Consider the following 144,179-nt stretch of genomic DNA (forward strand, 5'->3'; position numbering starts at 1 on the left):
TTGTAGAGTTTATATGTGCAGACATTGTTGCCTAGCAGCTTTAGCCTTTTAAATCCCCAGTTTTTAGAAAAAGGAAAAGGAAAAAGGATGGCGTTAGATACATGTTATATGTGAGGGAAAGAATTACAAGCCATCCATTCTGTCATTTTGTACTGACTATGCTGTATTTTGGGCTTTTGCTAATCCCTACTCTTGACATTTAAGCTGGAAGCTGCATCCATTCTTCACTATATTTGTTTTGTCCTACTCTGGCTGCAGAGAACCATTTTGCTCCCACTTACAATGGATTCTGTGTTTCTCAATTTCCAAAAGCATATTCATCATACTTCTTGAAAAGCCAGAGCAATCGCGACCATTAGACTCTGTTTAAGACCTGAGAGCTTATTGTCTTACTGTGAAAGATATGCAGTGCTCTGTGCCGTTTTAAATAAATCAGTATTTGAAGGAGGTCTGGGTTACATTCCTGGCCCAGCTTTAAAAATGTAGATGGTAAAAAGAAATGCATGCACCTTTCTCTTTGTAGCTACTGTTTGCACTTCATTGGAATAATTTTAGCAAAGCTGATTACAGATAAATACTTTTGATGAATAACACAAACACTAATCACCAGTCTTTCTTATATTATATCAAATGTATATTACTGTATAAGACCTAACAAAAAAAAAGAATAAAATCAGTGAGTTTATACAGTGAGTCCATCTCCTCTAATCAGGTTTGATTCCAGCCTCAGCCTTTTGCTTTACATCAGTGCATGTTTTTCCTATCAAATGTTATCCTCACCTAACCAGCGTTAGTCTTTGGACTGTAGGAAGATGCCAAAGTACAGAGAATATGGGAGCTCCACATAAAAAAGGCCACAGACTGGATTCAAACACAGGTGTGAGGTAAAAGTGATGATAGATAGATAGATAGATAGATAGATAGATAGATAGATAGATAGATAGATAGATAGATAGATAGATAGATAGATAGATAGATAGATAGATAGATAGATAGATAGATAGATAGATAGATAGATAGATAGATAGATAGATAGATAGATAGATAGATAGATAGATAGCTTTTTAATTCAAACATGCAAATATAACTGAAATAACAAGAGAAAAAAACAAAACTTAAAAAACATCAAGTTTTCATGCATATATCTATATCTTGGATCCTGGATTGAAAAAAAGTGATAACTATAACTTGTTAATACATGTGAAATAAAACATTATGTTTCTTGAGATTTGTGTGCCTTTGGGTTTAATGTGTTATATCCGAATTACAAGGAAAAACAGCCCTTCTAATCCTATATACATTTCAAATGAGTCATTAACTACTTTTAAAAGGAAAACAGTGCCGCTACACTTCATGTTCATTATTTACAGAATGGGTCTTTGGTAACAGTGACAGATCATGATCATTCCAATAAGAAGGAATCTCCAGGTAGAGATACTTTTATGCCAATATGTGATCTCTGGATAAAACCTTTCCCATATCCTTCTTTGTGGTTCTCATTCCTTTGCTCAGAGATCCAAAAAGCCCATTTGTTAAAATGTAAAGCTGCCTGGGGGCTGTTGTAACTTATAATATAGCAGACATATAGCAGGGTAGCTGCTATATGTCACCACCCATTGGTTGTCTGGCCAGAGATTCTACAAAATATTCCGTCACTCCAAAGTCCTTTCATTTTTCCACTCTTGCCCAGCTTGCCTGTAACACTGTAAATGGCAATTGGTGAGGCCTGAATCTTTAGCCTGAAGATTGTGATTCCTGGAGCTTTCACCTCTGTTTCCGAGCATTCCTCTTTTTGATGGTTGCATTGGCATTTAAGAGGATGGAAAGTTTCTGCCTAATTTGGGTGTGATGGGGAAAAGTCTGTGGGAAAGTGCAGGCCCATCCACATATCCAGAGCAGACAGTGCACCACAGGAGGAAAACAAAATAAAAACCTAACATTTTCTTTCAAATCGTTGATCCGTAATGTGGTTGTGTAAACCTGAATGAGTAACTGTGACACAGCTCTGTCTTGTTTTCTTAAGGGGCAACATGCCAGTTCAATATAAGGGACATTTAGAAGATGACCACAGATGGCAGAGTTCCAGCCAAGATATAACTGCCATTGTGAGTTGTTTTGTCCCCAACAAAAGGCAAAAGACATTAAATAATAAAGTGTGTGTTATACCAACAAACACTCCCTCTAAGTTAAGATATGTTTGGAAAATCCCTGATAAACTGAAAATGCCCCCAACTGAGGGCATATTAACCATCACATGTGTACAAGGTCTTACTGCCCTCAATGGAAATTATTAACTTGGCTGGCCTCAGGTGATGCTCGCTCATGCATCTACTCCCATTAGCCAGCACCATCTTCCTGTCATACTAACCACTGGTTAACAGGCTCTAGGCTCAGTTTGAGAGCTAGAGCGAGCTGTTGCTGGGAAACAGCAGTCCTCTTAAAGTATTACAGTATGAATTAGGAATCAGCAGCAAGCCGTAGAACAGACAGCTGTGTGGAGGTGATGAAGTGTCAACAGATTTACACAGGAAATAGAGCAAGAGCTTCTGTTCGGATTCTTTTTTCAAGTCAGTTTCATGAAACATCTACATAAATTTTACCAGCGTAACTGTAAACCCATTCTTAATCAAATATTATGTCTAATTACTCACAGAATGAAGGTAAGTACAATGTGAATTTTGCCCCTGAGGATGTTGAAGAAAAGTTAAAAAATAAAAGGTAAAAGATCCTTAATAAGGGATTTATCGTGCGAATACATTCAAATCTGATAAAACAGTTTTGGGTGTAATGTGTTACAAAGTAATGCCTCATTGTAAACACATTGCACACATTAGTGTACCAGATTCAGTAATTACTGACATTACTTACTTAGAAAGATTCTTCAGTTATCTGCACTCCGAGCGGATAAAAAAGGATTTTTTTTAGAACTTTACTTCCTGCACACTTGCATTACAGTCAGCTTATTTCAGACACATAAATAAAGCTGAGTGCATGCCAATCCCAGCCCAGCAGCCAGGGCCTGATTTTCAGCAGGTAACAAAGGCAGTGATGAGCAGTCAGGCTTTCACCTTCAGTTTCTGCCTCTTCATGTTTACCCAGTGTAGAATCACTGTGGCGACTTTAACTTTAAATAAATAAACTAAATAAATAAGCTATCCATTTATCCAATTCGGGGTTGTGGGAGTGCTGGAGGGATAGGACAAGGGGCAGGATATACCTTGGACAGGTGGCCAGTCTGTCACAGGGCTAACAGAGGGAGACAGACAACCATTCACACTCACCAATTAACCTGACATTTCATTACTCCCGTGCACTGACCTTTGGTTCTACCTGCCGTGTCTTTGTGTGCTGCAGAAAAGATGAATGGATGGTCTCTACATGCACAGTTCCCACCATAAAGCACGGAGGAGGAGGTGTGATGGTGTGGGGCATGGCTACCATGGTGTGGGAGCCAAGTTAATATAGTTCATATATTTTAGTATTTACATTTGTTGTTGTTAAACTTGTTTGTGTAATTAATAAGTTAACAAGTAAATGCATGGTTATAATTGAACTAAGATTATTTTATTGCTGTGTTCCCTTGGTTAAGTAAAACCATGAATATGTTTGCCTTGAAGGTTTGGTTTATAGTTAAAATCCCGGCATCATGGATTTATGCAAATGAGTGCATGCGGTGCGGGAGGGGGGAGAGAGAGAAAAAGGGGTTGGTATGGCGTAGGCAAGACGCTGCAGCCGGGGAGAACAGAGCCACACAGTTTTCCTACCCAAGTACGTTTTCTTTGTTGAGGAGAAGTTAAACCTAATTACTCCTGAAAGAAGATTTGCAAGCTGTGGAATAAATTTTTGTTTTTCTTTTTCCTCTTCAAACTCACGTACACGAGTCAAGCACAGGGAAACTGGTCTCACGGCTATACTGCAGTGACATGTCATCCCATCCGGTTTGCATTTAGTCAGATAATGTGTAAGGGGTATTTGACCAAGAATGAGAGTGATGAAGCACTGCACCAGATGGCCTCCACACTCACCTGACCTAAACCAGTTGAGATGGTTTGAGATGAGATGGACCCCAGAGTGAAGGCAAAAGGGCCAACAGTCAGCATATCAAGTAAAAATTGAGAAAAACATATTGCATAAAACTTAAACTGATTTGCAGGGAGGGATAAAAAAAAACATATTTCTATTCTATTCTATTGCGCATATTCAAGTGTCATTTTTTTATATTATTTATTCTTTTTTACTACCCTGTTCCTAAACACCAAGAGGATTCAACTCAAGAGATCATAACTTGAATAACAACTGGGTGGTGTGAAAATAGTCATATTTTCATAGAAAGCTGAATTTTTATCACAATATAAAAGTGGCATCAGTCTGCTTCACTTACTTCAGTTGAGATCCTAAATCCTAAATTAACAAAGCACACCTTGTCGGCCACAGTAGGCCTTTCAGTCCCTTATTTCTATTTTTGAAATTGTGTGCTCCATTAACACTAATGACACGCTGGCACATTTTCCTTGATTTTAAACATCAGTTGTGGTTTGATTAGCAGCTTTGTGAAAAAAAAGAAGTTTCTTTTCACTGTATCTATGTTTCTTTTAAGGACTGATAACAGTCAGCTTAAATCCTCTTGTTAGGTTAAGCACTCAGGGCAGAAACTATTTTCCAACGTAAACACTGCCTCCCAAAAGCCTGGGTGCAAGGCAAAATGATAAGCAGCAGTAATGCTAAAATGGTCTAACACTCTTTGCTCCTGCTGGGAATCCAAGTGCCCAGGTCACAGCGTGGAATTTGCAGAAGGTTTGTTTTTAATTAGAAAAAAAAGGCTATTCGACTCCTTTGGCAGTCTTAGCTACGATATATAGATGGCGTATTAATCTGATATTATCACTCTAAAGGCAGCTTATTAAGCTCAAAGAAAAAAGCTCTCATAGAGTTAATGAAAGTTTGAACAAATGGTTATTGTTTCATATTCAGCCAGTCGCAGCTTTGGGGTACAAAATGAGGGTAAATATACCTCTAATGCATACTTTAAAAGCCCATCACAGCATGCAGAGCATGCTCACTCAACATTTTAAAATTAAACCTCAGATAAAGTGACTATTAAACATCATTACCTAAAGGCACTGGGCAATTACTGCTTTCACTCGCTCCCTCTTTGCTCCTACACATTGTTCTACTTGTGTCCCCTTGCTCTGTAAACACTTTGAAGAGGCAAGAAAACAGATATAGTGCTGGATCTACAGCTGTATATCCTCACTGGTTTTCTATAGCCAGGCTACAGACCTCAATTTCTCTCCAAGTCCTCTGACCCTCCAGCCCCTGATCCCAGTGGGGTGCTAGAGTACTGCTGGTAGGACTCTGGATTTAACAGCCATGGACATGGAAGGCAAAGAGGTGTTTCAAATAAAAATGTCCCACATGGCCATAATAAGAACTCCCCCCTGGCGAGTGCTGGGAAATCAGGAGAGCTGTCAGCCTGGCAGGGAGGCCTCAAAAAAGTGCATGTTGACAAAATTCTCTCCTCCACAATAGCTCCTAATGATTCCTCACACTGGAAGCTGTATCTTGGGCTTATATTAACAACAAATGGGGTGGGCGAGGGGGTATGCGATACAACTCTAGCTTGTGCAATACAAGGGGAAGGGTGATGCTTAAATATTAAGCTATCCACCTACATAAATACCTGGTACTTTCCTCCATGATCAAATGAAATCCTTTGAAACGTAAAAGCTAAAAGAGGGTCTAAAGTTATCAAAATTTCTTCGCCTTTACACAGAAGCAAGTTCCCTGCAAAGAGCTGGATTTTTAACATCACTTCCTCTCTACCTTTCTGCAGATTGTGTAACTATTTTTCCATCTTTCTCACTATTTTGAATGGTTTGAATCCAACTTTAGTCTCAAAAATGTGTATAATAACTCGATAGCACACATTCACACAGGCAGTTTAGAAGTGTGTTCAGTCAATTAAAGTGATGAATACCCTCATTGTGATAAGTCTTTCAGTGCACTCAGACATGTGTTATTCTTAGCCTTTCTGTCAGCACCTGTCTGCCTTCCTTTTATGCCAGCCTGCCTTCTGATGCCATACGGAAACACCTTCTTCACTCTGACGTCTGCTGTTATTTGGAGACCAAAACAGAGCCAGGAAGAAACTGTGGCAGAGTCACAAAGGTGTCATTGTTCAAGCAGTCTAATTGTCTTTTCAAGTATTTCCATGGTGAATCTCACAGATGGATGGCTCACCTGTTCTTTCCATTGGAGTTGTCTTTTTGGATCTTCTCCAACAGACCGCATCCACAGCACCTCCTTTCAGTGGGAGGAGGGCATGGAAACAGAAAATACAGGAGGGTCACTTAGTTTGCAGACTCTTCCACAATGCTCCATTTAAAAGCTCTGAATGTTGTCTTCCAACCAAGTCCCACGGCAATTTGTGAAGTAGTCACAGAATTTTATTTTATTTATTGACATTAAAGACATTTAGTATACGAATCCTGATATACTGATACTGTTTAAAAGTACTTCAGTAGTCTGGAATAAACAAATAATTTCCTGTTCACAGTGACCACAAACATTTTTTTAACATTGCTAGAAGCTTGGCAACAAGGATGCAGGTAGGAACTTCAGTCTTTCATTCAGCTGGGATGAAGGAACTGCCATATTTCTGCAACTATTTGATGGAATCCCTCATTTCTACTGAGTGATTTTACTTTTAGCATATCTCTTATGGGGTGAGTTACATTTCTGACACATGGTAAACCAGCTTCAGCAGTTCAACAACAACTTTCAGGTCAAGTCTTCTGTAAGATGCATTGGCCTTGCAGTTCTTGTGTTATGAGATCTCAATTATAGTATGCTTAATAGTTGAAAATTCCAGTAAATATTAATTCTCTGAGGTGTAAGTCATAAGTATGGACAATCCTAACTTTAACTGTATATTAGAAAAATATAGAGAAAGACTAAATTGATGCTTTTTTTGGGTAAAAAACCTAAATAGTCATTGATGTATGACAGTTATAATAGTCATTTTCTTTGCCAAGGCTCAGGAAAATTCATGTGTTGATTGCTTAGGGTTAGGGTTGCGGTTGTCACCAATGATGACTGGGTATTCAGAGGGTTAACCTATCCCTAACTCTACCCCTAACCCTAAAGTGGCTGTAGCTGTAGAGTTATGTTGGTTTGGTTTTCAGCCAAATGCAACAGAGCGCAGTTTCAGATATTAGAAGATCCTACTTTTTCAGTCAGGATTTTTCAGTGTACTTGGCACTTCACCCAACCCTAAAAATATTGTCAAAAATCCAGTGAATCTAAACAGGTTAAAATTCCAGCTTTGCTAACGTTTTCCACCAGTGTAAAACCATCTTTGGGGGTTAAAAAGCTACTGCTGATATTTGCTAAAAAGACACAGTGTGAGTTCTGCGACTGATGGCATGGACACAGGTATTTTTGCAGCTGGCCTTATTAAACATATATTTGTGGCACATTCCATCAATAAAACATGATTCACCAAGGTTTATGGCCATGCAGTTGTCTTCAAATTGCACTCAATTAAAGGTCAGAAAATAAGCAAGTTTTCTTATGCACCTGATACAGCGGAGATAGTTTCCCCCAACTAGTATTAATATTATTAAAAACAACCGTTTCCCAAGCGGTCACTGTGATGTGAAATAACCACTGTTATATCATTCAGGTCATATGCACTTTTTTACACTATTAAAATGAATATCTAAGGTTCATCCAGTGTTGCACCATGTTCTAACATTCATGCCTAGTTGTAGTTTCTTTGTGTGTAGTTTGTATAGTTTCTTTACTTTTTATCTTCTCCCTTTCTGTATATATATTGCCTATATAAAACATTGTGTGCACAATCTTGGCTAAATAATTGTTAAATAATGATTCTGATAAATACTCTGTGTCCTTTTTGTTCATCAGTGGAACTCTTTGATGGATGTCATTTTTCCTCAGTTTCTTTCCTGTTGCTGAATCATGAACACTGACCTTAACTGAGACAAGCAAGGCCTGAAGTTGTTTAGAGGTTGATCTACATTTTTCTGTGACCTCCTGGATGAGTCATTCATGTGCTCTTGGAGGTAATTCTGTGTGTTTTCACACAGGGCCAGCTTATTTATTATTATTTGTCACAAAACACGGAGTGTACAGGTAACTGGACCCCAAAAGCAGACTCAGCACACCAAAGCTCAGAACTATGTACAAGTTTTATTTAACTGAGGAATCTTTTACCAAAGCTAAGGAAACGAAAAACTAAGGCTCATGCCGCATGGGGGCGAGGAGCGTGGAGCCCAGGAGCGCCGTAATCGGGACCGTGGGGAAACTGCAACAGAAAGGGGAGACACAGTTAACAGCACGCAGGTTGCCAGGAGTGAGACAGCTAGACTTCATAAATTGCCGAGGCTTACAGGTAGAGCAGGACCGTGGAGCTTAGAGGGGAGAGGTGTCCGTGAAGGGAATCCGAGGCAGGCAGGCGGGCAGGCGGGCAGGCAGGCAGGCAGGCGGGCGGGCGGGCAGGCAGGCAGGCAGGCAGGCAGGCAGGACAGGCTTCCACGCTGTACGCTGGTCACACTGAGAGGAGACTTACGGACTGGCGAGGTGAAGCCGTCAGAGCTGGCTGAAGTAGTCCTCCGGTGATTGCCTCAAATGGGACGCAGGTGGTTTGGAGGTGGCCCAGCCCGAGGGTGTGGCCACCGCAGCCTCCCACGGCTCCCTGGATGCCGAGCCACGGGCCGTGACATTATTATTATTTATTATTTGGTCATTTGTACTTGCGTGGCAAATTCAGTGGCATATACAGAAATATAACTTTTTTCCTGCCACCATAAAACGTTTCCTGTTTGAGCATGGGCATTTAGATGTAAAACACTGAATATTTATGCCACTCAAACTGGATTTCTCTTGTCTATATTTGTAGCCTGTACTCTATGGAATGTCAAGGAATGTGCCAGTATCAACATGTTTAAATTCCACTAAAAATTCCAGCTAAATGGCTCATTCACAAACAAACTCAATTTGCAATGGCCTGATGTGAGCTCTCCTCCCTAAGAGCTAATGCAGCAGCGTGCTGGAATCCTGTTGCTTCCCTCACTAAACTCAGGTGGACTCACACCTTGTTTTGCAACTGTATCTTCTTGGTGGCCGCCATTATATTTTCCGTGTCCTGTGAGCCGCAGTGTCATAAAGCAGATGGATTCATGGTAGTACTCTGACTGAAAGAGACAATTAAGAGGTCTTTTTGTCATTACCGTAACCTATAATGTAGGCGAGCCTTCCCACTAAGAGTACTGTATGATCCAGCTGTGCCTGGGGAAGGTAAAAAGCAGGGCATGTCTTTTTTGTCAGTGCTTTGCATGGACACGGCTGATGACTGACAGCATGTAGTCTTACGAAGAAGTTAGCCAGAGTTTAGACGTGAAAAAATCTTTATTCTTTTGCCAAAAAGACAATAAAACACGCTTGTATTTTAGCAGCATTTACAGACAGCATTTTGTCAGTCACCAGTTCAAAAGCATTTCAACTCAAGAATGCCTGTTTCCATATGCATTCACTTATATGGATCTCACCTCATTGACGGCATTTCCAAGAAATAAACCCCTACAGCTGATATGTCAAAATAAACTGACACAGCCTCTAGTTGACCCAAAGTATGTTCTGGAGGAACAGTTCAGTGTCAGAGCTGATCATGCATCAATATGTCTTCTTAAAGAAAACATGATTTGGATCAATATGGATCAGATCATCTTTAAAAAGTATACAGTCCAATTGAGATGACTTGCCCAATTCTGGTGTGTTTGGTGTGAGAAAACAATAAGTGCCAGTGCTTTGATGCACAAATGTAGCTTGAGTTGTAGGTACCTATTGTACCTAGATGTGCCTAGTGTTGTTGAATTTCTGAAACTATGGAACTAGGGCACAAATTGGTATATATAGCATATAAGTCCAGTCTTTCTTTTTAGTAGAATTATTACTTGGCCTTTATTAATAAGGTTCGCATTTATTCTCTTTTAATGTATAAAAGTTGCCAACTGAGCCTTTTTTCTATTTCTATTTATATTGCCTTGGATGACAGGGCCTCCCTGGTGCTCAGGTCTTCAACATCCAGCTGCCGAGCAGAGGAATCCCTGGTATGACACAGAAGAGCTCGTGTGTTAACTTGCGTTTGGCCGAGCAGCCGTCTATCCCTCAGAGCTCTCTGTCATCTGTGATGCTGCTGATATTGGCATGGGAAAAAACAGAGTGCTGCAAACCAGACTTTCCTCCAGTGTAAATCACTCTAACCATTTGACTTGTCTGAAGATAACAAACATGCACATGTAGACATGCACATTCGTGCATGAAAAGCTCTCAGAGAAGCTGGCTGAGTTAAGATTTGGGACTGAGACAGGGATATTTCCTGAGGCTCTGATGGAGGAGTGGCTTGGCTTGTCACTGCTTGGCAGCCTTCTGTCCATTTGTTTCATTCCATTTGTTTAACTCCCATCAGCACTTCTCCTGTCTGTGGCTGTCACCTTTCCAAAATGACAGAGGGCGTCTGGGGAGATTGAACTAAAATGCCTTATGCATTAGCATTTCTCTTCTTTGTTGGATCTCAGTGTCTGTCTTTCCTTCCATCACCACCACCGTTCTGTCTATTTTTCTCTCTCGCTGTGTCTCTTTCGGTTCTGTCTGAACAAGTGCCGCACTCCCACACAGTGAATGCTCTGAGCCACACATACTCTGTGACCCCGCCTGGACACCGTGCTATAAAAAGCCAGTCAGTTTTCATCCAAACCAATGGAAATCAGTGGCAGCGCCAGCCACCTCCCTTACTTAACCCTCTAGTGTACTTCCTTCCAAGGATCTAAAAAATGTAGCACTCTGTGAGGTCTGAGGAGTGTAAAGAGTTGTGAAACTTTGCATATCATTTCATGCAAGTTTATTTGGATTCTGTTTGCATTTTTATTAGCTGAGGGCGCGCAGTTATGCAAAGTTTATGTAATTGTTTTATTTTATTTTATTGTCACAAAAACTCAAGCCGCACTTTTCCTTCAACACTGCTCATCTTTTGTTACTTGTCTTTTGTATGCAGGACTTTGATTTTACCCTGAAAGCAGATATATAAAATAAAGTAGAAACAGACTTGTTTTATTTTCTCTATTATTTCTATAAAAGTGTTTATTTACAAAAAAAAAAGAATCCTCAGTGCTGCTGTATCAACTTTATTTTCAGTCATGGAGCAGTGAAGATAGGTCCCTAACAGGACATAAATAAAATGGCCTTTTAAAATGCTTGACTATTACAAGAGGTGCTTTAATTATCTAGTTTGGCAATTTTGGAAATGAACTCACATGTTGTTGCATTAATACGCAGTCAAATGTTTAACCAACGAACATGTTATTTGTTACCTTGTCTGCAAGTCTGCTTGGATCCAAGTGACATAGATTTCATTATCAGACGGTGAGCGAGAGGCTCTGAGGAGCTTCTTTGTGGCCACACGGACTAATCTGCAGAGACTTTGCATTACACATGCACCATTTCAGGTGTATAATTGGAATGACCAACCTGTCTGTGTTACTGTCCACAACAGAGTATAATCACTGCTTAATGACATTAGCTTGGCTCTGATAAATGTCGCCTTGATCGTGGCTCAAAAAGTTGGGAGCTCGCCTTGTAATCGGAAGGTTGCTGGTTCGAGCCCCGGCTTGGACAGTCTCGGTTGTTGTGTCCTTGGGCAAGACACTTCACCCGTTGCCTACTGGTGGTGGCCAGAGGGCCCGGTGGCGCCAGTGTTCGGCAGCCTCGCCTCTGTCAGTGCGCCCCAGGGTGGCTGTGGCTACATGTAGCTTGCCATCACCAGTGTGTGAATGTGTGCGTGAATGGGTGGATGACTGGATGTGTAAAGCGCTTTGGGGTCCTTAGGGACTAGTAAAAGCGCTATACAAATACAGGCCATTTACCATTTGCAGTAGAGATGTTAATTAATGAGATTCAGCAGTGATGTGTTATTAAGTAAGAGTCAACCAGCTGTTTTGAGTGGTATCATTTTTTTTCATCTAAGACCAAGAAAGTGGAACATACCTCAAATGTTTCAGACTTCTGTTACTACATAAGCAGCATTTTATTACTGATCTTTGCAGAACACAAAGCACAGTGCTAAATGCATTTGATCAAGTCAACTTTTTTTTAGTCGTCTCATGGATTTCAAGTAAGAACTGTATACCTACTTTTCATGTACAGCTGCATCAACTAAGCGGGCTGTATTGCCGAAATAACACAAGTGGCTGTGTTTTAGAGCAAATCTTTGAAAACAAATGTAGGAGATTAAGTGGCAAAGTAGAAAAAAGACATAACGAGGCACAGTGGAGAAACCAGAAAAGTAAAACAGACTTCATCACCAAATAACTCCTGGAATTCGGCAGCGATATAAGAAACAGTGCAAGAGTTGGCACTTTCTTTAATATTCTTGATGGCAGGAGGAGCGTTGTTGTTGGCCAGTGTTCTTGGACTTGAAAAAAGTGAGGATGTTTCTGCTCTGTAGCTGCCCGATTTTCCCTTTAGGTGGGATGTGCGGTGAGGTTTAGGTTAAAAGACGGCAAGTAATTAAAGTGCGCTAAGAGAAAATAATTGTTACTTTCATGTCACTGTGGGGGGAAAGGACTTGGTCTGTGATGTGGGAAGCCTGCTAGAAGGTCAAGCTTTAAACGGCTAGGAAGATGAATTGCATGGTGGTGGCAGAGGGCGTGGAGGTCGTTTAATGGAGCAGAGAACCAAAGGTCTGAGTAAGAGTGTTTATGCTCCCTTTCCTTTCATTTGGGCTATTGGTTAGCCATAACTAAAGAATAGGTATAGACCAATCTAGCTAGAATAATACAAAGTTGGCCATAATCACACTAATTCTGAAATATTTTCTAAACATCCATGTGAGGCAAAGAAAGCCTCCCATCTCACTTACTGACATATATTTGTATGTCTTACAATGTCTTTAAGAACTGTGCAACACTATCAAAACATTACCTACAATGATAATCTGTTACTTCTTAAACCCAAACAAAGGAGAAATGTTCTCCTCTTTGCCGCTGCTGGTTATGGGAACATCTCATCTAACTTTGCAAAGTACCACTTTTGAATATAATGATAGTGTTTCTGCACAAACTGCATGCATATTATATCACAGTGGAAAGACTGCATACTGTGAAATTGACCGTTGTTGGGATAGATCAGATGCTGCAGTCCCCTGTCTGTGACCATGCACAGAAAATTTAGGGTCACACTTCCTGCATTTAGCTACTTCATGATTATTGTGTAGACTGATTTATTCAGTTTCAAGTTTTTCATTTTTTGCAAAATGCTGTCCATTGGCTGTGAACAACAGCGAATAGTCATGTCAGTGTTGCCATATTGGATAACATTCAGAATAAATGGGGAAAAAACTGTTTTTACAGACATATTTAGATTAGTTCAGCAATAAAAGTTTTTCCTTGTTTGTTTGTTTGTTTTAAAAAAAATAAGCAGTTTTTTTATTATTATTATTCTTTTACTCTGAGCTACAATCATTATAATACAGACCTTTATGATCCCCTGACAATTTAAAGTATGCTCAAAAACAGCAAGAGCCTGGAAACTGGAAACAATGTTGATAAGAATATTGAAATAAGTAAAACCAGCTTCGCCTAAACAGAAGAAACTCACAAAGAACTGAAGCTAATCATGTTTCCTTTCCACAACCGGAAGAGCCCACTTCCTTCTCTACCACTAGAGAAAGAAGTGGGCTCTTGTCTCTCATAGCATATGTAAATGTATGTAAGTCATCCAGGTGGCCTTTCTCCAACCTAAAAAGATTTTTAGATTTTTTCCCCCTTTAGTATGTTCACTGCTGTTTGTTTCCCAAGGAAACATTGGACAATTCTAACCAGTTCTGTCTTGCTTTGAGGGAAAAAACTTTGCCCTTCTGACTCCAATTAAAACATATGTGAAAATGAGACTAAAGAAAACTTTTTCTCACATTATGGTTTGGCTAAAATACCAAGAAAGAAGAAAAAGATGAGGAAGGCTTCTTTTACTGAGATCACAGAGACACAGAAATTATCTGTTCATTAAAACTCACTGAGAATATTCCGAGAAGTCATTACAAGAGCTCCATGGAGAGGAAAGGATGGGATTTCACCCTGGGGATGCCCTCTGGCATGTGTAGACACACAGAGAGCTGAATTTCACAAGAGGCTGACAACAGCCCCAAAAGGGATGGTTAAGCTCTTTCTTCTGAGATATACTTGGCTCCTTGAGAGTTCACCAAAGCTATCTGGGATAGTATAATCTTTTATCAGCTTAAAATGATTCTGATTAACGATGGGCTGGACACTCCTGACTTCTCCACTTGGGCCCTTGATGCCTCCATTTCTTGAATATTAAGGAAATCTTCTTTTAACCTTCTGTGGCTTCCTTCCATGGCTAACTTTCACCACTCTGGAAGGAATATCACTGCAAAATCCTCCAAGTCCCACAACTGAAGGAAAATCCCTGATACCTAATAGCGGTTGTACCTCAGAACGTCTCCATTGTGTTTCATAAATAAGTACTCATCCATTTCAGCTTTTCAACATGTTACGATTTATTGTCCCTCCACTGATGACTTTTGGAGTACGCTTCATATCCTCTATGACCCATCAGCTGTTATTACACTCACAGTGGCTTGAGTTGTTGAGCGGACACACAGTCACGCACAGCTCTGGGGGTTTGAAACTGGACAAATTAGATCTGCAGGGACGGAGGTGTCCACACGCCTCGATGATCGTGGTTCCGCATATGGAGAAAGTATTTAAGCCGCAAAAGGTCATCCCCGTCCTACATTGACTGCGGCTAATCAAAACGATTACACACTTACGAAGGATCATCACAGACATGATTAAGAGCAAAAGTGTGAGCCAATAAACATCTGGATATCTCACTAATACAAAATACCAAAAAAGTTGTTAAAAATAGAAATGATGGGAATTCACCTCAAGCAGGAAAGTTGTGGTTTAGCTCAAAATGGATGTTTATTACAAGTGTTGGATTAACGATGTATTTAGTATTTTGTGTGAATCTCTATATAGTACTCAGTTTTTTCATTGCTACAACTATGAATGAGCCACTTGGGATGTGGTACTGGGTCAGGAAATACCAGTGTGGAAGGCAGTGACTCTCCTTAGAATTCCTTTGGCTGGGAGGCCCTTTCTGACTGGCCAGGCTGGAATCTGTAGGAAAGAGGAAACAGGTCAGCTTATGCACTAGTGATCTCTCTCATCAGACTGCTGCAGCTTTTCAAAGGCAACCCTTTTCAAAGACAGAGAGAGTGAGAAAGGGAGGGAGAGTGACAGAGAACCAAATGGCATTTTTTTTTCCCAGAGAGGAACTAGTGCTCAGCATTCCTGGCATTGCCACTGGCCTTAGAACAATCCATACTCTATCCTGTGTGCTGGGAGAGTGAATGGCCACAGTGTGTGTGAGGCTTGCAGGTCCCAGTTTGCCCTGCAAAAGGAGAACAGCCTGCATTGCCGGCACACATTGGGAGTCTCGGACACCAGCTCTCCCTCCGTCCCCAGCCGCTAAGCCAAACACTGGGACGTCTGAGACAGCACTGTTGAGCCACCGCACAGGCCAGACCGCTGCTGAAAATGCACTCCAGAAAATAAACAGACTCAGGCCCCATGAAGACCAAATATTTGATCAATCTGAGAAAAGGCAAGAAAGGAAAAAGAGAGAGAGGATTAATGTGCAAAGGGAGAGGAGGGGAACTGGAAAAGGAAGAGGAAGATGGCTGAAGATGAAAGGAGCCGCTATTGTACAAATCACACTTTCACATAATTTTGGTGGGGGTCAAAGTGCAACAAGTTACAAAAGACAAAATGCAATAATATATATATATATACATATATATATATATATATATATATATATATATATTAATCAATTAGATTTTGCTCTGGTTTGGGACGTTGGTGCAGCATCTCAGTTCAAACTTTGCAGCTAATGCTTGGACAGCACAGAGTACTTCCTGGTTGTCCTGCTATAGCTGACTGGATAGGTGGTGTCTTGTTTGGTTGAGCTTTTTTGCTGTGCACACAGCCAGAGTTGTGGGATTTTAGAGGATCATATTAGGGACATATGTTCCCAGTCACATAATACAGTGTCAAGAATCTTTTTTTTTCAAAAAACTGTTTCAAGTCAAGCTTTGGGAGCAGTGTAAAGTGAGCGAAATGTTCCAACCTAAATGGGAAGTATGAGTAGGTCATATAAGTGATTTTTTTCCTTGCATGGATGACCTGCACATATGCTGATCTCATTATTTACAACTTTGGCTGTGTTTAAATATGAGCATATAAATGAATAACGTGAAAAACAGGAAGAACTTTAAATATTTGAGTGGTAGACATTACAGTTCCCAGAGTTCATTTGTCAATCAAGTCAAGTGTGACGAACACAAAGATTCTTTGTTTCCCATTTACATAGAGTGAAAGTCTGCACTGTTCATCTGTTCAGCCCTAAATGTTTCACACACATGTGCAGAGCAGAGGAAACACTTTCATGAACTGTCAGTATAAATTTTGTGTTGTCATAGTTCATCTATTCTTAGAGAGCGAAGAAACAGATTATTATATATATGGAAATGTCATGGTTACTACTTCAACTGTAGTTCAACTGATTGCAAAAAAAGGACGTTTACCTTATGATCGCTTGCTGGCTTTTACAGTTTCCACCCTTTAAATTATTACTGGCAATGAAGGATTGCAACAGTCCACTAGTTAGTTTTGTATTAGTGTCATGATTAAGTAATTACTCTTCAATATTTGATACTTGTGAAAGTGTGATAGCTTGAAGGTGATCACACAAGTTAATCAACAGTAACTGTATGTTAAATCATATTCTAATGATAATTATGTAGATGTCTTTCATGTTAACATTCAATGCTTTGTTGAGCCATCCATCCACCCCAATATCCTCACTATACAGACTTTATGGCTCCGTATTTGCATCCTTTTTGCTGCATTTTGCACAAATGACCTATGAAATAGCCTTTATGTGAGGACAATCATCATTTTCTATCAGGTACAACTAAACAGAGGTAAGTTTGAAGTTTGCGTAACACAAAAACACAAGGGTTAGGATGTGATTTACCTCTCCTGATCCAAACCCAGCAGAGGTTGGTGGCTGATGGAAACAGAAGCAATCCTGTCATTTTCCACCTCATCAGGTCACATGTCATTCCCTCTCACTTGCAATGAGTCAAACGTCCATCCATCAACCCTCACTGGCTTCTTGTCAGCACAGAGGCCTGGTCCCATTGCTTGCTGAGCCATATTTCATAAGGAAACAAAAACACTGCTGGTGAAATATTGCTTCTTTTTATGACTCTTGACACAGAGTGTGTGGATATCCAGTCGAGAGAAAAATGAGCCCCAGTGCTAGCAAGCAGGAGGCATGTGCAATATCCCTAAAAAAATATTTTTATGTTTGATGTTTTATGTGAATTGATTCACACATATTATACCTTACAAATTCCATCAGGTTTGGATGGTTTGTTTTTGAATTTCAGAGAGAGCATATTTTATATTCAGAAAGCTGTAAAAATAGTTTTTTTTAATTATTATTTTGTTTGATTATGAATCAAGCCATCATTCCTTCAAAGTTTACCTAATTTTTATCCCCACTTCACAGACTCAAGTCATTTTTCATCCAAACAAAGCTTCTTTTGTGCCCATCCTGGCTGTTGTCTACGTATCATTTGGTTGCGGTTAAATTTAAAAGACAACCAGATGTGCTGAGGTTTTCTTTATTTGAAGGGTGGGTGTGTTATATAGCTCAAGCCTAATGGGGAAGCATGGTATACCTTGTCTGTGTGGACTCAAGCTGTTACATAACAGTTACGTAAGCTGTCTGAGGCCAACTGATAAATAAGGCTTATTATACAGTACTAGCCCAGCTTAGTGTGCTGAATAGTTGCAGTGGCTGGAGGGTAATCAATCACTTGGGGGAGAATTTACAAACACTGGTTATTCAAAAGGAGTGCTGATATAGTCTGAAGCGAAACTGTGTATTACCACTGGTTTCATCTTCAGAGCCAAAGTGAGCACCTGGCAATCAAAACAGGCCACTTTCAACTTAGAAGATCCAAATGCAGGATCAGGGCCAGACTTTCCCAGGTCCCTCCCCTCTGTTTTCTCATGGCCCCACAGTGGAGGAGAATCTTGCAGCGTTAAAAGGAACAGCCCTACCTCCCATCCTCTGCACCCCATATTAACAGTCAGAGGCCCCATTCGGTACAGTGGCCATTAATATTTATGAGAGCAGAGCTCCTCACGGGGGCCCAAGAGTGACAAACAGTGTGACCTTTGAGAGAGCCAGTGTTTACAGTGGCCATCAGGAAACCGGTCGGATAAGGGAGGAGAACACCCCCGCCCATCTTTCTCTGAACCAAATGAAAGCAGGCTGGTGTTTGGTCCGAGCAGATGTTGGTATCACACTGTTACTTTCACATGAGCGCTCTTGTGAATGCCTGTGAGCTGAAAGCAACCGTGTCGTATTAAAAGAAAACACTGCGCCATTCCGAGACGTGTCATTTCCATTCGGCACATCTTTCCCAAAATTGTGCCGTTCACTCACATGGAGGCTCATTTTGTTTATAGTCTACACCCTCGATGGTCTGGGACTCTCTTAAAAATACAGTTCATTATTTGCAGTCTGGGAGTGACTCAACAGAATTCAGCATTCGGCCCGTCTGTGTTCCAGCTCTTTTTTTGTCATGAAAACACAGAAAGCGGCGTCTGCTCACCGTCTGTGATGTTGTTGTAAATTATAGCTTACTCACTAATTTGTACAAATAAAGTGGTGAAAGGAGAGCACTCACATGAGGAGAATTGTGTTCTGCTTATTTTGGAAAAATAAATCTGGCTACTGAAGGAATTACAGAGCATGTGGCTACAGGAAAATTATGACTTGCTTTGACTCTGGTGATTGATTCATCACTAAAGTGGTCTTCATGGGGAGTTTGGCACTATTATTATATTATTTTATCTTTACTTCTGTGTAGTTTCATAGGAGTAAAAGTAATTGTAAAGTCACCTTTACTTCATTTTCATTTGGTTTAGAGGAAGATGTGCGGGGGTGTTCTTTTCCTTTATATGACTGGTTTATAGTGTAAGAAGAAGACAACATGGAAATGCTTCTACAAAACAGAATGATTTAAGATGCTCCTAATAATAAATAAAAGGAAGCTGTGTATTGTGCATATAACTGCATCTGCTCAGCTCTTATCTCGATACCGGTTCATCTGATCTGCTTCAGCCTTGGCAGATGTCTTACTGGGGACTCGAGGAAATGCATTGTAAAGTTTCAAGTTACCTGGATGACTTGTGGTCGCATTTAGGGCATCTGCTTCTGTTTTACTGACATCATATGGGAGTGTAGATAGATCGTTAATATCAGAAAAGGACAGTTTAAATAGGAAATATGAATAAAATCAGACTTAAAAATGTTAAATTTGGAAGGCCTGAAGATAACTGAAAAAGAGTACACTCTTTTCTGGAAGTTAGAGGGTGTAGGGTGAAAAGTTTAGTTTTGCCATAAAGGAAATAAATACTTGTATTGATTAACTGAGGTGCACTTAGCATTTTTTCTTAACTTCTAGAACCACAGATTACAAACATTGTAAGGATAATTACTACTGCAGAAGGCCAGAGCACATTTTTGGTCCCATGGTATAGAATGCACCCTTTATACTTAAACCTTTGCCTACATAAAAGAAGCCTAGTTACATAACAAAGGAGTGGTTACATAAAAGGTATCTGTGTTAAGTCACTCAAGCAAAGGCCAGACTTAAACCCAAGATAAGATCTGTGTAGGGACCAAACAGCCAAAATGAAATCCAGGTTTTCAAAGTTGTAGTAAGTTTGCCATCACTAAAAGCTGTTAACTGCTGTCAAAGGGGCTTGAATTTTAGCTACATGCTAAACAAGCTTAGTTTTAGATACTAGGCTCACTAGAAGATACTGGAAGATTACTTTTCAAGTCTCATGTTTATTGGACATTTCACATATGGGGAAATTCCAAAAACAGATGAAAAGGTTTTCTAACCCTTGTCTTAAATAGGTCACTGGCAACATTGTCCATGTTAAGAAGTTAAATTAAGAGTGCTGTACAGGGGATTTAACTATTAATACATTTAGTGAAACTTTTAAAAGTGTCCTTTTCCCTTTGCCTTTATGGGTCACGTAGACTTGATTAATAAAGAAATTGACGTTTTCTCTATTAAAAATTAAATAAGTAAAAGAGAAGTGCTATACTTTCTAGCATCTTTAAAAAAAACACTGTCCAAAAAGGGAGTGAAAACATATGTACAACAGATTTTTTTTAAATTGCTGGATTTTTATATTGTCACTTAAATGTCAAACAGTTACACTCTCTTTGACAGAAATTTCCCAATAAATGTGTTTTTAACTCAATCGGTGGTACAAAAAATGTACCAAGAACCTGAGTTGGATGCATAGTTTTTACAGCCCACTATATGAAACTGGCAACTCTTTTGCATTTCAGGACAACAAATAAACATCACCATGGTGAAGCCGCTCTGAATATCCACAGATGCTACAAATAGAAATCTTGTGAGCTCCTGGGAATCGCTTGCTAACGACATGATGATGGATGGAGCAATGCCACCCAGTCCAGTAAACCACTTTATGAGAAAAACTTCAGCACCACTTCCTTCATTCTTCAGCTGTAAAAGACTGAAATTAGTATCAGTCCAGTTCAATCATTCCAGAATAAAAGGATTTAATTTGTTTTATTATGTTGCAGTTGTGGGTGATTGTACATCCTGTACTTTTTTGGAATTTAATTTGCAATGCAACCATTGAAACAGGGAAAGCACTTTGGATTTGTTGACTTCCTCTCTAGTTTTCCCTAAACCCCACCTCCCAAGATAAATATTCCTTTAACTTCCTCCTTCAAGTTCACTGCATTCATTCTTTTAGAGGATTCAGCCGCCCATGTATCATCTCAACTGAGGACAAATTTGTTTTTCTTCTTCCCCTCTGACAGCCAATATGTCGAGATAGGGAGCTGAGATTTGATAACAGTGACGTTTCGTACAGTGGAGACCACTCTTGGTGTTATGCTTGGCTTGACCCTTCCCATCCACCCGCAGGTGGTGTCTATCACCGCTAAAGAAGACATTTCCGTAATCTGTTCGGCAAACCTTCTGCACTTCTGAGCAACATTCACATTGCAGTTGTCAGACAGAGATTACTGTCTGCAGAAGACTGACACATGAGGGGAGGAGAAAATGATAACAAGAACTTTTAAGTTCCAATGTCTGTGGTGAGAGTTCATCCCAGGAGGCCCACCCACGTAGACCGGAGAAAACAGAGCTGAGAAGGCCAAGCTGCTTAGAGCTGGTGGGCGCTGTGGAACACTATGAACCACAGTGCTTTCCACAGTGTCATATTTATCTGTGGTCTTTGTCCAGGAAAAACACAGCTGTGGTTACACTGCCTTAAATCTCAGGTGCATGATTTTTCTGCTCCTCTTGAAGAAAGTTGCTGGCCGTTGATGCTGAATAAATTAACTTAAAGTCTCCTTGAAGTATTCACCGTGGTTTGCTTTAATGTTGTATAACTACGAGTTTTAAAACCATCTAAAAAAAATTTCACATGAAATTAATCATTTGTAGAATTTTATGTGAAAATAAAAGGAGTATATTTTAACTGTGTGTACCAACAAATACCAAGCAGTGGGTCTTGGCACACAGATTGCAGTCTCTGAAGGCTACCTGCTAATTTGATTGATGTTCAGTAGGTGAAGGAGTGAAAACTTTGAACATCCTGGTGTTGTTTGCACAAAACTAAAGACAGAACACTTCAACTTCATTTCCCTGCCACTAAGGCTCTCCAATCAGAGGCTGCATATTTGATAAGATTGATTTTTCCGTAACATTTATTCTCAGTGCAAATCCTAACAACATTTAACTCACGTTTGAACTGACTTACAGCATTAACACAGTCATGCACTGCTGGGGAGCTGTCTGTGATCATCTGGCAATCAAATTCCATGAGGAAAAAATGTCTAATTCCTGACTGGTTGCGAGTGGTTGCTGGCGGTCATTGTGAAACCGTTGTCAGTGTCAGTGACCCCCTAGTAACCACCTATCACTAGGAAAAAGTGTGTATTTAACTATCAAATAAGACACACTCTGGCATGCCAGAAGCACAATGCACAACCAGCTGGGCATTGTGTAAATATGTGCTGTATTCATGTTCTTATAATAAAAGTCCAGTAAAATGTTCGTATTCAGTTTAATCAATACATCATCTAAAACAATAAAGAAAAATACAGTAAATGATGACAGGAATCACATGGGGATTTCCTTTAAAAAAATTAGCAAAAAATAAAAAATATTCAAATAAATTACTGCAAATACAGTTATATCAGTTATCCAGTTTATTATTATTAGTTTATTATACTAGGGAGACCAAATGGCACACTAATTTTCACGTATTACTCCTCACATCTGGTGTGCGAAACGGGCCGTGACTGGACAGAAGCACTTGTCTGATACGAGTGCGGTCAAATCAGATTTGGTATTTGTAAGCGTGAAGTTTTATTGGTCAGAAAGTAGCATTGCAGGTAACGGTCAATATACTGGACATTTAAGGCAGAATAAGGGACAAAATAATTTTGCTCTTTATATGGGAGTTCCCGGCTAAAACAGGACAGTTGGCAACCCGAGTGGTTACCAGAGGTTGCTGGCAGTCATTAAGTTAGCTGCAGAGAGGTACATACTAAAAACTTCATGCTGCTTTGGTCACTACGTAACAATCTTTGACAGTGTTTTGTACAGACAACATCATGTTATCCGCAAATACTTACAAGGCTAAAAAGCACCGGACTCCATTACTAACATTAGGATGCTAAATTATATGCAATACTGCTAGCATATTCATGTTCACACTGTAGGTAAACCTGTCTAGAACTTCTTTATACCTTTAAATATTTTCTGAATAATACAATGCTACAATGATGGTTTTCATCAGTACACCAGCTAATAGTTTGCAACCTATTGGCAAAGTTTAAGAATTGTTAGGACTAGTTGTTATTACAGAGAGCTTGTGACTGGTGCCTACACCTTCACCAATACAGATACCCCTTATCTAAATTTACCTAAATTTCAAGTCTGGGCCAACGTTTTGGTATAATCAGATAAAAACAAGAACAAGAATCTTTGAGATTCTAAAATAAGTCTCTATGTTTGTCACTAAGTAGATCAAAGGCAACCAAAGAATCAAGCAAAACAGCATTAAATTTCATAAGTTTGAAGTCAACAGCCTACAGCCAAATTCAGATCACTCTATAATGCTGATGCATGTGTTTATATATGAATTTATGTGTGAAATTTCAGAGCAATCCATCTGCAGTAGACTTGACTAGCATCCATTTTCATAAACAGAGGCATGCTCACAAGGCTACAAGTTCAGCCTTAATCTTGAGCAAATTAAACTTTAACACATCTTAAGCTTGCTGTAGTTTGTTTATTATCATTATTTACACACTTCCTCCCAGCTCTCTAAAACACTCTTGAGGTCTGGCCACCAGATGCAGAAATCGTTGGGCTGTTAAAGGTAAGGCAAGCTCCGTCTCAGTTGCCGTGTTCACGCATGCTTATCCCATGGAGCTCTCTGTGGGAGTCCTACTACATGTTTCCTTGACTGTTTGTGTAGCAGTTTGGAGAAAATTCTGACAGCTAATCCACTGAGGATTAGCTGTCCTCACTGGCTATTTCCCTAGCTGCATTTATACCTCGCCTCTTTAATCACTCTGACAGATGCATTTCTTCCAATTTAACTTTTAATCAGGATATAACCAAGGACTTCACTCATTTGTTCCAGCACTTCCTTAATGACCAAGTCCTATGTCTTGTTTACCCACAAATATTTAGCAGGTGTGTCAAGCTATGTGCCATTTCATGCTCAAGTAAATACCAAGAACTCGTCCCTAGTCATGCAAAAGTAATGACAAAATATCATAGGGGAGAAACATTGGTGATTGCTTTTTATTGGTGATAAATAAAAAGCATGCTCATCATCAGTATATCATGTATATCGTGACATTACTTAAAAGGCAGCATTTCCATTTTACCACCTGGCCCTCAGCAGCACCTATTAGAGCTCAACTCATCCAAGGTAATAGAGATCTCCATTTTTGAGACTATAAGGCAAAGGCAAACCTTTGTCAGATTCACAGCTAGCTAGACGTGACTAATGCACAGGTGCAGGCTCAGGGGAAAACACTGCTCAGGGAGGCAAAAAAAAGGGAGGCACAGAGCTTGAACAAATAAGTGTTTTTGTCTAGCTGATGGAAGACAGACAACACACAAGCCGGTTTGCGTGTGATTGAGAAAGATAGTGAAACATAGACAGAGGGAGATCTACAGCGACTGAAACTGGGAAAGTGCGATACACCGACCGAAGATAAAGTATGCATTTCTTCGGCACATCTCTAGACAAATTTGAGTCAACATCTTATCATCCACATCTTACTTCTCTTCCAAGAATGTGAAAAGAAAGACCAAAGTATCACGATCGTTAAACTTTTGATATTTTTTTAATGAAACAAGTACCCTGACCCTAGATATAGAAACTTACAGTAACCTGAATGAAAAAGATTCAAAAACAGTTCATACATAACAACTACTACAAAGGTCATATTCAGGCACTTGAAACCATATACAGTCTTTGTCATGCTACACAAAGAATTTCTTTGGTCCTTTTCCCTCCCAGTCAGGTCAGCTGAAACCACAGTCAGAACAAAAAATGACAAAAAAAAGTTTGGTTTCGTAACCAGTATTTACATTTCATTAAGACCCGAGCCTACGTCAGACACAAACTGAAAAAGTTCATATATAAAGCCTTCATATTTTTCCATATACATCCACATTGGTTATGAAATATCAGAACAAAAAGGTATAATTATAATGGCTCATATTAGATTTCTTTTTTCTTTTTACAGCAGTGTTAATCAATATAACTTAGTGGAATATTTTTGATACAAGAGTTGGCAAAACAACAAAGTTGGGGGACAAAATAACATGGCCACATTGTTACAGGGATACCAAGTGCTTGACACCCTAAAATCCCAATGTATCAGAATCCATCATGTTCTACCTTCAAGAGCTCCATCGCTGTTAAACTATATACTACTGAAACTTGTTTTCTTTCTTCAGCTGTCACATTTCTAACACAATTCAGTCGATTTGCTAACATTTTCCACTTGCAGCAGGTTTAGATGCTTGAGTATATGTAAATTTGTGCAACTGGCTTTCTTATCATCACTTGTTTAAAAAAATCTTTTAATAAAATGACATTAGTGAGAATCATTCAACACAACAGGAAAAATATGTAAACAGAACAAAAAGGTAGTGAATTCAGCTGTACTGTAAATATGCAGATGATCAGACAGCAAGACGGGAAAGATTCTTTTATGAGTTGGGTCAATAACATATTAAACTTTGTGTAGTTGCTATGCTAATAACTGTGTGACCTTTTAATTGAATGTTTAGGGCACAAAGGTTTTTTGGATGAAAATGCCCTGAGCAATGAGTTGGCAGTTAGATTCCTTCCTGTCTGGCCAAACCTCAGTACATGTCATTTGCCTCCCTCCTTTCCTTACGATCTTCACTTTCCCTACCAAATTATCCTTTAAAAATTCAAAACAAATCACAGGCACACATTGAGAATATAATTTCATGTTTTAGAAACGCAAGTTCATCCAGCAAAACAAAGACCTATTCCGTGAAGGCAGCAGAGCCAGAAGCTTAAGATGTACAGCTCGCAGACCCTGTAAATAGCTTCACGCTGAGAAGAATGGATTGTCTTCTACAGCCAAGGCTGCTCGACACAACACTGACCCATTACGGTGAACATTTCAGTTAATGAATGTTCTGCTTACATCAAAGTAAAGGTCCAAAAAAGAAAAAGAAACATAAACTTTCCACACACTGATAAAAGACAGCTCAGCTGCAAGGCAGCCATGTTTGATAAGAGTTACTGCACGTAGCCATGGGTGACTGAACTTGTGCCACGTAGTAATTGCTGAAGTTGACGTCTCTGACATAGGGAGCAGGCTGGTAGTAGCAGGTGATGTTGGACAGAGCGGGGATGGCATTCTGTTCAGCCATTACACGCAGCGCCAGGGCAGAAATAAGAGCCAGCGTTTGCCGGCGCTCGTGTCCCATCAGACACACAGTGCTTTCATCCACCACTTGTCTCAGAGTCACCAGATACTCGTAGCGCTTGTCCTCCATGCCCGCAAAGTGGTTCTGCAGATATCCCTCCAGCTTTCTCTGCTGCTCGCTTATGTCGGGGAAGTCGATGAAGAAGCGCGAGCACATGTAGCGCTGCATCTGTTTCATCTGAGTTGCGGAAGATGGACGGAAACCGCGCACCAGCAGGTGGCAGTACTTGAGCAGGCCGCCGCCCCGGATCTCTTCTGGACTGCGGGTGGCGATGGTCTTGGAGCGGAGGTGATCCAGAGCTTCCTCAAAGTCTCCATACATACTCTCTCCCTGGACTGTAGGGTGGAAGGTCTCGGACATGGCTGTTTCCGAGCAGCGGTCGAACAGCAGCAATGAGTCCAGAGTAATCTGGAAGGAGTCGACGCTGAACTCGAACTGCCTTCTCAGGGTGTCCACAAACTTCAATTCCACGTTTTTGCCAGTGTTGTTGGAAAGTGAGATGAGGCTCCAGCGATCTGTCTCGTTGCAAACTTTCACCAGCTTCTGCACATATGCCTCCTTTAGGGCAAGGGCTGTGATTCGGTCTCTGCACACCCCTTCGGGCAAGAAGTCCACCAGGCAGTCCAGCACCACGTCCTTCACCAGCCGGAAGGTTTTGTCATCAGTCAAACTCAAGCCAAAGATCAGGTCCAGGTCTTTGTAGCCAAGGCCGTTGTCCTCATGAAGTACGTGGCTGGCTGCTGAACCATTCAGCTTAACATCACGTACCATCACGCCATGCTCCTCCAGTCGAGCCCTGACCACCTGAAAGTAAAGACACAAAAAAGACATTAAATGAGAGACTAAACACTTTATTAGGTTTATTGTGGAAGTAGAACGAACAATAAAGCATAAATTTGTAATTGAGTTTGATTAAGTTTGATTATATATTTTTTAATCCGTAATTGCATAATTAAGTAGTTTCTATGTTTTATTATTGTTTTGGGCTTACATGAAAAAAAACACATCTCTGGAGTGAACAAAATGCTACAGCTTTTTTAAAGAGCAACTGGCACTTAAGTGACTACTTATTGGTGTAGTCTCTCACTCAAAAAGATGATCTCCATTTACATTATAAAGTGACAGACCAGCAACAGCATAAGCAAGAGCACCCACAAACCTCCCTCTGGCAACAGAGCTCTCTATAAGAAGACAGGCCAAAGCCAGACTGCCAAATGACTGTGAATGTGTTTCCCCCACTGCACCATAAATTCCACTTAATAAGTGAAAGATCCCAGATTCAGTCCCAGGACAAGATACCAGTCCCCTGAGGGGCTGTGTTACAAAGTGTATCTGGTGTAAAAATCTGCCAAATCAAATACGTGGTGCTACTCACTGTGCTGACCTCTGAATAAAGCGGGATTTATGGTTCAGTGGGGGTAACGCATTTACAGTCCTCAGGCAGTCTGAGGACGGTCCGTCTACCCATAGGGAGCTTTTTTGGTGATGGAGGCAGTGTACAAAATATATGCTACAACCGGTGTGTGGGCTACTCTTGCTTGGGGTGTTGTTAGTCCATCAGCCAGCTGCAGACACAAGCAAAGTTACAATATACAAGTAACAAGAAGTGAAACCGAGTAAAACCAAAGTTTTTTTCATTGTTTTCCCAGCTCTGAACTCTGCTGTGACCCCTAACCCTATTCCAACCCAGCTGTCAACCAATGTATCTTTAACAGGCACATAGGTCATGAGCGTCCAGCGACGCACTGTTAGGATTTTGGAGAACAACATAGGAGCACATCTAAAAACCCTTCTCTGTTCACTGTGCAGCTAGAAACGTGTACGCGGACAGACACATTTGCGGGACCATAAATTACGCCTCAGGGAGCAGCTGAGTGTAGCTTTTTTTAATCTCAAAAAGCTGCTCCACAGAGATAAGATGTGGAAAAGATGCGGCATGTCTGTGCTTGACTGGTGTAAGTGACTCATAAAAGGAACTGTTGAGCTGTGAACTTTTAAACTTATGAATGTGGACCAAATTGAGAAAGGCGTTTATAAGGTTATTGGAACACACTGTACAGATGCACTGCTGTGGTTCTTGGGAAAACTACAGAACTACAGACAGTTAAGATCTTTGTGCTTCCTGTCTGTTACATCACTCAAATCACACTCAGGGGGTGGGGGGCAACTAACTAGGCCAAGTCTGAAGAAATCCAAAGCACAGCTGTTCACAATTCATTAAAATGTTCTGACTGTGTTATGGGAATCTGATGTATGCTAGGTTTAACCTGCAAAAAAATACAGGGCACACATACTGAATGCTAAAATATTACTCTAAGCCTTAAGCTGAACTCTAACCCTGGGCAAGAATATTAGAATATATCAGAATATGTCATTTTTGGTTTTATTAAACTTTTCTCCCATATTTGGTCATTCAAGGAACAAAGTGAAAAAAAAAAAAAAAAAAATCCATTCGGACACATCCAAAAATCTTTGGTTTTGTTTTTTTATTCCTAGCTACTATTTTCACTAGAACCATAAATTAGTCGATCAGAGAGACAAAACACTTTAAAAACTCTAACTAGCTACACACACAGTCTTATCCAACCCAGAGTGAATTTAATAATCCTCAAAGATTTCTAAAACTCATATTTCTATATGCATTTTGTTGTTTATTCCACCTAATTCCAATTGAATTAGGTTAAGTTGTGTCCTGAAGCCATTGTTTAATGACCACATCTGGTAACCAGCACATTAGCTAGAGAGAGAGATCACATAAGAAGAACTGGATCAGTAAACTGGTTACTACTCCACCTAAAACCCCAAATTGGTGTTTTTCATAAACTTGTTTATTTATATTAAACAAATTAAATAAAATTATTAAAAAAGAAAGCTAATTTCAGTTACTGGCTCATTCACAAGCAGTTACCACAGCCAGTAGTTTTGGATGCTTGATTTTACACCGGAGGCCCTTTCTAACCCAACACTCGAGGGATTTGTGTCTCCTCCCAGAATCAAACCAGGAATCTTTTGATTATTACTTGAATGTGTAAACCACTATACTATGGAGGCACTAAATGTAATGATTATACCAAGGCAATCTAACATACAGTATCATGCACTGTGCTTAATACACAGACAATGAAATGCTGCATGTCCTGACAACTGAATGGTAGTTTCTTAACACCTTTAAACTACAGAATCTGAAACAAAAGTAACATATTTCTAATAATTCAATCAGTTTGACCACAAATCCAGTTACTTTCTAGTTTTCTGTCACCTAAACCTAAATGAAACAACAAGCGAAAACACTTCAAGAACAGCAAGATATATATAGTATATTGTGCTATTAAATGAACTGAAGAAACCCCATTACTCCAAAATCTAATGAGAAAAGGTAAGATATTTTTGCAGAGAGAAATTATGCAGGATTTCAGTCCAATGGACAAGACTGCAGAGATTTTTTTAACCTATCCAAGGGAAACCCACAGAAAGTATTTTCACTGACCTCACACTTAAACAGTTGGTTTGAGTTAACAGCACACTATAATGCGTTTGTTTGGGAGTCCCAAAAGTAGTGTATGGGGAAGTACAGCTGTGCTAGCCCCACAGAATGCATCCTTTACCACTCATAAAACAGACTGGTACATTTCCCAAATGACTCACCAGCACCTGATGAACAGTGCGAGAGCCTAACACTTCCAGTGATGTTAGAGTAAAAACACATTACAAAAAGAATTGCAAACACACCAGACTGTCTGGTGTTGACAACGCCTTGGCGACAGTCTTTCCACTTTCCTTCTGGCATCTTAATAGTTTCCTTGACTATTTCATTTAAGCTGTGGACAAAGTGTGTTTTTATTATAGCCGTTTGAAATGACCCAGCCAGCTGCCAGCACATAGTCCCCTGGACGCCAATGAGAGCTCTGGGCAGTGAGTCAGATTATCTCTGTGCCAAGTAAATGGCGACATCAAATGAGGAGTTATGAGTCCCTGACCTTCAAATCCACTCCAAGACTAACCCAGCCAGTCAGTAGTACAGTAGCTTGGCAGACAGCAGGGGATGCTGATGATGGTTTTACTTCTGACTTGAAATGCTTCCTCAAATTTCTTATGCACGGTTGCTCATTTCACCTGTGCTCTTAGAAGAGAATGGGTTTGGGGCTGGAACATGATGCTCTTGTGATAAAAGTTTTCAAAGAAGGATTCTGCTTGGAAGGATTCACTTAAGTTTTAATGTCTCAGTCCACTCAAACTTTATTTGATAGGATTATATCCAAGGGACCCATTTGGGGGGACTTTTGCTGTATTAGATGTCTGTGCCAGCCATGTAAGATTAAACTGGTGAGAACCACTCTAGTGTATGTGGATTTATTAGTAAAAACGGTCTTACTAACCACACAACCATCTCAGTTATCTCATATAAAATCACAAATTAAAGCCTCAGATACAGCACTGGAACAGAATCGTTATAGTTTAGGTGTAAGCATGTAAACTGTAAACTGTTGAGGTGAAAAAACTAGTAATTAAAACGTATTCACCCGCAACTCTGTATTTTTGTAATTACTTACATTTTTCAAATTTCATTACTTTTAACACTTAGTTTGTTTGTTTTTTCCTAGCTGTATCTTAAAACAAGCTATGCTTATTTTTGCTGCTTCAAATGTAGTTATACTTAAAAGTAGTCTGTGTATTTGTGCATTTAAAAAAAGGCTACAGAATCTAAAAAATAAACTACTATGGGTTGTATTGAAAAGTGGTTTCAGACGTGAGCTGTTTATTCAGTTTAAATCAAACCCCAAACCAAAGCAAACCAAAACAATAATACCAAGAAACTTTGGTCTTTGAACTCCTGAGTGTTTTTTGTTTTGTTTTTTAGATAATGTGATATTGTTATCCAGCCTCGATCTAACCTAGCTACCCAGTCTGAGCAGCATACACCTGAGTTCATTTTCTGGGATCCAGTAGAGTACACTAGCTGTAGCAACTAACCATGTTGGCCATGAATGGAACCATAACCTTGTTATCAGCTAATCCAGAACTGACTTCTTCCCGTGGTTTGTACTCCCACAATTTTTGGGTAACTTGTAGTTTTCTCGTGTCAAAAGAAGCCAAACTACAGGAAAAAGCTACAAGTTTACAAACACAGCTGATTCACTTTGTAAAATATTAATTTGTACCACAAGATGGTTTCATGTAACCTTTACTGCACCAGGTAATTCATTAAGAACGTATCATATTTACAAATACAACCTGGGAAAAGGCATTGGGTGATGAACAATTTATTATAAAGTTTGTAGTGAGTAATGACAGAGAGTACCCTTAAACATTTTTTAATGTATGGGTTTTAAAATGTAAAAATAAAATCTACACCTCATGTGATACAGATATAGCTATTGCCCTGTCCACAAAAGAAATGACGAGAAGTTTTAGTTTTCAAACTTTGAATTTGAAATTAAAACGAGCAGACAGAAACTCCAACTCATGAATGGAAAACCCAGCCAAAGAGATACCATCAACACTAAAAAAAAAAAAAAAAAAAAAAACCATTCAGCCTAGAAATGAATGTTCCCAGGTTACCTCCTCTACGAGAACTGGGAGCATGTGGTGTCTTCATGTTGCTCGGCCCCAACAATAGCCTACTGAGGAGTTGGTTTACAGTCTGGCAAGGGCAACAGCGGCTCAGGCGACTGCTCTCCATTTACCACAGTAACACTTTGTCATGCCCAGCCCTCAAGCCCACTGTTATTACAGGCACTAATCCCATCCTCATATTCTGCCTCAAACCCAGGCCATTCGCTACTGTCTGGAGAGTGGAGAAATGTTTCAAGGTTTCATGAAAAATAAGAACCCATACCTCTGCCTCCACATATGAACCCATTCAACAATTTACGTAACTATGATGCGTTCGTCATGTAATCTGTGTTTTTCATCATGTGATATGATGCTCCTCGGTATGTAGTGCACTGGGTGTGTGTAGGTTTAGTCTGCTGAGAGGGATATCACAGGATCTGGCTTTGAGCTGTCAACATTCACAGAAGTTTGAGTAACGACAAAAGTTTTCCTTCACTGCTCCCATGGTTCACTCACAACCAGACCTCAAACAGATGTTATTTTAATGTGGATATTAGACAAATACACTGGTAAGGGATTGTCCTGTGACCCTTTGGGACTGTGATCCATCAGTTACTTCGCCCAGTATGACGGCACAAAATATATATGGCTACAAAATCACTTAGGGGGATTGGTTTAAGGTTGAAAAACTACCAAACTAGCGGTTTTGAATGTTGCAGCCTATTTACTGTGAAACACCCCGCATTACTGTCAACCATTCGATAGTGGCTTAAATTTCTTTTTCCCCCTCCAACCACACTGCCACTGGTTTCCATTCATAGCCACATGGTATAAAAATCAACTTGCGGACATTCGAATTGAGTCTTTCAACAGGAAACATTGTGCCTGGCTTCATTTTTTTGTCGTAAAATCTGCATGGGCATACAGAACACAATTTCAAATCAGTCTACACTTACAGATGCAGTGCCTTCATGGTTTCCACCAGAAAGGTTCATCCTGACACGTTCAGCTGCTACAGAGAAGGTGGATTTACTGTTGCACTCAATTAATATATTTCTGTCAATGAGCTGTTTCATCTGTGAGTAACAGATCAAACAGTGAAGCTGTTAGCCCACTTTATAGCTTCTACCAGCAGGCACCTTAACATTTCACATTTGGCCAAAAAAATGACAGACCCCACACTCACAGTGTATAATATCAGCTAAGGTGCTATAGCATTTGCCAGGTTCTTCCATACTTTTTGAACTCCTTCGTAGAGATTTGAGCTGGATGTGTGTGACTTCTTAACTACACATTTAAACATTGTTGTTCTTACTTGAAATCCTAATCTGCTCAATTAGTTTTTATTTTATTAACAGCAGCAATGCAGCTATGTGTTGGTTCAAAGGTGTTATGATGCCACCTGCCACTGGTACATTATACATGGAACAAAGTTCTTTCCCAGATTTGGTTAAACACATTTCCAGAAACCGTGGGTCCGCTTCTCAAAACTCTAAACACAAACTACACATCTAGTGTAAAATGAAACACACCACTCAAAACCATCTTATCAAAACACATATTTATGTCAACTGAACTAACAAGAAAATTTTTAGAATTGCCTTCTGCTGCCTCCTCCACCTCTCGCTCTACCTCTTCCTCTATATAACGCTTGTATACGCCACTTGAAGCCACAATGATACATGATTGAATTGTTCTTCCAATTGAGACTGAACAAGTACAACTGCACTGCTTCCTCTTCAGTCACCTTTTCCACACACTATGTGCTTACACACCTCTGTATTATTTATTAGTTATTATTGATCACTGATCACAGGTCTTTGTCCTGTCTTCATCCCCTCACCCCAACCAGTTTCGAAAGATTGCCGCCTCTCTCTGCCAGAGGTTTCTTCCTGTTAGTAGGGAGTTTAACTTTGCCACTGTCACCATAGCGCTTGCTCAAAGGGGGTCATATGATTGTTGGGGTTTTCTCTGTTTTCTTTGTATTGTTGTAACGTCTTTATCTTACAATATAAAGCACACTATATAAATGAAATTGAATTGAATGGAACTGAATTAACTGGGAATCAGAGTGTTGCATTTTCTAAGCCAGTGTTCCTAGGTGAACAACGTGTGCTAATTCTGCATTCAGAGATTTTCAAAACTGACGCAGAATGATATCTGAGTGAAAACGGTGGAATAATGCTTAGAACTTAGCAGAACAGAGGCACGTTGTTTGTAGATGAGCTTCATGTGTAAAAAAAATAAATGGAAGAACACAGTAAAACATTTACCCCACACACACACACACACACACACACACACACACACACACAAAATAAATAAATACATAAATAAACCAATGAGTGATGTCACAATTGCTACAACCATCTTTTATATACAGTGTATAGTTTTAGTAAGTTAAGAAAAAGCTTTACTGGTGTTTTGAGTTAAGTAGTATTAAATATGCCAGCGTCTTAGCACTCAAACACAATAAATGAAGGATATTCTGGATAAGAAATTTTCTTAAACATTTACTCAGAAAGTTCCACAAAAAGAATGCTGGCTCATTGAAAGAAAAAATGGTTAAGGTCCCCTATGCCTAGAGGACTATATAATGGAAGAAAGGCATTACAGGGGAGAGATTACACTGGTAGGCCTCTTTGATTATAGGGGCCTTTGAAATATATGTGTGTGTGTGTGTGTGTGTGTGTGTGTGTGTGTGTGTGTGTGTGTGTGTGCGTGTGTGTGCCTGTGCAAGGGTCTTCCCTCCCCCATATGATCACTGTAGAAAATATGAATCATTCAAGCAACATATGAACCAGGATTACAGGCTATTAATGTCCGGAAAAACTGCAGCCCACGCAAATCCCCACATGTTTCACTTCTAGTAAATATACTGCGGTGTGGTCATTATCTCACAGAAACTGTGAAAAAAGGACTTGCGGAGGAGAAGCACTAGTGAGCTAGTGGAAATATGCAGTCACAGTGTTAGATCATCTCCACTAATGTGTCTCAGTATAAGTGATCAAGTATCTTTTAAAGTCTTATCAGCTCTGCCACAAATCCTCATTACTGCAGAAAAACAGCGCAATATGGAGCAAACAGAATATTTGACTATGCAGGCCTGATTTTGTTTAGCCGGGCTTGTTTAGAAGTTATGTTACTGTGTACCTTCGGAGCAACAAGTGAAATGTCATCGACTCCACAGTCAATGCAAAATAAATATATTGCACTCATCCGGTGTCAGCAGACTACTGTAAGCTGCTATTTTCTCATTACTAAAAACTTTATTACCAACATGGCATATGACACAGTTGTGAGCTACAGTGGCGGAATATCCTTATATATGCATTGCATTAAAATTGTCTTTCACCCACAAAAGGTAACACACCTTGTGTCAAATTAATTAAAATGACAGTTTTTCATTAATTTCTTTCTTTTTTCCTCAGTTTGTTTCTTTGTTTGTTGAGAATAGGGCGATATAAGGATACACGAAACTAAGAGATGTACTTTTCCCTCCTCTCTATCACTTCGGCTTCAGTGCGTTTTATTTGATAGCAGAACGACTATGAGAGAGCTAGAGAGAGGGGTCTCACCTGAACGATCTGCCGGGGCTGCACGGACAGCGTGGGGAAGTTTCCTCGGCCGTGGATCGGTACGCTCTCACCAAGGATGGAGTCCAAACGCCGCACCTGATCCCAAGACAGCACGCTCACCCGCCGACTCTGCTCCGAGACATCACCGGAGGACATGACGACCGGAGGCAACTGGACGTCCAGAGAGAGTGTCGTTACACTGTTAGAACAACTTAAAGCAATTCTCCCCGCACGAGGAAGAGCCGGTGACGTTAGGGCGACAGTGGGTGTGAAAAGCTCCCAGTGCGTCTCCCTCTCTCACTCTCTATCTGTTCTTGTGGAAAAACTTTCAGAAAGCTCCAAAATGTGTTAACTCTTTTAGAACATCGCACATTTCCAGAACAAAACTTCCAGCCTTCCTGTGCCTGCGTCGATCTCTGTCTCCACTGACTGTCTGTGCACATTAGAGCCTCCTCTGGACTCGCCCGGGGTTTTAACAGAGCAGGGATTAACGGGCGCCACCCCATTGGCTGGCCAGAGCCTTAATAATGCTTCAGCATACAGAATGCAGTCCGTTTGCACACAGACCCACACACACCTACTTCCCTTGCGTCAGATGGCATGTTCAATGACTGTAGGAAGTATGGTAATTACTGTGTACAAGTAAAAAAAAAAAACGCAACCTATCTTGAACTGCTCACGTCAGGCTGCAAGACTTTGCCCAAGCTGCATACAGGACCTCACCTCACACCAGTCTGTTTTATAGGAAGGAGAAAAGACAAAGGAAGTTTACTTCAAATGCATTTTACAAAAATAAAAAGCAAAAATAAATATATGCACAACTAAAACGCATAGAAACAAATGACAATATTATCATATTCAAATTCAGTGTTTTTAATGGAATAAACTGGAAGTTAATTTTTTTTTAAAACAGATTTCTTTTTTGATTTGATACTGTGAAGCTTAAACAATTAATAGCAGTAACATTAGCAAATATAACATGCTTCTATAAAGCCAAAGTCCTGAGTTATTTTCAGAAGAAAAAAAAAAGAAAACTTCTTGAGCCGGTGTTAAAAGATGAACAAATGCTTCACATCACAACTTTAGTCTGGCCATTTCCTCTAGGACAATTTTCTGGATATCCCGCTGTTAGCAGGCTAGCATCATTTACCTCTCAAGCGACAATATGGTAAACAGTGGGATTAAAGTTTAGATAGGTTTAGATACAAAAAAATGACAGAATTGCATTTCAGGAAATATAATTACTTTCTTGTTAAAGTAACTACTTTGTTAAATTTAGAGAAACATTACACAGTTATACAGACATTGTTATGCGTTGAGTAGCAACGGCAATGATCTCTTTTGGAGGCCCATGCATCTACCCCAAACTATTTTCTTTGTATAATTGCTGTCCTTCTTTTCTTTCAGACATCTAGATAACAAAGAAAAATTGAAACTCAAAAATCCTAGAACACGTATTCTGTATTGATTCCAAGTATATGCACAAATTTTCATGGCAATCTGTCTAAAAGTTAAGCTAACAGCATTTCATCCTAAACTGCTCTCCCAAGTCATCCTTGTCAAAGAAGAGATCAGCGCCCCTTCACCAGCCCTCCTTTGTTCCTGGACAGAAACTTGTCATCTGCTTTGTTTTTATTTCCTGTAATTGGTAAAGTTTAAAAAGACTTTAAAGTGGAGTATGATTCTAACCACAATCTACAGAATTATGAACGCTCACTTAGAGTAAAAACAAAATGGGCTACAAGGTGTTGTTTTCATCTGAAACCAATACATTAGAATACAAAAGCAGAGGAAATGTGGAAAGAGTTTTGCTCAGCCCACGCTCAAAGGAAAATGACCTAATTCATTTTGGTGATACCATTTTGTACAACACAAGGTCATGATGAAGACTCACGCATTTCTGGATGTTGTGGTTGACCAACATACCCGTGTTAGAGACATTATTCATTTTTGACCCCTGTGGAATGACACAAAAGGATTTCTCGAGCTGAACTATATTTGCCTTGTCGTTGTTTCATTTTCATAGGAGTAATTTGTGTGTTTCCTCCCATGACAGAAAAAACATGGGGAAGTCCCAGTGTCATTTTAAAGCAGTATGACAACATGCAAAACATTGCCATGGTCTGCATATCATGTGCATAATGTAAATACTGTACGTCAGTCTGCATTGAGTCAACCGGCAATAGTAAATACTACACACTGTACTGTTAGCACAAGCTCTACAAAAACTATTGGTTTTTATGAGTTGACAGTACACGTGTACATGAATATAGTCCCTATTTATTTATTTATATTTAAACACCAGCTGCTGATACGCACAAACATACATGCTTTATTTTCAAGTCAATATTTGGTTTGACTACTTTTTTGGATGTTGGCCATCTTTTGTTCCACTCTATATCAAAATAATCACACTCGTCTTCAATAAGTTTTGAGGTTCAGGCTCTGGGGATGCCAATCCATGACTGAAGTCTTCCATTGTGTGTTTTTATATCCGGGTATGCTTTTACTGCATTGGCAGCGTGCCAGGAATCATTTTCATGTTGTGAAATGAAGCCCTTACCAATCAGACACTTCCCAGCTTGTACTGCATGATTGATCAAAATATGACAGCACTTTTCTGTGTTCATAATTCTATCAATTTTGACAATATCCTCAATACCACTGGCTGAAATGTAGCCCCGAACCATGACAGAGCCTCCATTGCGTAGACACTGTTGTACTTCTCGCCTAAACTGTATGCTTAAGGAGTTGAAAAAGAAATTTCAAATTTGGATTCATCACCCTATAAGACCTGTTGCTACTGATTTTTACTCTTGTGTAATTTGGGTCACCTCAGCCTTTTCTGCTTTTTTCCCTTCCTTAACAATGACTTGTGATGAGGCTTCAGTTACAGTTTTTCTGAACTGCTAGTACATATATTACTTGAAAACTACACAAAGTTTCTTAACATCTTAAACACAAATCCAAAAATTCAAACTACATTCAGAAAAGGCCAGACTTTTCTTTCAAAATCAAACTATCACCTCAAAATCAGCTATTGTGTGGTCAAAATCAAACTGTATGTGTGTATATATATATATACACATACTGGATGCATCACTGCTGAAAGTGTGTGTAGGTTACACTTACTTTCACATACTGATATTGTAGATTGTGCAGAGTTGAGCTCAAAGGGTACTCTGTAAACTTGTTAAATGCTAGGTATGTTGCATTGGAGGACACAGCCTATCATTGACAGAGACACACTGTTGATTCACTCACAGCTGACACTGTCTTCAGTCCGTCTCTGCTGGATTTCATCAAGTCGAATGGCATTATTTTGAAGGACCATATCAAAAATGAGTGCTTCGTGTTGTTGGCATAGAAGAGCAGCCTTTCCACCCTCATTTGGTCATCTTTCAATTCTAGAAAAGGAAAAATGAGAAAATGCACTTATCAGTCCAAATCATACAAAGATATGCCACATTTTCAGTTAATTGCTCTTTTGGAATCACGTTGGTTGGTGCAAACATATTATCTACCTGTAAAACTGTTATTGTTGTCTTTTTTATAGATTTGACTAAAGGAATGAGAGCAATGTCAAGGTCCCCGTCAGCCATAGCAAAGATCTGGACTCTAATGCCAACTTGAACGAAAGCATAACTTTAGGAGGACCAGGAAAACCTTAACCTCTGTTTCAGTCCAGGACTATAAATACCTTGGAGTACGCATAGGCCAGGGGTAGGGAACGTTAGTCCTCGAGGGCCGGTGTCCTGCAGGTTTTAGATGTGTCCTTGATCCAACACAGCTAATTTAAATGGCTAAATTAGCGCCGCAACATGTGTTGAAGTTCTCCAGAGGCCTGGTAATGAACAAATCATTTGATTCAGGTGTGTTGACCCAGGGTGATATCTAAAACCTGCAGGACACCGGCCCTCGAGGACTAACGTTCCCTACCCCTGGCATAGACAATAAACTGGACTGGGTTAAAAACACTACTGCCCTCTACAGCAGGGGTGTCGAACTCCAGGCCTCGAGGGCCGGTGTCCTGCAGGTTTTAGATGTGTCCTTGATCCAACACAGCTGATTTAAATGGCTAAATTACCCCCTCAACATGTCTTGAAGTTCTCAGAAGCCTGGTAATGAACTAATCATTTGATTCAGGTGTGTTGACCCAGGGTGATATCTAAAACCTGCTGGACACCGGCCCTCGAGCCCTGGAGTTCGACACCCCTGACCTACAGGAAGGGCCACAGTCATCTCTATTTTCTGAGGCAGCTGAGGTCTTTCAACATCTATCAGACAATGCTCAGGATTTTCGAGTCTGTTGTGGCCAGTGCCATCCTCTATGCTGTTGCATGCCGCGGTAGCAGGTTGAGGGTCGCATATGCCAAAGGACTCAATAAACTGACCCGCAAGGCCAGTAATGTTGTTGGGACGGAGCTGGACTCCCTTAGGGTGGTGTCTGAGAGGCGGATGTTGTCCAAGACAAGGACAATGCTGGATAATACCTCCCATCCAGTCCATGGCGTGCTGACCAGCCACGGGAGCACGTTCAGTGTGAGACTGCGATTACCAAAAAGCACCACTGAACGACACAGGAAATCATTCCTGCCAGTGGCCATCTCCCTGTACAGCTCCTCCATCTAACACACTGTAAACACTGCAATAGTTACATCCTTTTGCACATGCTCTACAGTAAAAAAAAACAAATGACAAAATAATGAAGTTCACAGGTTAGAGTTAAATGTCAATCATATATATCACCTCTGTAATATTCTTGATATTTATAATTGATTGATTTGTATATATTAGTGCTATTTCTTAAGTTTGTAAACTTTGTAATATATTATATTATTTAATTAGTTTAGTCTGTTACTGTTACTGTCTTGGAGCAACTGTAACCCACATAATTTCCTTAGGGATTATTAAAGTATTCTGATTCTGATTCTGATCATGAACACAGTGGTTTTGAGCAGCAGGTAATCAAGGGGCGCATACATCACAGGGGAGTTCGCATAGGAGCCACAACATGGAAAAAGCCAGTATTGGGGAACCAGGTAAGTGAAAGAGGTTAATAGTGGACTCTTAGCCAAGGTCAAGGTGGACTGAAAAGAGGGAGACAACAAGGTTAATGCAGGGAAGCAAAACACAGAGAAAAGAACAGAGCCGATTTATCAGTAGTAGTAGGAAGCAGACAATCTGGCAAAGTTTGATGGCTCGAACAGGTCCTTAAATGTTCAGTTCAATTTATATGGCACCAAATCCCTGCAGTTGCCTCACGAAACTTTATATTGTAAGATAAAGACCATACAATAACACAGAGAAAAAAAATAGTGGCTAATAGTGGCTGATGTGTTTGAGTGGGGAACCTGTAGTCATCTCTTCCTATACTCATCACTGGGTCATCCCTTGAGTTAAGTGCCTTTTTTCTGCTTGAATGATTAATAGGTCTGTGTTAAGTGACTTAAAAAGAACATCAAAATGGGAAGGTACAGGGGCTGAACTGAAAATAGGTGAAAAATTTGTTTTTTGAAGCAGCAACCTAAGCAGAGAAGCCCAGACCTTACTGTTCCTAGTGACTTCATTTAATGTTCCTCCAGATGAGCTAATGTGTTCCCAGACCAGCCGAGAGATGTAATCTCTCCATGGTGTCATGGGTCTGCCCCAGTAGGAGATGACTGGAATACCTCAGCCACAAATGTCCCAGAGGCGCTCTAGTTAGATTCCTTGAATACCTCAACCACCTTTTGCAGCTCAACTCTGAGGTCCTTTAAAATCATTCATCTCCTTGCTCTATCTCTACTGGAGATGCCAGCCACAACTTGGGAAAAATAACTTCTGCCAATTGTACCGGCAATCTCATTCTTTCAGTCACCACCCAGAGACTCTGACCATAGGAGAGGTTAGGAATATAGATCGACCGGTAAATCAATGCCTTTGCTTTTACACTCAGCTCTTTCTTTACCACAACAGACCAGTACATTAGAGTACTGAATCAAAGCCAATACAGACCCAGTCTGTCAATCTCCAGCTCCCCTCTCCCCTTCCTCATGAACAAGACCCAAAGATACTTGAACTCCTTACCTTGGGGCAATGACTTGTCCCTGACCTGGAGTGGACACTCCATCATTTTCTTGTTGAAAACCATAGACTCAAGCTTGGAGGTGCTAATTATCATTCCTAATTCTTCACATACCGATGTGAAGCATGTCAGTGCAAGCTGGAAGTCATCAAATGATAAAGGCAACAAAACCACATCATCTACAAAAGCATAGATGAAATCCGTAGACCAGGGGTCGGCAACCTGCGGCTCCGGAGCCATATGCAGCTCTTTAGTCCTTATAGTGCGGCTCCGCGTGGTTTGGGAAGTATTTAGCTGAAGTGTATTTTATTTATGTTAGTTCTTTTTTTTTAACTTGTATTTCTAAATTGGAAGATTATTGTGATATTGAAATATAAAAATACAATTATATTCTATTTTTTTTTTTCATCGCTCAAAATAAGCATCACACTCGCAGAAGCCGGTATACCCGCCGAAACGCCGTGCATTTATCGAGACTTTCAACCCCAGGTAGGTCAATTATGGATCTTCGGATCCACATTATGTCAGCAGCTGTTCTCCACCATGAACTATGTTAAAAACAAACACCGCTCACGCCTCACAGATGACAGCTTACAGTCCTGCGTAAAGATGAAAGTCACTTCGTACAGCCCCGATTTGCAGACGCTGTGCGCAGAGGTTCAGGAGCAAAAGTCCCATTGTAAACATACCACGGCAGACCCGACGATGTTTCCATGAACATGCTTTTCAGCATCTCTTTACACAGCCCGACACATACCAACACAACAGCATAGATAGCACAGACATTAAGGCGGCGAGGCCTGATTGCGGGTGCCGCTCAGGTGCGTCTGCCTCCCCTGCAGCGGCGCTGCAAACCACGCCCCGCCACACACATTAACCAGGTAAAATACATATTTAGGCAGAATTTTGCAAATATCTATTTTTTATATTTTAGCAGCATAGAGCTTTTTTCCCAATTATTTTTTAAAAGTCAGGTCAAGGCTCCAAAAGCCCAAAGGCGATATAACAGTTTTTGTTTGCTACATGGATCATTTTAGTTCAGCTGGGTGTTTTTCCTTTTGTTATATTTCTTTAAGAGTTCAAAATGTGTTAATTACATAAATAAAATGTAATTTTCTCTGTTGCACTACATGGTTTTCATAACCAACACACCTTAGTTGTTCACACAAAGCATAAAAACAATATATACAGTGTTATCTTCATTTTAGATGTCAAAAAGTATTTGTGGCTCCCAGTGTTTTCTTTTGCGTGGAAACTGGGTCCAAATGGCCCTTTGGGTGTAAAAGGTTGCTGACCCCTGCCCTAGACCATCCCTAGGAAAACTTGGGCTACTTGGTTCCACCTAGAAATTCTGTCCAAAAACTCATGAATAGAATTATTAACAGAGGGGAGCCCAGCAGAGTCAAAAACGGAGAAGGAGTCCAACTTATTGCTGCCTGTGCAGACCAAGGTGTGGCTGCGGTCATACAGGGACTGGCACATCTCCCACAGGAAGGGGGGTCCCCCCCAAGGGACACTGTGAAATCCCTCCTTCAAGTCCACAAAACACATGTAGACTGGTTGGTCAAACTCCCACGCAAGCTCAAAAGTGTTCGAGAGGCTAATGAGCTGCTCCAGCATTCCACTACCAGGTAAAAAACCTCCTGAATCTGAGGTTCAAACAAAGGGATGGACTATCGGTACTGAAGAGGGACTACCACCCCATTTTGCCAATGCAGAGGCACCACCCAAGATTGCTGCTGTTTTTACTAAGTTCATTATTTTACTTCTGTTGATCGTATGTTATTTTATTGATCAACAATATATATTTTGCAATTCAATATTACAAACCTTAACTTATGTTATATGGGTAGTGCTATTAAATTTAACTGGAGTGTCACTTTTTAATACAGGGTAAGATATATGTGAGTTTCTATAGAATATGAAGCCATAGCTCAGTGCTGTGAGAACACATGTGTCTTAAGTGTCATCTTACAATTCATTTGCATCTATTCCTTCATTCCATGGAATTTGCTAGTGAGAAAAGCCTCTGCCTTCCCAAATTAGCACACTTGTTATTTTTCCACATAAGGTCACCATAGGGTCTGTCGTCCATGTTTTTCAATTGCGCTGACTTTTCCTGCCTGAAAGGAAGGAATGTGTGTCTGTGTGTTTGAAAAAGCCACAAAGAAATGCAGCAGAACACTGTGTTGACAGATTAGATGGTGGCATTTCAAACTAGCCTTTTGTTAAATGTGACAAATGCAGATTTGCTTATCTTGTTAGACCACTTTGATTAACATTTATATTAGCAAATATCATTATCACTGCCCTATCAATCATAATGTATCCTTCAAAAATCAGCTATCCTTATGTAAAGTTCATTAAAATAATATTACAGAAATGTCAAGAGATTTATTCTAAAGACACTTCTTCAGCTAAGAGTCTAAGAGGAGAAACACACACAGACGCTGCAGCATTTACTTGTATACAAGGGCGATCACAGAACGCTCACACCAGAGTGGGGGCCCTGTGATGCGCGCTCTGTTCTTGCACGTGTCTTTATTTATACATAAGAAAAATGAATACATTTGACGTGAGCATGTGTGTGTGTGTGTGTGTGTGTGTGTGTGTGTGTGTGTGTGTGTGTGTGTGTGTGTGTGTGTGTGTGTGTGGGAGGTCAGAACTGCTTGTTTGACTTCTTCCTATCGCTGTGAGAAGACTCAGATACAAATATCAGAACATGTTTTATAAAGAACAATCAGTCCTGAACAATGAAAAGAACAACCAGTTCTAAGCAAGGAAATGATCATCATGCAGCATTCTATCACAAGCAAACTTATATCATTAAAAGCTTATACTGACTAAAACATACAATTTTCTATTGACATTCCCTCCTGTTGTCAGTATAACCTTTAAGTGAGATATCAGTATGTAACATCTTGTTGTACATTTTCTGTCACATCATCATTAATCACACAAAGTCTTCACATTCCAACAGGTCGGGGTCATCACCATCATCATTTGTCACGGCAATGTATGCAGCTACAGTGGAAACGATTATGCGGTTAATCATGAGTTTTAGACATGGCAGGATACATGTTACAAAACACAAAATAAAAGTAAAAATACTCCAGCTCCGATGAGTAAGATAAGATAAGATAAAACTGTATTAATCCTATTAACTGTAAAATTCGGTTTCCAAATAGCACAGCACCGACAGAAGCTACAGAATGTGAGCAGAATACTATATATACACATATATAAATACAGAGACATATATATAAATAAGAGTATACAAAAGGTAGAAATAGAATAAATACAAATACAAGGGAATTGCAAGTATTTCAAGTATTGAAGTCTACTGCACCGTTGGTTATTAACAAAAAGTATTGCACAGTGAAAAGGCAGTAGTAGTCTTTTTAGCACCTGTAGCCAGGAGCCAGTGTAAAGCCAAGAAAACCAGTCACTTGTATTACTCACATAGTCCTGATTTTGGGCCTGCTGGATCTGTCTCAAGGCGTTCGGGGCGTCAGTCATGTTTGATGAGTGTACATTGTCTGGTATGTAAGTGCAGCAGGTGTTGTTGAAGAGGACGCAAAGTCCCCCTTTCTCTGCCAGTATCATGTCCAAAGCTACTTGATGTTGCATCACTGCGATCCGTAATGCATTGATTTCCTGATCTTGCTGTTCGTTGATCTTGCATGAAGCGTTCAAGAAGAGTCCAAAGCGGTAGTCCAGAGTTTCGATCCTCAGCATGTTTTTTTCCGGTTCCCACCCAGGGGAACAATGTGTGGAGTACTTTCTGTCCGGTAGTCCACAGTTTGAATTCCTCAGGTACATTGCTTCAGGTCATGTGGTTGAAGTTTAGGGAACATAGATCTTCTTTTCCGGCGTGCTGTAGAAGTGATGTTTACTGCGGTCATCCTGAAAGTGTGGTCTGACAGGAATATAGGAGCACATGTTCCTGTCCAGCCTGGGGGCAGTATGAAATATGCCCGTTGTCCACATAGCTAGGCCATTCCTTGCACCCAGTACGTGCCGTTAGAAGGTCCACTCATATTCACAGGGGCGCCTTCTCCGTGGACTGCAGTTTGGACGCAGTTTGTCGTGTTTCCAACGGGTGTGTTACCTTTCTCTTGTTGATAACACATGGAGTGGTTCTTCTCTGGGAGTTGGTCCAGAAACACTGGGAAGTGGATGGATGTATTCCGGTTTGTCACGTTGAAATTGATCCAGAAGAGTTGATCACATGTTCCATTACTAAGTCCAACAGCATGTGGGATTGTGTCGTTGGTGATGATTCAGCTGTGTTGGAATCCAATGCCAGCGAAGCTGGCTGCACACTTTGCTTGAGTGTTGTTCATATATTCACCATATAGTGTGGGGTGTGTCGATGTGCTGGGCATATGAGAACAGACATAACAGTCTGTATTTGCCGATTCCGCCTTGGTCCTGTCGTGGATATAACGGTACCAGGCATTGTTCATCCAAGGGTGGATGTGGTCTTGCATCATATCTCTTAGGTGCGAGTTGTCGTGCGTCCATCTTTTCTGTCTGCCTCGTGGTTCAGCTGTTGTTGGCGTCAGCTGGGGTCCTGTAAGGGTGAGCGTTGTAGTCAAGGTAACCAAGAGGGTCCACCTTCCTTGTAGCAGTTGCGAGATTATTATGCTGTTATATATTACATTATACCTGTAATCAAAATGAGTGAATCATGATACTGCTGTAGGCCACATCATACTTCTTGTGTAATCAATATGTAGTTTTAGTTTGCATCATACTTCTGAGTTAAAAGAATGTGAAAATCATTAGATTAATTAGATAGGTTGGTATTATCCTATACTGCTGATTTGCTGTGAGTGAGTTACACTATTTCATGTCATTTCATACTGCTGAGTTATAAAGAGAATATTGTGTTCAGAGAGTCAGGGCCTTTTTTTTTTTTTTTTCCTCTCATTGTAGAGACAACAGAGCACATTGCACGGGAGCAGATAAACAGGGAGCCAAGGTCATAACTCAGGCTCACTGGGAGTTAGAAAGAATGTAAATGCTTAGTTTTGTGGCTGTGGTGCATTTTGTATGGCTTCTTTTCTTTTGTTTAGTAGCTTTCTGCCTTCACCTGAGAGGGTGTGCCCTAAGTATGTGACTTTATAATTAGAGTTTATTTAAAGATACCTTGTGGCCTTAACTCAGCGACGTAACACAGCCATAGTATTTTGCTTACACCCTCCCTCTGTGTGGCCAGTCACTAAAATGTCATCTACGTAGAGTAGAAACTGTCTCTGCCCCTCAAAAGTGAAGCCAAACACTGAGAAAACGTTTGATAAGTCTGTCACTGAGAACCATTGTTTTATTTTGGAGTGACTTGATTCAGTATAGTGTGGGATTTGCTACTACTGGTGGCATCATTTCAGTGATTTCATTTATTGCTCGCAGATCATGCACTAGACGGTATTTTGCAGTATTAGCTTTCTTCACCACTTAAACAAAACATCACTCTTTGTTTGTTTTATTATTATTATCATTATTATCATTATTATTATTATTATTGTTGTTGTTATTATTATTTTAAATTCTCCTTTCTCAAAAACAGAAAATGAAATTGTAGTTGTTCTTGGCTGAGAAACACAAAACCCCTTCTTTCTTTTTTTTCCCAAGACAAGAAACTAAGTTTTAACTTTTCTGCCTTATCACCTAAAACAAAGCAGACAACCCAGCTCTCAGCTGGCTCTGAACTTATCATCATCAAGGTCGCATGATGAGAGCTACTTCAGAAGTCAAAGTACTCCTTACTCAAGCAACACGTCAAAAAAACAAAAACAAAAAGCAAAAAAACTCTACACACACTACACAGAGAACAACAGTAAAGACACAACTGAAAATGCTGTTCTTCTTCGTTCTCCTTGAATTTTAGAATAAACTTCACCTGCATTAGTAAATCATATGCCTAATCATTATGTGTCACTAGTGTGATCACAAATTTATTTATTTTTTTCCAATTCAACAAAACAAAACAAAACAAAAAGGCTGCTGCCAAAAACAAATCAGAAGTATGAGGGGAAAAAAACTGAGCTCACAGACAGCTGCATGTTGCAGCTCCTGCTCTAAAAAATGTGTAACCTGCTCATCAGCTTACAGTGACCACATATTTAACTCAGCTTCTCACTCTTGTAACTTTAGCTGTTATAGACAGGGTTTAGCTTATTAGTTGTTACTATAGGTGTGCTCTATATTTCAGCAATGTCTTAGGATGACAGGTTTTCAAGCAGGTCAAGTGCTTCTATGCACTTAAAGAAAATATCTAAACTAATTATTTTCTTCATCTCATATGTCATTGTACTGAAGTTGAGCAAACCTTAAGCTTGATGCAGACTACTTTTAGCAATTATCCACCTCACATCATAACTGACTGAGGTGCCTCTTCATATTAATATTATTTCATTATTAACGCTATTATCTCTTTATATAACAGCAATAGTATATTACAATATTTATTTATATTTTATTTGTATCCACCAAGGGTGGTGATCTGCAGTTTCACCCTTTCCCAAGCTGGAGACATTTACCTTTTCACACACTTTCCTTGGCTGAACAATGACAAAACCTTAATATACCTTATGCATTTCTCTAATTTATTTAATATGTGTTTGTGTGAATCATTCTGTTCATTCAGGGCATGGTCTTCATCCCAACTATGTGTCATTGTTAATACCAGTTTACAGGTTGTTATCCTTGCTATCATCAACTTGAATACATTACAGTTAAGTTCTAAATCAATTTAGCCTTTTGTTTATTTTACTTTATTCCTCTTGTATCTATATGTATTCAGTCGGGTCTGTTTCCAGCCCTTTTTAAACTTCTACTTTGATCTTGAATTTTTCACTTGGTGAGGGATTATTATGTTCTTCCTGATCTGAACTATTCTCTTCACCTGAGCTGCTATCCTGTTCTAAGTCACTGTCTTCTTTGTTTGTTAATGCTTTTACTCTTTTTTGCCTGTCGTCCTCTCCATTCCTCTCCCTTTCTTTTGGATTACTCCTGCTCCGGTTTATTGTTTTTCTAACCATCCCTCATCAGGTGTTAATTTTGCTTGTTTATTCCCCATTTTTAAAGATTTTGCTGGGCCTTCACTGACACGCTTGACTTCAGAGTGGTTTACTGATACGGCCTTCGACTTGACCCTAAAGGTCAAGCGGTATCAGTTTTATGAGTCGAAGCTCAACTGTTCTCCTCTGTCACCAGTACGTGAGCCTCAAGCAAACAACAAAATAAAATAGAAGTAGTTCAGCAGCGTATTGTGCTGTAAAATCAACTTACTTCTAGACACATACACACATAGACATTTGCGCGCCTTTACAATTTGTTATGAAGTAATTACGGCTACTTCTAAAACCTAAGTCTAATTCGGTTCATATTGGCGAATCCTAACCTATTTTATTTTTCTATTTTGTTTGTTATTCGGTTCATTACGGCGATTCCTAACCAAAATAGTGTTTCTCTCACCCTCAGACGTCTCACTGGTGGTTCGGATCGCCAGACTGAATCCCACCGCCATGGACCAGACTAAAAACACCGGCCTGGACCCGAATTTTAGCGTCCCAGGTCTTTCGGCCTCATCTAAGAGGGCTGTGCACAGACATCGGTGCTGGCTTCCCACGGCGTCAGGAATCAGTGCTGGATCCTGGAACAGAGTCACAGATAACAGTTCTGATATTTCTGCCCCGGCTTCGAAGGACCAAAATAAATGTCAAGAGATTTATTCTAAAGACACTTCTTCAGCTAAGAGTCTAAGAGGAGAAACACACACAGACGCTGCAGCATTTACTTGTATACAAGGGCGATCACAGAACGCTCACACCAGAGTGGGGGCCCTGTGATGCACGCTCTGTTCTTGCACGTGTCTTTATTTATACATAAGAAAAATGAATACATTTGACGTGAGCATGTGCGTGTGTGTGTGTGTGTGTGTGTGTGTGTGTGTGGGAGGTCAGAACTGCTTGTTTGACTTCTTCCTATCGCTGTGAGAAGACTCAGATACAAATATCAGAACATGTTTTATAAAGAACAATCAGTCCTGAACAATGAAAAGAACAACCAGTTCTAAGCAAGGAAATGATCATCATGCAGCATTCTATCACAAGCAAACTTATATCATTAAAAGCTTATACTGACTAAAACATACAATTTTCTATTGACAAGAAACATTTGTGCTAGGATTTTATAACAAATTCAAATGTTTCATCAGGGGGTAAACATATTTGTGGTATGAAAATTATATAATAATATGTTCTACTTTAAGCTCAGCTACAAGGGTCTCTGTGTTACATCACGGCCATTTCTCAGGCATTCATCTGTGATGAGCTATGTTGCTCAACTAGCCTTCTGGTATTTGCATTTGGTACCTTGGTTACCTAACAGCCTGTGTGTTTGTGTAATGTCAGCATGGAAACTATAGGGCAGTCCCATTGATGGTGAAAATACCTCTGACTGCAGGATTTGATTTAGGAATGTGTGGACTGGATTTCTAGCCTGTTACCCCTGAATGTATTTTGGTGACTTAATAACATTAATATCCCTGTACACATCTGGTTTGATGCTATATTGTTTTTAAAAAATAATCTTTTAACTGCTATTTACTGGATCTTGACATACACTTTCAACTCCATTTAATAAAGGACTTAGATCTACATCTTAACTAATTTTTAGGAAATTCAGGACATTTAAAGAAAATTTGGTAGAGATATAAGTAATTTAATAGATTAAATCTCAAAGTATTTTAATATCGATAATGTAATATTTTAATAAATAGATTAATCTAGGGGTCGTCACGTCTCCAGCCACTCTCTTCTTCACCTCTCTTGTCCACTGTCCATTGGATGACTGACCCCAGTTATTTAGAGTAATCTACCTTCTCTCTGAGCTGATCCCTGATATAAACCCACCCTGATTTTGAATCCATCTGTAACTCCTACTGGCAACCTTACCACTGTCTTGGCATCCAGTCATATGCTTCAATTTCTAGTCACAGTGCAACTCCCTCTGACCTTCATACTTCTCCATCAACACTCTCAAACCAAACATCACATCTATAGTATGCTTTCTCTGCATTAAGCCATACTGCTGCTCACTGATCATTCTCAGCCTAGCTTCATCAACTCTTTCCCATATCTTCATTACAACAGTTCTGCACATCAACCTTGTTCTTGAAATTCTGTATCAGTACACTTCTTCTCATCTGCCATCATGTCAGCTGGACCAATCATCTTTCCAGTCTTTATCATCGTCTTAGCTGCGTTAACTGTTACACATACATCATCCCTTTGTGAATGCCATGTGAAGTTCTGCCTTTGTGTTTGGCCTGGCAAAAATCACCGGTGTTTGTTTACTCAACTAAGTTCTGACTTAAGTTCTAGCTTAATTATATGGGAAAGATGAATGAACTGAAATGTCTTGATGCATTCTCAATCATCCAGGTAAGTAAATCTCCAGAGGTTGATTCTGTTCATCTGGACGCAGCGTTTTCAGTGGGAGAAACGTTTAGTCACTGAAGAAGTCACTTGGATGAGTGACGAAACATTGAACAGAATCAACTTTTGGAAAATGAACTGAAATGTCACTTTATGTACATTTTTATTTATCTACTAACTAAAGATACATGTATGACTGTGACAAATTTTGACTGTTTATCAGCTTAAAACAATGAAGGCAACCAGCTGCATTTTTTAAAAATTCGGTTAACTTATTTGAATTTCCAGGACCATCATGAGGAATTATTATCAGACAAATAGGACAAGCAGCTGCTGAACTCACACGCAACTCTGCAGTTCCACTTGACAAAGCTTTATAGTTTGTCCCAGATCACTGTTTTGATTGATACTCGCGCTGGTTTGATGGTTTTGTGTTTGGTGCAGCAGACAAAAATAGCAGTTAGCTCATTAAAACAGACACATCTACTGTTAAACACTTTTTTTTTCTTTTTTGTTAATTTTGTTTTGTTTTAATCGATAAAAATACATCATAGGAGGTTTCTTACACAAAATCTGTCTTGTTATAAATCCCCGGAAGGATTTGAGGTTTGTTCTTATGTCAGAAAAGGACTGTGAAGCTAAACTATTACTTTAGCTTGCAAATGGCATTAAATAAATTGTTTTATTCCTCACTGAATGTGGTAAAACTTTAGACAAACCAAATAAAACTCATTCTCGTTACCATGTTAAATCATATGATTTTATAAGCATTTAAACATGCCAGAAGTATTACTGCATCCAGCCAGTATATTGTCCACTCTTGCATTGTTTCAAAATGAGTCTGTGATTCTTGCTTGTGACAAAGCAAAAACAACTGCTTTCGTCAGTCAGACACAAACACAGAGATACTGAATGTAAACTGGGTACATTTCCACATCGTGACTAATACGACCAACCCAGTATGGTCTATGAATTAGTGACATAAACACTGTTATGTAACACATGCTGTGGATTTCCCAGTTACATAAGCTACATTTAATACCAGCAAACCAGTATCTCAGCAGCTTTTCTTTGCCCAACTGCTTTGAAAACCCAAGTGACGTTTCCTGGCCATTTCTTATATAAAAAGTACATTGTTCATCTCTGTTATGAACAATGAGCGCCTCTGTTAGTTCCCTGTCATTTTACATTATTCTTTAAGCTCCAAGAAGTAAAGCCAGATAAAGACTTGCCAGGCAGTGTTGACACAAGTGAACCAAAAGGACACAGTTTCTTAAGCACTTCCCTTGTTTCACATTGCTGTCAACTTTGATCAGTATGTTCATTATTTCCCAGACCTGAGCCACATAGTAAACTCAAGAACGCTTTGTACCTAAAATCCAAAAGGGTCATCATTTCATCGGTGTTACTCAACAACACTTGCCACTAATCCACAACTGGCTGACCTTTGAAAACAATACCTTGTTGTTTCTACACCAATGTCAGTCAACCCTGGTGTCTGTTCAAAGTTCATCATCATCAACATTGTTGCTGGGGTACAGAAAAAAACTTCACTGGATATGAAAAAATACACCCCTTCTTACTGCTGCTGTCAAAGAGGACAAACTACACTCTGTGATACTCTATTATGCTCACATTTCTCTAACTATAGTTTGAGAAAACTTTGTTATGATCTGTAACAAAAATTATATTTGTTGGTAAGTCAATAAGGACAAATTCCTTATTGACTTACTAATAAGGATTTATTGATACCATTGACATTAACAATTCAGGTTACACGCCTAATTCTTAATTGATTCTCTTTATGATAACCATATCTATTTTTTCATGGAAAAAAGGTGGGTACTCACTGAATAGCAAACTCTGAGACTGAAAAAACAAGCCAATACAAAAGAATCACTGGGTGCTAGCTCCACAGCGAGCCAGTTCCTATATTTAAACCCAGTACAAAAAAGTTTTGGTTACTGGTCTAATTGTCATTTCATAACAATTGAACAGGAGTTTACTCACTCCTCACTCATTCCTTAGTTCTGAGAAGTTTTCATCTGGACAATGCCTCGACAGGAAACTATGCTAGGCTTCAGCTCTTCTAATTCTGAATTGGACATCACATCTCAACTGTGTTTCTGGTATTAGTACTTTTGGGATCAATTTTATTGTAATCATCTTTCCAAGAAATTTGTTTTCCAGTTTAGCTGTAGAAATTATATTTAGGACTAATTAGTACACATCTGTTTCTGTAAGATGCACTCATTTTTGGACAGGGTTTGCTAAACAAGTTAGTTGCCAGCACTCCACTGTCTTGACCACAATAACTTTGTGGACGTTGCTAAAATGCTTCAGCAAAAAGTAAAAGCTAGGCAAAGGTGACATTAGAGAGAGAGAGAGAGGGAGAGACAAAAGACTCAGTTTTAATAACCCTATAGTACCATATCACCCCATTAGAGCGATTCACTCTCGCACTGCAGGCTTACTTGTTGTTCCTATAGTATTTAAAAGTAAAATGGGAGGCAGAGCCTTCAGTTTTCAGGCCCCTCTTTTGTGGAACCAGCTTCAAGTTTGGATTCGGGAGACAGACACTATCTCTATTTTTAAGATTAGACTTAAAACTTTCCTTTTTGCTAAAGCATATAGTTAGAGCTGGATCAGGTGACTGTCAATTCTCTCTTAGTTATGCAGCAATAGGCATAGGTTGCTGCAGGATTCACATGAGGCATTGAGTGTTTCTTCTTCAGTCACCTTTCTCACTCACTATGTGTTAATAGACCTCTCTGCATTGAATCATACCTGTTATTAATCTCTGGCTCTCTTCCACAGCATGTCTTTATCCTGTTTTCCTTCTCTCACCCCAACCGGTCGCAGCAGATGGCCCCGCCCCTCCCTGAGCCTGGTTCTGCCGGAGGTTTCTTCCTGTTAAAAGAGAGTTTTTCCTTCCCACTGTCACCAACGTGCTTGCTCATAGGGGATCATATGATTGTTGGGTTTTTCTCTATCTGTATTATTGTAGGGTCTGCCTTACAATATAAAGCGCCTTGAGGTGACTGTTGTTGTGATTTAGCGCTATATAAATAAAATTGAATTAAGTGTTGTCCTTGGGACATTTTTGTCCCTGAGGACCACAGGTGTATGGAAATCAGTAGGACATTATGAAGGTTAATGAAATGGGACCAAACGGAGCAGCAAACTGAGATTAAACATTTATCTCCATAAAACAAACAGTCCAAAGACCACTGGATAACATCACAGTGGCTTCGTCCATCTTTTACATACTAAAAAAATTCACGTGTGCTGAATGTAACCCTCATAATGTCCTCCCGATTTCCATACACCTGTGGTCCTCAGGGACAAAAATGTCCCAAGGACAACACAAGGGTTGAAATTATTGAAACACTTCCCTTCATCTGTTTGCTGTTAAATCTGATCATAGTTTTAACCATTCGTGGGCTTGCAGTGCATAGTAAACCCAGAAGGCAAGTGGGTTTAAACACCGAAAAGGTCATTATTGTGTTTAACCGCTCAGCATCCATTAGCAACCCATAAGAATATGTTCATCACAAATGATGACTTAGACCTAAAGGGTTGACTGATGCAGAAGCAGAAGCATAATGTAAATGCAATATAGAGCACCTTAGCTTGTTTTCCCCTCCTGTTAAATATAGCTATTACAGGGGATTATTGGGGATTTCTTTTGCTCTGTATTGCCACAAATCTGGAAAGCAGTCTGTCATGGTCTTGGATTACTGGAAAGTATTTCTTCTGTTTTTGGTACCTTTGTTTTTATGTATCTACTTCCCCCTGCTATCCTACCCTGTTATCTCATTTAGTGTTAGCCTGCATGCCTCAATGTCAGGCACCTGTCAAACAGTCAGTTTTGCTTAGGAAGGTCCCCAATGGAGTAAAGTGACTCGGCAAGCATTTCCATGGCAGCCAAAATAAGGCCTAGTTCTATCACCATATTAATAAGAAGCCTAGATTAAGTGCAGCCAAATTTCTGTGTATTCTTATAAATTCTGCTTCACATCTTTCCTTGAAATCATGATGTTTTCTGTTTCAGTTGAGCATGCTAAAAATGTGTGCTAGTGCTGCTCATGGTCCCTAAGGGCTCTCGTGCTACCAGAATGATTATTCGTTATTGATAAAAGGTTGAATTTCCTTTCTTGTTTTATTTTTATTACACGAAACATTGTGAAGTATATGTAGTGACAAAAGCAGTTACCACTGTTGCGGTTCACAGTATCACACAGTATCACAGCTCAGCCCCATGTTTTGCCTTTAACTGTCCTAAAAACAGTGTGAATCACAGCCTCTTGGACCTACTGCTTTAAAAACCGTTCAATGCTAAAAATTTATTATTTACAAATTTAACAAATGACTACAGTTTAATACAGTATGTACACCACCATTGTTGACCTCAAGCCTTTGCACCCACCGGCTACAGCATAGCAATGAGTAATTAAAGATCTGCTCTTGTAGTGTAAAGTTGTTCCAAAACAGTGCCTACGGAAGCAAAACAAAGGAAATTCTTGTAAATGTCTTGTATGTAGATGGAGGGAACTGTAAAGTAAGAGAAAGCAGTTTGGAATTCTTAGTTAAAACCTAACATGCGTAGCATTTTACCGGAATATTACAGCTACTTCCTGTCTTTGTCATGAGAAAAGCAACATCATGAGTCATTTTTGAAATAGTTTGCCTGATGTGTTCATACCTTTCATTCCATTTTTTATTTTGTAAATGTATATATATATACACACACACACACACACACACACATATATATATATATATATATATATATATATATATATATATATATATATATATATATATATATATATATATATATAATTTCAGTTTTTAGTGGGGATAGGTTAATTGGTAGTTCTAAGACAAAACTACTAAGTTTTGGTAGTTTTGTTGTTGTTTTGTAACTTTAATCATTCTCCCAAATCTTCACAGTCAGGGCCCAAAAATATGAATTAAATTGAATAATTCTAACTGGCACATATTAAAAACTATAATCATATTCTTTTTCAATAAAGGAAATGTTGGGGTAAAGATTCAGAACAAGGCTTAGAATAGTCATCAATGATGACTCAGACCTCACAGGGTTAACATTTGATAATAAAACACATATCTGGTTTTTGGAAGTGTATTATGTCACAAACAAAGGAGATTTCCAGGGATCTCAGCTAAAGGATTGCTCATGCTTAAGCTGGATAAAAAAAAACATCTCTAACAAGTTTTGACGTAATAAATCTATATTCAGACAGACTGTGTACAAACAGAGGAATTTTAATGCTGTTGTTATCCTTTCAAGGAGTGGCTGAAAAAGGTCACTCAGGGAAGAGACTCTCACAACTTAAACCAAGTTACCTGCTAATGCTCTTACACTGGCTAATGTTAATAGTCATGAGTTACCCATTAAACAAACAAGGGTGTAGTGTCTTTCAGCTTGTTTTTACACCACAACTTTTTTGTGTTGCTTTGTTTGCACCACTCATAACAGAACTGTAGGTTGATGTTTTTCTGATGTTTCCATACAGCAAAAATTCTCAAGAGCATGTAAATGATCTATATATTTACTTGAATCATTAATATACGTAAATAATGTTGCTTAATTCTGGAAATGCTGGCACAGGTTTGGGATAAAGTTGCGTTGCTACTTTTCCAGGAGAAAGTAAGGTTCTTTTGAAACATAATTGAAAACGTATAGAAAGGTTATTTTTAGCTTGTAATCTAGCCAATCCTTTTATGGCTCTAATAGAGTTTATATTATACAGATGAACTTAAAGTTTTATTATGATGTGAAATATGAAATTAAAGTAGAAATTTGAGCCTTGAGCTATCAGTTTTTATTTGTGTCCCAATTTAAACGTACATGCTTTCTTTAATCTTGTGGCCATCACCAGCATCTAGAGAATTAGCACTCAAACAAGAACAGAGAGAATAAAGACCCAATGAAAACTCTGACCTTATTGCTGTGAGATGACTGAGCTAACTTCTTTACCAAGGTACGGGCAGATAAGGAATAAAAACCTGTCAGAATGTACCAGTTGTTTTTCATTTAATTTAACTAATCCCGCCTTAAAATCCAATAAAATTAATTATCAAGTGTTGGGTCAAAAATGTACTGTACATCTATGTCTGAGAGTGGATCCAGTTCAGTTTGTTCACCAGGCAGGTTAAAAGCATTCTGTAGATGCACAAACATACACAAACTTCTGAAGTTAGTTGGGATAAAATATCTTGTAATTTTATTAAATTCAAATATGTATAAATGTCCAAGGTAAATCCAGAATGATTGAAAGCGGGCAAAACCCAGAGAAGTCCCTTCACACCACATGATGAGTAGAGATCAAAACGTGCTTTATGAGGTGCCATGTGCCAGTAAAAACTAATGAATGCTCCATTAGGGGTCAACCAATTTTCCCTATAACATCAAACAACCATGAGGTCTACTTTGACCTCTTGCAGCTACAGTTTCACCCCAGTGCTCAGTAGCTGATGCTGGAGGCTGATCTGGGCACACCTGCCAAAGCCTTTGAAGAAGGAGGACTGCTGCTTCTGGTCCCATCTCCAGAGTATAATATTTGTGGCTTGCACCAGGATTCCCACCCAATTACTCAAAACACCTAGAGTTTGATATTGTAACCACCTGTGGGGTGGTTACATCCTGGTTTTAGGGCTTTCTATCACATTAAAGCCCTATTCAGATGGGATTACCTTTATAGTGGCGGATGGAGTAACGTGATCATTAACTGATTGTAATTCAAGAGCTGTCATGAAAAGGCCGCTCCTTTATTTGGTACATAATAATGTGCATGATAGCACTCACATGGAGCATTACGTTTCAGAATTCCTGTTTTTCTTATTGTCCTAATTCTGTTTAAATACAGCCTCACAAATAGCTTTGCCTAGTTGCTTATAGAAAGTGTTCGTACAGTAGGAGAAAAGAAAATTCCCCAAAGGTGTATAAGGCTGGCTGTCATTCATCCAATAGGGGGAAGCTTCCACAATAGTTTCAAAAGTGCTTCATTCAAATACTGGTAGATATTTATAACAGGTAGATTTTATCTTTTATCCTGTCTTCCTTCTCTCTCCCCAACCGGTCGCAGCAGATGGCCCCGCCCCTCCCTGAGCCTGGTTCTGCCGGAGGTTTCTTCCTGTTAAAAGGGAGTTTTTCCTTCCCACTGTCGTCAAAGTGTGTGATTTGGCGCTGTATAAATAAAACTGAATTGAATTGAATAGATTTAACCCAAGGAGCTTGAAAACAAAAATTACCTGGAGGTTGACAGCAAGCTTTATTAGACAGTTGGCTTGCAAGAGAACATAATTCAACAAATCACAACACTACAAGCTTGTCATTCACTGTATTCTATATCTGACTTGACCTGACCTGATGACCTTATATTAAAGAGAATCAGATTACGTTTATAAGTAAGTAACTATTTTGTTTGTTATGAGTTAGCTGAACCAGTTCATATTTCACGTACAAATTTGCTCAGTACATACAGAGAAAAATACAGCAATCATATGACCCCCTATGAGCAAGCACTTTGGCGACAGTGGGAAGGAAAAACTCCCTTGTAACAGGAAGAAACCTCCGGCAGAACCAGGCTCAGGGAGGGGCGGGGCCATCTGCTGCGACCGGTTGGGGTGAGAGAAGGAAGACAGGATAAAAGACGTGCTGTGGAAGAGAGACAGAGATTAATAACAAGTACAGTAACAGTACTGGTAATTATGGTGACTGATAAATCAAAACCTAAAACGGGAAGAAGAAGAAACCTTCAAATATGTTTTCAAATACATATTAATGATTTGAGCAGAGTTGGACAGAGTGTAAACAAATAAAGAAATAAATATATGAAGCATATTGGCTGATGTATCAGATGATGTGATTTTGGAATCATTGAATATTGGTATCTTTTTTAATATTTGGTCAGCCTCTAGATAAAACTATACATATACTTTCACAGTGTATTAGTTAAAAGCAACTCTTTGTAAGAAAATGCCAAGCATCCTTTTAGATATCCTCTTGCTTTATTTTTAATATATGCACTTTTCTAAATGAATATGAAGGTCTTGCTATGTTAAGTGCCTTCTGTCCTCAATTGAAAAAAGACAGCCTTTCAATGTTTCTCGGAGCCATAGGCCATAAGTGGTTCTTTTTATAAGGACACAGTGCCAATTCAGAGTCCTGGCTGTTGGTCAGCATATAGAACCGCTGACCAACAGCCACCCAAGTGCCGATTTCCCTTTAGTGAAAAGGTGATCCAGAGCATCTCAGTTTTATTTATGCAGCTGCAATTGAAGACTGCACTTGCATATGAAATTATATGTGGTCTGGACAAAATAGCAGAGCTACCACATGAAAAGGATTCTAAAACTACTAAAGTCACAATAAAAAGAGCAATCTGACAAATTAAGATCCAGTGGATGTTAGTGGTAAAAGCTGAGCGTGCACCTCAGTGAATCAGTGAATCTTAGCACACTTTGACAAATGTCAAATTCTCATATTTGCTGGTATTTTCAGCAGCCTGTAACAAAATCCCCAAACCATCCCCCTAAAACTCAGTAATTTCGACATTTAGTGTGTCTCATATATCCCCAAAGAAAGTTGTTGTATCTGTCAAAAGGCTTCTCCCACTAGATTTTACATGCACGAGTTTTACTCTTTTTGGAATTGATTTTACTTTGCACATGAAAGTCGCTCTCTCAGCTTTCATGTGCAAACTTTCTGTAACTAAGGCTTAGAGGCAGCACAGCGGTGCAGAGGTTAGTATTGTCAGCTCACAGCAAGAAGCTTTTTGAATTGAACATGCTGAGTGGCATAGATTTTATATAATCCCACCGTGTGTTTTGATTTCCTCGCACAGTTCAAACTGACAGAATCACACGTGCAGTAGATGTAAATGTGAGTGTGAATGGTTTCTTTCCTGTCTGTGATAGACTGGCACCTCAATGCCAGCTGGGATCAGTTGCTTGCAAACAAAAGTTCTCATCAGCAGGTGGGAGAAAACTATCTGAAACAGCGTATTGGTATCTGGGTATCTGTTGTGTGTCATACATTCTGATTCATAATTATTTATGAAAAAAATAATATTTTCCATTTTTAAAGGGTGACAAACCTGAATTTAGAGATTGCAGAGGGTAATGATGGAGTAAATTACTTCACAGCTCGTATGTATTATTTAAAAAAAAAAAAAAAAACACTGAAAATGTTACTTAGGCATTAAAACTACTGCATTGAGTTTAGAAAAAGTTAAAAGTTTGAGTTAAAACACAATGCTTACTTTTTTTTAGCTCTTTTTTCTTAGTTACCATGGTAACTATTGGCATCGCCACTTTGTTTGGAGAAAACCTGTAGATGTAAAATGTACTACCTACTGAATACATTACTTACCACAAGAAAAGCAATAATTCATGTCCATGAAAACAAACATAGCGGTTTTTCATGACCATTTCATATTTGGCTTTTAGACCGGGCTCATGCATGTGAGAGAAAATTGGACAGAGCATGAAGGAAGGCCTTTTAAATAAGATTTGTGAGGAGAAATAAACACTCTTGACATTTCTTTAGCTCCTACTTTGGCTCATTGCTGTTCACAAGGTGTACTAATTGAGATTGACCTATTGACCTTGAACTTGTAGCACATTACAGTTTCGGCTGCTAACAGGTCAAACTTTCAGTATATATTGTTTTTATATGTGGTCTGTGTCCAAACCTTCCTTCAGAACCAAGTCCTGATGATTTAGCCACATGGCTTTAAAGGCCTCTGGTAAGGTCCCCGGTTCAGACGCAAAGCCTCAATTCTCCACACCCCTTAACTAATGTTTTCCATTAGCTTTGAGGCACATATGCAGGCTTACCTGAGCTTCAGCCCCCCAACCTGGCTCCCTTTCTCCTCTAGAAGAGAACAAAGGCACCGTGATACTCATTACATGCCACACTGAAGATTTAACACAGATGTCAGGCCGTTTACGCTCAACCCAAAAACCTCTTTTACGGGCACATAAATTCATTGGAGTCCGTTCGTTTGATGTTAGACTTGGCTTGCAGGCGAGCCATATACGTCACAGGATTGACAAACTGTGGATCTTTGAAGTCTTGCACTGGTAATCCAGATATTTCGAAGGGTTATTGGATGAAATCAGAGCTACAAAGCCTAGATTGTGCCAGTCAGTTAAGATCAGAAGTTTATCATTTTTAACCAACTTTTTTGAATTATCTTTCCAAATAGGAAATGATGAAACTTTACAATTGCATACTACAGTTATTTCCTTCAACGACACTAAAATGTGCCCCTGTGAGCACTTTAACGAGCAATTAATGTAACCAACCTTGGAGATTTTATAAGCCAAGGAAACACAGTAAATGCAATAAGAGTGTTTAATTTGAAAGAGAATTTAATAAATGTTCCTTACGACAATATACCATTATGCTGTTTTATATATGGAACATGACTTAATGGCACAGCAGCATCTTTCAGGGGTGGTCCTCTATCGTTAGAGCTCCATAGTTATGCTCCATAGGTACACTCTCACAAACCTTGTGGGCAGAACACATGGCACCCAACTGTGTGAACAGTAACGTGGAGAATAATGTCAGATAAAGACCTCCCCAAGTAGCAGTAACTCAGAGGACCTCCTTATGGAGCTTAGAAAAAAGTTAGATCTCTAAGTGCAAATTCTTTATTTTATATTATGTCATATGTGGAAGGTAAATTAATGTTCTTGAATAAAGTGAATATTGCATGAATTTTAGGTTGTGTGTAAAAGAAAGACTAGCCTGAAAAGTGAAGCCTATGTCTGTATTGTCTTAAACCTCTATTCTTTGTAAAGACAAAGCGTGATTCCTTTGGCTGCAAAAGGACTTCCAGTTGTACACAAACCTGATCCTTAGATCCTGGTGTGGCTTAATGGTAAGAATATTGCAATAGCTTAAAGTCCCATAAGAGTAAGGTGAGATCACAGTGGCAGAGAGTTGAGTACATGTCTTTGTTACAGTTGAGAACAATGCACTGCTCCACAGTAGATCAAAATTTAATTTAAAAGTGGAGTGATTTTTAATCTTCCCAACACTATTGCATTTAGTTGTGACATTTTAGTGGTTACATAGTGCTTGCCAATGTGTACCATGAGAGTAGTCAGTAATCTGCCTCAAAGCTTAGGTTTAATTCATGTGAACAGATTTATCTCCATGATATTTGCTGTTTGATGACTGCAAGCAAGTATAATGCTAGTTTGAGTAAAACACATCAGAGTCAGTCTTGGGTTCAAGTTGAGCAACTAAAGCAACTATATTTGCAGCTTGGGCGAGGTTAGGGTTATGCTTAGACAACTAAAACAATGTTGGGTAAGGTTAGGGAGAGGCTTTGGTTATGGTGAAACAACAAAACGTTTACTCAAATTAAAATGTGACTCACAGCGTGTAATGAATGATTTAAAGCCCAATGCCTTTGTTCATTTGCCACCTTCACCACAACACATGGTGTACTTTCCAACCTGCTATTTCCATGGCAGATGGCCAACAGTGACTTATAGACATCGTCCTTAATTTAGATTTTTCTCACTTTATTAAAAGCAAGGAGACATTTTTAGACTGGAGTCAGTCTAACAGAAAGATTAGATTTCTATTAGATTGTACATTTGTTAGCAACTTTGGTCATTTTAATGAAGTTAAATAAAGAGTAAGTGTTAATTTGGTAACTTCTATAACTGGTCATTATTATGTCCTCCTACTTTTTCTCAGTTTTCAGCTTGGCTTTAACAAGCTCTTCTTTCAGCAAGTCAGCTGGGTGTTTAGAGGCTCAGTCTCCTAATAGCAATGTGAACACTGTGAGAAATCCAACAATTCACTCTCACTGTTGCTTTATTTTGACTTGCATGGAGTCAAAAATGAATAAAGAGTGGCGAGCCCTTTGATTATATTTTCCCACTGAATTATTTTTACTTGCACAACACGGCCCATTGACAGAATTGCAGTGCTTTCTCTATTTTAAGGCTCTTATTTTCTGCTTCTTGGCTGAGCTTGCACGAAAGGCCTGACCCAAGCTCAGGTCCATTTAGAGCTTCCATTGGCAGGAACCGTCCCAACAACCTTCCGAGTTCAAAAACAGGCTCATCAGAATGATTTCTTTCATGAGTGTGCACGCAAAAACATACCTTTAATTTTTTTTTCAGTTGATATGACATAATGATGATTGCATACTTTATATAGAGGGGTATTCTACTGTCATAATTGCTGCATTACTAGCTAGATTAATGATTTTATTTTTTTATATAAAATGTTAATTTAACTTTAAATATTTCTCTCTACAGATTTAATTAGTGTGTATGTATTTGTATATATACATATATTTGCTTGCATCTATGTATGTATAAGCTGAAGCCTTACAGCAGATAAGAAAGAACCTTTCCCTGAAAAAATACACACACACACAGTCCAACCCTTTCACCAGGATTTCATGCTGGTGGACCCCACACAGTGTTAGAGGCTGAAAGGTTGGTGGTGAGGTGGGTGAGGCAATGCTAACCGATGCTGTAAAAATGCCCACACTTTATACTAATTGCATCACGAAAAAACCTGACACAGTAATTCTGTTTCAGCGAGGGGAAAACTTGAGAGGGAGAGAAATGTTTGGGGGTGGGGGTTATTCAGAGGGAAGTAAACCATGAGTTCGAATTGAGAAATAAAACACATCGCTTCTGTTCTCTTCTACATGGTCACAAATGCTTCAAGTTTTTTTTTAGTTTTTATTTAGCTCGTATTCTCAAGGTTCACAGTTTCCATTTGCCTGCTGCCAGTGTGCCAATCAAGAAGAAACACTCATCAAGAGTGAACTAAATGTTTTCTAAAGTTATCTTTCTGTGCTGTATTTATTATAGGAAAGTCAATATTTATCACCTCCAAATCCAAAATGATGAGCCTAACTTTACTTGTAATGGCACTGCAACGTAGACACATCAGTGCAACAGTATGAATGCAAACAAGACTTCCCTGACACAGGTTATAGCTATATGGGACTAAATACAGGCCTACAGATGAACCTTAACCTGAAATCTCAAACGTGTGTTTCTGAGAACTTGGTGAATATGAGTTACCAGTTATTTTACTCTCCTGAGGCTAGGGATGGGAATCAAGAACTGGTTCTTGCAGATAACCAGTTCCCAGTAGTTCAGTTCCTTGGAATTGTTTGTCGATTCTGTTCATTGGTTCCACTTGCACTTCCATTACAGTCAGCTGTTTTCAGTTCATGTACCAGACAGTGGTGCAGTCTACAGTGTGGATTAAACATTACTTTTATTTTTATTGCACAAAAGGATAAGAGTGCAATGGTACAGTGCAAGCTGCATTATGCTGCTAACGCAACTTTGCACAGATAGCATGCTAACGCTAAGCTAGCAAAGATCCCAGAGTGATGTTAAAAGTGAGCGAAGCGGATGAGCAGTCTGCCTGCACCCTCGATGTTCTACTGTTCATGTTTCTAAAGTAAAATCACCGTGCCGATCGCTTTGATGTGTCTTTGTGCTGGTTTTCTTCTTTACTTTTTGCTGTCACATTTGTACTCATACCTAAATATTAATAGAGAAATATCATACGTGTATCCTCAGGATTTGTGTTGTTGTGTGTAACTACAACCTACATGTTTATATTGTTGTTGTAGTTGTGTGTTTCAGATCATTTTACGGAGAAACGGGAAGGTAATGTAACGAGTCGTGTAATGTATTACTTTTTTCTGGGAATAATTAAGCAATGTAGTGCATTACTTTTAAGAAAAATGGGGTTTCTTTTGGGCTTTTTTTATGACAATCCCAACACTGATCACAACACAGAGAGGAAATACCTCAAACAAGCATTAATATTTGACCACACTATGCAATTAATTTACACCAATGTGTCTTTGATATGCTGCTAAGAGATGCTGGTGACCCTCAAAGCAGAGCCAAAGAAAACCTAATGAGAGTTGATAAGAGAACTGATAAGAAATTAAATCGATAAATTACATCAATAATGGAATCAGAATCCCTAAATTCTTATCCATTCCCATCCCACTTGTAGCTCTGGTATCATCTACTACTAGAGGAAATATGGCTTTCTAGCTAATAAATGCCATGCTACATTATGATTATCAGCTAACTGCTAACTGTACTGTACTGTGAGCCAGTATAGTACACTTTAGACCAAAATATGTTGTGAGACTGAAGCAAATCAGGAAAGCTGTACAACAGCAGGCTAAACAGGCTAAACAGTAAACTAATCCTTGCTAGCTGAGAGGAGTGGCAGATTTACATGATACAGTGGTCCCTCGCTATAACGCGGTTCACCTTTCGCGGCCTTGCTGGTTTCTTTTGTGCAGCTTTGCATGCTTTTTTATGTTTTTTTTGTTTTGTTTTTTACAGCGCATTGTGTTCTGCGTCCTGATTGGCTGTAGACCATTGTCGGTCAATCTCGTGCCGTGGTCCTGTACAGTACAGAACGCGTTCATCTTGTCAAATTTACATAAATCTTCGATCGCTAGCAGTGTTACTCTGAAGTGCTGTACTATGTGTTTGCAAGTTTTCTCCCCAACAAACACAATATAAGATAAGATAAGATAAGATAAGATAAGATAAGATAAGATAAGATGAGATAAGATAAGATAACCTTTATTAGTCCCACACGTGGGAAATTTGTTTTGTCAATGTCAACTAACGTTTTGCACCGTCAAAGGCATCTGCAGGTGCATTTGGTTTCATTCTATAGTACTTGACTTATTTTTCTACGAAGGTTTGAACTTTGAGAGTGTTTAAACGAGAGAGAGGTGTGAAAATGTTCATGCCTGTCTTAGAAAAGTGTATAAAGTTTGCAGTGAGGGGTTTTACAGCCTTAAAACATCCATAATAATTGGCTACTTCACGGATTTCACCTATCGCGGGTTATTTGTAGAACGTAACTACTGCCATAAACGAGGGACCACTGTATATCAAAGTCTTTAAGAAGAACGCTGTAACATTGTTTTCAAATGGCACATTACAAATTTGTATTATTAGTTATACCAGCTTGAAGTTACACTTTTACATCCCAAAAAGAATGCAGTTTTTAATTATTGCAAAAATAAATTGTTAAAAAAAAACAACACTCTTTAAATATATATAAGCTAAACCTTAGGTAAAACCAGTAATGACGACATGATGAAATAGCTGGTAATGTTCCCATTCCTGCCCTTGATCTTGATGTTGACTCTGGTAGTTGAAGAAAAGTGGTGCAGGAGGCCTGCACGCCTAAGTGAGTCAGCCAAAGAGGGTGATTAGATGTTTTCAGAGCCAAGAAGTGAATTCATAGTAAAGGGTGATGAAAAGTTTTAACCCGCAACAGACAAAGGCCCCACTCATTAGGAAAAGTGAGGGGATCTCCTTGGCAACAGTTCAGTGTTTTCATGATGTTGCCATACACAACACAGGAGGGGGAGATTCTCCACAAACATTTATTTGTTCTTCCGAGGAACTCATTAAACAAGGCAGCTTCTTTTATCCGAGGGTAACCTAATTTGTCTTGACATTCTTCACAAGTTGAACACATGTAGGACAAATAGGTTGCCTATGAGTTGGAGTGCAGAGACATTATCATGTAGATATTAAACGGCTGATGTCCAGTATTTTCATCTTTTATTTCAGTATTTATGTTTTCACCAACTTTTTACTATTACTCCTTACATTTGTACACAGATGCTTTCTTTTTAAGAACAGCCTCATTACTTTGGTTTTAAGACATTTAACTGGAGTTATTATTTGCTGCCTTGCATGCATTGAGAACAGTGAACACTTACCTGTCATACCACCCTGTGGTAGCTGGACTTGAACCTGTGAAAGGTTGGTTGACCCCCAGTAGCTTTAATGTCATGTGAAAGATCTGAATATCAGTGGGTGTAGGCAGAATTGGGATTGACAGAAGTAGGATTTAAAAATAGGCCCGCACAGGGCTCTACTATAGATTTCACCACTGTCCCTGAAGATCATGACTTAGCAGAAGTTTTCCTTAAATACCATGCTTTCCCTCTTGGCAGGCATGTGACTGTGCCATAGACCTCCTATCTTGTATCATTCTCCGCTAGTTGCCTTTACAGGCTGTGACATCCTAAAAGGGAAGCTATGGAGAAATGCATCCCTGAATCATTAGCTCAGCCTCTAGTTCATTCACACTTTTTCCTATGCTCACACTACCTTGATCACTGTTAGGATTGTATTTTGACTAGCCTTCTTGACAGCTAACTTATTGTGTTCTGTACAGCTTTGGGGGCACAAATATGCGTATCTTCTGGTTTCCAACTTTAGACCAATGGCCAGACTGAACACTTGAATCAGGACCTGGAAGCTGCCCTTCAGCGTGTTGTCTCATCCAACCCTTCCTCCTGGAGCGCCCAGTTGTTTTGGATGGAGTATGGGCATTCCATGGATATTCTCTGGAACAAGTTTTTCTCCTTTGGAAGTATCTCAAGGCTACCAACCTCCATTGTTTCGTGCCTTGGAGAGTGAAATAACAGTCCCCTCTGTTCAACATAACGTTAACAAAAGCCAAACAGAATAAATGGCTAACAGATCCAAGATGCACTCCAACTTCAGTTTTCCACCCAGGCCAATCTGTTTTGCTCTCTTCTAAAAACATTCCTTTGAGAAAACTTATTCAAAGAAACTGTCAACTAGAAATACTCGAAATCAAACCTCTTGTTAACCCAGTCTCTGTTTGCCTAAGACCATAAGGGTCTATAATGTATACCATGTTTCCACCAGCCTGTGGTACCAGTACCAGTCTATTTATCATTAACATTCGAGTCTGGAACTTTTGGATCCCAGAATTTTTTAAAAGATTTTTTACCATTCCTAAATTGAGGAGTTGCTGTTTCCATTACATCAATCTACATCAAACTCTTGAATTTCCAATTTATAGTCTTCATCAACAATATCCTTAGATGTAACTCTTGCATCTGTTACTGAATGAGTTTAGGGATCTTTTTATCAGGTTAAAGTCTATTTTTAAAACTGGCCTAGGGCTTAAAGAGATGATATTGTTTGTCTGGTCATGTCTGCAGTTTAGAAAATTCAGAAACAGTAATTAGTCTTTTGTTAACATTTTCGTTCAAGCTGAAATCACAGTGACTGGGAGCTCTTACAGAGATCACGGACAATGATTTTACAGTTCGGTGCAGTTCATCTCGTAAAGCACCAAGGATCTTTTTCAGTGTGGCTGTTACTCATTCATTTATTTTTAGATCGTTCTGAAAGTCCTGTCATGTCCATTTGTACTTTTCTGTCAGCTGACTGCTTATGTTTGAAAGAGATGCTGCTTTCAAACATAAGCATTTTCGGGGCTTGAAGGTGGTTCATCTGCAGATGTTAAGTTTTTCTTGTTCTGCAACCTCATAGTCCATTTTGTGCAGGGTTCTTTTGATTGTCATCTTTGAGACAAACTTGCCTCAGTCGTTATCTCGTGTCTCAGCAGTTGTTCACATCTATAACTAAGTTTCTTTCCAGATTCTTTCAAATATTTTGCTTCCTACCTCTGCCAGGCTTGTTGTGTATTGTTTGGCTCTCTTTGAGTTTCTTGATGATACTTCTCACTCTAGTTCTTGACATTTGGAAACGTTGTGAGAACTTTGTATATCCATCTTCTGCTTTTGTGAGAATCAGAAGTTCTTTTTCTCTATTCTGATCAGATTTCCTTTGTTTTGTTTTGTTTTGTTTTGTTTTAAAAACAAGCACTTTGGAAATTTTTGACAAAAACATGTCAAGTTTCCAAAAAGTCTGCAAAAACAGCTTTTTATTTTGACCTCTATAAACACTTGCCTGCTAAGGTTATGGGCTCAGTCACTGGTTTTGGAGGTATGTAGCTGCACAGTCTTTGACTAATGGCTTGTCAGTCGAAAGCTGTTAGCTAATAACCTGCAGTTACATAGTTAGAATCGCTCCTTCTCATGCTTTTAGTAACCAAGGTGGTGACGGCCGCAATGCTTATCTTAAGGTTTCAAAAGGACTTGAGAGCTCCATTAGTCAACATCACATTTTTTATACTCTCTGTGTTTTAAAGTGATCGGTGAAAAATAACTTGGAATACAAATGGGTTATAAATGGTAAATAGAAATATTCTGTTTCAAAAACTCTTTTCCATGCTTAAAGATTTTGTATGTTCATTCAGACATAATATATAAAATAATTTGACCATGAATCAGCACAACAGTGTGGGTGATTTCAGGCAATGGTAAATGGCTAGATGAAAGTGAGAAATACCTGACACTGACTGGAATATAATATAAACTTAATGCTTCTTTACAATAAATCTTATTCTGTTAGAAAGCCTACTTATTTCCCCATAAATGGTGCCACATTTGAAAGGAAAATAGATTTATGGCTTGAACAGCAAAGTTGAGTTTGTGTGTTTTGCCCATGAACAGCTTATCCTGCTATTGACCTTCTGGTACTCCAGGTGCTGACAATCAGGTACCTGCAAGCATGGCCCTGGCTAAAGTGGTCAGTTGGTATCTGCTCCAAGCATGTCACATTTGACTAATCTGGATCGGGTTCCTTTCATAGCACAGCTTCAACCTGCTGTTCTTTTATTAAATATTTTCTGTCATTTATAATTAGTGTTACATTCCTTTATCATTAATGATCGTCTTAGTGATCAGTGATTAAAATCTAGGGCTGATCAGAGGAAGCTGGTGACAAAGAGGAAGACACAGCAACAATCAAATTCATCTCTCTCTCTGTCTCTAGACTCAACTCCAGTCCTTTTCTGTCACACCTGTCTGTGTGGATAATCTGGCTTTTAGCCATTGTTACATTGTATTTTGCTCAGAGGTGTGTCCAGCCTTCTCTGGTGTCCCAACACTAATGTCTGTTACAGTGTTAATCTTACAATGCATAACGCCATCACATGAGAGCAGATTAGAGTACTGCAATGTAATCTTAATATGCCTTTACTACTTGTACCTGATTTCTTAATTAGTTAGTTAATCTTGGTTTGTTTCCTCAGTCAGTTACCGCTTACAATAAGCATGGACTTAAACACTGAACAATTCATTTTAATACAGACAAATTAATTTAAACAGAATAATGACCATCATCCCCAAAACCCTAGCCTCCTAGAGACTATCTGCTCCCAGTCAGCCTAAAACCTTAACTACTACCCAAAAAAAAAAATTTATTATACACATTCACAAAGAATATCTATAACAACAGTGATCAACAAAAAATTAAATTTTATAATAATGGATTACACTGTACTGGAAAACCAAAATTCATCAATCAATTCATTTCATTTCAATTCAGTTCAATTCAATTTTATTTATACAGCGCCAAATCACAACAACTGTCGCCTCAAGGTGCTTTACATTGTAAGGTAGACCCTACAAAAATACATACAGAGAAAAACCCAACAATCATATGAACCCCTATGAGCAAGCACTTTGGCAACAGTGGGAAGGAAAAACTTTTAACGGGAAGAAAAATCCAGCAGAACCAGGCTTAGCTGGGGGGGCGGGCATCTGCCGCGACCGGTTGGGGAGAGAGAAGGAAGACATTATAAAAGACATGCTGTGGAAGAGAGCCAGAGATTAAAAACAAGTATGATTCAGTGCAGAGACATCTATTAACACAGTGAAGCAGAGCGACTATCCAACTTTACTCCAACAGAGATAGATGATCTTGTTAATAGTTTTACATCCTTATTATGTAGGACTCTGGATGAAAAGAAAGCAACAAATCAGCAAGCTTTGACTCCCAGGTATAATTCAAACACTGTGAATGCTTTCCAGACAGACTGTATATCAAAAAACAATTAACTGATCATTTGCATAGGAATGCACAGAAACAACTGACAGTGGAGTATCTGTGCTTATGCTGTTAGACCTAGAGATTAAAACACATTCCAGGTATTAAAGGAAATGCACTGCAATAGTTTAAATTGCATCCAGCTCATAATTTTTAATTTGCGCATGAAGACGAAGAGTCTTCTAGACACATGACAGTTTTACTGGGTTCTATGCTGGGACCAGTTCTACTTCACTAACCTTGGAAAATGCAACATACATTGTCATCACTATGCAGATGATCCCCAGCTTTATCTATGAAGCCAAATGACACAAATCAGTTAGATAAACAGACATGTCTTAAAGATCTTGGAAACATGGTATCTCTCCAGATTCTTACTCTACATGGTATTACCTTGGCCTCCAGTAACACTGGAGGAATCTTGGTGTCATTTTTGATCAAGATATGTTCTCCAACACACACATTACACATATATAAGGTTGCTTTCTTGCATCTGTCCAATCTCTTTAATCCTGCCACAGAGTGATGCTGAAAAACTAGTTCATGTTTTCATTACTCTCGGTCAATCTTTGGTCAATCCAAAATGCTGCAACAAGAGTCCTAACAGGGACTAGAAAGAGAGATCAAATTTCCCCTGTAATTACTTTATCTATGCTGGCTTCCCATTAAATCCAGAATTGAAATTTAAAATCCTTCTCTTCACATATGTAGTCTTGAAAGACCTCATTGTACTATATTATCCCAACAGACCACTTCGGCTGACTTACTGGCTGACTCATGGTTCCTAGACTTTCTAAAAGTAGAACGGGAGGCAGAGCCTTCTGCTATTAGGTGCATCATTGAACTTTTGTCTTCACTCTCTCTTACAGTAGTCTGTGTTTTGTTCTGGATCCCTATCCTCACTTTTTGTTTCTCTATTTCTCTGCTCTTTTCTCCTCACCCTAGAACTGCTAGTGGCAGATGACTTCCCCTCCCCAAGCGTAGGACTGCCGAAGGTTTCTTCCTGTTAAAAGGGAGTTTTTTCTTCCCACCATTGCAAAGTGCTGATTTAATGGTTGGGATTTACTTCGGAATACTGTAGGGTTACCATGCAAAAGCACTTTGAGGTGATTGTTTTTGTGATTTATTGCTATATGAATAAACCAGAAATTGAATAGAAGTGAAACTGAATTACTTACACATTTTTGTCTCATTCTACTATCTACTTCTACTATACTAAATGAAAAATATTCTACTTGGTACTCCACAGCATAGTTTTTTCTTTAATTGTTTTACAGATTTTAAAATACACAGCATCACATCACAGGATATTAGTACATTTATAGGTATAGAAAATTACCCATTAGCATATTCAATTCATTTCATGTTTTATTTATATAGTGCCAAATTACTACAATAGTTGCTTCAAGGTGCTTTTGTAGCGGTAAGGTAGAGTCTACAATAATACATACAGAGAAAAACCCAACAATCATATGACTCCCTATGAACAAGCAGTTTGGCAACAGTGGGAAGGAAAAACTCCCTTTTAACCTGACAGAACCAGGCTCAGGACTGCACAGGATGTATCATTACAATCCTCTCCAACTGAAACATTAAAGTAATACTTAAATCTAAGAATCAGTCATAATCCAATAAAATAAATAAACTGAAAATGAGTATTTTACTTTTGGCACTTTAAGCATATTTAAAAATATTCGTAGTGTTCCGTCTGTAGAATTGTGACTTAAATAAAAGAAGCTCGTTTGCTTCTGATGCTTGTTTCACGATTCTGCAAAACAGAATTTAATCATTCAATACAAAAAAGTTTCATACTCTGTATTGAATAAACTTTTATGTAGCACATAGCTCCACATGAACCTGAAAATCAGACTTAATGTTTTCTACACCAAATTCTCCACACTATATTTATTTTTTTACTAACTGGACAGATGTGTTACTGTCATTGCAAAGAGGACAAGCGAAAAATCTTTTAATTATTTTCAGGTTTAAACATCTGAGAAGAGGACAAACACCAAGTTGTCCAAACAGTGTCTCACTGACTGATTTACTGACTCCAGTTCATGCTCATGGACCACCAGTGCCACCTTGTGGTCAGCTTAAAAAATACACAGATTGTTCACTGAGTTGTATTTTTCTTTCCTTTATTTTGACAGGAGCATTGGCTTAATTTACCTTACAGTTGGTACAAATACAGTACAGTATGTTTCTCCTAATAAATGCATCACTCGCATTCACTTAGTGATGTCACTGAGGGTGTTGGGGTGACTTTTGACACAGCAGATGCTGCACAGACACTCTTTAGGTGAACTATAGACGGACAGTGTGTACATGATAGTTGGGGTCTTTGCACTTTTGTGCAGCTATTGCCATCGGGTCACAATGTGTGTGAACACATGTCACATTGAACTTGCATATTGAATACCTAACCTAAAGCTTTCACCTGAGAACAAACCAGTACATCCTCCATTCACACAAGTCTCAGATTTGTCAAAGTGCACAAAGAAAAACAATTTTAGGGAAAGGAGAAGAGAGAAGGTATTGCTATTACTGACACAAGGTGTGTGAGCAGGAGGTGGACATGTGGAAAGGAGCTTTAAATCATTGTGTGATGGTGATAAGAATACAAGCGGGAATCAGTAATACTGTTTCAGTTTTGAAACACAACACTGGTTTCCTACAAAAAGGTGTGTTGAGATGGTGTAATGTCTGAATGTATTTAAAGAAACATATCATAAAATACACCTTTTAGTCATGACCATGCAGTTGCACTCAATTCCATTTTATAGCACGTAGATCTGAACAACAGTACACACCACTAAACTGATTTACATCTTATCCACTGTGCTGTTCGTGCAAGGTCAATGGAAAAATCCACACAACAAAAATTCACATTTTGCTTATTTTAGAACACAAAGTCAGCACCTTCAGTGAAAAATGAGGTGTTTTACATATAGATTTGAATCATTAATCCAATATTTAATGTCACTAAAGTCAGTGGACCAAATCTTTGTCTGCATTATTATAGATGTGGGGGAAAAAAACAAGTGCATAGTTCAGTCATATCCCTATCTCTACATTTGGTACCCTCAGGTTCTGTTAGACTGAAAGCCAGTGGAAGCAGCCACAGATCCAGATAGTTTTTAAAGAGGTGGCCAGGTTGAGCTCAGAACTTATTTCTAGTTCTTGTTTCCCCACTTTACAGATTGTTGTAGTACCAAATGATTGCTTACCAGATGTACCAAATCATTCCTAATCATTTGCTCATTTAGGCATGACTGCCATATAAAGGTACGACGTGAGGACTCATGCATAACAAGCATTTTATGTAAAACTTTTTTTTTTTTTTTAAAGTTTTTAAAAGTGTCAAGTAACAGAAGAATAAATTCCCTACAGTAAAACTGAAACAAAAGCTTATTAAGAGTATTAATATTTAATTAAAAATGTTCCAAAAAGAACCACCTCCTCAAACACAGCCCAGAGATACAGTTCAGAGATTTAAATGAGCAGAACAGAAAATGACAGGTGGTGGTACACCTGTTAATCAGAGCAGACATACCCCTAAAGCCCTACAACAATCCAAATGAATAAATTACAAGATATTTCATCCACTGTACAGTACAGGCTCAGACATTGCCATTTGACACTTACTGGGCAGAAGGGGTGGCCGAACCTTACCCACCTGTGGTGGCTGTGGTGACTAAATATTTACTCAATATAAATTCTGTACCAAATTATATGGATTATATTGCAATAGGAGAGCAAAGAGAAGACAGGAAGCCTGGGGGAAGACCAGGGGGAAGACATGTCTTACGGCATATGGGTTGCCTGCTTAACCCAGTGAGCTAAACAGGTGATTCCACAAGAAAGTGCTTTTGTCTACGAGTCCTGCAACTTGTTCCATTAATCACTGCCTGTGCAGCTTGAGATGATGCTATCGATGTGAACATTTTTGGGTGGATTTTCCCTTCAAGGCTCTTCTCTTTATAGATATACACAATTCAGAGCTTTCATCCTCCAAACAAAGTCTTTCGAGCTGATACATTAAAGCCGCTGTTTCACAAATTTGGTGAAATCTGACATGCTGGTAAATTTGTTTTTTTACACAAGAATCATCAGAAAACCTACGGCTCACAGCCCTTCTTAGAACTTTTCCCTACACCAGTGCTATGTTGCATCTAGAATAATCTTCATCCAATCTGTCCTGTTTCCACTGTGATTGTCTTACTCAATGACCAAACATCTTCAATGCTCCTGGAGTTTTAGAGAACCAACAGGAATGACCAAACAAAAAAAATCATATAACTTGGATCTGACTGTGTTACAGCATGCAAGCCTCAAACAGTGTTTGACTTGTGAAAAACATCATTCAAGACAGTCAGTGCAACGGGGTGAGGCTGCCTCCTTTGTGGCTCCTGGCTTTGGAGTCAGGGGCAGCGTCCGGAGAGGTAGGGGAAACAGGGACATCAAATGCAGGGTTGGGAATATGCAGAGCCTCTCGTTTGCATTTCTTTGAGCGAGCTTTGGTGTGACGTGGATGAGAAGTATCGCCATGGGAGCTGGACATATGGTTTCCCCTGCAGCCTTTAGAGAACTCTGATGTGGGGTCAGAGTTCAACGCTGGGCTGGTTTCTGGGCAGGAATGAGCATTCTGAGGTTTCCCCTGAGGACACGAGGTGGACAGGAGCGGAGAGAGCGCAGCCGATTCTAGCAGACCTTTAGTTCCCTGTGTGCACTGCAAGGGCAGTGCAAGAAAGAGGAAGTATTAAAAGAAAGTGATAAAAGAAGTAATAAAACAAGCTAGTGATGTTGACAGGGAACACCTCAGGCTCTAAAATTACTTTAGGAAATGTAACATGAGTCAAAGGCCAACTAGGTGTGCAAGCAGGATCCACATGTGATCTGAAGCAGGATATCCAAAATATTTCATGCCACAGACATGCATAGGCATGCACATTAAACCTGGTCAGTCGCATTTCATATCTGATTTAGCCCAAGAAGCCTGTTTATTTATTACACCAAACTTTTAGAATGGCACTAAAAAAAGTTTGGTAGCTTGAAAGAGCTGGTTTTAAAAAATCATCAATGAAGTTTAAGTAACAGGTGCCAGAATATTCAGACTTTAACTGGGCGTCCACACAGGAAGCAGTTTGCTTGGTGCCTGTGGCTTAATCACTGACGACTGGTCACTAGTGAACATTAAAAGCATTCCATCATGTGTCAGTCAACTGTATCCTTCACTCTCATTGGTAGTCGTTTCCATCATTCAAGTAGAATGTGAGAAGTCTAACTCAGAACCTGCCCACTTTATGTCATCAGCAGTTATTTTGCCTGTCGCTGTTAAAGTTGCTGAATGTAATTGATATTCTGTTACCTCTGGTTCCCACATTATTGTCATAAATATTATAAAAGATGGACATAGTGACTGTGACATCACTGACTGTTTTGTGAGATTCCTTTATGAAGCCTTGAGGAGAACATGTTCAAACAACACACACGTCCTTAGCCAATGAGCACACTCTGGATAATCCTGCTTTTTGACCCTTATTATGACCAGAATTGACAAATTCCCAAAATGAGTGACTGAGCCCATAGAATCGATAACTCAGAGAAAAATAACAACACTAAAACTAAAAATGAGTTCACGGCAGGTGTGTCAAACTCCAGTCCTCCATGGCCGGTGTCCTGAAACTTGTGAATGTGTCCCTGCTGCAACACAACTGAATAACATTAGGTCATTAGCAAGACTCTATAGAACTTGAGTGCATGCTGAGGTGGCAACCCCCTAACCCTACTCAAGTAATTTTAAATAAGTGTAAGTGTTTGAGAGATTGTACTTTTAAAAGTACTGTTATTGCACCATTTTCATTCACTCATGATCTGCTGTAACATGAATCAAATGGCTGAATTGCCACCTCAGCATGCAGTCAAGTTCTATAGTCTTGCTAATGACCTAATGTTATTCAGGTGTGTTGCAGCAGGTACACAGAAAGGTTTCAGGACACCGGCCCTTGAGGACTGGCGTTTGACAGTTTAAGGGGTTCACTTTTGTGCTGTCCCTGGCTGCAACGAGTTTTACGTTAGGAAACCGAGGATATACGGTCCACTTTCACTGTCTGTCTCTTTCGCAGTAATTGGCTCTTCATTATTTGGCTACCTGCACTGAAATGGGAAAATCCAGCTGTTAGCTTTAATGTTCAGGTTTGTAAAGCATTTCACGAACGTGACTAGCTTCACAGACAGTGTTAAATCTATCAGTTTTCGAGAGCAGGGCTCCGTGATGTAAATTAGCCTTTTTGCGTGTAGTGTTTCATGTCCTCTTAAAGGCTTCATTTCTCAGATCAGGAAGATAAGTCCATCTTTTACGGTATCACTGCTAGTTCTTCCAGTGTGGATGCTTCTTACATGTCATGCTGGATCCATTAAAGAGAACTCCATATCACTATCCCTGCAGGCTTGCCCAAAGGATCAGTCTCAGGTCAGGCTTCACACTGAGATCAAACTGTAAGATTCTTCTGGGAGATGTTGAAGTTTAACAAACATCTTCCATGCTTGTTAAACCGTCTGTAGACGAAGAAGTCCCGACCAAAACAATAAAACCTAGCATTGTTTACAGTCAGTGGTCTTCAGTAAATGCTTTATAAACTTTTATAATTGTGGTTTTTGTGAAAAATTCTTGTCTGTAATACAATGAGTGACCACTGGGACAAGCTGGCTAAAAGGAAGTGATTGGATGCATTAGCTCTGTTAATGCATCCATTATCAAGCTTGCATTTGTGTGGTGGGTTCTTTGCAATTTAACAGTTTACATTTTCAAGCTGACAAATCTAAGTTGATCTGAACTGAGATTAAAGGTTCAGTAGCTCAAAACAGTAAATGTTTACAAGTACAGCAGCAGACCCTGAACCTGACTTCTTTCTGCTTGTTGGCAGATGTTTTTATTCCACTCTGTAACATTACAGTCTTTACCTTATAAACATACCTGCCTTGAGATGCTTTGCTTTAAACTGACGCCAAATAAAAAACACTGAATTAAACAGAGATTGGCTGGGATCTTTATAAGCAAGCAAATGTACTTTTAAAAAGTACATTTTATTGCTAAAGCAATTTAACACACAATGAAAATAGAAAGTAGCAGTTAGCTCGGCCAAACTAAGACCAGTAAAACCAAAACAGTGAGCTGAAAAGAGCCGTTAAACTGCACAGAACTGACTGGAAGTTCAGTTCAGTGATAATATTTGATACTATGAGCAACCTGTTTTACATGAAGTGATCATTTCTTAGTATAAAATGCTGCTTTGGGCACCTTTTAAATGCAACTATTCACCCGAATTCACTTCAAAATGTCTTTAGCCTTGAATCTAAATTAGTCTGACAAATGAATGAATTTTAACAGCATAAGCTCTGGAAAATTTTTCATTTAAATGCTAAACCATTTTTTTCTCCACATGCTAGTTTGTATTCAAAGTTTATACACTGCGTATAATTGAGGGTCAAGAAAATGTGCTGTCACCATGTGGGTATATTTCAACACCATTTCCAGCCCTAAACCTAAAAATTATACATACATGGGAAGTCTCGAAGCACTGTTAAAACCCTGCAATTCATTCCTTAAGAAGGTGGTTTAATGGTTGTCATTATGTTTCACTGACCTCTGAATGAACATTTTCTTACAGTTGTTTTTGTCAGTCTTTGAATGGTCTGATGGTTAGCACAGGAGAGTTGTTTGATCCCTTTACTGTGATCAGTTATACACTGCAATGCATTTAACATTGGCCATGGTTAAAGCCATGCGGGAGTAAAGCAGCCAAGCAAAGGGGCATGCAATGACAGCGGGGGCCACAGACTGTCTGCACTCACTCTCCCTTTCTCTAAACAGGCTTACCAAGCTCAAGGCTCGCTTTTCTTTGCTCTAACAGCGGCTAATCAGCCAGTGCAGGACAGAGCAAAGTCCAGACACTTCTCCTCCTAGTGTTGGTGGAGGGACGCAGGCACAGAGACACACCACACAGAGAACAGTGAGTCAGCACTGGGTGATCAGACACACAGGGAGGGACTGATTCTGGTTCTGTCTGGTAGGAAAAATATAGAAAAGTATATCTCCATGTACTGTGATATGAAAACGGTGATGATGGATGGAAACAAAATGAAAAATGACAACACACGTGATGAACTGCACGGACAAACATTTAATGTTATACATTACAGATACTAAAAACAGAAACGTAAAAAAACAAAACAAATAAGTAAAAATGAAACAAAGGCATGACGGGAAGCAGGAGATGAAGGACATGAGGAGCTTCCCTCTTCACAAATCTTTTGGCATTTTAACTTTTTATATGCAGACAGACATGACAGGAGACAACAAACAGCACACACTCAAATTTACAAACCGCTGTTACAGAAATAGCTTTCTTTACAGCATCACCAGCTTATCAACTGACTTCAAAAGGCTTATACACACTCAAAAACACAAGACTCCAGCTTCAACTGACTTTCACTGTACTATGTGATATGAGAATATATTGTGGCTCAGATTGCAACTCTATCTGAACTCTGGGCAAGTCTTGTAAACAAAACTGGCTGTAAAACACTCCAGGTATCTTTTTATATCCCTGTCAGAAAGAACAACAAGCGAGACGCTCTGTGAGGAGGAGCTGGAAACACTTCGTACAGCTCCTGCTCTCTAAACACCCGGAGCTGGCAAACGATACTGCATAGAATTAAACACTGAGGGAAAAATGTGCATACAGAGAGTAGTACTCTCTATTAAAAATAGCATAAGAAGAATTTTATGTGTGCATTTCCATGAGGTAGACATGGCTGAACAACAGCTAAAGACACCATATTAAATGACACTTTAACAGCAGTTCATTTTATCACCCAGAGTCAGATGAGAAGATTAATGCCACTTTCTCACCTTAGCTTAATGCAGTAAGAAGTCATGAAACAGGATCTCAGTTGACTGAATTAAATGAATTAAAATATGCACCTACCAAAGCATCATTAGTTCTCTTATTTAAACCTGGGCATTAGAGCTACTTTTTCATGTTTGTCATCTATATTTCTAGATACGCCCCCAACAAAATTATAAATCAATACGTTAACATTTGGTTTTTTTAAGAAACAGAAACAAGATTAAGAGGTGTTACTGGGTGACTGGCTTCTTTTTTAGTTTTTATTTTTTTCTTTTTTCTAATTTAAGTCTCTGCATCTTTGACAATTCAACTTAATAATTATTCAGTAATGTGCGATTCAAAGAGTGCTGCTAGGAGCAGACCTCAATAACATCAGGGCAGGGAATTTGTAACAATTAACATACCTCTAGTGGTCACTCTATGAAGTCATAAATCACATATGGTAATTAGCCCAACACTTTGTGTGTGGGCAGCACAATGGAAGAGTGGTTAGCACTGATGCCTCACAGCAAGAAGGTCCTGAGTTTAATTCCACCATCAGAGTTTGCATTTTCTCCCTGTGTTTGCGCGGGTTCTGTCTGGGTACTCCGGCTTCCTCCCACAGTAAAAGACATGCAGTTAGTGGGGATAGGTTAACTGGAAACTCTAAATTTCCCATAGGTGTGAATGGTTGTCTATGTGTTTGATGATGATGAGTTTTGACACCTCAGTATATAACAATAAAAACATGATTTGGCAACCATTACAATTAGTAGAATATAATAAATAGCATAGTTTTTCCATAGGCAGAGCCCACCCTCACAAGCTACTGTTGCAAACCCAGTCGTTTTGTTCTATAAGCAGGCCTGAAATATAACAGAAGGTGCTAAGTTCAAGGGTTACTGCTAGTAGGCTTTCAGGGGGTAAAGAGTTAGAGTAGTGATTACTAAATGCCTCGGTGGGCGCTGAAGGAACTGCAGGTAAACCATGAGATAATTGTATTTGATAAAATAAAGTTACTGTTAATGCCCAGATTTGTCCTTTGTAGAGTCTAACCAGTACAGGATTTTGACACCAACACTGACACTTGGCAATTTAAAAATCCAAAATACTTATCTACCACTACTGCTCTCATCTTTCAAACACACAAACTATAAACTATATTTTTTTTATATATGTAGTTATTTAGGAGTTCTTAAAGATTAAAGTTTCAAAATAATGTTGTCATAAAATATTAAAAATGTAAAAAGTAACCCAGTTTAAGCATTCTTCAAACTGAGATTTTACTGCTTCAAAGGCCCCAGCGACACGTTCTTCTAGGTCACAGGTGTTGAACTCCAGGCCTCGAGGCCCGGTGTCCTGCAGGTTTTAGATGTGTCCTTGATCCAACACAGCTGATTTAAATGGACAAATGACCTCCTCAACATGTTCTCCAGAGGCCTGGTAATGAACTAATCATTTGATTCAGGTGTGTTGACCCAGGGTGATATCTAAAACCTGCAGGACACCGGCCCTTGAGGCCTGGAGTTCGACACCCCTGTTCTAGGTCCTTCTGCTTTCAGTTTAAAACCAAAACAGGTGTTGAGTGGCAAGCAAGTACTCCTAACTAGTACCCTATCTGGCTTTCATAATTATAATAAATTAATAAGTTAAACTGAGCTAAAAAACTTGGGGTTCTTTACTAGAATAAGAATGTAGTTTTTGAAAAAAGATTTTTTTTGAAACTCCATCAACCAAACCAAACAAATGCGCCAAAATGTTCAACTATCCCTTTAACTTCCAAAAAGAGGCATGATACTGTGTGTTATAATAGCAATTATAAACCTCTGACTAGTTTGTTAAAACAGCAAACTTACATGACAGTCAACAACAGGCAGCAGACAGATGCTGGGTTGGGACTACAGCAGGCAACGAGGTTTCTCTCAGGCAAAGAAAGAGTTTTGGTGGGAGTCAGAGGGTGCAGGCACGGGAGAGGGGGATTTCTGCAATGCAAAAGGGGATCCTACCACATTTATCTCGCTTTTAGCGGCCAGGGTGGGCAGCTCGATGTCCGCACTGCCAGTCTGGGCAGACTCATCTGTCGGCAGGAAACCCCGTCTGTCAATCAAGCTGAAATGGCACAGAAAGATACCAATGTTCAGGTTACGAGGCGAGGATGTTCCTCCATTAATACCGATATCTTCTCAGCTTTGTCATGAATGCAGAACGCACATCCCCACCATCTCCAACTGCTTACTCTCTCGGCTGTCTGGTTTTCCATCTGAGAGTCTTTATCTTGTAATAGTAAGTGGTTGAGACAACTAAACTGGTGTTACTTACACACATAAAACTAAATTGCAATTAAACAATGAACTGAAGCTCTGTAATTCAAACAGAGCCACAATCCAGCTGATGTATTGCTACAGGTTTATTAGTACTGCTCTCTCTTTATCAACTCATACAAGCTTATTTAAAATTATCAGTGATTGCTTCTTTCATAAAGTATGCATGCTTGCAAATGAAATATGCACCATCTTAAACAGCCCATTAGTAATAAAATAGCTAAAGCTAATATACAAAGATCCTCACAGGCATTTCTCTTTGTTACTTGGACTCAGTATTAAAGATTTAATGATGGAAGGAGTAATTCATAAAGAGGACCAACCTCGGAGGCATGGGCGCACAAAGCACCGAACAACAGTTGATAAAGATGTTTTTTTGACTGTATGGGTTTGTAACATCTTCTCCACTCTTCCCTGACCAGGAGCCTTTAATCTAAAATATAAAAAATAAAAACAAATCACATATAAAACATATGACATGTTTTTCCCCAAACATTATTTTGGAGGTAGAGTTTGTTCACTTTGTGAATACAAAAATATCTGCAAGATTTCCCTTACTATTAACAAAATATTAGTATTAATATTTGTGTTGTTGTTACTTTTGTTATTGTTAATTAAAAGTATTCTAATGTTAAATATGCTTCCACACTAACACAAAACATTAATTATATTTACACACATTTCTTTGAACTCTCAAATTACATACAGAGTATATTTTCTTTAACATAAAATAATAACAGGATGTCTTCTAACAAACTGAGTCACAAAAGCAGCTTTGGGTACTCACATCTTCGTTAGTGGTAAGATTGGAAGCAACCAAGTATGTATGGAAGCCTGAGAGGCCCAAAATGGACCAAACTGAAAAGAAACATATCACCAGCTCCACTGCAGTGAAAGACTGAGTCAAGGAAAGCAAAGTTATCAAAACACTGGCTACAAAGACACAAACAAAACACTTGAAAATTGTCCAGCTAGTGTTTTTTGTGTCACTTGCACAATACAAGACATATATATCAAGAAAAAACACAACAACAGCTAATCAACTAAAACATATCCCCATTTGGGCACTGGATATTTGCCAAATTGTTATTTAGAACCTGATATAAGCCCAGAAAGCCTCAGTCTGTACTTCCCTACGGATTACAGTAATTTTTGTCTCCTAATATAAAGTGAAGAAAAACATGGTTAAAAACAGTACAAATAAGAAAAATTATCGCAGATGGCGATGGTGTCTATGTATATGTTATATATACATATGCAAGCTGACTGATTTTCATCCAACTTCTGTCACTGACTGTATTTTTTGAGTAAAAAAATCTTATTCGGTACAGGATATCTCCCCGGACTCTCCTGAAGTGCAAACACCAGGCCCTTTCCGCCCTGAGCTCCTGAAAGAGAGGAAATGAGCAGGATTTCAGAATGACATAAAATTTAATGTGTGGCAAATGACCGAGCTGATCCAAGTATATGGCTCTTATCAGACATTAAAATGCTCTGCTTTTGTGAACCACGCCTGGCAGTCCAAATGAAACAAAACAAACAAGCAGGTGCTATTTGAAGCTGGCTACTTCCCAAGCATGAAACACCTGCAGATCAGAGCAAAACCACATACTCAGTGCTAGGTGTGTGGTCACACAGCCGAAGATGAACGCAGTCAAGAAGGAGAGCGACACGATGAAGGTGTAGAAAAACCGGTAGTTACGTTTCCCTACGCAGTTCCCAACCCAGGGGCAGTGATGGTCGAATCTCTCTGAAAGACAGTGACCGACTCACATTTAAGAATGTTAAAAAACAAACAAACTCTAGAGCACTGAGCTGTATAAAAGTGCACTCTCTGCAGCTCTGTGAAGCCTCTTTTTATTATTTATGGGTTGTAAATGTCAGTGTCGCTGTGTGTTCACAGCTCACCCACACAGTTGTCACACAGGCTGCAGTGGGAGGTGCGCGGAGGGCGGAACATCTTGCAGGTGAAACAGTACTTGAGCTTCACCACCTGCTGATTGATTAGCACTTCCTTGGTGCGCGGCGGAGGTCGATAGCTGGTGTTTCCAGTGTTGTCTACAAAGAAGAACATTGAAAATAGGGACACAGTGTTGTGCTTTAAATCTAAGGTAGGTGTGCAGGTATTGCTGCAGTAAGCATCCGGGTTCCCACTTCCATCAAAGTCATGGCAGCAAACTTACAAGTGTCACAATCACAAACCACTTTGAAGAACGATAAAAGTCTGAATGGATACCATCACATTATCAGCAATGCGTGCACATCATTAGGGCTGCACACATCTCTGGTGAGTACTTTGAGCTTCTCATTAAAAACCTTTTGAAGATTGCTCTAAAAGATCATTTCAAAAAGTTTTCCCTCAATCAGTGCTACAGACTTGGAGCCTAACCCACAGGGGGAGGGGGGAGTGCACCCTGGACGGGTGGCCAGTGTGTCGCAGGGCTAGAACACAGAGCCAAACATTCACACTCATATTCAAACCTACGGCCAATTTTGAATCACAAATAAACCTTACCCCTGCCTGTGTCTACGGACAGTTTGAAGAACCTGGAGTGCCTGGAGAGTCTCCATGCACACAAAACAAGGAAGGATTTACACATTTGCATTTCAAACTTCAATCCTCACACCTCTCATTGACTTTAAATGCAGTGCACAACTAAACTGTGAATCTGTACCTTTGTTTTGCTTTCAGTGCTTGCACTTAAAAGTTGAGAAACTTCTCCATTCCCACTGCTATGGCAGCCAATCAAATCCATCCATCACGTCATGTTATGAAAATATCAAGGAAGTTGTTGCTTGTGAAATTCAGCATCAAAATGGAGAACATTAGCAACAGGCAGTTCGTGTGACTCATGCTAAGTGATCATTAAAGCTCAGTTAGCTTGCCTTGTTAATGGCTGGCTGTTATTGCTTTGACTATCCCACCAGCAAAGACACCCCAGATGTCAGGCACTCCCACTGTCAATCAATGAAGCATAGTGTAGATATGAATCCTGTTTTAATGTACACAACTCCAGCCTATAATAATTTTCTGTCACACTTCACATCCTTGTAAAATCAGGTCTGACCACTTCACTGGGTTGTAACGACTTGCGCCTTTATCCACTCTTACTCAGGGCGAGGGGTGGATTATAGTCCAATAATAGCCTGAGCAGAAAGACATCTGGTGTCAGGTGTACAGCTCGTAACAGCAGATGGAAAATGATGTGTCATCCTTCACAAAATGACTAACCTGCAGAAACTGTTTTTTAAAGTTCTCTTTCCCAGTAACTTGGACAATGTGCCTGAGAAGTTGACCAACATGAGAAAAATAATACAAAAAAAGAAAAGAAATACCCACTATTCTTTTTGTGCAGCCTACAGATGGTTCCTTATAGGGGTTTTTCTTTATTCTTTTACGATAGTCAGTGTCATCCATTCCATACCATACTAAACTGTGCGCTAATTCAAACTAAGAAGCTACATGACAGAGCTTTCCAGAATCTTTCCTGAAAGATTGGGGCCCAAATAAATGCTCAACACTTAAGCCAGAATCTTCATTTCAAAAATAGCTGTTGTACAGTTCAGTTGGATAACATGTGGATCTTACATCACCACTGCCTAAACTCTGGTCATGAGTAGGAGTTTCCAAAGTGCACAGAAAGCCAGCTTTAGACATGCAGGTCATTATAATGATGCAAGTCATATGGAAAGTAAAAATGATATTGGCATGGCATAAAACTGACAGTGAGCATAACTGATGGAGGCTTTGAACAGGTCTGAGGTGTAAAAAGGACAGATTGGGGAAAATAAATCTGTATAAAATCGAGTGAAAACTTTAGTCCAAAATTAGAAGGCAGCAGACACTTTTCAACGTGCCAACGTGACATTTATTACACTGAGTCACAGCAAATTCCACTTAAGTTCTTTTATGTCTTGATGACTTCCGCATCATTAAAATGACCTGAAGAATTTTAATTGTGACTGAGCCATTAAAATTTACGCGCATGTGTGATTCCAGAATAAATAATTAGCGACACCAGAACAGCGCTTTCATTCTCTTGAAACTATGAATGGTGTTTTAATCAAAACAAAGTCAAGGCCACTGACTCTTCAGTAACTTAGAATAAAATAACCTGTGTTTAAGCAGTACTGGTTTATAGGTAAGTTTCCCTGCCCTATACGAAGCTTTAGAGCCAAAACACAGTGCAGAAATATCCCAAAAGAGAAAAAATGTGACAACACCGGACAGCATTTCCTGCACACAGATTTTAGGCCAACCAAGTATATTTGGTGACCAATTTTTCCTTTTCCATATGTGTCTCAGTGAGCACCATCATTACCAAGATGGCTGATTTATTAAGAACAATTCTTATCATTCTTGTTTGACAAAATCTGTATAACAGGGTGCTAGGTTACCAACTAATGCTAGCATGCTTGATTAGTGGGCTACTTACATAAACTGTACTCGTACAACAAACACACACTTATATCTGCTAGTACAGCACAGGCTAAAAAATTACTAAAATTTCACTCACCAGATCCGAAGCACAAACTTCTTAGACGGGCTGTACTTTACAAGAAGGCACATTATTTATCAAACAATCATATGAAACAACTAGAAAACACACCAAAGGTAGTGAAGGCGAGATGTATCAACTACAGTTCTCTGTATCAGAAGACATATCAATCAAGAGGGTCATGCCCCTACCACCAGTATGCTGATAATAACGTACAGTGCTGAAAAACTTTATTAGAAAACCTTACACCACCCAGTGTAAGGTTTATGCTACAGATGCCTCACAGCTGCTTACCAAAATCACTTTTTGTATTTCTGTCATGTTAATCCACCTTTATTTTTTTATTAAGATGCCAAATTAGTTATTTAGTTGAATTCCTGAACAAAAAATAAATAAATTGTTTTAGTCGTTGAATCTAATGTTTGATTCACTTCTGACTTCTTCTCTGATTTGGATATAAAAATATGGATAATAAATAATATTATGTTTTTACTTTTTTTAACAAGTTTTTGACACATTTCTAAAATATTAGTGTTTTCTGTTTTTATGACAGGTGGTCTAATACATTTGTTAAGCACTGTATACAAAAATCCATCCACCATGGAGTTATTATGAGGGGGGAAGCTATAGAGGCAATTTTAAATGGGGATTTGGGGTTTTTGGGGGGGAAAACAATGATGTGACGGACCATCTGTGGAAGTGACAAGCTAACAGTAAATGGCTAATAGCAAACATGTATCCTGCCATCTTAATCACATGATTCATGTATATAAATCGCATGTTTTGGTTTTCGTTACATCCACAGCTGTCGCATTATCACCTCCTCAAAAACACTTGTGTTTTGTTTTGAGTGCCTTTACAGCATTTTTCTATTTGCAAGCATTTTCTTGAGTTGCAGTGCATTTGACTTCCCAGTGCCACCATTGGGTTGGCTTGTTTTTGGAGTCTGCCTCCAGTGGCTATTTGAGGAACTGCAGATATTGGGCATTTAAGCCTTTTCAGTCCCAGAGAATGATGTTTAGCACACAGTACACTCAAGTGCATATAGCCCCACTCCTCCTATTATCCAGCAGTGTTTCCAACAGAATCTCAGTCTGTAGGAAACAATTCTGGACATCAAATTCAAAGGCCTTGCAGACAACCTCATAGTTACTAGTGCAGCTATTAGACATTACCAATCTGTTTCTCAATGTCTGCAGCCTCATCTGGTGTTGCTCTGGGCAGGATGCCGGGGTCGGTGAAGCTGGTCTGGAGCAGGGTGATGAGCACAAACACAAAGAGGACTCCTCCAATAACAGGTATGCAGCTGGTCAAGTGTTTGACCAGGAACGGACAACTGAGAAACAAACACAGGCAGGGGGAATTACCAAGGCACACTGGGAAAAGATGCAGACAATGTTCTGTCACATATAACTGAGCCTACCTTCTTCTTTACTTTAACTCACTGATGGATCTAATTTTAATTAACATTCACCTCTTTTAATTGCCATAAAAATCCCAGGAGACTGAACACATTTTCACTCTACTGTGGCAGAAAGAATACGGTTTCTATTATTAAGCACTACTTCTTAATAATGTGCACTTAGCTTCAAATATTAAGAAAAAAACATTAAGAATAAACATAATTGCAACACACAGGTTAAAACAAATATCCATACAGTGCAGGGTCAAAAATGTCAGTACTTTTTTGTTTTGTTTTGTTTTGTTTTGGGGGGTTTTGAGCAATCTGCATCATTAAATAGCATCCTGTTGTATGTTAGCGAGTCTCTTGCTTTTGGAAAAAACAAACAAACAAATAGACAAACAATATAAATAAATAAAGTAGATTTAATGCGCCAGACAGGGCTCAGTTCATTAAAATATCAGCTTAAAAAACAGCTTTGTATCATCTGTGGACAACGTTTGGACGGAACTCGCAATATTAGTATTACAGAATCAGTATTACAGAATCATATAATATAAGATGAACTCACTCAAATATAAAAAATAAACCACTTGTGACGAGGATGAGACCCAGGGTAAGGGGAAGGACCCCACTCTGTCGGGCCACTATGATCCGTCCATCGCAGTAGAAGCGATTTTTTCCGGGGAAAACTTCCCACTTTCTCCTGGGTCTTCTCGGCTCCTTCTTCTTCTCCGTGTCCTTCCCATGATGAGGCGGAGGGGTCGGGGTGGGCGTCGGAAGTGCTTGCGGGTCTATTTGTTGATACTCGCAGTTTTTCATTGTTTATAACGGAGTCTGACCGCGCTGTCTTAGTTCCGACACCCGGTGCATTTGTCCAGCGACCGACAGCATCACCGACTCCCGTGTATTTTGAGGTAGCCGAAAGGAGCGAATGTCGTCTTTCCAAGGAGAAAATTAGCTAATCCCACACCGAGGATATCGAGCTGTAAATAACCACGATACCCCGTGTTCGAAATTACATATATGTTTATTCTCATAACTCCTAATTTATTATTTCTAAAAGTTTATCTCCAAAAAGACAGCACAAATCCAACCTATAACCCAGTGACCATCGTTAGCTTCTTAGCTTTCCCATTCATCCTAGCAAGCTCATCCAGCTGCGGAGTTATTTAACAACAGTAAATCCAAAGTGCTGTTACCACTGCTAGCTTGTTAGCTTCCTCGACTTATAGATTATTGCCGGCCTTTATGCTAAGCTCCGGCGGTCCTTTATGAGTAAATTACATGTCAAACAAAAACTTTGTTATTTTTAATGCATATCGCTGTCCTGACACATTCGTGACTACCTGCTGTTTAGCTACGTTGCCATAAAACGAGCCTTGTTGTCAAAGTCAACGCAAAGAAATGTAGTATTTCCGGTTGGTTTTCTTTCTAAATAAACCAGAACAATAAATATCATATTTTATGTACCATAATAATAAAAGTCATACGAAATTATTGGTTAAAGATGTACTTTGTTTACTCGCACTGTTGTTACTAAATTGTTCTGTCAAATATATGTAAAAAAAAATATCAGTATACTTTCAACTGGAACATCCGGTAATTAAATGACCAGTGTAGGTGACTTGACGCTAATTCATAATATATATACAGTTAAAGACAATAAGCACCGGAAATGTGTCAAAAAATAAAAGTGTAAGAATTACATTTTATAATGGTAGGTTGGGTATAACTGTGCTTTAACTGTTGATTTTTTTTTTTATCATTGCCTTCCTGAGAAAATTTAAGACGCCCGTGATGCGCTATTATCGTACAAAAGATACTAAATTACATTGACAATTTCACGTACATTTTATTTTGTAAGTCACTTGCAACCGGAAGACCAACCTCTAGCTGTAGCTACCTGGTGCGCGTCTTCTACCTTGACGCTCAGGTACACAGATTTGGTCGAAAACTTTGTTGAAACTGGCGTTTTTGGGCGAAATTCATACACGAAACGTTCGAAATGGATTACAATAAATAAATGTGTACCATAAAGTGGAGAACCTAGCAGTAATTCGGGAGACGGCTGGTGGACGCACCGTGTAAACTGTGAGTAATGTTAGGTGAGAAAGTCCTCTAATGGAGGAAACAGCCGCAATGACAAGTCGCCATGAAAGTGAAAATAATGTTTGTATTTGAGAGGAAATTCGACCCCATATGTTCCTAAAGTTACCGTGAAATCGAGTTTGTGGTTAGATAAAGACAAAACCGCAAAACTATAGTTCCGTTTGACTTGTTTTTTTAAAAGCTAAGTCATACTGTTGATAAATGTCCATGCGTATATCGTCACAACACAGGTTGCCAAACACTACTGAAGAATTGCTTCATTGGGAGTTCATTGTCGTTTTCTAATAAGATTAATGTACTAAATAAATAAATAAATAAATACAAATGTAAAATAATTAGAATTTATAATTATACCTTTTTTTAAATTCGGCATTCATTCGTCTTTACTCAGGTTGTTTTAATGACTGGCGAAATAGTCACACTTGTTGTTAAATTAATTTTAATGAAGGCTTCTATTTTAGTAGATGTGGGATTCAAATTTATAACATATCCATCGAGTAGCCTTCATCATTATGTGTTCGTAATGAGTAAAAGGAAATAACTCTATAATTCTGAAATGAATATAGGTGTGAATCACCGGGAAAGTGTACTCACTGGAGTTTCAATTAGTATTTTGTGATCTCCATGACATCATGCTGTATATTTGATATAAGAACGGGTAATTGTGTCTGACTGTGTGTACACATACTCCGTAAAACCTGTTGGGCTGCATTACCTGCCACCTGCGGATATTAGTTTCACGTTTGTTTTGAAGAGAAATGCCCTCAGGTGCTTAGGAGCACACTTATTTCCTGCTTGACAACGTGGATTTATAAGAAGCATTTTGTTTAAGAGTGCTATTTCAACCCTGTCTCATCATTTAATTGAACCTCAGATGACCAGTTTTTCTCATTTTTGTTCTTGGATTTTCTGATGCAGTCAATCATGTCTGCTGGCACCTCCAGCAGCCTTACGCATGGTTCAGGACGTGGCGCAGGCCACAGGCTTGGACCCAGCCGGAGCAACAGCCAGGGGTCATCCTATGAAGAGCGTTGTGTGGACCCAGTTGAAGACAGAGCACGAAACTCAGAGACAAAAGGAGTCCACAAAGCTGACCTGAAGGATGCTAATGGCAGACAGTATGAGACCATTGGCTTCATTCCTGGCTCAGCTGAGCCATCCACTGCAACCCAAACCTGCAATCCATGCGCTTCTCCAGGAAGCTGTAGGACTTTTATATGTAGCATACTTACTTGCGGCCTGTACAGGGTCTGCCAGAACTCCATCCTCGCTCCATGCCTGGCACCGAAGGAGAGTTCACCAGATGAACCAGAGAGGTTGAGTCTCCAAGCTATGAACTCAAGAGACAACAAAGAAGAGTACACTGCAGAAGAACCCTGGCTGGAGGATCTCCACATTGCTGGAGTCAAAGTGGACAGCGCGATAGAGTATTTAGGTGCTAAAACCAATCTTTCCACTTTGCCATACGTGCCACCTCCTGGTGTTCAGACACTACCGAGCCACCAGTCCCTGCATGAGTCTATAAGGATTGATGACTGGGAGGATGGGGAGGAGGATGTGGACTCCCTGATTACTAAGAAGCTGCTGGAGCTCTACTCTGAATATCAAATTGAAGAACTGGCCCGGTGCACCTCTGACTCGGTGTTCCTTAAAAAGAGCAAGGCCATCAACCAGCTCATCAACTCACTGGCTGAGGAGCATAAAATGGATGAGCAGGAGGCCGAGTGTCGGCTGGTGCGTGGAATCATCCGCATTAGCACTCGGAAGAGTACGAAGAAGAGGCCACACATCTCCAGGAATGAGAGGACACTGTCGGACAGCGGAAACGAGACGATGAGGGAGAGCGAGTCCTTTTCAGTGAGCAACAACAGTAAGTCCTGACCGACTCCTTTACTACAGAAATATCAGTGTTCCCGCCGGCATCTAGGAAATGCTTCAAGTAACAATCTCATTTTTCTCTGTCTACCTAAGATGACTACAAATCAAATCCCAATATCCAAATATCAGATTTGACCTCCTCTGATCAGTGTGCCAGGGAGATTTGGCGGAACAATGGAGGTAAGAAATCTGCACTATTCAGCTTTGTTGAAAGTTTCTTCTAAACGAGCTATTCTGATAAAGTCAATTTATTAGACTAGCTCCACTATACAATAGACGATATAAGCCATTCAGTGTTACAAAGTAGTCAGAGGCTTTACTTAAATAAGAGTGCTAGTAAATAGAAACTGCAAGTAAAATCCGCAACACTGCTGAGAGATATTGCAGTCATGGGGTTACATAACATTCTGAGTGGTTTATTCATTATCAAGACTGATTATAGATGCTTCAGTCACCATGTGGTGACATAGATGAGGCCTGCTAAGGCTCTTCTATGTACTACTTACTATATACTAGAAGTAGGATGTGGGAGGAGCACAGGATTCAATTCAATCATTCAAGCTTTTGTTTTCTTTTCATTTATACTTTCTGTACCTTTTCTGTTTTAGAGCCTTTATGGATTAAAAAATAATGTGCATCAGTGAATGTTACAGTCACACTTTGTCACATTTGTGCAGTTTAATCTATCAGTCAGTCAGGAACAGACATCTGCTGTTTTACACCAGTCAAAAAGTAGCTTTTGGAGTAGTTGCGTCATTTCTATTGAGTTGCTTCACTAAATTTCAGTGAGCGTGGAGCCCTTGCAGGTGGGGCACTGACAACTAGGTAAACAGTATGAAGTGAAATTAGGTCAGTATTTAAGTAATTTTCCAAATTATTTTGAACGCTTTTTATTGTTAGTGATTCATAAAAAAATATTATTGGGGCATGAACGTTTTGTGCCTTCAGAAGCGGGCCATGCCCGAACAGGCTTGAGAACCACTGCTTTACACTGATAGTTCATCCGTGCACTTTATGACTGAACAAAATTGTTAAAAATCTTGCTACCAAACATAAATTACACTGGCAGGGTGTTTGGATTATTTAGATAACCAAAAAAAAGAAAGCTAACATTTGTGATTTTTGACTAATCAATGTTTTTCATGATCTGGCTTTACCAATTATGTGTTTTTGTCATTAACTGGTAACTGAGTTCAGGCAATAGAAAAGATTTGTTTACAAATAGGTTAGCACTAAATTAAATATTTACAAAGACTAAGGAATACGTTTTTTTTCTAAAAGCATTTAGCAATTGGCAAAAATAAGATTTTCTCACACCTCACACCTTTGTTTCACCTTTCATTCTCTTTTTTCATGGCCCAATTCATATGTAATTAAGTTTATTATCACAAATCAAATAAAAGGGAATCACTGGGAGTTACAATAGCTAAATAACACACGCTAAATTGTATCAAAGGTGTATTGCTTTATTCATGGGCTAATGTGAGATTCTACATGTGGGGTACAGTGTAACAATGAAGCATGGGGGGAATTCACTAGAAAGAAGACCTGTAAAAATTTGTTTTGTAAGCTGCAGTAGATTTGTTTTTTTGCATACAGGCTGTGATCACCTGAGCTGTGCTGTAAGCTCTAAGCTTTATTGCTCTTCGTAGTGTTAACTGAATTCAGTAACAGTAATCGCACAGATAAGCTTAAAGAGATAAGCACAGTTTCACTTGGCTTGGTGTAACTTTGACCATCAAAACCATAGCTTGCCCTGCACCAGTACAACATGCATTGCTGTGAACTTTACCACAACACTGCAAACTAGCCACTTTAGCCTGCAATGAACTGTACTGAACCCTCTATATTTTCGTCCAGCCTTATAATAAAAATATACACTATAGCTATACATGATGTTTGATCCAATATCTAATTTTAAAACTCCAGCATACTTCAGAACCGTACCTAAACATTAAATTTCAGATTTATTAGATGCAACTGAGCACTTTGAAAATATTCCCTTATATTCCTCTCCTGTCCTCTCGTTCTTACCATTCTTTCCATCTTTGAGAGTGAACTTCTTGCATATTTTTGTCCTTAAAAATAATGGCCGCTGTACTACATATTGTGGAACTGTTTGTGTTTGGTGCTGGGCTGTTGGAAACATTTTCAGATGGCTGCCATTTATAAACATTACTCCACCTATGCTTGTTTGTTTTTTGTAGCTCTAGCCAGAGTGGCAAATTTGCTGGCATCAGCAATGACACAGTGATGAGAACATAAAATGGATATTAATATGGATCCCACAGAGTTAAATTAATCTTTTGCCCAAAATGACCACAGTTTGCCAACAAGGGGCTGATACTATTGGCTCAGACTATCCACTATGAACTGAAGAATGGAGTGAATGGAGATAAATTGCAAAAGTGGTTCTGGACTGAACTTATTTCAGTATTTTAACAGTCTTGTTTTTTTCTTACAAGGAAGATAAAGTTGCACATAATACTGTAGCATTGTGCTGTACATAGATTGGGTGGAATGAGATTTGCAGCATATTGTGATAGAAGCATTTCACTTAATTTCCCTTAATTCAAATAACTAGTTAATAACTAATAACAAATAACTAACTTATAATCATGGTAAAGTCACAACAAACATTTCAAACAACTTGGTTCGTTGCAGCCAAAAGTTCCTGTTTGATGTATGGGATTTAAATTACCGTATGAATGCCCAGAAAAGTGGTTTATGGTGTGTCATGTCACTGATACTTACAAAAGACTATTTTAAAACAAATAAAACACCATTAAAAGTTATTAAAATATGAACTGAACTGCAGTACTGTGTAGCACTGTTTTAGCTTTTCTCATATTTCTTTATATTTTTGAGGAAAATAGGTGCAGCGATTTATTGAAACATGGGTAAACATATATGGAAATACCATGTGCAAAGCAAAAGCAGAGTGTACACGTCTAACAAGTTTGGAATGACTACCTTTATTCTTTAAAAAAGCCTAAACCATGTTAGGGAAGCTTTCTTGTCATTTTTTTAATCTACGGGATTCTTGAAAAACACTCCAAAGCTCATGTTTGGATGTTTGCTGCCTTTTATTCCATTTTTTTTATCAACTTGATCTCACACTGCTTTAATAATGTTGAATTCTGGGGAGGCCAATCCATGCCTGACAGTGACTCCATTAATGCTTTTACTGCATTAGCAGTGGGTTTGTGGTCGTTAGTGTGCTAAAAAAAAAAAAATGAAGTCATTGCCTGTTAGATGATTTTCAGATGGTTTTACATTGCAGTATCTTAGATACTTTTCAGTGTTCATAATTCCTACAATTTTGATAAAATTCTTAACACCACAGGCTTAAATGCACTCCCATATAGTAATGTTGGAAAAATTGCACAAAAATATATTTTGACTTTAAATAAGGGTATGATCATGATATGTTGTACAGCTCTTCTGTAGTCATGGTCTACTTTTTGTTGAGTGGCACTGGTTTCAGCAGATTTTGATTTTTGGTTTAAAAGATTTAACATGGTGGTTAGCACTGTTGCCTCACAGCAAGAAGGGCCTGAGTTCGATTCCACCACCTGGCCAGGGCCTTTCTGTGTGGAGATGCATGTTCTCCCTGTGTTTATGTGGATTCTCTCCGGCTCCCTCCCACAGGGGTTAGGTTAATTGGTCATACTAAATTGTCCGTAGGTGTGAATGTGAGTGTGGATGGTTGTCTGTCTCTATGCGTTAGCCCTGCGACAGACTGGCGACCTGCCTCTTGCCCTTTGGTAGTTGGTATTCCAACTTTTGTCTTGTCAGTCCACAGAATATTTTCTCAGAAGTCTTAGGGATCGTCAAGATGTTTTTTTTAGTAAATGTGAAACAAGCCTTTGTGTTCTTTTCAGTCTGCAGACCAACAATGGATGTTCTTTCTCTTTGTCATATTGTGGAATCATGAACACTGACTTTCAGTTTTTGAAAAGTTGTTCTGGGTTCTTTTGTGTTCTTTTGTGAGCCATCGGTGCAGTCTTGGAGTATTTTTGATTGGCTGGCCACTCCTGGGAAGGATCACCGCTTTTGCAAGTTTTCTCCATTTGTGGAAATCATTGGAGTATCAAAGTCTTAGGAATGCCTTTGTCGCCCTTTCCAGACTGATACCTGATAGATGTCCATGACTGTTTCTTATCAGTTCTTAAGTAACTTCAGATCGTGGCATGATGTGTTGTTTTGTTTTTGGTTTTTTTAGATCTTTTAGCCAGCTTCATCTGAAATGTTTAAATAAATTTTATTAAGCAACACAGAGTGTGTGTATGTTTTGCAGAATTTGAATCTGAGCAGAGAGTATAGCTCTGTACAATTAAGAATTTGTCCTGTTATTTCTATCAGTATTTACATCATCAATAAACACTGGTTCCACTGGCAGCCATTCATCCCAATGGCATAATGTTGTATGTGGTATGATAATGTGGTATGCCTTGGATCACTAGATCATGAGTCATTTCTGTCCTTTTTAATACTTTCCTCATCATTCTGGTGCAAGTTAATCTTGGTTTCATCTGTCCAATTTTATTTTTATTAGGTTTTTAGATGTCTAATTAGCACTTCTGTTCTTGAATGTAACCAGTGGTTTGCACCTTATTGTAAATTATCTGCATTTCCATTCATGAAGACATCTCTCGTTTGTAAGACCTTGAGGGTTTTTGACTTGGTTACTTGTTCTGAAATCACATTTTCTTATATTCTGTGGTCTTCCGGATCTCTTTGGATCTCATATTGGCAGATCCAGTGAAACACCAAGAAAACAAACTTCACATGATGATGAAACTGATTATCAGTCAATTGTTATTTTCAAGCTTCTAAAAATGAGGTCCTAAAAAAATAGCTGTCATTTCTGAACTGTTAATTCAGGACTTATGTTGAACCTTTTGAATTAAAACTGAAAGTTTGCACTTCAATCATATCTTGGTGTTTGAGCCAGAAGCAAAACTACAAAACATATCATGCAGTTATGTGCTTATCTGTATAACATTAGCAAGCAATTTTCATCTTTTATATAAAGAAATATACATACAAGTTTTAAGTAGGTAAGAAATACAATTCAAGAACATTTTTAAAATTGTCCACATTTAATGGACCATCCATCTAAAAATTTCAACAAAATTTTGCATTACAATGTACAGGTGACAGAACCATGGAAAGGTACGACACCATCACATGTGGAACTAAGCAGTAGTAGCACTTGCTGTGATCTTGAAACATTTACAAACATATATTTCCACTCCTGTGTAGAAAGCTTACACCACTACACCAAGAGTAGCACAGTGGTTTATTGAAAATATGACTTCTGTCAAGTTTTAGACATTTCTATAGCCATAAAATGAATACAGGCCTTTTGACACCAAGCACTCATGTTTCTAAGTAGATGGTGATTCACACATGAGCTGAGAAATGAGAAAAGGAACTAACAATAATCAACAAAACTAAGCAATTATTAGGACCTTTAACAGCAAGTGGTGTTTAGGTGTGAAAGGCACCGCTCTGGGTGAGCAGGTGGCGTGGACACCTAATTTTGTGAATGCAATAACCTGAGAACAAGCAATGTAGGATCTTCAAATTTATACGATAGGTGCATCTACTAAAAATCTTGGTGACCTCAACCTCAAGGACAAAGATAAAATATTCTGAAAAACTTGTGAATGCAATACCTCACAAAGCAAGTTACCTAGGCTTTTAAAATTGATACCATCTACTAAAAATCTAGGACGAGTTTGAATCTCAGCGACCTTGAGCTCAAGGTCGGAGGTCCAATTTTCTGAAAACCTTGCGAATGCAATAACTCACAAACAAGGTGACGTAGGATTTTGAAATTGGTATGTCTACTAGGAGGCTGAAGGGTAGCACTGGTGGTTGCCAGTATTGTTATTTGATTGTGTCCTTCCCTGCAGTGTGAGTGCTGCCTGTCGATGAGTGGAACAGTGTGAAACCATAGTCAGGATTGTGTTTTGCATAACCCGTATGCTGGTTTAAGTGCATCCTCTTCCATTTGTATGTGCAGAGAAACAAACACAACAGGAAACCACACAGCAAACTTTACTCTTGTGTGCCAAAGGTACCTAAAAAACAAGTACTGTTGTGTTGTTGCCATTTTTGCTTGCAATGATACTGAAAGTATCAGTTTTGGTGACTTTACTCTTACTGCCACACAAACATTATGTGTATTGTCTGATTTATGATATGCAAGGAAGCAAAATGAGTCTGCCATGTTTTCATGTTCATGCTCATGATGACCTTTCTTTCTGTTCTGTGTTCTTGCAGGTCACACTTCTAGTTCCCCGACATCATACTCCACTTCACACACAGAGACAAATTCTTCAGGTGTCCCGCTGATCCGCACCTATGTGAGAACATGATTCACTCACCACATTTTTCTTTATTTGTCAAACTGTGTCCAAAAGGTGACATACGGGACGTCGAAAGGAGACCCTACTTGCACACAAGTGCCTGGCTGAGCCAAGCTGTTTGCAGAGACCGTGGCTTTGCTGTGGCAAAAAAGGAAAATGTGAAGTTTCACATTGTCGGAAGGACTTCAGTGAACTCAGGGCTCTGTGTGTAGATATTTCTGGTTCATAAATGTTATGTTTGTGTTTGAAGGATTGCTTAATGGGGAGCTTGCCCTGCAGGCAGACGTCATCAGCAGCTCTTAGGTGTTGTATCATACATGTTGTATAACCGTCCCCTCGTCCTTGAAGGAGTTAGGATCCTAAGAGCTCGCTCTCATTTTACTCTTAGATTTAAAGTTTGTCGTTGGTGTTTCTGTTGTTTTGCACATTTCACATGCCTTCATTATCATTGATTTGATTTGATGAGTATATTTTTGCTTTCAGTTTTGTGGTTATGTCGCAAATATATAGTTAATGAGTCTACATAATGTTCTGATAGTTTCCAGAATTTGAATAATTTCAGATTGGCTAAGGGAAGCACCTGGTTGGTGTCACTGCATACTTTCTATGTAGAGGAAAAGTAGAGTTTTCATTGTAACTGTATTGTGTTTCGTTAAGTCCAATTGGAAATACAAGTTGAAGGCTGCAAAAAAAAAAGCCTTCACCTGTCTTTTTTTTAATATTTCATATCATTAGTTAATATTCAGACAACATGGAATGTGTTTTTTGTTTTGTTTTTTTCAGATCAGTTTATTATTTGTTTCAAAACATGAAGTTTATACCAAGCTGATAACTCAGAAGCTCATATCTTAACTGTGTGTTGGATACATTTTGATTGTGACTGTTTTACCGTTTGCTTTCAATTATCAAATATTATATGAGCCAGCGTGATCTGCAGCTACACTTTAGGTTGTATCGTGTGCCGTAACTTATTAGCGATGTTTATCCCAAGCTGACTCATGAAGTGAAGGTGTGTTTTCATGACAACAAATGTAATGGCTGTATTTACCCCCGGGTCCTGACGGGGATTTTCCCAGCTGAGTCACTGAGTCCATTTTTTTTTTTTCCCTTTAGCATTATCAGTTTATGGTTACAGTTGTTAAGGAACATAACTGTAGTAATTTAATACAAATGGTAAACTAGTTCACGTATTCCACACAATGTGTCACCCACGATCTGTTTTACTTGCATGTGTAAAGAATAACAATTTTTTGTAGTCTTTCTGTAAAATCTACCAGAATACTTGAGGTTTTTGTAGAGCCCAACCCCAGCATGGTTAGAATGGAATGATGGGAAACTTGTTCTGGTTTGGACCATGAAGGCCAAAATTTAGAAGAAGTAATGAATTGCTGACTATATCTATCGAACTATACTTCTTACTTTACTGAAAGGGTTGAATTGTCTGGTGAAGCCTTTTGCATTTTGTTGCTAATGACACATTATAGCTGTAGCAGATCGAATGTTTGGGTGTTTCTCTTTGTTTTGTTTTTTTGTTTTTCAGCAGAAATATGTTGTATCAGGAACTAATTTCTGATATCAGATGTGTCTTTTTTAATAAACCAATAAAGATTATGAAGTGGAACAAAAACAGGATGTTTTGTTTGTCACATAGAGTATGATGGCCACATGAGGGAGTCAGAGCGTGCATTATTTTTGACAGTCTTTTCTCTCTTTCTTTCTCTGCTGGAGTTCCTGCATAATCCTAGCTAAGAATAAGATCATGTGTTTTCAGATTTGTTGTTTATTTATTTAAGTATAATATTGACATAAGCAGCCATTGACAGTAATAAGGGATTTGTGATTTTCGTGACATTTGTATGAACACTACATTAAGTCTTTGTGGACAAAAAGCATCTCTCTTAATAAATGTAACATTTTTGTATTGCTTACAAGGTTAGCTTATTAAAAAAATGTTGTACTCACAAATATACAATGATTAGTGTATAATTATGTCTTCAAACAAATTGTTCACAGCCATCTTAAAAACAGTGGAGGAGATGGACTTTGCATTTCCATTTAATCGCGTTTTATGTAACTAGACACCGGCCACATAAGTACTATGCCATAAGTTACTTTTCATTTAAAGATCACAAATAACCCTTTAAAACTCTGTATTACCCTTTAACAAAGAGATATTTTCATCATCTCTTTCTCTTTAGGTCTTTTTCCCTCTCCACCACTGCTCTCTTGCACTTAAATTGCGAAGGATAAGAAGTTATAATTCAGTTCACTGCAATCTGCAACCTACTGATATCTAGCAGTGGTATTTTACACACTGTATCTTTAAGCCCTAAGCTCATGCACAGATGTTCACTAATCATATCAAACAAATCCAAAAGGGAGCGACATAAAACAGATCCGACAGATATCAGACACAAGAAAATCAAAGTAGAGACAAACTAAAAATAATGAAATTTCATACAAGAAATTGACAGGAAAACAGCTAACTTACGAAAGGAATGATGTAAGCACAGCTAGGGGAAGGTGAGTACACAGGTAATTGCTCAGGTACTGAAAAGACAGAAAACAAAACAAATAGTGTCTAATAGGATATGTTTGTGCATTTAACATTTAACATTGAATTTGACATCTGACTATGCTAAAAGCTATGATTAACGGGAATGAGCACACTCTGCTATGTTTCGCATCTAATGTGTTGTGGTCGTACTCCCCATCCTTTCCAGCTCTATCACATTTCCCCCTCTGTTGTCGTCAAATAATGGATTGCTCTTGAGACCACAGTCACCTAGCAATATGAAGCAAACAACCGGGGATCAACCTCATTAGCTGCCAAGTATGTCTGGACTTGTGTCTCCATTAAGGCGAAATTATCGCTGCCAAGACACCGTTATGTAGTCTATGCACCGCATTTTAGTTACCTACTAGACTTTGAAGATGAGGTGTGCTGTATGGTGCTTACCTACAGAAAAGAGAAAACCTATGGAAAACACTGAAACAAGACAAAATTACAGTATGCACTGTCTGCTATGTGCTATCTTCTCCTATATGTATTGAAAAGCTACTGAATATACAAGAGGGAAATTAATAAAATTATTCAACCAATAACCACATGAGCCTTTGAGACAACACAGTCTTATATTATATTATATTATATTATATTGTCCTATCTTAGCACTGCTGATGCTGTTTTTGCTATTCCAGCCTTTGCTGTAAACTTTTAAAGTGGTCTTGAGCAATAGTTCTAGTTTTTCATTGTTTCATTCAGTGGGGTTTTTTGTTTCTTTGTTTGTTTGTTTTGTTTTTGTTAAGTTACTTAAGGCTAACCTATGAATCATTTAAGCATAGAAAAAAGCATTTAAGAGATGAACCACTATTGGGAACCACTGTTGTGTCTACACTAGTGCTGTCAGCGTTAATCTCGTTAAAATGATGTTAACGCCATAACCGCATTAATGTGGCAAATCTCCGTTTGTGAGTTAACGCGGATCGGCCCATGCGTGGGGCTGCATGGCGTCAACACGTTAGTGAGCTAACCGCGCTAACACGTTGACGTCGTGTGGAAGGAGTTCAGTGAGGCCATGGAAAAAGACTTTCAGTCTGTGGTGAAGTGATTCTGACAAACCATCTGGTGATTCAGGAGGGGAAATTAGTGCTCTGCTCACATGTGAATAATGCAAGTGGAGTGGTGCTGACTTCAACTGATATAGGCAAGCAGTGGAAGAAATACTTTAAGGACCTCCTTAATCCCATTTACACATTTTGTGTAGAGGAAGTAAAGTCGAGTGGGATGATTGATCCAACACTGGGGGCAAGTTCACTGAGGTAGTTCAACAGCTCCTTGGTAGCAGGGTCTGTGGGGTGGATGAGTTCTTTAAAACCTTGGCTGTTGCAGGGCTGTCTTGGTTGACACGCCTCTGGAATGTTGTGTGGAGATCTGGGGTGGTGCGTCTGAACTGGCAGACTAGGGTGGTGATTCCTATCTTTAGGAAGAAGGACCAGAGGGTGTGCTCCAACTACATGAGGATCATACTCCTCAGCCTCAGTGAGAAGAACTATGCCAGGCTACTGGAAAGGAGAGTTCATCTACTAGTCGAACCTCGGATTCAGGACGGACAACAGTTTGAGGCCATTGTCCTCAGCTGGAAAAGGGTGGAGTGCCCACTCCAGGTCAGGGAAAAGATTCTGCCCCAAGTGGAGGAATTTAAGTATATCAGGATCTTGTTCATGAGTAAGATGGGTAGTGCAGGTGCAGTGATGTAAACTGTCTGTTGTGATGAAGCGAGAGCTAAGTGTAAAGGCAAAGCTATTGATTAACAGGGGATCTACATCCCTACTCTTACCTAAGATTACAAGCTTTGGGTAGTGACTGAAACAATGAGATCGCAGATACAAGTGACACCAGTAAGCTTTCTCAAAAAGTTGTCTGACCTCTTCCTTAGAGATAGGATAAGGAGTTTGGTTATTCAAGCAGGTTTCACAGTAGAGCTGCTACTCCAATGTGCCTAGAGTGCCTCCGAGGTGTTACAGCAGGGGTGCCCAATCCCAGTCCTCAAGAGCTACTGTCCTGCAGCTTTTAGATGCATCCCTACTCCAACACAGCCGAATCAAATGGTTTGATTACCTCTTCTGTATGCCACCAAGTTTGGCAAAGGCCTGATAACAAGCCATTCATTTGATTCAGGTGTGTCTGACCAAGGATGCATCTAAAAGCTGTAGGACGGTAGCTCTCGAGGACTGGGATTGGGCACCCCTGTGTTACAGGCATGCATATCCTACCAGGAGCAGGCCCCAGGTAGACCCAAGACGCACTAGAGATTATTTTTTTCAGCTCGCCTGGAAATGCCCCTGGATAAGGTGGAGTTTAACTAAGGTTGGAAATTTGACTTTTTATATTTTCATCTTACTTTTTATGGCATATTTTATACTTGTTTATGTCTGTGATTGTGTTTTAAAAAAAGAAGAACAAGTAGCTGCTTAAACCTCCATTTTCCAGCAAATTGCACCTATTATTTCTACCTATCCGCGATAACATGGCAGCAGGCTAGATTTTATTATTATTTTATTCCAATATGTTAAACGATTAGCATTCAACTGAATAAATTTTAAGTTTCAATCATGGATCCGTTCTCTTCTCTAGAATATTCTTACTCTTCAAATAAGCCCGAGTCCCGCCCTAAAACAGCGCCTTCCATTTATTGGGTGCCTTAGCTATCAATAATAGTGTGTTGCTCCAATTGGTCGAAACAAGAGCAAGAAGGGGGTTGTTTCCAGGAAGTGTTCAGCGTGACTCTCACAGAACAGCTTTGCTTTCTTTCTAACAGAACCTGCTTTGCTTGATTTTTGCGCCGGTGTTCCGATTCCGTTTCTCAGTCAGTCAGCATGGGTGAAGATGAAGAAAAATATGACGGCATGTTGCTTGTTATGGCGCAGCAACACGAAGGAGGGGTACAAGAGGTAAAGCAGTGCATCGCCGTGCTAACATGCTAAAGCTACTGTACTAACGCTAACGTGGTTAGCCTGTAAGCTAGTATGTACACCGTGCCTATGAGCAGTCACAAACACGCACAAAAAAAATGAATGTTTTTAACTGTTTTGCAAAGTTTAGAAAATGATTTTGTTATTAATAACCATGGCTTTCGTGGACTAGCTTAGCTGCAAGCTGCGGAGTGTTCTGGTGAATTTGGCATACATGTGACTAAGAAGGCAGCACAACTTAGCAAAAAATGAACTTAGTTCTGTTTGAGCATGTCTATTAGATGGTCCATGTTCCTGATAGAAACTGTTAAAAGTAATGTTCGTTCTACAAGTAAGTTTTGTACTGTAGTAATGTGACGTTGTGCCCTGGACGGGTGAAGGTTCTGGAAGAAAATATATTTGCTAAAAAGAGACCTGCTGTTATGAGGAAAAGGTGAAAGATGTGATCTGGAAACTGATGAAGCGAAATGAATGTTTGGTTACAATGATGTATTTTACGAGTGGTGATCACAGAGACACCCGTCACAGAAAAGGAAGGCTCTCCCATCCAAGCAGTAATTTATTTCAGTCCAGTCTCGTCAACACAGTCATAAGTCCATAATAAAGCTGTAATCTGTTATATGGATTTTGTAACTTATTCTTGACCTATTTTCTATCAACAGTTAGTAAACACATTTTTCAGCTTCCTCCGCCGCAAAACTGATTTCTTCACTGGTGGTGATTCAGGTGCAGCAGAGAAGGTGAGCATTGCTGTTCCATCTATACCTCGTGTCACATTCAAGATTTCAGTGATTAACACAGAACTCCACCCATCCCTCAGTTTTAATTGAAATCCCCTATGTTCTTCAGCTCGTCAAGGATGCCTTTGCTCACCACAGCAAGTTAGCGCTGAAGGCCCAGAAAGAGAAGCAGATGAAACAAGAGAAAGAAAAAAGAGAAAAAGCTGAAAGAGCGGCCAAGCTTGCAGAGGAGGAGAAGAAAAAGAAGAATGACGACGGTCCAAGAATCCAGGAGCTGACAGACGAGGAAGCAGAGAAGCTTCAGACTGAACTTGATAAGGTGAAATACGGATTTTCTCATTTTCTGTCACCAGTGTGTCTCTGAAACGGTTAACTTAAACTCTGAACTGTTATGTCGGTTACTTAACTTTATGTCTGGATTTTTTTATGCTAGAAAAAGAAGGAAGAGGAGAATACAGCGGCGGCAGCAGAGATGTCATCTGACAAAGCCGAGAAAGAGAAAGGCGTGAGTGAGGAGTTTGACATGTACCTTATTACTTAGTGTTGACTAAGCAGTAAAATGAAGTGCGCTTAATGTTTTTTTTAATTAACGCTTATTCATGTTCATTTTCGTTTCCTTCAGTCGGACTCTGAAGGAGAGGAGGATGAGAAAGACAAAGATAAACTGAAGCCTAATTCGGGAAATGGAGCTGACCTGCCCAACTACAAGTGGACACAGACCCTGTCTGAAGTTGATGTGAGTTTTTTCTGGTTTCAGCATCATGCTGGACTTTACCTCTTCTCAGCTTGTGTTTACTGAACATCTGAATGGTTCTTTGAGCATCTCTTACCCCTCAGCTTCTCACCATACGTACAGCTCCATCATAATGTTGTTATTACAGCTCAGTAATGTCACCTTTGCCTGAGTTTGCCAGGTGGATAGCACAATATTAAAACCATCTTAATGTTTCCTGTGCATTGCCCTGTGCCTCTTTCTTTCAAGTGATGTGTTTCCTTAAACAGCATGTGCCAGAACACATTTGTATTTGTTTTCCATTGGACTCTGCAGAAGGGAAAAATGACACTGCTCTTTTTATGTGAATTCTACATTATTATTCCTTCCAGCTTTATTCAGATATGCCAAGACTGTTGTGGAAAGAGTCAGAATGCATACAGAATACTGGATAAATAAAAGGTGCTGGAAGTTGTCTTAAATGTCTTTTAACATCTGCCATTACATTTGAGTACCACCTAATGTGTTTGGGGTTGTTATAGCAACATGCGAGAAAGTTCCGTGACATCATTTGTACGCGACACAAGTGCAAAAATGGAGGGTGTCGACCTAATCTTATACCTCCTGCTCGGTGCATGACTCAGAGACCACAGTGTTGTTTCTTGTGTGGCCATATTCCTCGTTGCCGGGTTTCAAGGGCAGTTTTAATTTTCGTAAGGCGACACTGTCATAAGTGATTGGCTAGTCAGTGGTACCACACAATCAGTGGCATGCAGTCTGTTGGAATCACATTATCAGATCTACCGAGATCACTCCAGCTCATTAGGTACTAAAAAGTGCCTGTTACCAGATACTACCACTTACTGGAAAACCCTAAAATTCAAGTTGAGCCTGACAGTTTTGAGTGGAAAAAAGGTTTTATTGGAGAGCAGTGGAATTTCTTTTCTTTTTTTCTGTGCAGACGAGAGTTTTATAAGCTTATAAGAACACATGTGCGCCTCTACTTGTGATTTAGTGCACATGTGTAATTAAAATATTAATGATTAAACTCCTCCCACAGGTGGCAGTGCCCTTTAGTGTGAACTTCCGCATTAAGGGCAAAGATGTAGTTGTGGACATCCAGCGGCGATCCATCAAAGTGGGCCTGAAAGGACATCCTCCAGTTATTGATGGCCAACTCTACAACGAGGTGAAGGTAGAGGAGAGCTCCTGGCTCATCGATGATGGCAAGGTGGTTACTGTCCACTTGGAAAAGGTAAGAAGACGTGTAGATGTGTGGCACACTGTGGAATTATTCAGTCAACTGGAGAGAGAGAGAGAGTGTGTCAAATCGTATTTTGATTTCAGATTAACAAAATGGAGTGGTGGAGCAAGATCGTCACTACAGATCCTGAAATTAACACCAAGAAAGTCTGTCCCGAGAACTCAAAGGTAAATGCAACATTCACTCGAACTGTTTGTTGTAAAAGGAACTAAAAGATTACTGACAGGTGTGGATCTTTCTGCTCCTTCCTCACTGTGCGTGCTTCCTGTTCAACAGCTGTCAGATCTGGATGGAGAGACGCGTGGTATGGTGGAGAAGATGATGTACGACCAAAGGCAAAAATCAATGGGCCTCCCTACATCTGAAGAGCAGAAGAAACAAGATATCCTTAAAAAGTAGGTTCCAGTGTTGGTGCAAATTTTGTGTCTGAAGGCTACAGTAGACGCTAATAAACATCTGAATAATGGAGCCGTCTACTTTTGACCCACACTGTGGGTAAAGTAGGCACCAGTTTTTAAAAATTAAAGAAGGATCCAAACAAAGCTGCAGGAGAGATGATAAAAAATGAAATGTCATGAAACTAAGTTCATCACATTTTAAAGACGGCAAAAAAAATGGGGAAAAAAGATGGGAAAAGAATCAGTTGCCTTCACGTGAAATTGCAAAGATGTTTCTCCTGCAGGCATGTTTTGATAGTGTAGTGAAATGAACTGATACCACTGAGGAAAAAAGTTTGTAGTATACTTTGGAAATTAGTAATAAAATATAAGTAAGTATATCCCAGTCAGTGAAATTGCCAAGAAACAATGTTACAAATAGAGCTGCAGTAACATGGTGTGTTTGTTGAGGCAGTAATATTTAAACAGTAGGTATCCCAGTATCCATGTCAAACTGGGTCTGTGTGTGCGGTACGGTAAAGATGACGAGTCTATCATGTTTGAATCCGTACATTAGGGTTCTTCAAAGGAAAGTTAACATGCACTTGGAGCTTTATCCAAGAATTTAATGGCACAGCCTTACTTCTATCTAAAAGATAGACTTAGCTTCTGGATCTTAAAAATTAAGCCTTAAAGCTGCAATCTTTTTAATGACCACCAGGGGGCGATACTTGTCTATGGAAACATCAGCCTCAGGCTTGATTTTTGTGTGCTCAGTCACACGTTCTGGGTCATTTTGAATATAAAATGAATTCAGTTGTGTTGATTTTTGTCAGTGTGTCATGATGATTAACCACGAAGAGCTCATTGATTTATGAGCACATGAACCCAGTTTTGTTTTTGTACACAAATAATAATGATATATGAAGCTTTCAATTTCACAGCAATCGGTTTAATAAATGGAAACTTTGTTTTAGGCAAACAATAGATGGTAACAATTAACATGACACAATTTCCTGTTTCTTTGTTTAAAAATTAACTTAAACGAAATAGATTGGGTACTGCTAATTTTCCTCTTATAAAAATTCGTCCATGTAGGAATTTTCCTGAGTGGGGGGAAAATAAAACAAACAAACCTCAGACTGATGTTTCAATGACTGTATGAGTCAATGGTTCCTATGCAGCTTATTACTGTTTGTTGGGAATGACCCCTTTCCCTCCTCTGCTGTCTGCTGAAGCCCACTTCCTCTTCTAGCTTGTTAAAACTGCCTCTGAGGATCTTGTTTAATTTTATAAAGGTTAAACAATACTACCATAGGGAGCGCTGTGGAGGTAATTGGTCTCAGAGTTTCTTTAGTGACACAAAGGTCAAATTGTGTCTGTCCAATCAAACATGTTGTGTGAAGGTGTCATCTCAGACGAAGCGTACAGCTTTATATTCTTAGTAGAATTAAAATAAACATTCGCTTTGCAGCTGCAAACAGCAAAAAACAAGGGCTTTTCCTCTGACCAGCCTGGAATACAGAAAGTTTTTAGAATAATTTCACTTCGTAGAAATGTGAGATAACAGATGTAACGTGCTCTGTTCCTTCCAAAAAACTTGAACCAACTGTCATGATCCATAAATGAACGAATCTCCCATTCACTGACTTCACAGGCTCACTGCACCTCGCCTTCTCACCTTCCTTTTGTTTCTGACTCTGACACCTTCTGTCTCTGCAGGTTCATGGCTCAGCACCCAGAGATGGATTTCTCTAAAGCCAAATTCAGCTGAGGCTTTCTGTTGTCAGAGGCTTTAGATTCACGGTTCATGTAAATGACACCGGAGCTGACATCAGGCACCAACCAACTCCCCCTTCATCTCTCTACTTGGACATGCTTGTGTTGACGTGCATGTCTGAAGTGCATAGATTCATGTTTAAATCTAAGAGTTTGATAACTGTAACAACAGTGTTCTTCCTTTGCATGTTGTTTCCATATTTAAAGATGTGTCTGGATTTTTTTTTTTTTTTTAATAAATGGATTTAAAATGTAATTGAGTTCTGTTTCTGAACCATCAGCCTGAAGGAGTGCGATCATAAAACCAAGAAGCCTTTTCCTGCTCCTGCTGTGTAGAATTTGGATGCTCACAACACTGCAGTTCCAGTGCATGAATAATTGGAGCTAATTTATCTGAATTTCAGGGGTTGGACCACATCTTGGAACCCCAAGCGCTACAAGCCGTTCGTTTTGCTTCGTGCCCCACCCTCACCCCCTCTTTCAATTCATTCACTTCTCTAAAATGGACCTAAATGAGGATGTGGTCCCAGCTAGTGAAATGCAACGATAACATACAAAGGTTGAATAAGATGTTTCTTTTCAGCCACAAGAGGGCAGTGTCCTCGTGAAAGATCAGGAGAGCGTATCAAAGGCTGAGTGTTAGGTAGTTTTTGAATAAAGGAGGACACATCCTATCAATCTGATAGGAAACAGTAGAAGATGGCATTTTATATTTTAACTTTAACTATTACGAAAGAGTCACTAAATAGTTAAAATCTTAATTCTGAGGTAACAGTGAATAAGGGTGTAGCCAATTACATGGAAGGTTTTTTTTTTTTTTTTAATAATAAAAACATTTTTTTGAAGTTAGCTTTATTTTACCTCATTATACTTTGTAGTAAATGACACATAAATATCGACTATATCTGTGACCACATATGGATTAATGAAACGGGAAATCGCACTGTGATGAAAAAGCAGAAAATCCTTTAAATAAATTGTTATTCAGTCAATGCTCAGATTTGTTTGTTGTTTGCAGCCAGAGCAAAAATAAGCATCTGTGTGTTCTTGAGCTAAAAATAAAATGTTTAAAAATCAACTCTTTCATCTTGTAAGATAAAGTAACTGGACTGGCTCTTATATCGCATTTTATTCACGATGCCTCACTCACACAAGGAACTTTTTTCTGTGCTGACGTGCTGTCTAACATTCTCACGTTCACACTTGGATGGATGCATCGGAGAGCAACTTGGGCTCAGTATCTCACCCACGGGTATTCGGCATGCAGACTGGAGCAGCCATATATACATATAATTATTCTAACTAAACTCCCTGACTATTAGATGACCTGCTCTATCTCCTGAGCTACAGCCACCCTAATTATATTCTGAGTGGTTGTGTTTGCAAGTTCTGACCAGTTATATATTGTACAGATGTTACAGAGCAGCCAAAGGTGTTTCCACTCTTGTGTCTCTGTACTGCAGCCATCCATCATCTAACCAATCTGCCAAGTTCTACTCTTGAAGTTGTTGGTGCTGGGATGCAAACGGTGCTGCTGATAGCAGTGAGAAATAATTAAACATATTAAATGCATCCATTAAACCACATTGCTCTCTGAGGACTATCAGCCAGGCTATAACCAACAAGTCAAAGGCAGGCTGTCTTACTGAGACCACGCTGGATATCATGCACCTCTGCTAAATGTTCCTTCCCTCAGGACCAGTTTGCTTACAAGTCTTTTCAGCTTGTGTGACTGTCCACAGCTAACTGGACTGGGCTGTCAGGATGGTGAGAGGCTGTCAATATCACTACAGCTACCAGAGGGAACATACATTAGCTTATGCTGGTTACCAGCTCCTCCTAATGTGTGAAATAGCTCATGTAGTTCAAAAACACTGTGCAGTCAGCAGCCTCATCAGGCTATCAGGCCTGCTGTCTGCGGACCGCAGGTAACTATGTCGGAGCTTACATTTTTCTCAGTAGTTTTCCTGCAAGCTCAGTGCCCTGTAGGAAAACTACGGGGCACTGAGCTTTCATTTATACTGTCATGGCTGTCCAGTGGTTGACTGGATGGTGTTAAAGTAGCAATCACAAAATCACAAAGTGGCCAGCTTGAATTAGAAAGCACCGAGCTTGTTTAACACTTATACCAACTGTGATAACCTTTTCAGCTTTGAGGCTGATTGAAGAGAACTTTAGACAAGCGAAATAGTTTTTGGTAACTAGACCCTCCTCATTATTAACAGTCAAATATTCATTAGTGCTTTAAATGCCATTTTTATTCTGTTCCCAGCTTTATGTCTCCACTCTCTCCATTGTGAGTTTACACCCTGACATAGTAGCAGGTTGAATTCGATTGGTGCCATATATTTTAGTGAGAAATGTCTCTCTTCCTCTTTCTATCTAAGCCATGTGACGTCTGAGCTCAGTCAAACTATAGACGAAGAAGAAGAAACATAATTAATCTGGAAAGCTCTCTGTCAGTGACCAGTGAAGTGTGGGATACACAAAGCTTCAGGTCACTTTGGTCGCTGGCCATGTCCCAGTTTTTATGCCACTGGAAATTTGTATTACACATATTTGCATTGCATTCACCAATCAAATTTTAAAAAATGGAGCCTATATAATACAGTGTGGTCTATTAATCAGCTGCCAGAGCTCATAATTCTATGAAAATTACTATTATCCTAATTCATTTACATCTTATTGCCTCTGGTTGTCTTTTCATGTTCAATATTTTTGTATCAGCAGTTTAGTTTTTGAAGTTGCTCCATCCTGGTCAAAGAAAGTCACCCTGAAGACTGATGGGACTGTGGTTGGGTGGGGCGGTGGTATGACTGTGCAGGGGCTGAGGGCACGGAGGAGCCAGAATCTGCTCAGCTGACAGCAATGTCTCACCAAGGTACCAGAATTTCTTCATTAACAAAGACACACAGACATCAGAGGGACGGGGTTGGGGTTCTGGGGTGGGCGAGGCGGGCGTTCTGCAAACACACCTCCTCACCGCTGCACTGACTCGCTGTTCCAGACTTGGCGACTTGTTTTTTTGGCAGCAGCCTCTCGTAAATCAGCCACGAGGCCCGTAGCACAATGTGACTCACCGTTGCAGTCATGGTGTTTGTGAGCACTGTTTCGCCTTCTTCCGTAAGGCTAATTGGTGGAATTATTCCTGGAAGTGGAGGATGGATACGTGAGGGTACACCAGGACAAAGATGGGATGGGATTAGGAGAGGCTGTCAGATTTTGATGTTCATGGTGCATTCATAGACGATAAAAACAAGTTTGACATTGCCTCTTGTCTGCATCCAGGTTCCTTAAAATTATAAAACTTTATAATTAGACCTCTCAGAGCCAATCCAGCATGTGGATGTGTTACTTAGAGTCCTCCATCCTCCACACCTGGGTGCTGAGCACACTCTGTAAAGCGTATTTGGAGCACACACTTCCAGGGGCGGAGAGGAGGCTGATGTGCAAAGTCAAACTCCAATTGTCAATTAGCAAAGGCCAACACAGGCTGCAGGCTCGGGCGTACAGAGCAGATCAGCCATCGTGGAGGACAAAGGCTTCAGTCAGCAGAGGGTCCTCTGGCCAACACACACACACAAACACACACACCTTAACTGAGAGGGCAGAGAGGGCCACTCAGCCCAGCAGGACATGTTTACCACTCCAGACTGAGCAAAGACCAACAGCAAACATCCTCCCCATCAGGTCTGGACAACTGCTCATAAACACACAGACACACACACTCACACTGAAGATGAAAATTAGGGTCCAGTGAATTTTTGCTATTTTTTACATTTGTTTGTTTAATTTGTTTTGTTTGAAAATATATAAATACTGTACACAGATTAGAGTCAGAGTGTGTTTCATGCTAGTGTTGCCAAATATAACCATAAATCCTCGCAAAATGTCTGTTTTTCACTGGTCCAGTGAGAAAAATGTCTAAAAACATGATGTGTCAAATGTCATTTTGACAAAGCTAATTTACAGCTTTATAAATCAATATGATCTGTTGCATATACCAAAGTTGGCTCAAACATGTATGCATTCAGTCCAAGAAGTGGCTCATTGTGTCTCACCTGAAGAGAATTATCACCTGATCCTGATCCTATAGCTCTGCAGTCTTTTAATGTCTTTTACCTTCTTTCTTTAGTTTTCCGATCCTACCAGCTCGGCTTCTCCTCAGACACTGCTGATGTGTCAGATGTCTGATCACCTGCTGCTGGAATATAACATATTTATAACAACAGTAACATTCTTGTCTCTGGCTGTGGCTCAGGTGGTAGAGCAGATCAGCTACTGATCGGAAGGTTGGTGGTTCGATCCTTAGCTTCCCCAGTCTGCATGCCAAATATCCTTGGGCAAGATACTAACCCCGAGTTGCCCTCCGATGTGTTCATTGCAGTATGAATGTAGTTTAGGTTGCACTTGAGTTTCGAAGTGCTTGTATGAGTGGGTGTGAATGGGTGAATGAGGCATGTTGTATAGAGTGCTTTGAGTACTCCAGGAGAGTAGAAAAGCGCTATATAAGAATCAGTCCATTTACCATTCTAGGAGCTCACTTTACACTTTTAGCCCATTCCAAGGTGGTTGATAGGCAACTTGATGATGTCATAATATATTGTGCATAACTATAAACTGTCAAATAAAAATTATACTGAACAGTATAATTTCTTAGATGTTATAGGTGCATAAAGGTATGAAACATCTAATTTTAGCATGTTGCTAGGCAACATAATGAGATTTGATACAGATGAGAACCTTCAGAGACCTAAGATGTGCTAAGTTTGGTTGCTCAGTTCCTGATCGTGTACAAAAGTTAGCGGTCAAAGAAACAAACAAACAAACACACAGAAACACAGATATTGTGTATTCATGGACACAGAGTAGGAGGATATGCAAAGGTTTTGTGCACTGTTATTATTATTATTAATTTTATTAGTAGTAGTTGTAGTAGTAGTAAAATTAGTATTAGTAGTAGTATTAAATCCTTCATTTAAAAACCAGTCAATGAAATGAAATCTGGATTTTTTTCAAGAGAGCTCTGTGTACAACGAATACAACTTTAAAATAGATAATACAATAAATACACAATAGATTTTCAGTATTAAGAAAATGTTCAAGAAGTATTTGTGGTCATAAACATAACCCTTTAAATGCTATAATGAAATAAGAGAAAGCAGGTTTATATGTTTGTAGCTTGTTAAATTTGTAGGCAGCAGAATCACTGAACTCAGTTCCCTTTAAGTTAAGTGTGAATGAGAGGAACAGCTAATGTGAGAGTGTGTGAGAGCAGGATTAAGTGGGCATTTATGAAATATAGCCTAGAGATGAAGATGCATGAATGTAAATAATCTACTGCAGACAGTAAACTTTGTAACACTTTTACACGTGTGTACACAGAAGTCAAATTTTATCTGGATTTATTTCCACACTTCATATTATATGAGAGCTGCTGCTATGACAACTCAATTTCCCTCTGGGATGAATAAAGTCTCTGATTCTGATTCTGACAAGTGAGTCTGGCATCAGGTATTTCAGATACACAACTTTAGTTCTGTGACCTTGAAGCATTTGAATATGGACAGAAAGCTGGATCATTTCTAAATAGCATTCATGCTGTTACATCTAAATGATATTGACTTTATCTACGAACAAAAAAATTATCTATCTTGTCTTTTAAAAAAACAAAGGTGATATTTGTGGTATGTACCAAAAACCAGCTATACATTATTGGGTATTATTTATGTATGAGGTGAATAACAGAAGTCCAAGAAAGGACCTCTGCGGAACACCTGTGCTACTGTGTGCTTAGTTCTTCATAAAACCATTTACCTGACAGCTCATCTAACCCAGTGATACACTGTAAGGGCCAGGGTGCACAATGAAATCAAGAAAATGGAAATATCATTAACCTGATTATTCTCAATACTCTCAAGTATAAATAATAAAATTGGAAAAAGTCCATCTGTGTCCATTTGTTGCATGCAGTAAGCCCGTATGGTCCTGGATTTGGAACAGCAGTAAAGTGGAGGGTTGGGAGACATCAACATTTTATGACGGGACCTTTGCTGCCGCGATCTGCCCCACCAGCTGTGGGTCACATTGCTGCTTCATTGCTGTTTGCCTGTGGCCCCGTGACCCGCCAGCCTTCATTTGCACCCCGGTGAGGACCACTCCATCACTGTACCGTGGCCAAAACCTCCATGGGCCTGACACACACACGCACGCACACACACACTACACCACTGACATCATGTGTGTGCAAGCCCCTCAAACCTGGAATTGGGTTGATTCAACCAGAAACCTGAATCATAAAGCTAATTTGGCTTTTTTGTGTGAGTTCACTGGAGCTGTAATTGTTTCTTCTTTTTTTTTTAAATTTACACTTTGATATTAGCTGTGGTCCCAGCTGTTATTCAGACCCACTTTTCCAGCTATTGTAAATCTTGAGATTTCTCTGTATATAATTTAATACATAAATTTAAATACTCTTAAATGAGTATTTACTCATTTATGGAAATTTAACAAACTTCTTATTGTTTATAAACACAAATTCATTCACTTTATGAATAATTTATAAACTATGAAAGCCTTTTTTTGATTTACAGTTACTCACCTATTGTGGGATCAACTGACGATAGTGCACAGTGCACATTATCATAACATGATGGTTCAGAATATGCTGCCAAATGAAAAGCTTGGTACAGTGAATAGATTCTGGTTTTGTTCCACTGTGTCCCTGCTAGTATTACATACCTAACTTTGAATGAATGGTTCCATTAATTAGCATATCCCAGTGTATTTCATTCAGGTGTTAGCATTTTGGGTCCATGTTCTTTGACTTTCCTCACATGCACTTCTGAAGGTGCTAACTGTACGTCGCACATTGATGCAGATTATAACAAAAGGGTGCCAGTGATGGTAAATACCCCTTATAAATTTCTGAAATTGGACCATCAAATCATCTTTTCAGTCACGCCAGAGAAGTCACATTCACTTTTAGTACAATCATCTGGTCGGTGGTATTTAAAGAAAGGTTGTGTTACGGGGCCAGAAGTTCATGAGGTTTAAAGTTGAGGGCAAAGCGACACAAAGTTACACCTCGAGAACAAAACCTGTAGGGTCTAAAATAAGAACGGGTGTTTGGTACATTAGGAAACCAGTGGTTTAATCAACCACTGTAATTAACAATAAAAAAAAATCAGCCAGTGGCACTTCTTTGGTTTATGTAGTTTACAAATTAAGATTATATCCATCTTTAATCTCCTAGGACCTGGCGTCCACATATGTGGACATCACATTTTGGGTTGTCTAGAACAAAATATTAAATTTTGCTATACAAGGGCCTGATATCCACTTACAAGGACATTATACTGCCACTATTCTATCGAAATTTAAAGCGAATGTCCTCATATGTGGATCTCATTTTTCTCAGAAACAAAAATTAGGTTAAAAAAATAAATAAATAAAAAAATCATGTAATTCTTTGTTTTTACATTCATTAGGTCCCAATCAGCCCAAATAGCCAAGAGAAATTAAAAATGCAGCCACTGAAAGAGTTCGGGTCGGAGGTTAATTTGTTTATAGTTTTCTCTCTGTGCTGAAATGAATATATGTTATATTGTTGTACATTAACATGAGGTGCCAAGAATAAAAAAAGAAGGAATATTTGAGAAAACAAACATTTATAATTTATTATTAAATGACATAAATAAAACTCAAGAGAGTTCACCAGATACAAATAAGAAAGGCTTATATATACAGGCACTTGTGTAGGGGGCATCTTTTTATTCCCTTACAAGATGTAGAAGGCACTTATGTCGCTCAGTCTGAACACAGAACATTTATATTGGACTCACAAAAGGCACATTTATATGAAAAAACACAGGACATTAATTTATTCTATATACACACATATACACATTAATATTAGCAGAACCTTTCCTCTTATACAGTTAAGAATACAAATGAAACGATTGAAGAAGTCACTGGGATGAGTGACGAAACCTTTGCAACGCTCCATCCAGATGAAGGGATACAAGTTTGGGAGATTTCCTTACCTGGATGATTAGCGTGCATCAAGATACTGTTCAGTTCACTTTAGCTGTGTGATGTCAGCTGGGTGGTGACACCACACAACCATGTAACAAATATGCAATAAGCATAGAGGATTTACTAAGAGCAATAATTTCTGACTGTGCAGCTATTCTAAAGCTTATCTCTTTAGAGGGAAACTGACTGATTGTCTTCAATTTCAAAGTTCTCTCAGCTTTATTCAAGTCATCTTGTTCAAATATCTCTCGGGGTGGGCAATTATTATTTCCCAATGAGCTGCACGAGAAAGTGGGACTGTTATGGAGAGCCGCACTCTATAGGCAAATTGGTGTGGCTCTCCACAACAGTCCCACTTTCTCATGTGGCTCCTTGGGAAAATTATTTGCCCTCCTCTGCTCTAAGCTGTTTCACAAAATCCTTTTAGACGTAGTGAAATTTCCACATATTCTGCAGGAGCTGCGTTCATGTCTGTGGTCCTGCTCCAAATGCCTCCGACCCCTGTAGATGTTGGCCAGGTAGCTTCAGCTGCTCAGTAGGTCTGAGCTACAGGCGTCCAGCTAGCAGTCAGCCTGGCAATGGAACTCTCAAACTGGGCTTCCCCGACCCCAACCTCACCCAGGCTGGGGTCGTACATTGGGGAAGGTGAGGAGACAGGCAGTGAGGAGGTCAGGCCTGTGTATGAAGAGCCCCTGAGGAACTGGGAGGTCAGGCCTCCAGGTATGGAGCCCGAAGCCGAGCCTGAAGGGGTGAGCGTGGTGCCAGCTACTGACCAGAGGCTAGGGTACTGACTGTGGACCAGAGAAAGAAGAGGGTTGGAGTGACTTATTGCTTCAGTGCTAATTTCCCAGCCTAAAGTACAGAATAAAACCAAATAAGCTCACCTAGAATTGGATGTGGAGTTGGTGGTGTGGGACAGAGTGCCCATGCCTGTGGAGTTGGGGATCTGAAGAGCAGACCAGCTGTCATGAGTTGGCAGAGCCCCTGAAGTGTTGTCCATGTAGTTATCTGGAATTAATATAAAGCACCACAAATCAAATTTGATTCCAGTTCTTTCATTTATTTATTTCATCAATATACTACGTTGACTAGGAGTCTTACTTGTGCTGGTGGTGCGGTGGGGGTAGTGGCTGGGGTACGGGGCCGCTCTGTGGCTCCTCAGGCTGGAGTAGCGCTCGCAGTAGGTTCCAGAAGAGTGGCCTGTTGTGGTGCTGAACTGAGGGGGGCTGCTGCTGGGGCAGATGGGACTCTGGCCTGGGATGAACCAACCTCCAACTGTGGAGAAAAAAACGCGTACAACTGAGTCACGCATGGAAGCTGTCAGAATTAAAATATATACATATAACAACCAGCGTCAGCCTTGATGCAAAGATGCCATCCAGTACTCACTTTGAGAATATCCAGACTGTTGACTGTCTGTGCTGTGATCGGACACTTCTTTATGGTCACTCCTGCAATTAAAAGACATGATTAGATGCTACATAAGAGCATGCTAACTTGACTCATTGAGGAGTAAGTTGAGTTCTCGGCCTTCACCTCTCCTTGGCATCCAGGAAGGCTTTAGCAAAGGGATTGTGCTTTATCTTCAGAGCTGTGATCTGAAAGAAGCAAATGGCTGTTAGCATTTCAGTCAATATGTAAAACACGTAAGCACTGATAACAGTTTCAGATGGAGATTTATCCTCAGGCTACTCTAACACCACTGACCTCCTCATTCTGATAAGCAGTGACTGCAATGAACTGTGTTTCGGGGAAGGACTGGCTGCTGATCATCTTCTGGATGCCTCCCACCTTCACGATGTGTATCCTCGGCTCATATTTGTGCAGAGAATTCAGCATGATCTGTAAAGGAACTGATGTCACTATTTCATCTTTTTTTCCACTCAAGAGAAGACAACAAATGATATCAAGTGAAAGTAATAACATTCACTGAGTTGCGTATATTAAAACAAATCATGTAATAACTCCAAAGTAATCCAACAGTCTGAAAAAAGCACTACACTACATTTTGGTGTGTCTAAATGAGAACGGTCATTAAATATTTAAACATATCCTACGATTGTTTCTTAAAAGAAAAGTTTGGGGGGGGTTAAGTTACTGTTATTGTAACTAATAATTAAAACTGTGCGTTTCTCTCTCACCTGACCGCCGCCGTTTAGTTTATTGGAGAGTTTGACTTTGCTGAAGGACACCGGCGCTTTCATCCAGTGCGCTCCGAAATTTGGGGAATCCGGATGGATGTAGACGCAGCTCGGGCTCTGGGGTTCCGGTTTGCCTCCGGGAACCCACTCCCCGTTCACGTACTTCCAGCGGTTATTGTCCGCGGCGACGAAATCCAGCAGTACCGAGTACATGGCGTTTGGGTCCAGACCTGTTACGCTGGCCCTCAGAACCGGAAACATTCTCCTGAGAAAAGAAAAATAAGAATTTAAGGGATCTGTGAATTTACACTTTACAGAGACAGTTTAACAGAGTTTAATTACCATCTTTTAAACCCGCAAAGGCCTCAGAAACAACATAAACAGCGCTCCTTTGCTCACGTGTGTCCGATTTAAAAACGTGTTTTTATACATTTTCAATTTAATTTCAAATTTGCAAACACCTTTAAAACGCCGCTTGTAAAATGTGCCCGGCCCCGTTCCCACAGAACACCACCACGTCTCCCCACACGCTGGGCCTACCTTCCTGTCTTGGTGACAATCATCTCGTTGGTCAATTCTTTAAACTTGTTCCATAAGTCTGCGTCCTCCAGCGTCAGTTTAATATCCCTCTCGGACGCGTCTCCCTTCTCGCTGCCCTTCTGGAACTCGCTCTCCACGGCGCTGAGGAGATGCTCCAGACGCTGGTCAGGGTTGGAAGAAGTCATATTTCCAAGGTGTGTCAACAGACCTAAATCCGAAGGGAAGGGGCTCAAAGACTGCGAGACAGGCCCGAGTAGATAGTGGTTTCTATACCTCCAGGCCTCCTCATTTAAGGCCCTCAGGGACCTCATGGGGATGTGGGGCGTGGTTTATTGGCAGACTTCTCCGTCTCTAAACGCCGCCCCACTTCACACCGAACGTCTTTCCTTTATAATTTATCAGTTTCTTTTCTTTCTTGTGAAAGAGAAACACGTGAAACACATATTTCTTTCAACCAAAGTCCACGTAAAAAATCTATTTATTAAATTTATGGGATCATCAAATTCAACGAAACAACTCCGATGATAGAAAAGAAAAACTTCATGGGTAAAGAAAAATATCTTGCAGCTTGTTGCAACTGAAGTCTTACACATTCAAAGCTGTGCATGCAAAACAAAAGAAGGGAAGCGAGGAGAGGGAGCCGTGCCTTTGAACTCAGTTGCATATTTGCAAATAGTGTTAATCTTTTGTTGTCTCAAATCCACATGGGTAGAAGACCGGTGTTTACTGAGTGAGGACCATTAGGGGAGACTCTGCGCTGCCGTCGTGCCAAAGTGTGGATGGCCCAACAAGTGATGGCTGAATTTGCATAATGGGCCCTGGAAACTCTTTCCATGGCAGTGATATTAAATATTTCAGAAGCCCTGGATCTTAAATACTTATTTAATAAAAACTGTGTAATGTATTTTAAACCAAAAGATTTACACCCAACGCAAAATTTGAGCCCAAAAATGGGAAAAAATATAATTAAGTTAGTGCAGTTTTAGAATTGCTCCTTTACTTTTCTTTTTCTGTTCTGACATACAACAAACAAACAAAAACAGGAAAAAAATTATATGAGACCCACTATTTTATTTCTAATTGTATTTCTGCTAATTAGAAAGGGGTTTTTTTTTGTTTTGTTTTTTTTTTAACTCTGTTGCTATGATGCCATGGGTGCCATAAAGTTGTTAAATGACAAGACATCGTTCTGATTTTTTACACTTAATACAGTTAAATAAGAAAAAAAAAATTAACAATCGTTTTAATGAGAATCAAAATCATGTTTAAGTTATACGACATAGAAAGATGCACCACGCAGTTATATAAAATAAAAAAATCAAATAAAAACTATAAAATTAAAAAATTAAAAAAACATAAAAAATATTAAAAAATGAATCTACACAGTAAAATGTGTACATTAAACAGTCCTGAAATATTGCTTCAGATTAGACACAACATGCACATTGTTAACCCTTTAATGCCTGAACCATGAAATAATAAACATAACAGCTAGAAAATGATTTATTAAACTTCTAACACATATTTTAAAAAATTAATATTAATTTGCATGTATGAGTTTTTATTTGCATCATATTTGATTTATTTTTTGATTCATTTTTTTTTATTATTTATTATGCAATTTGTTTAGTATTTGGGGAAAAAATCACAGAGGACAAAGAAATCTAAAAAACTCACAAAAACTGTACATATCAAATATGATGAACTGGGCATTAAGGGGTTAAGCATTGTAATCTCTGATGGGTAATAATATAACACAGAAAAGCTGCATTTTACCATACTTATACTTATAATGGTTTATTTTTGCCACTTTTTATTAATTAAAAAATAAATAAACCCTGCTGCTGGACATTCTCTGTATGTGGTTTTCAATGGTGGGAAAGCGACACAGTTTACTCATTGCATAATCTGAGGTACTTTATTACTAAAAGAGGTATTTTCTCTGTAAAAATGCAACAATTTGCACACATTTACAGAGCAGAAGCTTGAAATTAAACAGTGAACCTTCTCACTGGGTACCTGACCTTAATGTCATTAAGGTCATTAATGTCATTAAGGTCAGGTTCAAAATGTTTGTTTCATTTTGTTGGCACATTAGTCTCAAAGGGTTTTACAGATGTGTTTAGGACAGCTTTACATTTAGAAATATATCAACAGACAGATAAAGCTGACTGTCTCAGTGCTGTAAGGATCACAGGTGAACTAAATAAATGACCTCAGTGACAGAGAGACAAGAACAAAACTGCAACGTTTGATGTTTTGTTTTTAACAACACGTTTTAAGAAAATGTTTTTTACTGTACTGTCAGTTGGTTCGATATTCCCATTAACTTACTCTGAAATTATTTTTTTAATTGCATTTGCATTTAAGCATACAAATGATATATTAGCTAACTTAAAAAAAATCAGTAATTTGCATAAATGTCCAATAAGGAACTGAAGCGAAACAAAAAACGTAGTGTTTCAGTATTCGAGGTGTGAGGAAAAACCTATTGTAGAGGTTTCTAACATATAAAATAATAAAACACAGTTGATTGCTGTAGATCTCAGCCTTTTGGGCTTTTTTCTTCTCGTTTGTTTCTTCATTGCCTCTGAGTCCTCAGTCTGTGATGTACTTGGAATTGAGTGAGGGCTTTGGAGTGTGACTATTTTACTACACCACTTCCTCCAGTTCTACAGAGGCCATAAATGTAAAGGGGTTCTCTCACACCTTTCCATCCCGCATCATTCAACAGTCGCTTTCTTTTTATTTCAGAAGGCTGATAGAAAGACACAGAGAGTGTTAAAAAGCGGCTGCATACAGAACAGATCCTCCACCGACCGGGCCTTCGGGCTCCGCTAACCCACTTCAGAAACACACATGTCACAAGGAGCTGCCTAATTAAGATTTCATTTGACAAGCATCGTGTGTGAGCGTTCTGTAGCAGCACCAGAACACGCAGTTGTCATGTGTTGCCCAGTGAGAAGGTGGATACATAAAACAAGACGAAAACATCCTCCCTGGGTGACAGGCAGAGTGTGGATGAGGAGCAGCTGCATCCCACACGGTGAGCGAACGTCTGCTCCAAGATATGAAGTTTGCTTGAAAAGTTACCTGAGGTTTCCCACCGCTTTTCTCTCTCTACACACACACACACAAACACACACAAACACACACACACACACACACTGTGCTGCACAGACAGCTGAGGGTTAACTGATTCAGGCCGTGCTCTGGCATCAGCACACACTCACCTAGGTGAGAAATATTACAGAGGTCTGGTGCTTCACAAAGGGACAGTTATATGGATGCATATTTTCCAGAGGACTGCACTGGCCTAAAGAAGTAAACACAGGCAGGCAGATGAGTCAGCTCTGGGAAGAGAAAACATACAGTGTCCCTCTTTATCTCTCTTTGTCTCTCTCATATACACATACATAAAATGTTTTTTGTTTGTTTGTTTGTTTGTTTGTTATGGGGGTGGGGTGTCCTGTGACTGGACAGTGGGCAGAAGAGTGCAGCTGTGATAGATGTTGTAATCCCAACAAACAGCAACATTAGAAAGAATGAGCACAAGATAATTAAGCTGTACCACAGGCTGAAGGCACAACTGAACCAGATGCGGAAGGTAAGAGTTGTTCCAGCAGAATTCAGGCACAACATCAGAGGTCTCTGTCCAGAAGAGTGCAGTCCCAGGAACAGCTAAGATACTGCACAGAACCCTCAAACTCTCAGGCCTCTGGTAGACGACCTGAACTTGATAAATGCACATATACCACTCCCCAGGGGGTGGTGAGAGGTATATATGTATATCTACCATAGATAGATTGCTTAAAACAAGCAGAATTGTTCTTAACTGTGAACACTGTTAAATTGTCCTTCTTCTCTTGGATTAGTGTGTTTCTTAAGTTGAGTATTTGACATGATGCTGGGTTATGTGCCAATGTTCTGGGAAAAATCTACCAAGATTTTACCTGTTTCTATTGTGACTGGCACTATGGCAACAGCATCAGCTACTTATGTAGTTGTGTCACAGCCTTTAGAAAGATTCATCAAATCAGCCACGAGATTGAGGCAGCAAAACTTCTTATTATATTAACTTAACTGATAAAGTTTTTCCACATGTGGAAAATATAGTCGCATTAAAGCTGGTCCAGGTGCATGAAGGAGCTGGAACAAACTAGTGTCATCTATTTGTTTCACTAACCGTTTGAGTAACATGTCCTTTCTGTGTAAAACTGAAAGCACAATGCTGTTTAATACATAAATAAATAAAGTGAAAACAAATATATTTGATTTTCTTTTTGGAAAATTTTAATACTGTAAAGTAGTACAGACTTTAGATACTGTACCTAAGTAAAGTGCAGTGCACCTAGACTACAAAACCTAAGTGTGATGCATTTTTGGTGCACAGCAAAATAAATTCTTACTCTGATAACCAACACAGCACAACGTGCACAGACAATAATTTAATGGCAGCAACTAAAATGATCAATAATAAGATTAAAAGGAAGTAACTAAAGCTACAAATGATAAAAACTGGGCACTTAGTAGTTCTAACTGAACAGAGACACAGAATGAAAAAGTGTTTCAGTCCTCAGTGAGAGTTTATAAACTTGGGATGAATTATCCGTTTTTTATCTAGAGGTTTACAACACAATGCAATGCAGCATGATACTATATTTACAAAATGATACAATAGGTTGATGCAATACAGTACAATATAATACAATAAAATACATTTAATATGATGAATGCAACTATACGATATGACATAGTACAATACTTATGATACAATACAATCCACTGATACAGTACAGTACAACTGAACACCTTACATTCAATCAGTGACATGTCTCTCTTTGATTTCAACTGTAGCGTTGTAAAGACAGAAGAAAAAGCTGCAAGTAAAACAACTTCCAACTGCTGTTTCCTTAAATCTCAAACCAGCAAAGAGTGAGCAACCCCCCAGCACACACACACAAACACCCACCCACCCACCCACACACACACACACACACACACACATACACACACACTAGTCCCCTGCTATCTAGATGTGGATTGAGCCCTGAGCTCCGTCTGTCACTTTTGCGTTTCCACTTCAAGTTCAGGAAATCTAAACTTTCCTCTCCTAATCACCTGTCCCTTTGAAGGGGATAAAAAGAATTAGTGGGGACAGTAAATGCCCCCCTACCCCCCACCCCCAGCCCAGCCAGCCTTCATCAAGGTGCCCCACAGTAGATCTTGAGACCTTTGGCATGCTAATGATAAGCGAGTGAGCTTTGACACTACAGGAACTGACCCAACCGAATCTGAGAAGTGCTGGCCACAGGAATCACAGTTTCTTATGCCTACATCAAATGAATTAGATGAACTACGGAGCTTTTACATATCTGATAAACTAATAACTGATAAAGGTTGAAGTATTTCTTAATAAAATACTTTCTTGCCTTTTCCCAAATTATTCCTTCTTTGATATAATGAAAACGCAAACAACAGACTTGATTTCATTTGGGATTAAGTTTCTTTAGGACACATTATGAAGCGCCTTGAGGCGACTTTTGTTGTGATTTGGCGCTATATAAATAAAACTGAATTGAATTGAATTGAATTGAATTACATAAAAAATATCTGCAGGACGAGTCCTTTAACTTACAGCAGCGAGGAAAAAGAGCACACATGCATTTTTCTATTTAATGATTTAGCAAACACACTATTTGTGAAGTCTCATTGGCTAGTTTGATTTGAACCTTTACTGGAGCATTGACACAGCTGTTTATGCTGTCATGAATCTGCCGTCCAAAGGTGAAAAATACATCGACTTAAAGGAGAAACTTCATTCATTCATTCAAAATCCGAAATTTGTCATTACTTCACCCAGAAGAGGAACAGAGGAGGGGCCCCTCATCCAGGATTAACAAACAACAGAGTAAGATTTAGCAATCGCAGGATCTTAAACACAGATTGTTTTGCCATTTCATTAACTTTCTAGAAATAAATCTTGTTAACTTTTAAATGTGCTCAGTGATTTGGCTTGTTTCCAGCTCTACTCTGTCAAGTTATCGAGTGTATTTTTCAGCTCCAGCTGACAAGCAAGCAGATTTTCTTGCTTGAAGGTTTCTTTCGGGGTTGCTTGATGCAAATATGAGCAGCTGAGCTCAGCAGACACCAGTGTGTGAAAAAACACAGTTAAATCTCCTTGCTGCAGCCCCCAGCTGTGTGCACATGCACCCACGCGCACACAAACACATACTACCAGCAGACCCTGTGTGAGGTCACGCTGCAGCCTATCTCCCTGTGACTTGAAGAGGGATGGACTTCGACTGTGCTGGGAGGCCTTGAAAGACATTAGTAAATATTAGCAGATATTTCGGGGTGGATTACCTGAACCAGGCCCCACTGTCTGCTGGGTATTTCATAACCTCAGTCCCTGATGCAGAGTGCTCTCTCTGTCTCTCTGTACAGACCTGAAGGAAGGGAAAGTTTTATTGTTTTGTTTTGTTTTTTAGTGAGCGGGCTGAAAGGGCAGAGGAGCGAGAGATCAAAAGGAGCGAGGCCGGCTTGCACTGACAAACAGTAAGTGTTAAAGAGAGAGAGGAATAATGATAGGTGCAAGCCGGGAACATTATTTACCCAGAGTCAGAGGACGTGTGACTTCAGAGCTCATCACCCTCTTCCTCTGCCAGCACTTCCTCTCTCTCTATAAATGCACAATTAAAATGAGATGTTCACACACGATGGCGTCACCTTCCGGCGCATGACCAATAAGCTGTCAGCATCTTATACAGAGGATTGGTAACAGCACATTATATATGCAGCCAACCTGGAAATGCCAGTGAAATGAAATGAAAAAGAAATGAAAGAGAAAATAAGTCAAGTCAAATGACTCGAATCCTGTTGCTGTTTACTACAAGTGCTGTAGCTGTTATGCATACAGTTTCTTAACCTATGATTTCTAGTCAAGCACTACAAGATATGGATTTTCTTTGTGAGTGTGTGTGTGTGTGTGTGTGTGTGAGTGTGTGTCTGACAAAACGAGGTAAAAGGTGAAATACAAACAGAAAGATGAGTTTCATCATTATCGTGATTTTCTGTTAAAGTCTCTTTGAACATCAGCTATAATTTGAAAGCACGTAGCATCATGTTCAAACTCAGAGAGACCATACGACCCCTCCCTTGCTCCTTCTCCTAATCTCCTGACTTAAGTAAGAAAGAAAAAAATATTTAAACTTATTTGTGCAACTTTTGTGTTTCCTTACATTGGTTTCAGTGACATAACTTTGATAGAGCACACTATTTTTAAAGACCACAATCGCGCCTCACATTTAAACTTTGCATATAAGTAATATTCTAGTGTTTCCTCTCTGAGTTAGCGGGTGACTTTTTTAGGGATTTATCAATGAATTGCAACTTTCAGATCTCAGAATCTGTCTTCATTTTAAACAGTTATGTGAAAATATGAAAAATAAATGGCCTTCAAAAGAAGAGAGGATAAAACAAAACTGATCACTTGCACTAATGACATTAGCGCCAGTCGAAAGCACGCGCAGAATTTCATAGGCTAACATGTTTCTCAACAGTTGTGCTCACAAAAATGAGTTAGAGTTAGGTCTGTGGACCGTCCACAGTAACTGACATATTGTTTCCAAAACACAATGTTGTGTCTCACATTGCTGAGAAATATCTTTTTTTTACGTCATTCTTTTAAAAACTCCATAGTTGGAGAAAGACAGACCTCCACCTTTATAAGATGTGTGATCTGGTGTTGGGGACAGATGAACTAGTTGTGTAGCTACTTTTGTTGGTAATTAAATTTTAATAATGAGTTAAGTAAGCAGCTGATCAGTAAATATTCGGTTCAGTTATCAGTTATGCTCTTTTATAAGTTACCCAGCCACCAGAGTTACTCCATCTGGGCCAATTTCTGGAATGCAGGTGTTTTCTATAACTCCCTGGAAAAGCCTTACTAATTTTTTTTTAAAATGTTACCACCAAGTGAAGCTCCTGAGATGAAGAATATATTTTATTATAATCTTCTAGGTTCAGATGTAACTGCAATGTGTTCCTAACACTGGGATGACCTGTCTATGGTTTCCACACTGTTGATTTGTCTGCTGCTGTCACAAAGCTCTTCTTTGATTCTGTATCGTAGTTTTACTGATGCCTTGTTCCTCAGTCTTATACATCCTGTTTCCAACAGGCGTTTCGTTCTCGGCTGCAAGGAAGCATGACAGCGTGTGAGCCCCGGCAGGCTGCCTCAACCTCTCTGAGTGTCCGTGGAGTCTGCAGGACAGGCGGCGTTATAGGTGAGAGGTGGTGTTAGGGAAGCTTCCCTGCACCGTAAACAGAAGTAGGGGGGGGTAAACAAAGGGGGTTGAGCTGCTTTTACTGCCTTCCCACGCCAGGCAGAGCAGCAGCAGCTGACTGGAAAGTGTTACCTGGAATATGCCTAATCGCGCCCCCCGCCTCCCCTCCACCAGCAGACAGCTCATCTGAATGCAGGCGTAGTGACCCAGGTGTACAAACAGCAAACAGTAGGGCCACATCAAAGGCTCTCATTAAAAGACAATAGAAGCAGATCTCCCCCTTCAAGCCCTGCCAGTGCTTTTTACCACAGAGCACGGGCCTTCCAGATCCACCCTATCCCCGTTGAGCCTAACACACCGCCCTCCTCAGTGAGTCCTGTGGTGAACTGCTGCTGAGCCACTCAGTGCAACGTACAGAAAATATCTCTGTAGATATTTTGTCATTTTTTCATTATTTAATAGGTGCGAATCTGTTTTGTGTGTGCTCTCATGATTCAAGCACCACTTTCAAGTTCACTTCATGCATCAGTCAACATTTATGTCCCGTATAAATCCAGCTTTGAAACTTTAAAAACACTGGACCTGATCATGCTTAAGCCAAACAGCTGTCTCGCATGTATTTTTCGTCATCAGTTAGCCGCACTGTTACACTGGCTGATATGTTCCTTCACCTCCCTGAACACACACACACATGTGTGCTCATGTACGCACACACATACACACACCTACACAAAGTACTTTGAATGGACTTTCTTTTAGCTGCTCCCTTATTCACAACAGGTCACCACAGCGGATTGATCTACTTTATTTGGCAGATTTTTACACCGGATGCTCTTCCTGGTGCAAAAAAACCTCACTATAGCAGACACTGTCGATTAATCAAATTCAGATTACATTTGAATTAGGAAGAATGGTATTGTGGTTGGAGCCGTGACATTTTGGACCTATTAGCAAAAAGAAACTGCAAATATTTTGCCTCACAACTTGTTGAATTCAATTAAATTAATTAAAGATATGCTTTACTCAAGTAAATCTTCAATGAACTGTTTTTTTAATCTTACTGACATACTGACAGGAGCATTTATGTTGGGAAAAAATACAAAAAAATATTAGAGAAAGAACCCAAATATCCAGGTGACAGTGGGGAAGAAGAACTCCCATTTAATAGGGAAAAAAGACTCAGGGAGGGGCTGCCCTGAGCCCCAAGCAGCTGGTGAGGAGAAATGAGAAAAAAGGAGCAGGAGGAGATGATGAATGAGAAATGGGACAAAACACAAATTGTGCATGTGTGTGTGTGTGTGTGTGTGTGTGTGTGTGTGTGCGTGCGTGCGTGCGTGCGTGTGTGTGTGTGTGTGTGTGTGTGTGTGTGTGTGTGTGCTTCCAAATGTGCAGTTGGTAGTAGTGCTACATGAAGTCAATGAAATTTTTAAAACAGATTTTTTTAATCATCAGGACATCTCTCTGTGCAGCCATGTTTGTTATAAGCAAAAACAGCTTCAAAGCTGGTGGCAAAAAGGATTTCGCCATCATGCTTTTTCTCCTCCTGGTATCAGAGCGTTTTCATCTCTGACGTGAACCTTAAATTTTAAATTGAGTCCTTAAAGTCAAAGGTGGAAAACCTTTTGGATCGAGCTGCACAACCACCAGCTAGGAGATGTGCACAGCGGGAAGACATCATTCCTGTAAAAAAAAAAAAATACACACACAGACGTTTTAAAGCAGCAGCCTGAAGGCCGGCGCTGTGCCGTTAGATGTGAGCTGGCCTGGGAAAAGCCTATCTGGACTCCACAGACAGCCTCCAGCTTTGATGGGGAAGCCTCTTTGTAGTTGGCCTGGAGATGGCTTGTTAGTCAGTAAAAGTGAGGGCTAAATGGCTCCCTAACAGGAAGCAGTTTACACGGTGACGCTCAACCTGCCTGTGGCCTCTATTGTCCTGAGCCCCATGTCCCACTTCATTACCATTTCCATAAGAAAGGAACAGTAATTGCCCCTTTTCTTCTGCTGGCCCTTCATCTTGGAGTGTCTTTTCTTTTCTTTTTCTTTTTTTCAAACCTCCCTCCTCCTTCTCTCACTCAGTCCCTCTCCCTCAGTCTGCTCTCTGTCCCTGTAAAGTCCAGAGAAACCCTTTTCCCTATGTTCATTCTTTTTAGGGTGTAAAAACCAAGACATATTTTCCTTACAAACCCTTTTCTTTTCTCCATCATTACAAGTATGAATTTCAAATTTAGGAACTGATTTAAAGTGGCTGAGTGCACTTAAATAATATATTTGCAGCATCAGCTTCCCAAACTACTGCAAATATTTAGAAGTAAGCATCACAGCAGTGCTTGAAGTGGAGTTCCTGAGATTTTCTTGACCTTTGAACTGAGTTCTGACACGTCTACATGGGGGACCAGCTGAAAAGTACAGAGAAAACCTGACATGCTATGCCTGGAAATCGACTTCAGTGAGCAAAATTACTGAAATTTCACGATGAGCCACGGCCTTAAATCCATTTGAAACAGATTTCAGTGCTTTGTGTGAAGTGTAAAAACTTTCTGGAATAATGAAACAAACAAGTACAACCTCTGAAACCAACAAAGCCGGGTCAAAAACTGCAGTTCCTCTTGTGGCCTCTTGAGGCTGGTGCCAAGACGCTATTGCATGTCTTGCATGTTAAATTGCCCAAATTTAACCAGCTGTAGCTGAACTGTGCTAAAATTCACCATTTAAGTCACTGAAGAAGACGTTTGTGGTCCAGTTTGGGCGAGTGAGAATGAGTCTGTTACTCTCTTCTACTGTGTATATCTGTCCTTTGCACCTGTACAGCTTGCTAATCAAGCCTGTTAGGCTTAGCTGATAACTTAGCACTCTGATCCAAATGTGAACGAGACAAAAAACAAACAAATAGTGACAAATAGTGACAAATAGTAAAAATCTGGAGTCCTAAATCAGTGGGTGACGTCATGGTAGCTATGTCTGTCTTTTATATACAGTCTACAGCATCCACCTCAGCCACTGTCTGAACTTCTCGTGTGTGGTTTTTATTACCTCTGATGTTTTTTTTACCAGATGAGCTCTGCTGTCATTACCTTTACTGCCCAAACTTTTCAACCAATCAGTTTGTGACCTAAGTGATGCTGAAGTCTTGGAACACTGCATGTCTGTAGGCTCTGCTATGGTTAAATCCCCGCTAGGATAATAATTATTGCATGTTAGAATAGCTCTCTGTATCTGGTTATTTTGCTGGAGTACCTTTATGTCAATGAATTTGGATTTTGAGAATCCATGTCTAACACAGCTAACTTTATTCAAGGTTACACATGTAAAGAAGGGGAAATGAACGTGGCAATTTGATGAAGGCACATTTGAAGAGGTCATGAAAGCACCAGTAAAGACTGAAATAAATTAAAAACTTATTATCACATTACACTATTCATATAAGTAATGCACACCATCACTTTTCTCAACCATTTACTTTGCTGAGGGTTTTGAGGAATCTGTCTATCGCAGCTGTTACAGAGCGAGTAAAAACACACCATGTAAAATAGAAATAATTGAAGAGTGCCTGGAATCAACACTTCAGAAACAAGGGAGAGGATATACACACTCCCTCACACATTTTCTCACACCGTGCCCCGTCACGGGCCAGCCATGGCTCACTTTGAACTTCTGAGGTGACAAAACGTGAATGCAGCAATAACTTCTGTGTTTCAGGGACCTTATCACGTAAAAATGTTGTTTCACACACTCATTTAGTGAGTGGGATACATGGATCATCTCTACACTTCTAAAATTTTTATATATAAACGGATGTATTTGAAGCTCTTGTGTATCATTAATAAGAATTAAATCCAGGCAGAAGTTCGCCTTGGGAACTTCTTCCATGGAAAGGTTGCTGACTTCAAGAAAGGGGGAGGGCCTCCAGACCCCCTCTGTGAGTTGAACTGTTTTAATCAGAGACCCCATGGAGGCCCTGACAAAAGAGCCCGGTCAGAATCACCGTCTGCTCTTTTGTTTCACGGAGAGCCACGGAGGCTGGGAGAGGGCTGCAGGCTCAGTCGCTGTGCCCGTCACCACAGCAGGCCTTCTGTTTATTTGTTTTGGAAACTGTTTTATCCCAGGTGACAGTAAAGGTAACAGATTCCCACTGTGATTTACTGTGCTGTAAGTTTTTTTTTTTTTTTTTTTCAGCTGTTTTCATGGAAGGGACACACAAATAACTTCCTTCTATGATGCACTAATATTTCTGTAGCAGATGTACTGCATATGTGTTCACATAAAATACAACATTTGAGCAGACAGTGTTAAAAAAACTATATAGTATGACATAACCTGATATAAACTGTGACGGGCTATATGACCTTCAGAGGTCATACTTGTTACGTAAAAATGCGCAGATATTTTCCACTCCCAGCTTCACAAATCTGGGAACTTTCTTTTATATATTCACTATATATAGTTTTATACTTGTGTTTTTATAGGTACTAGTGGAAAGTGTTGAAAGGTATTTTAAATGAAAGACATTCTGTAGTCATTTGGGGTTGTAGGATGACTTTCCTGGGATGTCTCCCAACAAGTGACAAGGACAGGCTGTTTCTTGGGTCTTTACAGCAGAGGATGATAGCTTGATCCCCCTAAGAAGCTCATACTGAGGGTCTGCAATCACAGTATCACCAGCTTAAACTCCTATACAAATCCAGACTGCAGCCTGACTTCTAATGCCAAGCTGTTAAAGGCTTGTGAAACGAGGGATCTTTGTTGTCACTGTTATCTTAAAGTGACTCTTCTGCATCTTAGATTCTTCCATTCTTGAATGGACTTACTGCAATGAGCATGCCTTCATTTAAAGACGTGGTCAAAGTCTCTAAAGCAGAGGCAACGTTAGCAAGAAACAACTTCCTACAAATAGCAAAAATTGCAGTACCTCAAACAACCACTTGAGGCAGCCATCTAAAGTGAGCCAATCTCTATTCACCTCCATGTTAAAAATGCCCACCTTCATAGCAAAGATATAAGATTTTACAGCTCAACACAAAAACTATTTGTAATTTGTCATCCCTGGATTTGTAATGTCAGATCCTGGGGCAAACTGTCGACTTGGTGTAGGAGTACTGGTACCTGGGCGTCCACATCAACAACAGGCCGAAGTGGAAGGTGAACAGAGATGAACAGAGAGGCTGTATAAAAGAAGGAGATAAGTAGATAAGTGCACACTGTGCAGGAAAATGAGGGGAGGTTTTGTATCAGTCTGTTATGACAAGATCGGTGTACTTCGGTGTGGTCTGCTGGGTGAGCAGTATCAGACTGAATAAACTGATCAGGACAGCTGACTCTGTGATTGGCTGCGATCTTAGCTTATCTTATTTGAATTACTGACATGGACTTGTTGACTGTGAAATTGGTGTTTTTTATAACTCTAATAGCCCATATAATCCATGCTTTCTCATAGAAACATATTAAGCTTTGAATGCTAACTGGTAGAAACCTGATGACATCATTAGGACATCATCGTCTTCATCAGTTTGTCACCCTTGAGAAAGCAACAACCCAACAGATGACTTTACTGTATACAGCAGCATGCACGAGCTGAGGGAGAGGACCAGTTTGATGGAGTGACCCCTGTTTTCTCAGCTTCGCACCACCTCTGCATCTTAATAGCAGCTTTATGATGCTTTCAGGGAATAATTACAAAAACGTTCATCCATCATCGCCGAAACAGCACAGATTGATTTAATTCAGATGTTGACTTTGTCGGGAGCTCAAATAATTACAATCAACTTGGGAAAAGACGAAATGCTGGCTGAAGTACGACAGTGGTGATGACTAATTGCATCGGCGTGGCATAAGTAATGCCCCAGAAATGAACTGGCTGATTTATAATAACCATCAGGACCTCATAAATGTGGACATGTATCTCCTACAACTCTCATGTCACTAATCTGCCCCCTTAAAGAGACACAGCTGCCGATACTCTTTCAAGGTTTGGTGATATCTTCATTGATCCTCATGTTGATCTCTGGTTAAATTGCCCCCTGGTGTTTATTACAGTGGAGGAAAACATCTGTACAAATGAATGGTTTGGGCTGGCTAGATCTCAGCTCAGGCACAGCTGTCAGGAGGTCCTGCTTTCACGGCCAGTCCTTAAATAATGCATGGCCACCCTCTGGTGGCCACAGCAGATATCGCTGTGCCCCGTGTTGAGTTCGGTGCGCTCTCACACACCAGCCTTTTATTATTGCTGTGCATTACGTCGGGTAGAGTAATTTAATCTGAGCCCAATGTGAACCACAAACAATGTACAATGTGTTATTTTTCCAACAGCACGCGCAAGATTGATGATGAATAAACCACACTCTTATAAAGAGGTGACAAAAATGCATGTGTCTCCACAGTTTCACTTTTGTGGACCTGCTTTTGTTGCCATGAATATTACACTGAGAATCAAATTATGGGTACAGGCTTTGTGAATGATTGATATAATGCAACAGCATGCAGTAAAAATGACTAGTGGATGTTTTATTCATGAGGGGTTAGATAAACAATAAAATCCTGGCAGAAACATGAACACCCACACGGCAAATAGATTCATGAGACTAGCAAACACATTAGATTGTTGTATAATCGTTCTTTTCTTTCTTAGCCTTATCACTTGAAAATGTATAAATTTCCCTAGTTTGAATGTAATTTGAATTCTGGTGTCAGCAGCAGAGAGCAGAATATCCCTCTCCGCTTTGAAGATTTCGACTTCAGAGAGAAGCATTTTTTGAGCACATCTCATCAGGCTTTATGGAATTTAGATAAGTGAGTTTGCATTCATGTTGGACCTCTTTCCCTCTTTCCCCCGATCTCTGAATTGGACACTTTCATTTGCGCCAGTGTCTTTCACTGCCTCCAAACCATGACAAACAGATGCATTAGCTCCCTAATTGCTGAGTATTACCAATGAGATGCCTTATGAGTTACCAGGGTTGCCTCCTAGAAATGAAAGCCCTGGCCAATTTGCATGGGAGGTAATTGAATCGCCTGCAGCGAGAGAGAAGAGAGGACGTGCTACGCATTACAGCCCAATTGGCTTCTCTGAGTGTGTGGCGTGAAAAGCTATTTTCAAGCGTTGAATGCCAAGGGTTTGCTCTCTCATTCATGTAGAGTCCACTTCTCGCAGCCTTTCCCATCCACTCCAGCTCCAGTTTCTCCAGGGCTGGCTGATGGCTGTTGAAAAGGTAGTGGAGGGGGGGCTCAGGGGCCCTTGTATTTATGGGGAAATGACCAATCCCTACTTTGTGTGGAAACCCTGAGAGCCTTCGCTGAGGAAGAGAGAATAAGGTGGATGTGGAATTTGGAATTAACAGTAGCTTTACAATTGTCTCTGAAAAATGCCCTGGGACAGCCGTGAGATGTACATGTCATACATTATCTACGTGTGCAAATTGAATGAGGCGAGGATTCATCTTCAGACTCAGACACATTTGTATTTCTCCCGTTAATGTGACAATCACACACCGGCATCCCACCAAAGTCGTATCTTTTTTATTGACATTTTGATACTTTTTATTTCTTGCTGCAGCAGTTTATATTTTGCTGCTTATTTGCATGTTTTGCACCCCTTTGTCTCATCCTGCCACTATGATCATTTGTATTTTCATACTGATGCCAGGGTTTTGTCCCACAGCAGACAACATATGAAAAACATATTATAACACATTTTTTTAAAAAGAAAGAAAAACGGCAAATTAGGTTACCAAAAAATGATGAACTTCCTCTTGCAGAGCAGGTGGCAGCGTGCACCTCGGACCAATTTTACACTCATCTTCACACCTACAGCCAAATTATAATCACCAATTAGACCAACAGTTTCTCCCGCCGTTAATGTGGCAGCTACATTACTCTACCATAGATACAAACAATCCAATGAATGTATTTCAAACCTGATTATAGACTTTTCACTTTTCTAACAATATGATCAAGCAGATACTTATAAAAGAGGACCTTTTGTTTTATGGGAGCTGGAGCCATGAAGTCCTGCTATCTGAATATTAACTTTAGCTGAGTGCCTAGACTTCCTGTTTCTTATACACACATAAGACTGTGAAGCTAAATTCAACATCTGTGCCCGAATAAAACATACAAAAAAAAAAGACACTGAAAAAAATTGCCGGCTATCATCATAAGTGATTATTCTCCCCGTTAATCAGAGACTCGTCTTGTTGATGCGATGTCATTAAAGGGGACCTATAATCAGCTTCTTTATTTTGTCTCCTATATGCTTTAAGATGATTCAGTCTCGTTTTAAACATGACAAAGGTTTCAATTAAAATACTGTGTGTATGTTTAATGCTTGTAGATTAAAAAGTCAAGTTTTCCATTGACTTTTTTCTACTCTTTTGCTGGCTCATCAGCTTCACATTCTGTTTTTCTGTCAATCTGGGAATGTGTGCTTTTGGAAGGAAGGGGGCTCCGAGACTCAAATTTGGAGGTAGACAGAGAACGATGTGGCTGCACTAAGCCCCAGTGTTAGATAAATAAGGACTATTTTGAACCGCGAGTCATGCAGAGCTGGCCTAATCGAGCCCAAAAAAGCCCTCCCTTAATATCCAAAAATGTCCTGCTTAATTCCTGTCAGCTCACTGTGACGTCTTCAAACAGCTACAAGCAGCAGGTCAGAATTTCTATGCTATTCACTTCGCAGCAATGGAAAGCAACAAGAAAGCATCCGCTATTGTTATTGTTTTATTTAAAAAGGAATAAAAAGGCAAATATAAAAATAATTTCAGATAATTTAATTTTCTGTTGATCAACCAACAGTTTAATTAACTGATTATTTCAAGTCAAAAAGTATAACTTGAGCTTTTTAATGTTTTACATTTCTAGATACTGAATGTCAGCGACAGAGAAACCCTCACTGACAGGTTTCTTTAGCAAAGAGTTAAAATACAGGTGAAGGTCTGAGTACACACACATGTTCATATCTTCAACCGGGGCCATTTTTCAGCGACTGGGACACATCAAAATCATCTTATTACAATACAGCATAAAATGCAACAGCATTACAGCCAATAGTGTTTTACAACATTTAGTCACAATTTGGGTAAAGTCCATAGTAGATACACATATATATATATATATACATATATATATATATATATACATATATAAGTCCGTATATATTCTTATCTGAAAATACAGAAACAGAACACTGTAAAAATATGGTTGCATATAGCAGCCATATTCAATATTCAGTTCAATTCACTTCAACTGAGTTCAATTTTTTTTATATAGCATCAAATCACAGTAACAGTTGCTTCAGGGTGCTTTATATTATAAGGTAAAGACCCTAAAATAATACAGAGAAAATCCTTAACAACAAGACCACCAAGCACTTGGCGACAGTGGGAAGATGAAACTCCCTTTAAACAGGAAGACCCCTCCAGCAGAACCAGTCTCAGACATTGGCAGCCAGTGCCGTGACCAATTAGGAGTCGAATACCATTTTTATACTATCATGCATGTTATTGTGTATTGTGCTATTACTACCGTGGTGGAAACCTTAATAACCCAAGTATCAGGGGGTATGTCTACAGAGAAAGTCGCTGCAGTGGATTGGACTGAACTCCTCTGGTAAAGTACGTGAATAATGGTATGGTAGAGATAAAAGGGATTTAGAACTACATAACTGCCAAGTTTATTAATACTCATCATGACTTTGTTCGCTGCCTTTGTATTGCTATCAAAATGTACCCATACTTATCACAAAATAAGTATTTTATAAAAATACAAGCCCGTACTGTAAGGCTTTGGGGGTGATCTGGAACGCTGACTGTGAGTGAGACCTTCAGCCAGATTCCAAAGCATTCTGGGAAGCCTTCCCTGAACAGGACAGGCTTCAACAACAACTGATTAAAACACACACACACGTCCAGTCACTTCTGACAACATGCTTTCCCGTTATAGCTCTTAGCCTTGGCATATAGATGTGTCTATGATGATGAATAGACAACACCAAATCAAATAAATGAAGTCTATTATCAAGATGGCTTCAGAGTAGTGAAAGTGATGTGACACTAAGGATAATATTAATTTCCTGTCCTCTATGCATCATCCTGACTCCTGTCAGCAGGACAGGCAACAGCAGAGTATCCTTCTCCTCTCCATTTGCTCTCTCTGCATCTCTTTTGTCACCGGAGCGCTGAAACGGGAAACACACACCTCTCTTATTTATTTTTAGTCAGTCGTGGAAGTGCAATCGGCCTCGTTCAAGATTGACAATTTTATGCTGTCAAATTAAAAGAACCCTCTGAATTAGCGAGATAATTGCATGCAATCTCCCTTTAATGGGCCTGTCAGTGATTACTGGCTGCCTCAACCAGCCCTATCAGTGGCAGGGGAGGGGAGTGTGCTGAAATGAAATGTCAATCATATTAGCATAAATGAGTAAATTAGTGCAAGTGGCTCATTGTCAGAGCAAATCAGGCCTGATGTGCCACCCTTCGACCCACAGTGGGGACTGACACTGTGAGGAAGGGAGGATGAGGAGGACGAAAAAACAGAGCCGGCAGGGAGGGAGGGGTAAGAGAGACAAAGAAATTACATGTGAGCACATGGTGCTGACAGCTTATGAGATGTACAATTATTATCTTCAACTGGTGAAGCACATTGTTGTGGCAAAGAGCAGTCGGCAATGATTCCTCTTCATCTGCTCTCATGTCCATCTATTTAGGGCCGTGTGTGCCGCCAGCTGCAGATGAAGCTCTGGCCTTAAAGGAGAATCATGACACAAGAGGAAGAAATTTAAGGAAGTTCTTAGTCAGGCTTTTAAGTGCACTTCCTCAACATTTGCTTAAGATTAAGCTCTTCCCTGGTTTTTTCTCACAGAGGGTTTCTCAAACACTTACGTCTTACGTTTCAATCACACTGTAAACACGAATAAAAGAAGGGCTTTCCTCAGCCCATATGCAGCTTTTATTAAGGCCTGGAACAAGGACTTATTTAAAATGTACTTAGATGAGTCACCTCAAGTACAGATTCTACGTCTAATTTTCTCACTTCTGTTTTTGAGACAAGGCGAAAGCGGAAGGTAAAAGTCAGAAGTGTTCACACTAACTTGGAAGGTGTTCATATATGTTTTAAATAGGCTTTAAAGATGCATTCAGCTGATGATGGGCAGGCTTAGACTAGTAGGTCAGTTGCACACTTTAGCATTGAGCATTATCCTGATGTAGCAGGACAGTATCCACACGCTACTTCACGTTGCAGAACACAGGGACCTTTCCTCGTTCCTCAAACCATCACTTATGAGAGTGATGGTTTAAATATAACATCAAGCACACGTCCAGCATTTTGAAACTAGGAACAGTTCTTTCATTCAGTTCATTCTTTTGTCCCATCTAAATATTTCTCTCTTAACAGCCATTCTCAGATATGCCTTCTTTTCAAATGTAGTGCTACTTTGAAGATCAGCATCCTGGAGTTGCAGTTTTCAGCGCTGACAGTGAGTTGGTTGCTTTGTTGTTACCATTTAATAAAGCAGCCGTTCCTCAGACTGCAGACTCTGATGTACTCGTGCCTTCGCTCACTTCGGACTCCCACTTTTCTGTTTCCTACTGTTCTGGTTAGAGCCAGTTTGCACTCTTCAGTTAAGGGAATAATGCACACTGCACCACACGGTGGAACATTTCTTACAACAACAATGCAAAGACTCCAAACACAACCGTTCAACTTCATTGCTTCAGCAGTGTAACATTAAATGCAGCCTTTAAACAAATACATTTGCATTAGCTGCAACAGGCCAGAGGAACCCAGGAGTGATGGTTGCTGAAAATTGGTTTCTACCTAAGAAGTCTGATTAAAATCCATTCCATTAATCATTATTTATAGCAACTTCATTTTAAATACATTTCCATCTCCTTTCCTTTCAAAAACAACAATATTTCTAGTTGACCCCAAACATGCATTAGATTATCCTGCGTGTTTATGTGTGTGTGTGTGTGTGTGTGAGAGTGACACCTTACACATTACAGGCAGTCAGCTAATCCACTGAAAGTGTATAATGCTGATGGGTGCCACTTAAGGAATCAGATTTGGGATTTACCGAAGAGCATTTCTGTAAAGGAAAAGACTTTTGTTTTAGCACTTTTATTAAATCGAAGCTCTCAGAAGAGGCAGATTAAATATCCACTTCTTTCAAACTGTTGCCTAAGCTTTTGTATTACAGCCCAGGTTCACATAACCACAAAGACACCGCGGCGGTTATGTTCTCGAGCCCCTGTGAAGCCCCAACAGACATTAGAAAACTATTTGAAATGCTGTGTGTTAGCATCATCTGCCTTAACTGTGAAGTCAGTGCAGTCCCCCTTTAGGAAGCTTTTTTTCTCCTTTTGTTCAGAACAAAGTTTGACAAAACAAAAAAAAATGTAAATCTAAGAAGCGTTTGGGCTTTGGGTTTGGTTAACAAAATATCTACATCCTCCAACTCTTTGTCTGTGTGTGTGTGTGTGTCTCTCTCACACACACTCAGACGTTCAGACACGCTCAGCTCTTTCCTCTACGATTTCCCACAGGCAGCGGGGACCGAGTGTAAATCAAGGCAAAATTCCTCCAGTTCGACAATTCATTTGTCCACAGGCTTGTTAGGCAGGAAGAAGGAGGAGAGGGAACGCGTGTCAATAAATCATCTGACGCCTGGCTATATTTATGCCCACAGCAATGAGTTTAACAAGGAGAGCAGTCCTTGAAGCAATATCCTAAGTGGCACTTCATCCCTGTCTCCTTCTTCTACACCCTCCTCCCTCTATTACCCACCCCTCCACCACCACCACCACTTCCTCCACCTCATCCCTCAGGAGGCTTCTGATTGTGAAGTGGCAGAAGATGCTTCAGTTGGAAGCGCGCAGACGGAGAAGAAAAAGACGGGCCTAGACACCCGCCCGCTGTCTCTCAGCTAAAATTATCCCGCGAGCCGGAGAGATTTTGAGAACTTCATTTCCTTGTTCATAATTAAACTCCTCAACCTTAATCTGACCCAGTCATTCTCCTGCTGGAGCCGAGCTGGGGCTTCCTGCAGCGCTCACTGAGCCCTTCTTATTACAGGGATCAGAATCCATCCCCCACTTCAGCTGCCAAGTGTGGGTCACCCTATTCAATTATTTTCTGCCATTCATGGCATGAGAGATGATAGATACTGGACTTCCATGCTAGCATTTACATGCTGGTGAAGCGAGCACAAGGGTTAAGGAAAGGTAACTAAGTCTCCACTGTGCACAATATCACTGCACAATCCCAATCACTACAGAAAACCCTTTAAACGCAGCCCTTTCCATGTCATTGCCTGCACTGCACAAAGACTACCAGCAGGTGGCAGTCCTGAACCAGCTCTCTCTCTTGCATGTCCTCCCTGCTTCTTTCCCACACTCTCCCACCCACTGCTGCTTTAATTACTGGCATAAAAGAGGGAGCTGTTTGTCCTGTTGGCTCCTCGTGGACTATCAGCATTGCTCAGACTAAGAGAGACGCTCTTCTTGTTTTGCTGTCAAAGCAGTTTCCAAAATTAAGAGTAGCCTGGCTGAATAATTAAAAAAAGAGGAACAATCAACACTAAAAATAGCAGCTGACCCTACCTTCTCTGACCCTCTGTGTCATTTAATCTCCTTCAAAGAGAGATGATTATGAAGAATGAAAGAGCACGAGGGAATCAAACACATCTCCTGCCGGCACTGTTGTTAATTTTGCCGTGAAACCAAAAGGTGCCACGATCAACATGCGGAGTCGGCCGCTGCCACGGCTACACCTTATGACCTACATGAGCATGAGACAACATCGAAGACTAGGAGAGAGCATGTAGGTTATCAGACACTTTGACCAGCTGTGACAGAGCGATAGCCTGGAAGTGTGTCTGACACCGTGGCAGTATTAGTAGATTTGTCAGTGTCAGACCCCGGTCTCTTAGCATCGGTTTAATATCATAGAGATCCATCCGAGTTAACCCCTCCGCTGTGTGGGAAGGAAAACAGCAGCAGTAGCCATGATGTTCATGGCTTCTCCCGCATTGTCTTCGTTCCCTTTTGATTTACCCAGACCCAGAAGTGTGGCCTTGTGCCGGGCAACATGATTTGAACCAGGGTGGAGAATGGGATACAAGCTCAACTCCATTCATGGAGCCCCCTCATCGAGGGGGTCGCAGCGGTGAGCCTCTGACCTCTCTTTTCTCAATGGGTATTGTGTGGGCCCGTGGATTGGAGGGTAAAACAATCCATATAGGTTTAACAGGCATGAAGCAGGAAGGATAAAGCCTTGTAGGCACTGGAAAGAGAGGCCGTCGCAGAAGCCAAAGGGCCCTGCCCTCGGCATGCTGCGGGTCAAGGGCAGCAGGGGAGTCTTGCAGGGTTAAAGGTCACCGACATGCTCACCTGACTTGTGCTATTATCTCATCCCTTTGAATTTGTTGCCTTTCATATTTGATTCCATTTCACTTTTATGCAGTCAGTAGCAACGAACGGCTGCATTCAGTGTGCAGCAGCCCAGGCGAGGAGATTAGCATGCTATGACCCGCTTTGCAATCAACACAAAAAATAACCTTTCCTTTGTTTTATATTCATCTCTTTCTTTTTCTTTTTTTTCTTTTTCTTGCACGTTTCAAAGTTTCATGTATGATCCCACATTATATGCCCAACTAGACAGCAGCACTGCTCCCAGCCTGTATCCACCCCACGTCCTGCTGTGGTCACCATGCTCTTTAATTTAACCTACTTTTGTTTTTTTTTAGTTGCTCTGATCTAAAAATAAATAAATAAATACATTTTAAAAAATCAATCAGCAGTTGAATTCCAGGATTAGGACCTGTGCATCAAATTAATTCAGTTTTACCGGGCTATGGAACAGATGGCTGTTTCATTCAGGACTCGGGGTAGTTTTGTTGCCTGGCAATCTCCAGCCAAACCAAATCAAAGACCATAAACTGTCACTTAGGGGCAAGTGGAGTCTGGTCCTGCACGCGGTCTGACTGCGAAAGCATCAGTCATCATTCGACCACATCGGGCTACTTGCAGAACCTGGTCAGAAATTAATTGATAGTTGAGATGCAAAGCCGATAAAGGGAGCTGCTCCTTTTGGCTAGCTGTGGAGAGGAGGGGTAAAAACACAAATTCAGGGTCTCACCTCAGCAAAACTAGCTGTGAAACCTGATGTTAAGGGACAGCACAAAAGGCACCACATTTGAATGGCACAGATGTACTTTTAAAGTCCCCGCAAGAACATGCAGGCTCATTTATAGAAGCATTTTTTTATTCTAGACAGCCTGCCTATGATATTCACGGCTGATGTAACAACAATGATCCAAAATGAAATGCTTTAAATACCAGATAGCTCCAGTTTAAGGTTTAATGTCAGCTGAAGGACATGTTGACTGTAAGATAACTGGAATACTTTCTTATATTTAAAACTATAATACAACAAGTGCAGTATTACAGGTGTTTATCCACTTGCTCACCCCTGTTGATGAAGTTTTTCTTCAAACACTTCTGGACGCTGAACCTATTCTCCCTTGTGTGCTGGACAATGTGAGCTGAATAAGCTGTTAATCGGGCAGATATGGCGAATAAATTTATATTTCTCGACAGTTATGTGTGAGTCATTATTTTCTTATGTGATTACTGTGTTCATTACACCCAGCAAACTTGATGTGTGCTCTATAATAGAATATGAACTCCAACGTGAGTGCTGCGGGCCTGCTTGTTTTATAGGGCTTTTCTACTCGCTCCCTCTCGCCGGTCTCTCTCTCTGTGTCTCTCTGCCTCTCTCGCTCATTGAGTCAAGGCGGGAGTTTACAGGAACAGCAGGCAAGCAGGCAGGGCCTTGTCACACGGCGGAACAACACAGGAATGTATTGTATGCGTTAGAAAGACAGGACAGTGGGGCGAAATAGTGCGCCAAGTTTCCCAAACCTGTTCTGCGGGCGTTGAAACGCATTATATTGTCTATCCCGTGAACAGACGATTCAGAGAAAGTATTGCACTTTGTTTTATGTGGCGTACCGGGTAAAAACGCTGTCGTTTTGTGTTGTAAAACAAGAGTCACATACACGCATACACAAGTGAGCCGCGGAGGAATCGTTAAGGTTGCCAGTGAGTGCTGCGGCGCTGAAAGCACACACAGTAAATTGAGGCTCCGGCTTCCGGGAAAACACGGGCTGGATTTTGATTTTAATCTGTTCCAAAAACAGTTTTTAAAAGTGGGAAAATGAAGAAGGGAAGTGTAATAATTTTCTACGTTGTCCTCCAAATATATTCCGCCAAAGTGTGACAGTGAAACGTGTCGTTTTCAATGCTATTTTTGTCATTTTCAGTCTGTGCTAATGAGCTGTGTGCCTGTTGGAGGAACGGTTGCTGTACTATGACCTCTATCTCGACTTGACAAGCTTCAGCTCAGTGTTGAGAGCACCAGAAACCTGGCTGCACAGGATGTAGAACTGGTTATTCTGGTGGTCGGTAAACTGGAACATCCTCGTGTGGAGAACAGCCTGGGTCAGATAATAAAAATGCTCCACAGATACACAATTGAAGCTTTGCAGGGGTGTGGGGCTGCTGAATTCTCTGTACTATTAAATATCCAGGGCAGACATGTTGAAATGTGGTGGGAAAGTTAGCAAAAAGCTACCTTCGATGTAGCCTATAAA

The 144,179-nt window shown here is 39.7% G+C and overlaps 5 protein-coding genes across 12 annotated transcripts; 2 read left to right on the forward strand and 3 right to left on the reverse strand.

Moving 5' to 3' along the window:
* Positions 1-24,599: 24,599 nt before the first annotated feature.
* On the reverse strand, positions 24,600-49,255 carry tent5bb (terminal nucleotidyltransferase 5Bb). 5 transcript variants are annotated; one of them, XM_031741738.2, is made up of 5 exons: positions 39,077-39,166; positions 38,641-38,783; positions 36,100-36,110; positions 35,377-35,547; positions 24,600-27,049 (listed from the first exon to the last, which is right to left on the reverse strand). In XM_031741738.2, the coding sequence occupies exons 2-5, from the start codon at positions 38,708-38,710 to the stop codon at positions 26,024-26,026; spliced, it is 1,278 nt and encodes a 425-aa protein (XP_031597598.1). In that variant the 5' UTR covers positions 38,711-38,783; positions 39,077-39,166; the 3' UTR covers positions 24,600-26,023. The 5 variants fall into 5 exon arrangements, with proteins under 5 accessions (XP_031597598.1, XP_039461882.1, XP_039461881.1 ...); XM_039605948.1 differs by lacking the exon at positions 39,077-39,166 and adding an exon at positions 38,901-38,990; XM_039605947.1 differs by lacking the exons at positions 36,100-36,110; positions 39,077-39,166 and adding an exon at positions 48,926-49,255.
* Positions 49,256-72,815: 23,560 nt separating this feature from the next.
* zdhhc18b (zinc finger DHHC-type palmitoyltransferase 18b) lies at positions 72,816-89,299 on the reverse strand. Of its 2 annotated transcripts, XM_039605578.1 has the most exons (10): positions 88,383-89,299; positions 87,585-87,745; positions 86,428-86,457; positions 83,819-83,968; positions 83,523-83,660; positions 83,247-83,298; positions 82,698-82,800; positions 82,234-82,343; positions 81,596-81,698; positions 72,816-75,427 (listed from the first exon to the last, which is right to left on the reverse strand). In XM_039605578.1, the coding sequence occupies exons 1-10, from the start codon at positions 88,631-88,633 to the stop codon at positions 75,071-75,073; spliced, it is 1,455 nt and encodes a 484-aa protein (XP_039461512.1). In that variant the 5' UTR covers positions 88,634-89,299; the 3' UTR covers positions 72,816-75,070. The 2 variants fall into 2 exon arrangements, with proteins under 2 accessions (XP_039461512.1, XP_031597562.1); XM_031741702.2 differs by lacking the exon at positions 86,428-86,457 and having other exon boundaries at positions 88,383-89,297.
* Positions 89,300-89,671: 372 nt separating this feature from the next.
* Positions 89,672-99,811, forward strand: kdf1b (keratinocyte differentiation factor 1b). 2 transcript variants are annotated; one of them, XM_031741701.2, is made up of 4 exons: positions 89,672-89,919; positions 90,842-91,793; positions 91,895-91,981; positions 98,096-99,811. In XM_031741701.2, the coding sequence occupies exons 2-4, from the start codon at positions 90,848-90,850 to the stop codon at positions 98,188-98,190; spliced, it is 1,128 nt and encodes a 375-aa protein (XP_031597561.1). In that variant the 5' UTR covers positions 89,672-89,919; positions 90,842-90,847; the 3' UTR covers positions 98,191-99,811. The 2 variants fall into 2 exon arrangements, with proteins under 2 accessions (XP_031597561.1, XP_031597560.1); XM_031741700.2 differs by having other exon boundaries at positions 89,675-89,905.
* Positions 99,812-102,912: 3,101 nt separating this feature from the next.
* On the forward strand, positions 102,913-108,784 carry nudc (nudC nuclear distribution protein). 2 transcript variants are annotated; one of them, XM_031741728.2, is made up of 10 exons: positions 102,913-103,051; positions 103,503-103,635; positions 104,319-104,396; positions 104,506-104,715; positions 104,830-104,901; positions 105,019-105,132; positions 106,169-106,363; positions 106,456-106,539; positions 106,649-106,767; positions 108,472-108,784. In XM_031741728.2, the coding sequence occupies exons 2-10, from the start codon at positions 103,561-103,563 to the stop codon at positions 108,521-108,523; spliced, it is 999 nt and encodes a 332-aa protein (XP_031597588.1). In that variant the 5' UTR covers positions 102,913-103,051; positions 103,503-103,560; the 3' UTR covers positions 108,524-108,784. The 2 variants fall into 2 exon arrangements, with proteins under 2 accessions (XP_031597588.1, XP_031597587.1); XM_031741727.2 differs by lacking the exon at positions 102,913-103,051 and having other exon boundaries at positions 103,426-103,635.
* Positions 108,785-116,607: 7,823 nt separating this feature from the next.
* On the reverse strand, positions 116,608-119,544 carry tbxta (T-box transcription factor Ta). Its single transcript, XM_031741721.2, has 8 exons — positions 119,247-119,544; positions 118,707-118,971; positions 118,273-118,407; positions 118,102-118,163; positions 117,955-118,016; positions 117,667-117,840; positions 117,450-117,573; positions 116,608-117,356 (listed from the first exon to the last, which is right to left on the reverse strand). The coding sequence occupies exons 1-8, from the start codon at positions 119,429-119,431 to the stop codon at positions 117,098-117,100; spliced, it is 1,266 nt and encodes a 421-aa protein (XP_031597581.1). The 5' UTR covers positions 119,432-119,544; the 3' UTR covers positions 116,608-117,097.
* Between the last annotated feature and the right edge of the window lie 24,635 nt (positions 119,545-144,179).

The sequence above is a fragment of the Oreochromis aureus genome, linkage group 22 (genome assembly GCF_013358895.1).
Source record: "Oreochromis aureus strain Israel breed Guangdong linkage group 22, ZZ_aureus, whole genome shotgun sequence".
In the NCBI taxonomy this organism is placed as follows: domain Eukaryota; kingdom Metazoa; phylum Chordata; class Actinopteri; order Cichliformes; family Cichlidae; genus Oreochromis; species Oreochromis aureus.

Excerpts from the sequence above, each read along its gene's own strand:
- zdhhc18b (XM_039605578.1), bottom strand. The coding sequence starts at position 88,633 with ATGAAAAACTGCGAGTATCAACAAATAGACCCGCAAGCACTTCCGACG. Across the intron at positions 83,969-86,427 it reads AAGTTTGTGCTTCGGATCTG|ACAACACTGGAAACACCAGC; the intron begins GTGAGTGAAATT and ends TCTTCTTTGTAG. Across the intron at positions 82,801-83,246 it reads CTTCAGGAGAGTCCGGGGAG|TGCAGTGGAGCTGGTGATAT; the intron begins ATATCCTGTACC and ends TCAGTCTTTCAC.
- tent5bb (XM_039605947.1), bottom strand. The coding sequence starts at position 48,977 with ATGGCGGTGGGATTCAGTCTGGCGATCCGAACCACCAGTGAGACGTCT. Across the intron at positions 38,784-48,925 it reads CACCAGTGAGACGTCTGAGG|AATTGAAAGATGACCAAATG; the intron begins GTGAGAGAAACA and ends TTCCTTTTCTAG. Across the intron at positions 35,548-38,640 it reads GACTGAAGACAGTGTCAGCT|TTGCCTCCGGTCGTCATGTC; the intron begins GTGAGTGAATCA and ends CTGGACGTCCAG.
- kdf1b (XM_031741701.2), top strand. The coding sequence starts at position 90,848 with ATGTCTGCTGGCACCTCCAGCAGCCTTACGCATGGTTCAGGACGTGGC. Across the intron at positions 91,794-91,894 it reads CTTTTCAGTGAGCAACAACA|ATGACTACAAATCAAATCCC; the intron begins GTAAGTCCTGAC and ends TGTCTACCTAAG. Across the intron at positions 91,982-98,095 it reads GATTTGGCGGAACAATGGAG|GTCACACTTCTAGTTCCCCG; the intron begins GTAAGAAATCTG and ends GTGTTCTTGCAG.
- tbxta (XM_031741721.2), bottom strand. The coding sequence starts at position 119,431 with ATGACTTCTTCCAACCCTGACCAGCGTCTGGAGCATCTCCTCAGCGCC. Across the intron at positions 117,574-117,666 it reads CCACCGCACCACCAGCACAA|ATAACTACATGGACAACACT; the intron begins GTAAGACTCCTA and ends TATTAATTCCAG. Across the intron at positions 117,357-117,449 it reads AACTCCACATCCAATTCTAG|TCAGTACCCTAGCCTCTGGT; the intron begins GTGAGCTTATTT and ends TCTGGTCCACAG.
- nudc (XM_031741728.2), top strand. The coding sequence starts at position 103,561 with ATGGGTGAAGATGAAGAAAAATATGACGGCATGTTGCTTGTTATGGCG. Across the intron at positions 103,636-104,318 it reads ACGAAGGAGGGGTACAAGAG|TTAGTAAACACATTTTTCAG; the intron begins GTAAAGCAGTGC and ends TTCTATCAACAG. Across the intron at positions 105,133-106,168 it reads AGACCCTGTCTGAAGTTGAT|GTGGCAGTGCCCTTTAGTGT; the intron begins GTGAGTTTTTTC and ends CTCCTCCCACAG.